Below are 144,179 nucleotides of genomic sequence, written 5' to 3'. Positions count from 1 at the left end.
TAATTTTCCTCCAGGATTTTGCCTGTGCTTAGCTCCATTAAGTTTCTTTCTTTTATCCTAAAAAACTCCCTAGTCCTTAACAATTACAAGCATACCCATAACATGATGCAGCCACCACTATGCTAGAAAATATGGAGAGTGGTACTCAGTAATGTGTTGTATTCGATTTGCCCCAAACATAACACTTTGTATTCAGGACAACTTATTATTTTACATAAGTTTTCCACAAACTTATTTTACTTGCCATAAAGACATTTCAGCTTTTATATTTTGAATAATTTCAAAATATTTCTAAAAACAATTCCACTGACATTATGGGGTAGGCCAGTGACTAAAAAAAATAACAATCCATTTTAAATTCAGGCTGTAACAACAATTTAGAAAAAGTAAAGTGGTGTGAACACTTTCTGAAGTCTCAATTCTATTTAAGGGTCTCGCTCTCCCTTTCCTGTGGATACCTTATCTCCACCTCCTACTGCCAAAAGGACCAACAGCATGTACAACCAGTACAGTAGGTGGAAATACATTATTCAACACTGGCTTGTAGAGACCATTGTGTCTTTTTAGGGTGACTTCAGTCAGACTGATAATCCATGGAGTAACCATGGTAACAGTCTGTTTAGACAAGCCTAAATCCTCACTCACCAACATACATAACGGTGCCAATCTTGGTGGGTAGCCCAACAACCTGCACTTGGCATCGGTTGCCGACGCCGATTGCAGCAGCAGCAGCCTCCTCCTCGGCCTCACGAGCTGCAAGCTCTGCCTCCTTTTTAGCTGTCTCTTCTTCATTGAAGCGACCAACGCGTTGCTTCTTCATGAATGACCTTACAGAATCTGAGGAGGAAATATGGACAATCCATTTTGAAATCCCCATATTACAATGGTAATAGTTAGCCACTCAATCATTACGTACGTAATGTACTGAGGAAAGGTTTTTGCCATGTAACCTCAAAATGAAAGTTAACACAGGATGTAGATGAGAGCAATTATCACTAGTTATCTTGTGGCACTCGAAAGTGGCAAATGGCTCTCAACAAGTCTTTTCTTCACTGCCTCCGATTCAATTCCAAATGTACGCGTTTAGCTGTGAATGATGGATGATGGTGCAAGCTCACAGTACCTGTCCTCTTCTCATAGACCTCATCTGGAATCTCAAATTTCTCCACTTTAGACAGATCACTGAACTCTCCGCTCTGGGCTCCACTGCGGTCAATCACCTAAGCACACAGAATTCACCATCATCCTGACTCAGCATATTGAATTAAAAAAAAAAAAAAATGGCTCAGTCATCGTACAGGTGCCATTAACCAACTGGTCGCTGTTTAGCCCAACAAGACAAGAAAGAGGCTGGCAAACAAAGCTAGCAGAGTCATGCTGTGGTCAGAAATCTTGTGGGCATTGAAATCACTTGTGGATTAAGATACCCTATCAACAGATCTAACATCTTACACATGACTCCAGTGTGAATAAAGGTAAACAGGGGACACACCATGTGAGCAGTGTTTGAGCACAGAAGTACATACGTGAATTTTGCAGTCATCATCCACAGGGTAGGAACCTAGCAGGGCCTCGTTGTCATCCAGTTTCTGCATGAACTTGTCAGTGGTACTGAAAAGCTGCAGTTCCATGCTGGAGGCCGGGGTACCCACAACCATCTCCAATTTACCCTAGAGGGGAAAAAAATAGAAACCGAGAAACTGCATCACATGGCCACAGGCTGTGCTGCGCCTGTGGTCTTAGTGTCTGCAGTGCAGAGGGGCAATTGCTACATCATTAAGATTCAGAGGCCCGAAGGACAAATTACCGACAACTTACCTTGAATTCGCCGATGGTGATTCCCCTGTTATATCGTTTATTCACCTCGAACGAACTGATGGTACTGGTCAGCCGCACCGACACTGTGGGATTGGTGATGACCGTCACGCCACCGTCCATTTTCAAGCTTTCGTTTCGCCGGTGTTTAACTTATTCAGGCAACAACGAACACTGCATAAATTACAAATAACAGTTAGTCAATTAACATTCGTAACCTAAATAAATAGCACACAACAGTTGCAAATGGCTTTCCACACGGCTAGTCAGATAAAGTTCAGTTTAGAAAAGGAGAACTAGCTAGCTACAGTAGCTAGCTAGCATGCACGCAGCAAACTAAACAAAGTTAGCTAGCTAACGTGAGTCCTTCCAGCTTGGTCGCACACAAATATTTACCTGTCCTTCTGCACTTTTCTTGACGATCTCTATAAATAAGTAGCTACTATCAAATAACTGGGTGTTTTTAGACTAAATCAATCCAGGGACCATGTGCTGTAATCTCAGTGAACCGATGGGAGAAGGCTGGCTGGCGGATGTGTTGTTCACTTCAAACGACACCACCCACAGATCCTGCTACGCCCAGTTCTGGAACCTTCTACCCGCCCACAACCGCAGGGAACCAGTCATGTCATTAAAATGTAGGGGGTGTAATTTAGGTTGACCAATGGGTAGCACATTTCTAAGAAGCCGTAACAGAAAGAAAGGCTTTGGGATGCCTACGTAGGCACGTCAATCATGTTGATAGAAGTGGCCTTTCATGATTAGTAACCAATCATCAATGTAGGAATCAATGCGGGGTTTTGCGTGAAAGTGCCACGCCCAAATAATAGAAGTATCAACTATGTATCCACATAGTGGCGCTATAAGCCCTATAAGCGCTATAAGCCCTATAAAGCCCAAGTGTTTAGTTTTGTAACAAAGTCATGCAATGTTAGCTACATTGTTACAAACAACGTTGAATTGCGATGAGAGCAAATCAAATTGTGCATTGAAATATTTTGAAGTTAGTCTATTGATTGATTTAATATATATATATATATATATATATATATATATATATATATATATATATATATATATATATATATATTAATTCAATCAATCATGTGCAGAATAATTTGATTCTTTGCTAAGGTGTTAACTGCTCTATGACATATTAATCACAGTGAGAAAGAGACACATTCTTACCTTTGAAAAGTTATTACCATGCCCTGCCTTTGACATATAATGGTTGTCTACTCCAATATCTATTCATGGATGTATGAGTGGGAAATAAACAGATCAGACAGGAACATAAAATAACATCTGTGCATCAAATTAGAATTTTGAGCTGAGAGTGGGAGTTTGAGGGCTTGTATGGGCAGAAAAGACTAGATCAAAGAAAGGAGTATGGGGTGCAGCCAGAAGCCAGACCGCCTCCCCACTACCTCCACCCCTAGAGGAAAAGTTTACCATTCCTGTTTCAAGTTGAGATAGGGGTGTTTGGCCTTGCCTCATCACACTCTGTCTGTCTGCACATCCAGGTGTACGTGCTGTAAAACACTCTCTGTCACACACACACATACCATCTCTCTCACTTGGTCACACTTCATTCTCCAGGGAACTCATTATCATACACACAATCATCTGCATTTGCCGCCGACACAACACCGGCAACAATGAGACAGCCTATAGGAGGTCAGAGACCTGGCCGTGTGGTGCCAGGATAACAACCTCTCCTTCGACGTGATCAAGACAAAGGAGATGATTGTGGACTACAGGAAAAGGAGGATCGAGCACGCCCCCCATTCTCATCGATGGGGCTGTAGTGGAGCAGGTTGAGAACTTCAAGTTCCTTGGTGGCCACATCACCAACAAATCTATCACGGTCCAAACCCGCCAATATAAGGGCACAAAGCGTGACCCAGATGCAGACACGGGAGGCAGATTTGAGTCTTTGATATTTATTACATCCAAAAGGGGTAGGTAAGAGAATGGTCGTGGACAGGCAAAAGGTCAAAACCAGTTCAGTCCAGGAGGTACAGTGTAGCGGGCAGACTCGAGGTCAGGGCAGGCAGAATGGTCAGGCAGGCGGGTACAGAATCCAGAAAACAGGCAAGGGTCAAAACCAGGGGGACTAGTAAAAGAAAATAGAAAAAGGCAGGAGCACAGGAAAAACACACTGGTTGACTTGGAACATACAAGACGAACTGGCACAGAGAGACAGAAAACACAGGGATATAAACGCCAGGGATAACAAGTGACACCTGGAGGGGGTGGGGACAATAACAAGGACAGGTGAAACTGATCAGACAGTAACCCCCCCCCTCTAGGAACGCCACCTGGCGTTCTACCTGGGCGCACACCTGGTTGACCAGGGTGTTGGAAGTCGGTGATGAGGGCTGGATCCAGGATGTCTAGCAGAAACCCAGCACCTCTACTCCAGGTACTGGAAACCTCTGCCCCTCGGTCAAACACCCAGGAGACATCTCACTGTGTATGCCGGATGGTCATCAATGACGAGGGGGGGTGGGCTTGGGGACAGAAGACAAAGACTGTGAGACACGGGCTTAATCTTAGACACATGGGAGCGTTGTGCCTTACGAACCAGGGTCCCAATACCCCAAACCACTGTGGCTGCAAGGCATGAGGTAGGGAGAATGGTTTCGGAGACCGAGGGTGTGGCAGAGGAACTGTATAGGCGGGAGAGGGCGTCAGGCTTAACATTTTTGGACCCTGGGCGGTAGGAAATGGAAGTTGAATCTAGTAAGCAAGAGAGCCCACCGAGCCTGCCTGGAGGTAAGGTGCTTGGCTGTACAGAGATATTCCAAATTTTTATGGTCGGTCCAGACCAAGAATGGCTGTTTTGCTCCTTCCAGCCAGTGCCTCCACTCTTCCAACGCTATCTTGACCTCCAGGAGTTCTCGGTTGCCTACATCGTAGTTCCTCGCTGCAGGATTGAGACGATGGGACAGGAAGGCACAAGGATGAAGCTTTTGGTCCTGGGCAGATCACTGGGACAGGATGGTCCCCACTCCAACGTCAGAAGCATCAACCTCTACAATAAATTGACAAGACGGGTCCGGATGAATGAGGATGGGTGCTGTTGTGAACCGATGCTTCAGGTCCACAAAGGCTATGTCGACAGCTGGAGACCATGTGAATGGTACTTTGGGGGAGGCGAGTGCCGAGAGGGGGGCTGCCAGGGTGCTGTAACCCCGAATGAAACGGCGGTAGAAGTTAGCAAAGCCTAGGAATCGTTGCAACTGCACCCTGGACGTAGGTTGAGGCCAATCCACCACTGCTTTCACCTTTCCAGGATCCATCTGGACATTAGCCTAAACCATGAAAATCCCAAGACAACTGGAACACGGGGACTTGCAATGAGGATGAAATGTATAAGTCTCACAGTGGTTACCTGAAACCCGTATATGAACGGGCACAGTACTATGGGTGACGCTACCTATTGAGCGGCCGTACAGCGCCCTAGCATCCATGGGAACCGAGAGAGGTTGAGTGGGAATATCAAGCTCAGAAACAATTGTGGCATCCATAAAACTCATCAGCCCCAGAGTCAATGAGCACTCGGAGAGACTTAGATTGGTCTCCCAACAGTAAAAGCACAAACAAAATGTGTGCAGGCGATGGGAATTAGGGAACTACCAGTCTGGCTCACCAGAGTACTTGTACCCACCAGAGACAAGGGTTTCCTAAAGTCCTGCCCCTCCACAGAACAGACAACAGTTTGAACTCAGCCTACGTGAGCGTTCCCCAACCGATAACCTAGCTCTTCCCAATTGCATAGGCTCAGGAGTATCCAACTCACCTTTCGTTGATGATTCACGAGGGAGCTCGGGTGGCTTTGGATCCTCTCGGAAAAACAGCATTCGGGGGTTTCCGGATTCCTTGGAAGGTGAGCGAGCCATAGCGGGTGAACGAGTGTGCCCGAGACCAGACCTCCTCTCACTCCTGCGTTCCCTTAGGCGTCCGTCAATTCTGATGGTGAGGGCGATGAGGGAGGCGACGTCCACCGGTCCTCTCCAGCTGCTAGCTCATCTTTTACCACCTCAGATAATCCGTGAAGAAAATTATCGAAAAGAGACTCACGATTCCAGGCACTCTCTCGGGGCCAACGTGCGAAAATCAACCGCGTAGTCTGCCACACTACGGAGTTTGTTTTGTTATTGTTTTTTTTTACATGTTTATTGAATTGTCAACACCAGCATGTACAAAATAATTGCACATGTAAGTTATTTGGTAGTAATATAAAACAACACATCAAAGACAGCAAAACAGAGACAGAGAGAGACATAAAAAGTACAAAAACTAAAATAAATAAATAAAATAGAAGGAAAACACAGGAAAAAAATGATGTATATTTTGATACAATTGTTATAGGTCAACAAGCACAGATAATACAGTCCTTAACATCCGAGATGTCGTTTATGCACATGCCAGGCCTCTTCCATCACCAATATATAAATATACATCCCTCTGGAACTGCAGGGAAATGTAGTCGTTTAACATAAGAAAAGAAGAGAGCCCACATTGCATAGAATTTGTCTACAGACCCATTGAGCGTGTGTTTAATTTCTTCCAGCTTTATGCAATTCAAAACGGATTTAATCCAAAGAGCATGAAAAGGGGGGTACAGAGGATTTCCATCTAAGTAAAATTAATCGTCTCGCTAACAAAGTGACAAAGGCAATTACATCCTTATTCATTTTGGTCAATTGTATTGTGGGTAAGGAAACCCCAAATAGTGCAATAAAAGGGTCTGGCTCGATCTGTGTTTCCCGCTTAATTCTGAGAGTGTGTTAAAGATGTCTTTCCAGAAACCAACAAGAGATGGGCAACACCAAAACATGTGTACATGATTAGCAGGAGACCGATTACGTCGTACACAATTAGGGTTCACATCCTTGTAAATTTTGGATAATCTTGCTTTGGTCCAGGGGGCCCTATGAATGAGCTTGCATTGAATGAGACCGTGTCGAGCGCAAATAGAAGAGCGATGTACCCTTTTGAGTGCCCCTTCCCATAGTTCATCAGATATTTCCTCACCCAGTTCCTCCTCCCATGAGGATTTAATATTGTTTAATGAGATGGTTTGTAGTGAGCAAATTTGACTATAGATTATTGACACGGTGCCTTTCAGAGTAGAAAGTGGGGTAAGAAATGTGTCGAACTGTGTTTCATCAGGAAGGGTGGTGAATCCTGGATCTATGCTGTGGACGTAACTCCGGACTTGTAAGAACCTAAATAAAAGATGTCTGGGGAGACCAAATTTAGCTGATAATTGTTCGAACGTACTAAATGCATTGTTAATATACAGATCTCTGAATCTTTTAATACCGAGACGAGACCATGTTGAGAAAGCACCATTAACCATAGATGGGGGGGAAAGCTGGGTTTGAGGCCACCGGATCCAAAGAAGAGGTTGTCTGAAACCCAAAGTGGCACCTAAATTGATTCCAGATCTTCAATGTTGTTTTGACACATATATTTTAGGTGAAGGAGGAGTAAGGGCCTGTAACGGTGGAGTGAGCGAGGGAAGACAATGATGCCGGTATAGATGAGGCGGCCAAATTGGAGGTGTGAATATCTCTGCTCTGCAACCAGTACTGAATGATCCTAAGGTTAGCGGCCAATAATAGAATCTGAAATCCGGTAGAACTAGACTACCGTCTGGTATGCGTCTCTGCAAAAGCTGTATACTACCCATATAAAGGGTAGTATTAGGCCGTCGATCTTTTTGAAAAATCTATTGGGAAGAAAAAATCGGAAGGCACTGATAGAGATATAAGAATTTAGGGAGAGTATTCATGTTAATAGAATTAATTATTGCGACTAAGAAGAGGTGTAGCAAAGACCAGCACTCCAAATCGTCCTTAGTACGGGTTAAAAGAGGAGCAAAGTTGGCTTGAAAAAGGTTTTCAAATCTGATTGTGACATGTACTCCCGAGGTAAATAAAACTACTGTGAGCAATTTTAAATGGCAAGTTATGTAAAGGGGATTTCTTTGTGGCCATATTAAGCGGCATCAATTCGCTTTTACTGAGATTCAGTTTATACCCTGATAAGTGACCGAAGGATGCAAATGTGGCAAGAGCAGCAGGAACATAGACAGAAAGGTTGGATGTGTATAATAATACACCTGCAGTACAGCGAGTACAGAAGTCTTATCCAAGTCCAGCCCAGCGTCATGAATTTGGAGCCAAAGCAGAGTTTATTTAGAGCAGGGGTCCCCAAACTTTTTCCTGTGAGGGCCACATAACTTTTCCCTTCTCTGATGGGGGGCCGGTGTCAGTTTGTAACAGAAAAACTGTGACGATCGTAGGGGAGCTTAAAATGTTTATTGTTTTCCAGAAAGCCACACATAACCAAATAACCCTTTCCAGGTTCTTTACAGAAAAAAATTCAGGAAACAAATAATAACACTATTAATGAAATAAATAATAACTAAATAACCCTCTCTGAGTTCTTCACAGAAAAAACAGGAAATAAATAATAACTAAATAACTCTCTCTGGGTTCTTCATAGAAAAAAAAGCCATGGAACATTAACTTTCTGTCGTGCCATGCACAATCTTAACAGATAAAAGTTCAGCTCAGTTGTCAGAGCAGAATCTCTCTGACACATATGAGCAGTCTCTTAAAGTTCTTGTGTTCCTTCCTTATAATCCTTTTGTAGGTTCCAGTAGGCTTGTAGACACCGCTGTTTGCAGCTCTCTCTCATCAACTTCCCTGTGAAAACCACAAAAGAAGCAGGTTGAGAAACTGAACTAAGTGATACAGCACCTACACAGCACAATACATTTCACTACCAGTATGGTTGTAAAGATGGATTTTATCCTAGTAGATTTTATTATGATTATATTTGTTTATGCTCAGAATGACTCATTCAAGTCAGAAAAGTGAGCTTACCTATGTATGTTCATCAGTGTGAACTGTGGGCCTGCATCTGGCTGGTGAGAAGTTGAATATCAGGTTCCATTCTAGTTACAGCCAGTCTCAAGCACTGATGCAAATGTTCATCTGTCAATCTTGATCTCATCTGGGTTTTCAGCAGTTTCATGCGAGAAAAGGTTTTCTCGCAGATATACGTGCTGCCAAAAACTGTGGACATTTTCATTGCGTGTTTTTTGATGTTTGGATATGTGTCGTTTGGGAGGGCGGCATAGAAGTCAATGAGACTGTTGGGCTTGAATGCGTCTTTCAGAACATCACAGTTCTGTAACTCAGCCAACTCAAACTGATATGAAGGCTGGGCTTCATCAATGTCGCAACAAAGGGGTTCTGAAAAAGACGGATTTCTTTTGCATGAACATGTAGTTCACTGAATCGCACACCGAACTCCGCCTTCAGCATTTCCAGTGCTTCCACGCACTTTTCAGCTGGGAACGGGACCGCTGGGTTCTCTGTCGACAGGTTTTGGGTAGCAGGAAGATGGACGAAGTTGCGCTTTTCACTTGTTCCAAAAGCAGCGCTAATTTCACCTCAAATGCTTTTATGTGTGAATACATGTCGCAAATTAGTTTCCTCGCCTTGTAGCTGCAAGTTAAGGCTGTTAAGTATTTCTGTCACGTCTGTTAAAAATGCGAGGTGCCATTTCCATTCTGGGTCGATCAGCTCTGGGACCGTTTTGTCTTTTAAATGAAGAAATGCGTTAATTTCGGGTAGCAGCTTGTAAAAACGCCTCAAAACTCTGCCCCGGCTCAGCCATCGGACCTCTGTGAAGTACAGCACATCTCCGTGCGTAGACTCCAGTTCAGACAGGAATTCTTGGAACTGCCTGTGTTTAAGTCCCTTTGCTCTGATGAAGTTTATGCACGACACCACAACCTTCATTACAGAATCCCACTTCAACACTTTGCAGCACAGTGCTTGCTGGTGAATTAGGCAGTGGACTCGTAGCAGGGCGGTGAGACCCCTTTTTTCCAACTCCCGGTTCATGCGTCCTATTAGACCGCGAGTTTCGCCCACCATGCTAGGAGCCCCGTCAGTCGTGATGCGATGCTAGCTAGCTTTGACCAGTCCAGGTCCAACTTCTCCATGGTTTGGCACACTTTGTCAAAAATATCCTCTCCCGTTGTAGTCCCTTTGAGACTTTGGAGGGCTGCCAGCTCCTCGCATATCTCAAAGTTTGCGCTAACTCCACGAATAAAAATGAGCAGTTGCGCTGTGTCTTGCACGTCCGTGCTCTCATCCAGTGCTAATGAAAAAAAGTCAAATTCTTTCGTCTTCTGCTGCAGCTGGGCATATACATTACTCCCGATTTCTTCAACGCGTCTGGTGATTGTACTCGCCGACAGACTTACGGCATTAAATGCATCTTTCTTCTCGGGACACACCTCCTCCGCGACAGCATCCATACATTTCTTAACAAACTCTCCGTCAGTGAAAGGCTTACCGCTTCTTGCTATCAGTTTAGCAACCCGAAAGCTGGCCCGAACGGATGCCTGGTTCAGCTGAGCTTGAGGTACAAATGTATTCTGCTGAGATAGTAGTCCACTTTTTAGCTTTGAGAGTTTGTCTGCTCGTATTTGGCCTTGCAAGCTATCGTACTTGTCTTTGTGACGGGATTCATAGTGTCGGCGAAGATTGTATTCTTTGAATACCGCCACCGTCTCTTGACAGATGAGACAAACAGCCTTTTCTTTGCATTGAACAAAAAAAAAATTGTTTGTCCACTGCAGGTTAAATACCCTGCATTCTGAATCAATTTTTCTCTTACCTAACCTTTTCGCCATTATTCCGTTCTCTCTTTGACAGAGCCGGGCCTAGGATTTTTTTTCTGGAGGCCAAATAGGAAAAAAATTTGATAGCGTCTCTGGTATTGTTCAGAGGGCCGGGCCAAATGTGCTGACGGGCCGTATCCGGCCCGCGGGCCGTAGTTTGGTGACCACTGATTTAGAGTGTAAAAAAGGTATTTCCATTCCACCCGGTCAAACGCTTTCTCCGCATCCAGGGATATAATGGCGTCAGAGGTATTGGCGACAGAAGGATTATATATAATATGAAATGATCATCGAAGATTGAAGAACGAGTGTCTATTTTTAATAAATCCTGTTTGATCCGGAGAGATAATTGATGGGAGGAGTGTTTCCAGACGCCTTGCCAGAAGTTTGGCTAGAATTTTATAGTCAACATTTAGCAGGCTAATTGGACGGTGTGATACACAGTCAAGAGGGTCTTTGTTATTTGTTTTTTTAAGTTAAATGTTCCTTATAAATAATTGGGCAATACAGCGTGTAACATAGATAGCCTATCCCTTTTCAGTTTGTTCTCATGTGCGGTGTAGGAAATCATTTCACCTCTGATATAAGATTTAACAGTTTCTCAGAGTAGACGCAGAGATGTTTGGGGTTTTATTTGTAATCATGAAAAAGTCGATTTGACTCAAAACAAAATGTACTAAGTGTTCATTACTGAGCAGTTGAGTATTTAGCCACCAAGGCTGTCGCAGATTGTCAACAGTTTGAAAGACTGCTTCCATAGTAACAGGGGCGTGGTCAGATACAACACTTGGATTATATGAACATGAAGATATGGAATGGAGAAGCCTGTCATCTACAAGGAAGTAGTCTATGCATGTAAAAGTGTGGTGAACCAATGAGAAAAAAAGAGTATGCTTTTTCAGACAGATTAAACATTCTCCAAGGATCTGAGACTGCGAATTCAGACAAAGGTTCGGACAACTCTAGGTGAGGTTGTTAAGGTGGGTGGTTTAGTGGAGGATCGATCCAAATGTGTGTCTAACCAACACTTAAAGTCAACGCCTAAGATCAACATCAGAGAAGACATATTTGGGAGTGTAGAGAAAACCGATTTGAAAAAAATCCCCATTGTCCCAATTAGGAGCATTAATATTTTAACAAGAAGTACATTCGTATTGAGCAGCCTACCACTGACAATTATGCATCTTCCATGGGGATCTGCGATCACATTAGAACATGTAAAAGGTACCGATCTATGAAGTAAGATAGCCACCCCTCTTGCCTTACTCTGAAATGAGGAATGAAACACCTGACCCACCCATCTGCACCTGAGACTTGAGTGTTGCGATACCTTCAGATGAGTTTCTTGGGGAAAGATGATGTGAGCTTTCAATTGATGAAGGTGGTGTAGCACCTTACTACGTTTATCTGGGTTATTTATGCCCCTGCAGTTCCAAGTAAGAAAATTAAAGCCACTCCCTCCAGCCGGATGGGCTACACTAGGCTGAGTCATGTCTTAAGAGAGAGAGGATGTGTAAAGGACAAGATACAATGTAAACTAAAGATCCTAGTTCAACCTAAAAGCTCAAATTTCAAAAACAAAAGACAAGCGATGAAGCACAAAAAACACATAAAAACTATATAGAAATAAAGAGGGAAAAACCCCTTCCCTCACAACCTCCCTTGCCGAAGCATCTCCCCAACTGAGATGCAAGCAAAACCCTTAAATACAAAAAAAGTTTAGAGCAAAGCATGATAACTCTTACTCTGTGCTACCTTAGATTTGTGACCATTTAACCAAAGTAAGCCAAACATACATAGACCGGTCCCCAGTAGAGTCTACAGAAAACAAACCTTGGTTAAGAGAGGTTTAACAGCAATACTGATGGAAAAACTACGGCTGAACCATGAAAACAGACAGATATTGGCATTAGAGGCGGCAACCTGCTTTGGAAATAAAAATAAATAAAAAGAGAGTGACATTCAAATGTCGATGAACCCAGCAAAGTTGGCTCAGCTTGCCAACCAGTCTGCCAGCCGGCCTGCTAAGAAGATCAGCTAAAAACCATTTGTTCCACACCATGCGGTACAACAGCCGCTTTCACGTTCTTGTTGATGAAATCGGCCGCTAAAGCCGGGTCCTCGAATCTGTGCGTGGAGCCGTCTGGTAAAGTCAGGGTAGGGTAGATGAGGCTGAACCTCACGCCCGGACAGGCGCGTAGCTGATGCTTCACAGCTCCAATGCTAGCCCGCTTCTTAGCCACAGCTGTGGTGTAGTCCGCAAATATCGAGACTCTTTTACCCTTGGAGAGGAGAAAGGATGCTTCTTCCGGTCTCCTCAGTATGTCATTGCGGACGTGAAAGAAATGCACCCTGATGACAAATGGTCGCGGGGGTTCTCCATCCCAGGGTTGGCTACGCAGAGTGCGGTGGGCCCGGTCTAGCAATGGCTTCTCCTCCAGACCGAGCAGCTCCTGTAGCAGCTGGGCCATGAACTCCCTCCGTTATTCCCAGTAGACGAATGTTGTTCCTCCACATTCTACTTTCCATATCTTCGCATCTATTGTTGAGGTATGCCACCCTAGTTGTTAATGAGCAAATGTTAGCCTCTAGCTCGCTAATGCGAGTGCTGTGGTCTGTAGCACCTCACTCCAGCTCCGATAAGGCCACTTCATGTGCGTCGAGCTTACTCTGTACACTCTCAATAGATTTTTTTAAAGCTCATCTTTGACCATTGATATCTCTGACCTGAGATTGGTAGAGAGAGAGAGTCAATTTTGCTGAAAATATCGGTTTTGAGGGTGCCTATCACGGATTGTAGCATCTCCACAGTCAGTGTTTCCGTGAGGCCGGCATTAGCAGCATCCAGTGGCGGGGGTGAATCAGGAAAGGGCACAGGCTTGCTGCGGCCCGCTCTTGCAGACTCAGTTTTTGGCCGAGTAGACGACATTACAAACTTACATTTCTCAAACTTGATCTGAATTGTTTAGGGGTCACTTCAGACGCCTGGCCAAACCAAAATATATACAATTTCGTAAGGTTAAATATATAAATACTAACTCAGGAGCGATAAGGAAACGTGTTCTACATCCTGGTCTTCCAACAGTTGCTCCCCACACTACGGGAGGTTTGACGTAATTCAAGATGTTTACTGGCCGCCCCTCTCCCGGATACCGGAGAATCAAATACCTTCCTCACCTCTGCCATGAAATCCTCCAGATGACAACAAATGGTGGATTGTTGCTCCCAAAACTGCCATAGCCCAGGAGAGCACCCTTGCTGACTTTAGCGTAATAATATTTGCTATCTTCGACGGGTCCGAAGGGAACGAAAATGGCTGCAGCTCAAAAATAAGGGAGCACTGAGAAAGAAAACCCTGGCAAGTTCCAGGATCTCCAGAATATCACTCCGGAGGAGGTAAGCGGGGTTCTCGGGGAGCCGGGGTAGGCTGTACAAACCCACCACTGATAGTACTGGGTGGTTGGGAGGTCTCGGAGGTGGCAGGCTGCCTATGAGCTAAATCATTGATTTTCTCCATGATAGCCTTGAACCCTTGGTCGTGACGTTCCGTCAAGGAACGAAGCCTTTCCAAAAGGTCCAGCAGTAGCTCCTCATGCCTCCCAATGATGACTTCCTGCACGGAGACAGTATAGCGGAGCTGGTCCAAGTCTGCTGGACTTGCATCCCAGATGCAGACACAGGAAGCAGATGGTTTGAGTCTTTGATATTTATTACATCCAAAAGGGGTAGGCAAGAGAATAGTCGTGGACAGGCAAAAGGTCAAAATCAGTTCAGAGTCCAGGAAGTACAGTGTGGCAGACAGGCTCGAGGTCAGGGCAGGCAGAATGGTCAGGCAGGCAGGTAGAGTCCAGAAAACAGGCGAGGGTCAAAACCGGGAGGACTAATTAAAGAGAATAGAAGAGGCAGGAGCACGGGAAAAACATGCTGGTTGACTTGGAACATACCAGACGAACTGGCAAAGAGAGACAGGAAACACAGGGATATATACACCAGGGATAACAAGCGACACCAGGAGGGGGGTGGAGACAATAACAAGGACAGGTGAAACTGATCAGGGTGTGACAGCCAAGACAGTCATGAAGAGGGCACAACAAAAACATATTTGCCATGGGTCCTCAGATCCTCAAAAAGTTCTACAGATGCACCATCGAGAGCACTGGTTGTATCACTGCCTGGTATGTCAACTGCCTGGCCTCCGACCGCAAGGCACTACAGAGGGTAGTGCGTAGTACGGCCCAGTACATCACTGGGGCCAAGCTTCCTGCCATCCAGGACCTCTATACCCAGTGGTGTCAGTGACATGTCCTAAAAATGGTCCAAGAATCCAGCTCCCCTAGTCATAGACTGGTCTCTCTGCTACCACATGGCAAGCGGTACCGGAGCTCCAAGTCTGGGTCCAAAAGGCTTCTTAACAGCTTCTACCGCCATGCCACTCACGTCCGTAGCCATGAAGTGCTTTGAAAGACTGGTAATGGCTCACATCAACACCATTATCCCAGAAACCCTAGACCCACTCCAATTTGCATACCACCCAAACAGATCCACACAGATGATGCTATCTCTATTGCACTCAACACTGCCCTTGCACTCAACACTACTCAACACTGTTCCTTGGAAAAAAGGAACACCAACATGAGAATGCTATTCATTGACAACAGCTCAGCGTTCAACACCATAGTACCCTCAAAGCTCATCACCAAGCTAAGGATCCGGGGACTAAACACCTCCCTCTACAACTGGATCCTGGACTTCCTGGCGGGCCGCCCCCCGGTGGTGAGGGTAGGTAGCAACACATCTGCCATGCTGATCCTCAACACTGGAGCCCCTCAGGGGTGCGTGCTCAGTCCCCTCCTGTACTCACTGTTCACCCACGACTGTGTGGCCAGGCACGACTCCAACACCATCATTAAGTTTGCAGACGACACAACAGTGGTAGGCCTGTTCACTGACGAGACAGCCTATAGAGAGGTCAGAGACCTGGCCGGGTGGTGCCAGAATAACAACCTATCCTTCAACATAACCAAGACTAAGGAGATGATTGTGGACTACAGGAAAAGGAGGACCGAGCACGCCCCCATTCTCATCGACGGGGCTGTAGTGGAGCAGGTTGAGAGCTTCAAGTTCCTTGGTGTCCACATTACCAACAAACTAGAATGGTCCAAACACACCAAGACAGTCGTGAAGAGGGCACGACAAAGCCTATTCCCCCTCAGGAAACTAAAAAGATTTGGCATGGGTCCTCAGATCCTCAAAAGGTTCTACAGCTGCAACATTGAGAGCATCCTGACTGGTCTACGTCATTTCCGGTCACAACTTGCAGACTTGTTTTCGAGTTGCTGTGTGTTTTGTTGCCAACCTATTTTGCTACCTGACAATTTTACGTTTTTTACTTTTTAATTACCGTTCATATATATATATTTTTTTCCTCAACTTTTCACTCCGGACGCTTTATCTGGACACGATTCGTCAGGACCTCCAACAGCCGAAGCTAAGTAGTAACATTAACATGATGCCTTCTAATTGCAGTCGCTGTACCCGCCTTACGGCGAGGATAGCTGTGCTACAAGCCCAGCTTCAGACGCAATCGTTAGGCAAGGGTAATTTCAGTGTAGGAAAGGATGAAACAGCGTCTGTGCCACCAGTAAGTACAGATAGTAGTATAAATCCCCTGGCACAGTCCCTGCAGCCAGATAACTTTCTCACGGTTTCTGGAAGGAAATGCTGTAGGAACGCTCAACCGGTGTCGCTCATTCAGCCGACAGAAACTTTCAACCGGTTTTCCCCATTAAGCAGCGGGTCGGAGTCAGAGGCCGAGTCTTCTCTGGTCTCTACTCCTCCCGTTACGGGGTCTGAGACGCCGAAGCTTCCCACCATTAGCTCTGACAAATTGAAAACTCTAGTCATTGGCGACTCCATTACCCGCAGTATTAGACTTAAAACGAATCATCCAGCGATCATACACTGTTTACCAGGGGGCAGGGCTACCGACGTTAAGGCTAATCTGAAGATGGTGCTGGCTAAAGCTAAAACTGGCGAGTGTAGAGATTATAGAGATATTGTTATCCACGTCGGCACCAACGATGTTAGGATGAAACAGTCAGAGATCACCAAGCGCAACATAGCTTCTGCGTGTAAATCAGATAGAAAGATGTGTCGGCATCGAGTAATTGTCTCTGGCCACCTCCCAGTTAGGGGGAGTGATGAGCTCTACAGCAGAGTCTCACAACTCAATCGCTGGTTGAAAACTGTTTTCTGCCCCTCCCAAAAGATAGAATTTGTAGATAATTGGCCCTCTTTCTGGGACTCACACACAAACAGGACCAAGCCTGACCTGCTGAGGAGTGACGGACTCCATCCTAGCTGGAGGGGTGCTCTCATCTTATCTACCAACATAGACAGGGCTCTAACTCTTCTAGCTCCACAATGAAATAGGGTGCAGGCCAGGCAGCAGGCTGTTAGCCAGCCTGCCAGAATAGTGGAGTCTGCCACTAGCACAGTCAGTGTAGTCAGCTCAGCTATCACCATTGAGACCGTGTCTGTGCCTCGACCTAGGTTGGGCAAAACTAAACATGGCGGTGTTCGCCTTAGCAATCTCACTAGGATAAAGACCACCTCCATTCCTGTCATTATTGAAAGAGATCATGATACCTCACATCTCAAAATAGGGCTACTTAATGTTAGATCCCTTACTTCAAAGGCAATTATAGTCAATGAACGAATCACTGATCATAATCTTGATGTGATTGGCCTGACTGAAACATGGCTTAAGCCTGATGAATTTACTGTGTTAAATGAGGCCTCACCTCCTGGCTACACTAGTGACCATATCCCCCGTGCATCCCGCAAAATTTACAAAAAAAAAAAAGAAGTTTTCGTCTTTTGAGCTTCTAGTCATGAAATCTATGCAGCCTATTCAATCACTTTTTATAGCTACTGTTTACAGGCCTCCTGGGCCATATACAGCGTTTCTCACTGAGTTCCCTGAATTCCTATCGGACCTTGTAGTCATAGCAGATAATATTCTAATCTTTGGTGACTTTAATATTCACATGGAAAAGTCCACAGACCCACTCCAAAAGGCTTTCGGAGCCATCATCGACTCAGTGGGTTTTGTCCAACATGTCTCTGGACCCACTCACTGTCACAGTCATACGCTGGACCTAGTTTTGTCCCATGGAATAAATGTTGTGGATCTTAATGTTTTTCCTCATAATCCTGGACTATCGGACCACCATTTTATTACGTTTGCAATTGCAACAAATAATCTGTTCAGACCCCAACCAAGGAACATCAAAAGTTGTGCTATAAATTCACAGACAACACAAAGATTCCTTGATTGTCATGTATTGTCATATTATGTCTTGTTCCTGTTCTTTCTCTTCACTCCGTCTCCCCCTGCTGGTCGTATTAGGTTACCTTCTCTTCCTTTCCTTCCCCCAGCTGTTCCTCATCTTCTCTAACTACCTCGTTCACCCTTTTCCCACCTGTTCCCTTTTTCCCTCTGATTAGGTCTCTATTTCTCTCTCTGTTCCTGCTTCTGTCTTTGTCAGATTCTCGTTTGAGTTTCTCATGCCAGAACCAAACTATCGTCTCGTTTGCTTCACCCTTGTCTCGTCCTGTCGGAATCTGCCTGTTCATCTGATGCTACGTGTGATCAGGTACCTCTGTCCTCTACAACCCGCGCCTACCCAGAGAGACCAGCAGTCTGTCGCCGCTAACCCTGCTATTCTCCTCTGCTGCTAAGGGGACTCTTCTGTAAATTTCAGAAGGACTTTATGATTTATTTGTCGCCCTCTCTGCGGGTTGTCTATTTTGCCATTCTATACATCTGAAGAGGATCTATGTTTTCCCTGTGTTTTGACATTAAAGGACTCTGTTTTTGTTAAACCGCTTTTGGGTCCTCACTCACCTGCATAACATTGATGTCCTTCCAGATTCCCTCTGTCTACCCAAGGACGCCAGAGGACAAAAATCAGTTAACCACCTAACTGAGGAACTCAATTTAACCTTGCGCAATACCCTAGAGGCAGTTGCACCCCTAAAAACTAAAAACATTTCTCATAAGAAACTAGCTCCCCGGTACACAGAAAATACCCAAGCTCTGAAGCAAGCTTCCAGAAAATTGGAACGGAAATGGTGCCACACCAAACTGGAAGTCTTCCGACTAGCTTGGAAAGACAGTACCTTGCAGTACCGAAGAGCCCTTACTGCTGCTTGATCATCCTATTTTCTAACTTAATTGAGGAAAATAAGAACAATCCGACATTCCTTTTTGATACTGTCGCAAAGCTAACTAAAAAGCAGCATTCCCCAAGAGAGGATGACTTTTACTTTAGCAGTGATAAATTCATGAACTTCTTTGAGGAAAAGATTATGATTATTAGAAAGCAAATTACGGACTCCTCTTTAAATCTGCGTGTTCCTTCAAAGCTCAGTTGTCCTGAGTCTGCACAACTCTGCCAGGACCTAGGATCAAGAGAGACGCTCAAGTGTTTTAGTACTATATCTCTTGACACAATGATGAAAATAATCATGGCCTCTAAACCTTCAAGCTGCATACTGGACCCTATTCCAACTAAACTACTGAAAGAGCTGCTTCCTGTGCTTGGCCCTCCTATGTTGAACATAATAAACTGCTCTCTATCCACCGGATGTGTACCAAACTCACTAAAAGTGGCAGTAATAAAGCCTCTCTTGAAAAAGCCAAACCTTGACCCAGAAAATATGAAAAACTATCAGCCTATATCGAATCTTCCATTCCTCTCAAAAATTTTAGATAAGGCATTGTTGTGCAGCAACGTACTGCCTTCCTGAAGACAAACAATGTATACGAAATGCTTCAGTCTGGTTTTAGACCCCATCATAGCACTGAGACGGCACTTGTGAAGGTGGTAAATGACATTTTAATGGCTCTGCATCTGTCCTCGTGCTCCTAGACCTTAGTGCTGCTTTTGATACCATCGATCACCACATTCTTTTGGAGAGATTGGAAACCCAAATTGGTCTACATGGACAAGTTCTGGCCTGGTTTAGATCTTATCTGTCGGAAAGATATCAGTTTGTCTCTGTGAATGGTTTGTCCTCTGACAAATCAACTGTAAATTTTGGTGTTCCTCAAGGTTCCGTTTTAGGACCACTATTGTTTTCACTATATATTTTACCTCCTGGGGATGTTATTCGAAAACATAATGTTAACTTTCACTGCTATGCGGATGACACACAGCTGTACATTTCAATGAAACATGGTGAAGCCCCAAAATTGCCCTTGCTAGAAGCATGTGTTTCAGACATAAGGAAGTGGATGGCTGCAAACTTTCTACTTTTAAACTCGGACAAAACAGAGATGCTTGTTCTAGGTCAAGAAACAAAGAGATATTCTGTTGAATCTGACAATTAATCTTAATGGTTGTACAGTCGTCTCAAATAAAACTGTGAAGGACCTCGGCGTTACTCTGGACCCTGATCTCTCTTTTGAAGAACATATCAAGACCATTTCAAGGACAGCTTTTTTCCATCTACGTAACATTGCAAAAATCAGAAACTTTCTGGCCAAAAATTATGCAGAAAAATTAATCCATGCTTTTGTCACTTCTAGGTTAGACTACTGCAATGCTCTACTTTCCGGCTACCCGGATAAAGCACTAAATAAACTTCAGTTAGTGCTAAATATGGCTGCTAGAATCCTGACTAGAACCAAAAAATTTAATCATATTACTCCAGTGCTAGCCTCTCTACACTGGTTTCCTGTCAAAGCAAGGGCTGATTTCAAGGTTTTACTGCTAACCTACAAAGCATTACATGGGCTTGCTCCTACCTATCTCTCTGATTTGGTCCTGCCGTACATACCTACACGTACGCTACGGTCACAAGACGCAGGCCTCCTAATTGTCCCTAGAATTTCTAAGCAAACAGCTGGAGGCAGGGCTTTCTCCTATAGAGCTCCATTTTTATGGAACGGTCTGCCTACCCATGTCAGAGACGCAAACTCGGTCTCAACCTTGAGGTCTTTACTGAAGACTCATCTCTTCAGTGGGTCATATGATTGAGTGTAGTCTGGCCCAGGAGCGGGAAGGTGAACGGAAAGGCTCTGGAGCAACGAACCGCCCTTGCTGTCTCTGCCTGGCCGGTTCCCCTCTTTCCACTGGGATTCTCTGCCTCTAACCCTATTACAGGGGCTGAGTCACTGGCTTACTGGGGCTCTCTCATGCTGTCCCTGGATGGGGTGCGTCACCTGAGTGGGTTGATTCACTGATGTGGTCATCCTGTCTGGGTTGGCGCCCCCCCCCCTTGGGTTGTGCGATGGCGGAGATCTTTGTGGGCTATACTCAGCCTTGTCTCAGGATGGTAAGTTGGTGGTTGAAGATATCCCTCTAGTGGTGTGGGGGCTGTGCTTTGGCAAAGTGGGTGGGGTTATATCCTTCCTGTTTGGCCCTGTCCAGGGTGTCCTCGGATGGGGCCACAGTGTCTCCTGACCCCTCCTGTCTCGGCCTCCAGTATTTATGCTGCAGTAGTTTATGTGTCGGGGGGCTAGGGTCAGTTTGTTATATCTGGAGTACTTCTCCTGTCCTATTCGGTGTCCTGTGTGAATCTAAGTGTGCGTTCTCTAATTCTCCCCTTCTCTCTTTCTTTCTCTCTCTCGGAGGACCTGAGCCCTAGGACCGTGCCCCAGGACTACCTGACATGATGACTCCTTGCTGTCCCCAGTCCACCTGACCGTGCTGCTGCTCCAGTTTCAACTGTTCTGCCTTATTATTATTTCGACCATGCTGGTCATTTACGAACATTTGAACATGTTGGCCATGTTCTGTTATAATCTCCACCCGGCACAGCCAGAAGAGGACTGGCCACCCCACATAGCCTGGTTCCTCTCTCGGTTTCTTCCTAGGTTTTGGCCTTTCTAGGGAGTTTTTCCTAGCCACCGTGCTTCTACACTTGCATTGCTTGCTGTTTGGGGTTTTAGGCTGAGTTTCTGTACAGCACTTTGAGATATCAGCTGATGTACGAAGGGCTATATAAATACATTTGATTTTGATTTGGTTGCATCACTGCCTGGTACGGCAACTGCTCGGATTCCGACCGCAAGGCACTACAGAGGGTAGTGCGTATGGCCCAGTACATCACTGGGGCTAAGCTGCCTGCCATCCAGGACCTCTACACCAGGCGGTGTCAGAGGAAGGCACTAAAAATTGTCAAAGACACCAGCCACCCCAGTCATAGACGGTTCTATCTACTACCGCATGGCAAGCGGTACCAGAGCGCCAAGTGTAGGATCAAAAGGCTTCTCAACAGTTTTTACCCCCAAGCCACAAGACTCCTGAACAGACAATCAAATGGCTACCCGGACTATTTTTATTCTGTGCCCCCCCAACCCCTCTTTTACGTTGCTGCTACTCTCTGTTTATCATATATGCATAGTCACTTTAACTATACATTAATGTACATACTACCTCAATTACTCCGACTAACCAGTGCCCCCGCACATTGGCTACAATCTGCATTGTGTCCCGCCACCCAACACCCACTATTTTATGCTACTGCTACTCTCTGGTTATTATCTATGCATAATCACTTTAACTCTACCTACATGTACATATTACCTCAATTACCTGGATGAACCGGTGCCCCCGCACATTGACTCTATACCGGTACCCCCTGTATATAGCTTTGCTACTGTTATTTTACTGCTGCTCTTTAAATCTTTTTTGAAATTTTTTTACTCATCTATTTTTTACCACTTATTTTTCTTAAAACTGCATTGTTGGTTAAGGGCTTGTAAGTAAGTTAATTTCACTGAAAGGTCATTTCACTGTTGTATTCAGTGCATGTCACAAATACAATTTGATTTGTTTATTCTATTAGAAAGGCAAAATAAAGTCACAAATTTGCACACTCTATTTACACAAACAAATCAAATCAGCTCTTGTACCAACCCCACTGTCAGAGAGATGGGTGCACATTTTAATTCCAAAACAACATTCACATCATGGCACTGTGTGTGTGTGTGTTGCACTGAGAGTATTTGGATAGAGAAACCACACCAGGTGCTCATTCCGATGCCAGCTGAAGAACTGGAGAGACAACTATCAACCATCTAAACAGACAGCAGTGTAAACAGACAGCAGGGAAAGAACACACAGCACGCATGGGATAGTTCACCCGTAGTTCTATCTCACAGATGGAAAGAGCGGATCCTGTTTAATACAACTGTTCATGTGAAATCAACAGACTTTGAGATCAGTAAACACATGGACACATCTACACGTGACGTTATAATGTACAACATCTCATCTGGAATACGTACATACCATATAGCCGGGCCCTACTACATCCTGATCCTCCATAGACAGGCTGAAAAGTGTATACTGAAAAAAAAGGAGGGGGGCAGTAGAACTATTTAGTACAATCTGATAATAACATAAAATTGTCAATAAAATAACGTGGTTATTCAATCTGGAATTGAACAATAACATGTAGCCTAATAAAAGGTATTGAACAGGCATCGCTATAATGAATCTTAAAATCGGAGATTGACGAGGTTAGAGGCGTGCGTGACGCGTGTTGCTGTGGCAGACACTCGTCAACGGAGAATGGGCGAGAGAGAGCGCGCAGGGGAGGAACTCAAAAAAAAAAAAAAAGTTTAACTAAAAATGGCTTCCTTGTCTTTGGAGTCTGCAGAACAATCTGAGAATAGCACGGAGAATCGTACCAAAGAGGCCGCTCCGGTGAAAGAGGAGACGGATCCGGATGAAGTTTCGGAACAATTGCTAAAAACTTTTCAGAACTCGGCGCTTAGCTTTTCGACCGATCAAGTAGCATGTCTGTGCGAAGCCCTTCTACAGGCAGGCAATGTGGATCGCCTGTGGAGATTCCTATCAACCATCCCTCCTTCGGCCGAGCTGCTACGTGGCAACGAGACGTTGCTCAAGGCCCAGGCACTGGTCTCTTTCCACCGGGAAGAATTCAAGGAGCTGTACGCAATATTGGAAAGCCACGACTTCCACCCGAGCAACCATGGGTTCCTGCAGGACCTCTACTTGCAGGCGCGCTACAAGGAGGCGGAGAGGTCCCGAGGTCGTAGCCTGGGCGCCGTGGACAAGTATCGGCTTCGGAAGAAGTTTCCCCTGCCGAAAACAATCTGGGATGGAGAGGAAACGGTATATTGTTTCAAGGAGAAGTCTCGCAATGCACTGAAAGAGTGTTACAAAAGCAACAGGTACCCCACTCCAGACGAGAAGAAAAACTTGGCCAATGTGACTGGACTCTCCCTCACGCAAGTCAGCAATTGGTTCAAGAATCGACGGCAGAGAGACCGAACCCCGTCTGGTACCAACAGCAAAAGGTAGGCTATGCATTCCTTTCTACATTTGTAACCAAATACCCCATTAAAACCTTCCATACACGATTGCATGTCAAACATCTATGTCAATATGGTTCGTTTTATAATTAACAATTGTTTATGTACAGTGTCATTTGCAGAGTTGTTTATTTTTAGCAAGGCAGCCAGACTATGGGAGTACATATAGCATATACTGCTGCACACGGCACACACTAAGACAATTGATTCATTTGACACACAATGTTCACCGAAATTCTCCTGATCAGATAGGTAAGAGTGAGCGCTAGAAAGTAGCCTAGCATTGTGACACATATGATCTGTCGACTGCAATATTATTTTAGTGCTCCAAACATTTTTTTCTGTGATGCAGACTTTTCTGAACCATGGTCTCGACTGTGTGGTTCATGTTCGACATATTTAAATCAAATTCCATCAATCCCTGCAATAACTACATTTCAGTGCAAGGTCTACACCTTGTTGTATTCGGCGCACGTGACAAATAAACGTTGATTCGATGTTTATGAATGACAGAACGCATGAACTCTGACTGTGATAACGCCACACATGTCGTAGAGAGCACGACTGGGAGAAAGAGCATGTTGCTTTGTTGTGAAATGTGAGATCCGGGCGCCCATTGTGGCTCAAGTTTCCTGAAATTCTGCTCCGCAAAGTCTCCCGGTGGACCTCTGCGCGCTCCCGAGGCCCTGCACTGCTGGGAGAGCAAGGAAAGAGAGAGGAAATGGTGTAGGTGTTGGGGAACAAAAGGAGAAAATAATATATTTCAAACCGTAAATGTCTTCAGCTCTCCTGTGCCCCGTTTGGCGTGCACATTTAAAAACCCATTACTTTTTTAAATGTTTTATTTGTTTATATATATTTGTTATACTGTTGTGTGTATAGGTTACATACAGTATGCTAGTTTTGGCCAGGGAAGTTGGCAGTTTCCAAAGCTACACAGGAAATTGGGGTTTTCGTGTGTCAGTTGTTGATGTCCTTTATTCCCACGTGTGGAGAAATAAAAACAGAATGCCGATCATCCCCCATGCAGTCCAGTCTTTATCTTATATCTAGGGGGCTGTGGACAGTATATCAGTTGTCCATTGTTCTCTGTGTGACCCACACTGCTTCAGTGCACCAGGATATTTCAGGACATACACATCACAATACGGTGTCAACCATAGGATCAAAGGAGAGATTGTCACTGACGGTTATTGATTTACCATACGTTATGTGTATTGTAACATTCTGACCCCTTTCCCCTCTTTTTTTCCCCCATTCCATCGGGCAATCCTTGCCCTCTACTCCCCCCTCTTCCATAAGCTGTCTCTTTTCATTGTCTCACTCCCCCCACGGTTCACTCACCTTATCGTTCTCCTCTGCTCCTCCCCTGTGTTTTCTCAGTGAGTCCGATGGCAACCACAGCACAGACGATGAGGGTGATGACATCTCAGACAAACTAGAGGACATTGTGGGCTCCACAGCCTCCATCATCTCCCTCTCTGGTACCCCCTGCAGCACTGGGGGCCAGATCTTCCTCAACGGGGCTGGTGGGTTCCTCGCCGCCTCCCACCCCTTACTCCTCAATAGGGGCTCCCTGATCTCCGGGGCAGGGGGTGGCGTCATCATCAACGGGCTGACCCTGAGCGATGGTCACACGGTTACCCTGAGCCCCATATCGGCTAACTCGCCTCTGCTCTTCAATGGAGCGCAAGTCATATCCAAAAGCAGTGCGGTTGTGCAGGATATGGGTCTGGAGGGCCAGGGGGTTACAGCCATGGAGGCCCAGCCCAGCTCGGTCATCTCCCTCCCCCTGACAGAGGACTGTAAGATGGACAATGTTAGCCTGACGAACCCCTCGACTATCCCCACCCTGGACTTCATCAATGTCCCAGAGGGGATGGTTCTCAAAGCCGAGGACATCCAGACAGTCTCTCCTTCCCCCTCTTCCTCCTTGTCTTCCCCCTCAACATTCTCCCCCCTCCCTGGTTCTGACTCAAAATGGCCACCTCTCCGACACCCTCCCGGTCTCTAAGTCATCCCCGGGCGTGGTCATCTCCAGCCCTGTAGTGAGCCTCCCCAACCAGCAGGGGGAGTATGTTGTGTTTGCCACAGCTGGTTCTCAGCTCACCCCCTCCAGCTCCATCTGCCAGGTGGTGTCATCCTACAGCTACTCCAGCCCACAAGTATTCTCCCTGCCTCAGGTGGTGCCCTCCATCCAGGGTGTCCCTGTATCCCAACTGGTCCAACACAACCCTGGAGGCCAGTGTCCCCAGTTAGTTCCTGTCCCCCCCCTCACCTCCTCCCTCCCCCAGGGCACCCTCTCCCAGTTCCAGGGCCACCAGACTCTGAACATTGCCCCCCACCTCGCCCAATCCCTCCCCCAGCATCATACTGGTTCCTCTACATTGGGAGCGGGATCCACCATCCTCTCCCTGTCCCAGCTCACCAATGGACAGCTCCCCCAGGGACTCACACTACAGTTGGGTGACCAGACCTCCGCTACGATCCCCACTCTGACACAGATCCAGTCCCCACTAGGCCATCCCCAGATCATCTCCTCCCCTACCCAAGTGGTTCCTGTCTCCCAGTCCAAAGAGACAACCCCAGCTCAGTTGGTTTCCCTGCCCCAGCTGGTGCCTGTCTCCTCCGCGGGACAACTCTCCTTCCCTCAGGTCGGCCCGGCCACCCCTTCTCTATCTGGAGGGGCTTTCCAGATCCTAGCCTCGGCCACTGGAGGTGGGATGCCTCAGGGGCCCTTTAGGATAAACCAACTGGGACCCCTCCAGACTGTAGGCCCCCCGACCAGCATGGCTCCTAGTGTCCAGCTCCTCAACTCTGGGGTCATTCAGCTCCCCTCCGCCTCGCCAGGTAACTTAAGACTCGGACACACGGGGACGACTGTCGATGGGTAGTGTCGGCAGTCAACTTTTTTGTTGTTCACATCATATAGATCAACCGCTGATCAGATCACTGGGACACTCCAAACCACAAGATGGCAGTAGCTTTTCTTTAAGCTTTGTTTGGCTTTTGCTAACTGGCAAATGGTGATGCTAAAATTAGCTAGCAAGGGAACTGGCACTGGCCATATGGGATAATGGAGAGTGAATAACATTTAATAATTTATCTTGCTAGCTCAAACTCTAGGCAGCATTCTGACTTCTCCCTACAGTTTCAGTCATTAGCTTCGCCCACAACTACCTCGTGAAGAATGCTGTGTTTTTAACACTTAGAAACGTCAATAATCATCGCTTGCAGTACGGCTTTTCGAAACACACGGCCCTTATCTTTCATCAGCGAGAAAGAACCCTTCAAATAAAAAAATCTACTTATTGTAGCAATTTTGTCCAAATCCGTACAGCTGTGTGTGCGCCTCCATCCGACGGAACTACATTTCCTGCTTCACTTCCCGAGTGACACTTACACACGGGTGTTTGGAGCATGCTAAATGGCTAATTAGCGCAGGTGGTCGCCTCTTGTGTTCTGTAAACAAGCATTGTAAACATGGAAACACTAACTTTAACCCTGTCCAGTTGCGTATCAATTGAACCTTTTTAAAATTTATTTTTTAGGGGGGGGGGGGGGGGGGGTGGCCACGTCAGCTACCACTGGTGACACAAGCAGTCTCAGGTCGGCAGGCAAGCCCATACAACACTGGTGCCCCTATCGCCGGCTTATTGACTCGTCGTGCAGCCCAATCAGCCATGCAAAATGGTCTTGAGTGGCAACAAATCTGCCCAGTTATCTGATTCGCTTTCCATACACCCACTCCTATCGACGCATCCACTCACCCACACTCCGGTCGCCATATTGGACTGCAGCTACCCATAGTTGCCTTTTCGGATCCCCCACAGGGGTTCCGTGCACTCTGATTGGCTCAGATGGAAGTTGTGTTGAAACGGCAGGTTCGTCAGAATCAGATCGGTACGCAACGGGTTGTCTTTTGTTCTAGCGAGATAAGGAAAGCCTCATACTGTGCTATCGGCAGTCAATCTTCTCTGTGTGGCAAAGTCATTTGCTTTTTAGGACAAATTTAGCTATCTCAATGTTGTTGATGAACTGCTAACAAAAAATTTTTTCACTACTACTTCCTCTCCACTTCTACCTCTCCTCTGTCCTGTAGGGAATCTCCTCTATGGTGGAAGCCCCATCCTGAGTTACCAGAACGGCAAGCTGATCCTAACTATCCCGGCTGGCATCCAGTTCGGCAGCCTGCCCATGAAACCCGTCCCTGAGGCTTCTACCCACCACACCAACGGAGTAGGCCCCGGACTCACACTCAACCCTGTCATCCACCCTACACCTACCCTCATCCCAGTCTCCACCTCTGTCTCAACCTCCAACACCCTCCAGACGTCCCCCCTCTGCTTCATTAACTCCTCTCCGCTCTACTGCACTCATGAGACGGGTGTCCCCACCAACCAGCCCCTCTCCACCACCTCCCCACACACCCTGGACCTCTCTGCCACCCACACCCCTCCCAATGCCCTCACCCCAGAGAGCATGCTCTCGCTCAGCCCCATGTGCAGCGGAGTGACCCCCACCACTCAGCTCTCCCAGACCACCTGGAGCCCTGTCCCCCTCTCCAACTCTGCCAGCCTGACTATGTTTGACGTCCGTGGGAAGGGGGATCTTCCCGAGGATCCGGCTCTGCTGGGCCTACCTGGAGGCGAGGCACTGCTACTGGGGAGCCCCTCTCCAGAACAGGATGTGGACAGGGTGTCGCCATTGGGGGACCCAGAGGAGATGGATGGAGAGCCCAAGATCCTCACCCAGCTACAATCAGTCCCTGTGGATGACGAGTTGGGGCTGTAATCCAGTCCCAGTCCCCCCCCCTCCCCCCAACCCACATCACCATAAAATCAGTCAGCAAGACTACATGTTACGGAACAACCTCAGTGCTCCCTTGGATAGGTTTCATTGAAGAGTGGACTGGCTTTGACCCGTATGAGAAATGTGCTTTGAGTCACAAAATCCTAGGCGATGATCCTTTTGGATAAACCGTCATGGGATAGGCTGATTGTATGCAACATGGAATGACCTGGAGGATGGCCTTGCATATAGGCTAGCCTGTTACCTGATTTATGTTACACAACTGTCCACTGCTTGGTTTCCACAGTTTTAGAACTCTTAGACTGTTGTCGTCTGCCTCCCATAAGCCAAGAGCCCTTCCTGTGTCACAAAATCCAGTCCGAGACAAAATGGAGGAGCTGAGTCGACCGTGGGCAGTAAAAGTCTTAACTCTCCAAGCAAGGCACGGTTCCTTTTACTCGGCATCAAGTTCATTTCTAAGGACATTCTGCGGCTTTTATGCACAGACGTCCCCGTTTCATCCAAGACTATTTGTACTACAAGGGAATGAATGCCTTGGGTGTTAGTTGGCGTTGGGTTGAGCGGTACACCACGGCCAGGTTGTCTTGTTTAAGTCTCTAAACTCCGCCAAATGCAGACGCAGCCAAGCATTAAGTCCTGTTGAAGTTGGACTGTGTGGTTCTGAATGGCTGCTCACTTTGGTGCTGCTGAGTATTGCACAGTTTAGCCTCAGTGAACGCAAACAGAAAGTGGGCTGACCGTGACACCAGAATCCCCCGAACACTCTAGCATCGAGATGGACTGTGTACTCCTCTGTCAGCAGTGTCACCACGTCAAAGGGCACAGGCTCCTCATTTAACTACAGGTTGGCATGCAATGCTAAGCTCTGTCACGTCTGAGGTCTGTAGGAGGGAATGGAGTCACCTGGGATTTTTTTTTTGACTCTCTGCAATCAATGCATGGTCCTCTGTAAATATGACCATGTGACATGTATTACATATGTAAGCCAGTCTAATTAGGATAGACCAAGCTTTAGTGAAGACAGGTTTCATACACTGTCTAACGCGCATGTACACTACACACTCTGCTTGACCACATGGTGCGATATTTGCGCCACAATCGTACACTACTACAAATTGTCTGAATTTTTAATTTTTATTTGATCTTACTTTTATGGGTTCGAGCTCGACCTAATAAGTGCCTTATTATCTAGTTGCTGAGGTTGGTGGGCCAGTGTGGGTTTTACTGCCTTTGGATCTTCAAAGTGAAGAATGTGTTCTACGCTTCACAAAATGAAGCACCATTGAGACAAGCAACTTCCCACGTGGATGTCTAATATGAGTTTTGTAATAACCCGTATTCCTCGAACTCCAGAGAAACGTAACGTGGCCGCCCTTGGTTTGTACGGCCGTTGCTCTTTTAGCATCACTAACGCCTACCATGACATAATCACCATTGAGAACTCCCTCCTCGTTGTACGTTTTGCACATTTCGTCCTTGTCATGTTTACGCCTAAGGTGATGGCCAGATTCTATTCTGTAAAACCTGCTGCCTTTTCTCTGTTCTTGACGAATTGCACTCACTGATCTGAAGGGACGGGATAGGTCGATTTAGCTGGTTAGGTTGAGTTTCAAACAGCCTCTGTCTATCCTGATATCAGCAACAGTGAGTCATGAAGCGCTGAGAGCAGGTGACAGGTCTCCTAGAGTGGAATGGTATCCAGCGAGACTCGGTGCAGTTGTTCTCGCCATAAACGTACAGTACTCGCCATCTCTCCATAACCAAAGCACAGATGGCAGTTCTCTGGCCAACAGTAAAACAACGCTATTCTTCAGTGTCACTCCCAGCTGTTGTTTTTCTTATATTTGTGTGTTTTTGTTTATTTTCTGTGTGTATTTAAAGCATGTATTTAAAGCATGTATCAATCATTTTCTAGTAGTAACTTTGAATGGAGAGGAACAAAACGAGCAGTCCTTGTAGAAGACATGGACAAAGGAAAAAGCATCAATGGACCTTCCCAGGGGATGGCTGGTTGTACAGTCTCAGAATGTGTAGCTAATGATAATCACCACTTCTCAAATGATATTATACACTTTTACAATCTGAATAGGATGTGAATACCCATCAAAGGAATGTTGAGTTTTTTAAATTTTTTATCGGTGTTTGGAAATGTTTTGTTGGTTCTAAGGCATTTTTTCCATACGATACAGTGCATGAGTTGGAGGCTAAAGGGAACGTGTGTTCATGTGTGTTTTTGTTTGTGTATCCCACCACTTGTCTACATGTAGTGTTTTTTTTAGTGTGTGGTGCTCCAATGGCTGTTAGTGTCAGGTGCAGGAATTTGTAACACACACAACCTCCAGCTGAGTTATCCAAAGATGTATTATTTTTTTTTTTAAATGTACTTTTTAAGTGAGTAAAGGGATTATTAGATTAAAAAAAACAAAAAACATTTGAGGTTGGTTTTGTACTTGAAAGGTATTTAATTTTTTATATGCAGTTTTGTGATATTCTAATAAACTATCTAAAGAAAACATTTATTTGTTTTTGGGGTGATTTTTGTGAATGCTTCTCTTTAAATCTCCCATGTGAGATTTATGGGTCATTGGGGAACAAACTATTGAGTGCCTACACTACCAAACCACGTTAGAAGCGCTTTTGCAATTTGGTTAGTAAATTAGATTTAAATACGCTTGTTTGAACAACACAATCCTGCTTTCTCTCTGGATGAATGCGTTCTCTGTTGTGTACCCAATCAGGTGTGTCTGTTTTTGTAACCCCCATGCTCTCAGGTTACTTGAGTTCAACATTGCCAGGGCGGAGACAGGGTATGAATAAGGAGATATATATATACATTCATACAGACTTATTCACCCGACAGCAGCTAGACAGCAGCTAACATTCTCTAAAGGCTCTCAAGCTATCGCTAAAACATTTCCCTTCAGAGAGTTGTGAAAGGTCACAGAGGTAGGCCAACTAACCTTTTGACCTCTCGTCGTGCGTGGGCTCCATCTCCGTGGCAATGGTCTTCTCGGCAGAACAAGTGTGGCGTGTGTGTGCGAGGTCCTTCTGCAGAGCGGACGTATGGAGAGCTTAACTGGCTTCCTCCGCACTCTTCCCCCCTCTACCTCCTCTTGCCTGGGGGGTCTGGAGAGCGTCCTGAAGGCACGGGCTGCCGTGGCCTTCCATCTGGGGCGCTTCTCGGACCTCTACGCCCTGCTGGAGGGCTTCCCCTTCTCCAATCGCAGCCACCCCCTGCTGCAGCAGCTCTGGCTGAGGGCACACTACCTGGAGGCCGAGTGCCAGAGAGGGCGCCCCCTTGGGGCTGTGGGGAAGTACCGCGTACGCCGTAAGTTTCCCCTGCCAAGAACCATCTGGGATGGAGAGGAGACCAGCTACTGCTTCAAGGTACAGTGAATTAAATCTGCTACGTTTGAGTTAATATAAATAATATTTAATATTTTACTGCTTCAGAACATTTTTGCTACAAAATGTCCCTAGGGACTTAGCTTAATTATGGACCAAGAGCCCCTAAGTCCCTAGGGACATGTTGCCAAAATGTCACATAATATATGTTATAGATAGAGCTTAATTATGGACCAAGACATCTATAACATTATGTGTTGCATCCGAGTTTAGACTAGACAAAAAAGATGAGGGGAGGAAGGCTCTTGTGGAGTCAAGATGGTGTATGTCAAGACAAAAGGACTTTTCTCCCTGGAACTCAAGTCTAAAGTGTCTTACTCTGTCTGCTTCAAATGTACTGAACGGTGCAGATGAAGGAAAGGAAATGAGTAGAGGCCTCTTACGGCTACCATGAACTTTAAATCATTATCCTACTTGTTTCAATCTGAAGTGAATGTTCCTCTTTATAGGAGAAATCCCGGAGTGTGCTGCGCGAGTGGTATTACCATAAACCGTACCCTTCACCACGTGAGAAACGAGCGCTTGCAGCCGCCACCGGTCTCACCACCACCCAGGTGAGCAACTGGTTCAAGAACAGACGGCAACGGGACCGAGCAGCTCACGGTACTACCGGGTGAGTCTTCACCTTCTCTGCTCTCCCTCGAATACGTTTCACGAGAAAATATTCATCCCTCCTTTAATTTCTTGTTTGTCTGGCAGTCAATCCTCTGTTTTTGCTTTATGACAGTATTACATTTAATTTTGCTGTGGACCACCACTGCCCTCTTTTGGCATGACCAGAGAACTGAAATGTGCTCTCTCTCCTCTCAGGGAACAGGAAGCTTGTGGACCACTTATTGGCTCCAACAGAAACCCAGGAGCAGCATACCCGTCCTCTGACAATGACCTTTCATCTCCAGGCACCCCCAGTCCCCCTTCTCCTGCCCCCAACCCCCACCTCCTGAGCCATATGGGTGGGGGACAACTCTGAATCTCTCCACTACCTGAGCCATTATGTATAGTACGTTCACTTCAGAGGCAATACTATTCAGTTGTCTAGCCAGAAATGTGAGAGATCTATCTTTTTTTAGTAACACCCTGTATCCAAAATGGTTAAGTGTTTTAAATCTGAAAAAAATAAAATGCAGTTTAATAGAAAAGTTGTCACCTAATCATTGACACAATGTTTAAAACGCAGCACTCTGGCAAGATGTGCTGAATGATACCGATGAAAATACCACTTCCATAGCTAAAACCAAGACATGCCTGACACCTCTTGGGGAGAAGTAATGCATAGGGAAGATATCCAGTGACAGTACAACCCAAGGCATTGACAACCATTTTAATGTCGCCCATTGTTACGTTTCTTCAAGTTTTCAGTCACTGCCATGCTCTGTGAATATAACCTTCGATGTCATCTGTGAGCTTACTGCACGAAACCAAGTCTCAAATCTGACATTCACAGAAATCAATTGTTGGCAAAAATCACAACTGATGATCATGATTATATAGCATTAAAAAAAAAGGTTTCAGTCAGTGTGGTCTTTATCCTTAAGAATGTCAATGAGAATATAATTCAGAGAAAGGCATCTTCCAGTTTTTTCCCATGAATGTGTACCATCAAGTGTTTTCTGTGATCCAAGTTGCCAACATCTAGCAATGTAACTTTGATGGTAGTTCTGCTCTCAGATCAACGCGTCTGTTGGTTTCAGTGGATGGAACATCCATCTGCCCCTAGTCTTTTGCAATGTCAGGGCAAAACTGTCCCCAATCCCATCTGTGTATTTCCTACACTGGTTAAAAGGTTTCTAGGTAATCTATTACCTTGGTAAGGTTCTCCACTGTGGGCTGGTGTATGTTCTCCTCAGTGTCATCCAGTGTGTACCAGAACAGGGGGAAAGGGGGTGGTAATGACGTGAAGCACATGAACACCTGAGTTGGTGTGAAAGAAAAAAATGCATGCAGGATTGAAAGTATTTCATAAGACAACATTCCATCAGCTGAGGCGACGCAGTCTTAGTGTGTCTGTCTGTATATGAGCACACCCTCTCACCTTAATGCAGGAAGGGGATGTAATTGATTGTCACCACAGCCGGCAGTAGGTTGGTGTGTGTGTGCGTGGAGCCTAGTGGGTGGGGTGTGTGTGCCATGCCCTCTGCCAGGTACCTCGATCCGTAGAGAGTCTGGCTGTCCACTCCTCAAATGACTCCTCTCCGTCAAAAACCACTAGTTGGAGGGTTACAGCAGGATGCCTGCAGAGAGAGAGGGAAGGGGGAGGTGGTCGTGTTTAATAGCAGAAGATGGGAAAGAGAGAGGGGTGAATTCTCTGCTCTGTGCCAACTGGTAACCAAGTCGAGGCCAAGGCAACATTTCATCACATCTCAATTCTCATTTCCCAGCAACAACGTCACTCCTGCAGTTGATTTGTCTTTTGTGTGAGGCTGCAATGATGTCGCAGTGTGTCTGTGTGACTACCAAGATCTGTCTCCGGGGGAGGGGAGGGGGGGCACTGCTAAACAGAGGATTCTGCGGCTAAAAACAGGGCTGCTCTCTGCAAGGCTACAGTCAGCACCTTATACTCTACACTGCAGAGAGAGAGAGGGGACAGAGAGCAGGGAGAGAAACCCAGCTACTCAGCATCTCTGTTCTTTCCATTGCAGTCTTTATTCTGTGTTTCTGAGTAAACTGCCTGAAATCAGACACTGATGTAAGGTTATGACCACAATGTTAGGGCTCGTTGTGTTACTGAATTTTGTTTGCTGCCAACTTGGGGGATGGGTGTGCTTTGAACATTTGACCATTTCTCATAAAAATCTCCTATACTGACTCAACTGATAGATAAATAGATATAAAATGCAGTCCCTGGAAATAAATTGATGGACATAACAGGACACCTGCTGATTGAGAGCAGGAACACCCTCTCTGGGACATGGGGGTCCAGGGGCAGGACTTTGGAGTCATAGTGGCAGGTCAGTAGCAACCTGCGAGGGGCCCCGATGATGTTGGAGAAAGTGACCTGTCCCTGAGGCGTTGGCGACAGGAAAGAGTTGAGTTCTACTGTCCAGCTTTATTGGGAGTTGAATATTTATCGATATCATGACTGTCGATGGTTAGCCTACTCTTCCTTATCTAAAATATTTTGTTCTCAAATATATTTAAATACATTTATGCAGTAACTGCCATGGTTTGTAATTTCTGTAGCCTCTCACTCAACTGAAAACATCTAATCCACTGAAAACAGAACTTGCTTTTTGAAACCAGGTTTTCGTTGAGGCAAGGGTTTATTTTAAAGGTGCTGTCCCTGCCTGACAGTTCTTACAAAGCCGCGATAGGTATTTAACGTATCAGCTAACTACTGAACAAAAATATAAACGCAACATGTAAAGTGTTGACCCCATGTTTCATATGCTGAAATAAAATATCCCAGACATTTTCCATAACCACAAAAAAGCTTATTTCTCTCAAAGGTTCAGATTTGTTTACGTCCCTGTTAGTAAGCATTTCTCCTTCGCAAACATAATCCATCAGCCTGACAGGTGTGGCATATCAAGAAGCCGATTAAAACAGCTAGATCAATACACAGGTGCACCTTGTGCTGGGGGGCAATAAAAGGCCACTGTAAAATGTGCAGTTTTGTCATTACAGTACAACGCCACAGATGTCTCAAGTTTTGGGGGATTGTGCAATTGGCCTGTTGACTGCAGGAATGCCCACCAGAGCGGTTGCCAGATAATTTAATGTTCATTTCTATACCATAAGCCGCCTCCGTCGTAGTTTTAGAATTTGGTAGTATGTCCAACCGGGCTCACAACCGCAGACTACAAGTATGGTGTCGTGTGGGCAAGCGGTTTGCTGTCAAAGTTGTGAACACAGTGCCTTACAGTGATGTTATGGTATGGGCAGGCATTAGCTATGGACAATGAACACAACTGCATTTTATTGATGGCAATTTGAATGCAGAGATACCGTGACGAGATCCCGAGGCCCATTGTCTTGCCATTCATCTCCCGCCATTTCATAATGCACAGCCCCATGCTGCAAGGATCTGTAGACAATTCCTGGAAGCTTACAATGTCCCCGTTCTTCCATGGCCTGCATACTCAGACATGTATCCCATTGAGCATGTTTGGGATGCTCTGGATTGACGTATGACAGCGTGTTACTATTCCCGGCCACATCCAGCAACCGAAGAGAAGTGAGACAACATTACACAGGCCACAATAAACAGCCTGATCAACTCTATGTAAAGGAGATGTGTTGAGGCAAGTGGTGGTCACACCAGAAACTAACTGGTTATCTGATCCACGCCCCTTACCTTAAGGTATCTGTGACCAACATATGCATTTGTGTATTCTCAGTCATGTGAAATCCATAGATTAGGGCCTAATTGAATTTCTATTTCAATTGACTGATTTCCGTATACGAACTGAAACTCAGTAAAAATCGTTGGAAGTTGTTGCATGTGGCGCTTATTTTTGTTCAGTGTACACGTTATAGCAATCTGTCAGCCGATGACGTAGCACGCACCACATTGTTGTCCCTTCTATCCACTCGCATTCCTGTTCCATTTAGTTCCATTCAGTGTTTCATTTGAGGATTCAGTCGATACATTGTGTGCCACAGGTCACATGCCAGCAACTCTAGCAGACCCACAACCTGTTAATGGTGATCAAATAAGTTAAATACCATTGCCAGGAAAGATAAAAAATGATTCCATCATTATGAAAGATTTGTTTTTATATATGTTCTTATAAAACAATGAAAACAATTTACACTTTTAAATGTACAGTCATTGATACAACATCCCCCAGAAAAACAACGTTCAACCGTAAGTTTCCGTTGATGCATAAAGAACCCCCATTGCCTCATGCAGAACGCACCAACTCAGAAAAACTATTTAAATCATAAAAACAATACAGCATCATAGAAATCAGCCTTGAACAAAGATTTAAAAGTCAAACAGCAATACATAGAAATAAAAAAACACGGTGCCCTCTTCATTTCACTATTTTGTCTTTTTCAGGTTGCAAAAGTGGCCAAAAATAAATTATACAAATATTAAAACATAACATAACATTTCGGTATTACCATTTCTGATTTGTGCACGTGCAACATCGATGCACCGAGCTATGTTCAACATGTATAACTGCAGTTTGCTTAAAATCAAATATATCAAAACTAAACCCTCAAAACACCCGTACCCCTCCACACACACACACACAAATAAACAAAATAAAGATTAAGACATTGAAGATAACAGCATCACAGCACATTTGCTGAGCTTCAGTGATAACATGAGTGTGTAGGGTTGTTTCAGTTGCTCTTGTTTTCGCCCAAGACGAGATGATTTAACTGGCTGGAGGAGGATGGGCAGCTCACAGGACAGAGGGAGGCAGACTACAACAGCGTCTGTGGATGGGGCAGTGATGAGCAAATACCAGAGATGGTGAGATGAAGAGAAACGGAGACAGAGATGTCTGTATACATGTTGCTCTTATCTACACAAACAAATCAATATATAGTACAGTTCTTAAAGGGGGTGTCTGAAAGGTCCTGAGAGTAGTGAGGGTAAGAAATGATTCCAGTTGAGGCAGGGCAGAAGGTTCCTGAAAAAGGGGGGCCTGTGATGAAAGGGTACTTAACTGTGCTCGGGGCTTACGTTTACTGGAACGAAAATAGTCATATGCTCCTTCAGCAGACCCTTTTATCATTTTTGGGAATGGATGTGGCCCAAACGAGAATTGGAACCCCCACCGTTGGTTTTGCCAGCTCCACGCTCCCCTCCATTTATCCCACATTCATAACAAACAACGGACACAAAGACACAAAGCTGTAAGAAAAATGCTTTCTGTAAAGAATATAACCAAGCTAGTGAGAATATAGTGTATTTGTGTTGATTTATTTGACTGTATTCCTGTCAGATGGACATTTTTACAAAATGGCCACAAGTTTCACACAGACCCACCACCCCAAGCTAAGTTACTTCCATTTTACGTCACTTAGGTCTCACAGTTGTGTATAAATGGTTGAGTTTGATTCTACAGACACTAGGACTGTCTGTTAGCTAAATTAATGTATAATACCCCTTCATTCTAGCACACACACACACACACACACACGCGCACACACACACACACACACACACACACACACACACGCACACGGCTACAGTGTTTAAAGATCATTTCTATTAGTCTTTTCTAAATGCACACAGGTGTGTACCCGCAGCTGGTACCCAAAACAAAAACCACGAAATATGCTAATTCTACAAATTGTAAAACATACTGCTTGGATATTTGTAAATACCTTTCAAATGGATTGTTAACCAAAAATGGACATTGAGATACTATCGTTGAGTTTATGACACTATATTATTTTTCATAAACTGAACGAGAAGGCTCGTCTCATATCACTGGCGTACCTTGTCATATTATAGCTTGCTCGTAACGGAAATGCCCTGTGTCAGCCTATCACACACTCAACGAAGGGTAAAAAATAACATCGCCAGAGCTCTCCATTTTGTGCGATTAATGCATTGTGGGAGTTTTTGCTGTACCCTACACACCTTCACGAGTTGAACACCTCATTAAGTCAGTTATATCAGTACAATAGACATGTGTTCAAGCTATATGTTGAATCACACAGGCAAAAGTACAGTACCATTTCTTTTATAACACACGTCTCTCAGAGCATTCTGGGAGTTGGAGTCCTTTTTTTTGTTTTTGGCTGATTCGCTTCAGGAACAGTATTAGGCCTCGCCGTGCGATCTTCGTGTTCTACAGTTCAATAAAAGCTCTCCTCTTTATTGGCTCTGCTCTGACGCAGGAGTGTATAAGACCTCAGTTACAAAAAATAAAAACCTACAAGCAGGGACAGAGAAGGATTTCCTCTGGGTGCACAGCCGGAGGGAGGTGGCTTGTGCGTTGTGCGGGAGTTTAAAAAAAATAGGCGTGTCTACTTGCAGGCTCTTCTGTCTAGGCAATTCGGTTTCAGATGAGCCAACGGGGATCCATTAGTTCTCTGTAGCCCCTGTGTCCGTCCAGACCAGAGCGAGGCAGGGATTCTGGGGGTAGGAGGTGCACCACAGAGAGGGTGGCGGCGTAACGGCAGGTCCCTCTCCCCAAAAGCAGGTCAGAGTGGTGGAGGGGTAAGTGCTCCTCTTCTCCCCTACCACCCCACCCCCCGGAGGGAGATAGTGTGGTTGGAATGTGACAGAAGCAGCAGGTGGAGGATAGAACGTAAGAATGGGGGGGGTTCTTTCCCCCTCTTATGCTTAAAAGTTACACATTTTCTTGTACATAATGTTACACCTTAACTTACTTGCATTCGTTTTTTTTCTCTACTGCCCATGTCTTCCACATACCTAACCAGACTCACTGACAAATCTATTCCCCACTCATGAAACTCACTGTGGCCGAGTTTCCAATAAATCAGGGTAATCCTAACCCCCCCGGGCTTAGGTCACACGTCCTCTTTGCGAATGCTTTTGCACGCCCTCTCCGAGGTCACTTCCTGTGTCCGGTGTGAGCTCACTTCCTCTGCGGGGTGTCGGTGAAGAGCATGCTGAACTTGCGAAGCTGCTCGCTGGCCGAGTGGCTCTCTTCCTGCAGCCGCTGGTTATTCTGCCGCAGGTTAGCCATCTCAGCCAACAGGTGCACTTTGTCCTTCTTCTCCTGAGGGACAGAGAGGGAGGGGAAGGTGGGGGAGAGAGAGAGAAAGGGACGGAAGAGTTTATTTATTATCAGTTTCAGTTCTTACCTGCGTCAGAGGTACAGCCATATAAATTAGCATTGAGACTAAATGTCCTTCTGGTGTAAACGGTACCTTCTCCAGGTCAGTGTTGAGCTGCTTCAGCATCACCTCTAGGCTGTACAGTCGCCCCGAGAGGGCGTTGGGTACCTCATCCCTGAAAACACACAAAGACATTTAACTCAACACTGTCACCTGGGTTTAGGTTGCAGGTAGGGCAGACAGGTTTAACAAGGTGTGTGTTCAACAGAACAACAGAGTTCATCAGGACGACGCAGTAGGTTAGTTCGGGAAACAAGAGGCCGTTTCAGTGATAGGTTGTAGTTATGCCCTGGGACAGCACAAGCTGACCGGCCGGACTGCTGTAACTCAAACACTCCACTGTTTGTTCACGACAGAAGGTGTTCAGAGATCCCTTGGTAACTGGTTTGATCCATGTGTAACTACCACAGCTAACTACGGGATGGTGGTTCCCTACATGTGACAGGTGAGGTTGACCTGACCAAAGGGAAATGGGGAAATCCAAGAGTAGGCCGTGCTTTTATACACTCACATTTCGGGTTTAGGATTTGGAGTCTCAGGGTCAAACAGACGAAACGTTCCTAATCGGCTGTGACTGCCGTGAACTTAAGATTGTGCGTCCGTGGCAGTGTCTATGGATCGTGATTGTTTGAGCTTGTGCGTGAATCTTGGGTGTGCGAGTTGGTGTCGTGTGTGTGTGAATATTTGTGAATTCATGCGAAGTGTGTGTGTGTGTCTCAGAGACTTACCCGCCGAAGGTGGGGGTAGTGCGTGGAGTCTGAGGTGTTTGGAATTGGATTGGACTCTTGATCGGCCGCATGTCTGGAACCCCAACTTGAGGCTCACTGAGCGAGAAGAGCGACACTGCCCTTTGTACTGTAAAAAACACACAGAGACACACTGTTACAATGCTGCATTTCCCCATTCACAATCAGCTACCAATCTACAAATGCTGATTTTTTTCTCTATCTTCACAAGGTCTCCAGGGACATTTCACACAATCAAGCCCAGCCAGGAGCAGCTTAGCTGGGCTAGGGCAGTAATTGAGGCCCAGGATCATGTGTCAATAGGGGCCGTATGTGTTTGTGCCTGCTGGAGCTGCTGTGAGAAGCTTTGTGGTGGCAGGAGACCAGAAGGAGCCAGGTGTCAGGAACTGAGGTGAGTCTCCCTCTCTCCCTCTGCATGTATACACAAACAAAATGTCTCTCGCAAATATCTGAACACACACAGAATACTCACACTCACCCTCGTAGGCCTTGGCAGCATTGACCAGACTGGCCCACTCCAGGCCACAGGCAGTGTCAGGCAGGGGCATGAGCCCCGGGTCCAGCCTCCTCATGGGGGGAACCTTATCCCTCACCTCTGTCAGAGACAGCTCCGACGCAGACAGAGGGACTGGCCAGGCAGCAGGGGGGGCAAGTTAAGTGGTCTTAGCATTCATGATGATGTCACGTGATAAACTTTGCTTCTTGATAAACCATCATTATGTACAGATACAATGAAGTGAGAAGGTAATGACATCAAGCTGTGGCCCCACTCACCCTTCTTGTTGGGCATGTGGTTGGCAGAGTGTGCATGGCGCCGGGTGGGTAGGGTGCAGGTGAACAGCAGGTCGCTGGGAGTGCCCTGGTCAAACAGGGGGCCAGAGTTGGCATAGCTGGCATCCCTGCGCCCGCTGCACAGAGACTCGTCGGAGAACGTGCGCTGAAGAGTGTGTCGAGGAGACTGAAAAGAGAAGGGAGGGAGGTTAGTCGTGGGGTAGTATGTTTGTGGGTGAGCAAGTTTGGGGTGTGTATGTGTAAAATAGTGTGTTGTGTATGTGTGTGGGTGTATATGTGTATGGACAGTACCGGTCAAAAGTTTGGACACACCTATTCATTCAAGGGTTTTTCTTTATTTTACTATTTTCTAAATTTATTCTACACACTGAAACACATCAAAACTATTAAATAACACATATGGAATCATGTAGTAACCAAAAAAGTGTTAAACACATCAAAATATATGTAATATTTGAGGTTCTTCAAAGTAGCCACCCTTTGCCTTGACAGCTTTGCACACTCTTGGCATTCTCTCAACCAGCTTCACCTGGAATGCATTTCAATTAACAGGTGTGCCTTGTTAAAAGTTAATTTGTGGAATTTCTTTCCTTCTTAATGTGTTTGAGCCAATCAGACAAGGTATGGGTGGTATACAGAATATAGCCCTATTTGGTAAAATACCAAGTCCATATTATGGCAAGAACAGCTCAAATAAGCAAAAACAAACGACAGTCCACCATTACTTTAAGACATGAAGAAGGTCAGTCAATCCGGAAAATTTCAAGAACTTTCTTCAAGTGCAGTCGCAAAAACCATCAAGCGCTATGATGAAAGTTGCTCTCATGAGGACCGCCACAGGAATGGAAGACCCAGAGCTACCTCTGCTGCAGGGGATAAGTTCATTAGAGTTATCAGCCTCAGAAATTGCAGCCCAAATAAATGCTTCACAGAGTTCAAGCAACAGACACATCTCAACATCAACTGTTCAGAGGAGAATGCGTGAATCAGGCCTTCATGGTCAAATTTCTGTAAAGAAACCACTACTAAAGGACACCAACAAGAAGAAGAGACTTGCTTGGGACAAGAGACACGAGCAATGGACATTAGACCGGTGGAAATCCGTCCTTTGGTCTGATGAGTCCAAATTTGAGATTTTTGGTTCCAACAGCCGTGTCTTTGTAAGACGCAAAGTAGGTGAACGGATGATCTCTGCATGTGTGGTTCCCACCGTGAAGCATGGAGGAGGAGGAGGTGTGATGGTGCTTTGCTGGTGACTGTCAGTGATTTATTTAGAATACAAGGCACACTTAACCATCATGGCTACCACAGCATTCTGCAGCGATACACCATCCCATCTGGTTTGCGCTTACTGTGACTATCATTTGTTTTTCAACAGGACAATGACCCAACACACCTCCAGGCTGTGTAAGGGCTATTTGACCAAGAAGGAGAGTGATGGAGTGCTGCATCAGATGACCTGGTCACCACAAACACTCGACATCAACCCAATTGAGATGGTTTGGGATGAGTTGGACCACAGAGTGAAGGAAAAGCAGCCAACAAGTGCTCAGCATACGTGGGAACTCCATTAAGACTGTTGGAAAAGCATTCCTCATGAAGCTGGTTGAGAAAATGCCAAGAGTGTGCAAATCTGTCATCAAGGCAAAGGGTAGCTACTTTGAAGAATATAAAATATAAAATGTTGGTTACTACATGATTCCATATGTGTTATTTCATAGTTTTGATGTCTTCACTATTATACAACAATGTAGAAAATAGTAAAAATAAAGAAAAACCCTTGAATGAGTAGGTGTGTCCAAACTTTTGACTGGTTCTGTATGTACTGGGTTTGTGTGTACTGTGTGTGTCCCTCACCGTGTCTCTTTGTGGCATCTCTCCAGGGTTGTCCATGATGATGAGTTTCTTCAGGTCGTCCTCGACGGTGCTCTTGTGGGATCTCCGTGGAGACCGCAGGTCCCTTAGCGATGCTCGAAGACGGGGCTGTCCGAACACGTTCTTAGAATTCACGTCCACCTGTCTGAACACACACACACAGCAGGAATATAATGTAGGTTAAATACAGTAACACAACTTGTCCCATTGAGCATGGCTTAACATAGTGGCGTGATGCTTGGCTTTTGTGTTGGTAGTGCCACGGTAGACCAGTGCATCTCAATGCGCACACACACACACACACACACACACACACACACACACACACGTTTGGGGTCACTTGGAAATGTCCTTGTTTTTGAAAGAAAAGTACATTTTTTGTCCATTAAAATAACATCAAATTGATCAGTACAGTGGAGACATTGTTAATGTTGTAAATGACCATTGTAGCAGGAAACGGCTGATTTTTTAATGGAATATCTACATAGGCGTACAGAGGCCCATAGGCGTACAGAGGCCCATAGGCGTACAGAGGCCCATAGGCGTACAGAGGCCCATAGGCGTACAGAGGCCCATAGGCGTACAGAGGCCCATAGGCGTACAGAGGCCCATAGGCGTACAGAGGCCCATAGGCGTACAGAGGCCCATAGGCGTACAGAGGCCCATTATTATTATAATCCAAGTTTATCACTTTAAAAGGTTAATTGGTCATTAGAAAACCCTTTTGCAATTATGTTTGCACAGCTGAAAACTTTTGTTCTGATTAAAGAAGCAATAAAACTGGTCTTTAGACACGCTTGAGTATCTGGAGCATCAGCATTTGTGGGTTCGATTACAGGCTCAAAATGGCCAGAAACAAATAACTTCTGAATCTCGTCAGTCTATTCTTGTTCTGACAAATTAAGGCTATTCCATGCTCTTGCCTAGAAGGCCAGCATCCCGGAGTCACCTCTTCACTGTTGACGTTGAGACTGGTGTTTTGTGGGTACTATTTAATGAAGCTGCCAGTTGAGGACTTGTGAGGCATCTCTTTCTCAAACTAGACACTCTACTGTACTTGTCCTCTTGCTCAGTTGTGCACCGGGGCCTCCCACTCCTCCTTCTATTCGGGTTAGAGCCAGTTTGCGCTGTTCTGTGAAGGGAGTAGTGCACAGCATTGTATGAGATCTTCAGTTTCTTGGCAATTTCTCACATGGAATAGCCTTCATTTCTCAGAACAAGAATAGACTGACGAGATTCAGCAGAAAGTTCTTTGTTTCTGGCCATTTTGAGCCTTTAATCGAACCCACAAATTCTGATGCTGCAGATACACAACTACTCTAAAGGGTAGTTTTATTGCTTCTTTAATCAGTACAACAGTTTTCAGCTGTGCTAACATAATTGCAAAAGGGTTTTCTAATGATCAATTAGCCTTTTAAAATGATAAACTTGGATTAGCTAACACAACGTGCCATTGGAACACAGGAGTGATGGTTGCTGATAATTGGCCTCCGTAAGTCTATGTAGATATTCCTTTTTAAAATGTTTATCTGCCGTTTCCAGCTACAATAGTCATTTACAACATTAACAATGTCTACACTGTATTTCTAATCAGTTTTATGTTATTTTAAATGGACAAAAACGACCCTAAACTTTTGAATGGTAGTGTATTCACTCACTCACTCACTCACTCACTCACTCACTCACTCACTCACTCACTCACTCACTCACTCACTCACTCACTCACTCACTCACTCACTCACTCACTCACTCACTTCTTGCTGCTGTTACTGTCAGAGCTGTAGGTAGTGGGTGTGTTTGAACGGGAGGGGGCGTTGTCGTCTGGTTGCCAGGCGCCCAGTCTGCTCTTGCTGTATAAGGCCTTGGGGGCAGAGCTGGACAGAGGGGTGGAGCTGAGTAGAGCAGAGTTAGGCGTGACTGTGGCGGCTCGGACCGGCCATGATTTCTCTGCTGCAGGGGTCTTGTATCCCTGGGGTGTATAGCAGGCCCTGTGACGACACAGACGCACGGCATTAATGTACAGCGAAACACCTGCTCAAATCCATAAACCGATCTATCTAGCCGTCTACATGCATAACAAAGTCAATATAAATGATGCACAGGTTTAGAGATATGCTTGAGTTGATGGATCCATTCAGGGTGGGATACATAACTGACACAACAAACCACACGTCATGCAGAACAGCTGCAGGTGGAATTCACCTCTCAAATCCCCTTTTTCTCCTGACCCATTTCCACCAAAAGCCACTTTAACCAACATACCAACCAACCAGCAGCAACATCTGTGAATATCCCTGACCAGCTATCATGGCTTTCTCTGGACATACATCCAGCAAACCATCCACCCAATCACTCAAGCAACCACTCATCTACAAAATGTCCATCCAACCCACCGTCACTCAACACCTCCACCCATCCATCTTACCACTCACACGTCTCTATCCCCATTTCCTAAGCTCCTGTACCACAGTTTAGACTACATACCTGTACGTTATTTGTTGTGTCCCACTGTGTGATGGGTGCCTCTGTGTGTCAGAGTGCCAATGTGCTGTCCTGTTCCCCTGAAGTGACTGGATATAAACTGGGGGACTGGAGTGATGGAACTGGGGGTCTAAACCCCCAATCCTTTAATCCCCCTCTAAGAGTAGCTGAACTCTAAATATGTTGGTCTATGTGTATGTAGGGCAAGGGTGGCACATCTGGCCCATACATGACCCCCATAAGGATTACACACTGATGTGTTTCGGTATGTTCAGTATGAGGGGTGGGATGCCTGTGTGGACAAAACATACTGTTCTTTGTCATACCCACTTCCACTCTCTTACCACTACTTAAAGCTAAACTGTGTTGGATTGTATAAGCAGTGTGTCTCTCTTGTACCTGGGTTTAAATGAGTCTGGCTTCTCCACGTTGGATCCTGGAGGAGGGAAGGTACGCGTGCGGTATCCTTTGTTCTGATTGGCAGGTAATACAGGTGACGACTCTAGTCTCCGCCCCTCGACTCCGTTGCCCCTCACCCCAGAGACGTCCTGCAGCCCGCTATTATAGGTTGCTGAACAGTGCAGGGGCTTCTGTGATTGGCTGGACTGATTTCCGTGGCGACTGCCGGGCTTGGTGTTGTAGAGGGTGGGGGCATCGATGCCGCTGTCACTGGAGCCGCCCTTACTGAGGGGGTCGGGGTCAGGTTCAGCCAGGTCGCCTAGGCAACCCCCGGATACCCCCGGGCCTCCTCTCTCCCCCCCGGCCCCGTCGAACCAGCGCTCGTCACTGTGGCTGCTGGACGCGTTACTGGAGAGAGTGTTACTGCTGGAGTGGCTGGAGTACTGGGTCTCACCCTACAGAGAGGGGGATGAGGTGAGAGAAAGAGACGGTAGATACACAGAAAAGCAACTGGCATAAAATCTCTCTCTCAAAAAAAAGAAAAGAGGACAGTTATATCTGACCTTTGAGTGTCTGTTGGGAGAGTCTTTCCCTGGGACGTCCTGTCGGGTGAGTCTCCTCTGCCCTCCTCCTCCTGGCCCCCGAGACGATGACGCTGGGACATGCCATAGGGGCTCTGGGCAGAGAACACACACACCATTACGCATCAAAGGTTTAATGTAGTGACAGGTGTGGTATGTAGGCCAGCGTTATGTTTTACGTGTTCATTGTGTTTGTGTGTGTGTGTGGTCACTGTATTGGGGTAGTCCGTATTTAAGCCTCTTTTCTGATGTCTAACTCAGTTCGATTTGGACCCTCTCCAATTGACTCTCTTTAATCCTGACTCTCTATTTCTGTGTGTGTGTATGGATATGTACAGTTGAAGTCGGAGGTTTACATATACATTTAAACTCAGTTTTTCACAATTCCTGACATTTAATCCTAGTAAAAATTCCCTGTTTTAGGTCAGTTAGGATCACCACTTTATTTTAAGAATGTGAAATGTCAGAATAACAGTGGAGAGAATTATTTATTTCAGCTTTTTTTTTTTTTCAGTGGGTCAGAAGTTTACATACACTCAATTAGTATTTGGTAGCCTTGCCTTGAAATTGTTTAACTTGGGTCAAACGTTTCTGGTAACCTTCCACAAGCTTCCCACAATAAGTTGGGTGAATTTTGGCCCATTCCTCCTAACAGAGCTGGTGTAACTGAGTCAGGTTTGTAGGACTCATTGCTCGCACACACTTTTTCAGTTTTGCCCACAAATTTTCTATATGATTGAGGTCAGGGCTTCGTGATGGCCACTCCCAATACCTTGACTTTGTTGTCCGTAAGTCATTTTGCCACAACTTTGGAAGTATGCTTGGGGTCATTGTCCATTTGGAAGACCCATTTGCGACCAAGCTTTAACTTCCTGACTGATGTCTTGACATTTTGTTTCAATATATCCACATAATTTCCCTCCCTCATGATGCCGTCTATTTTGTGAAGTGCACGAGTCCCTCCTGCAGCAAAGCACCCTCACAACATGAGGCTGCCAACCCCGTGCTTCACGGTTGGGATGGTGTTCTTCGGCTTGCAAGCCTCCTTTTTATGGTGGTTTTGGAGCAGTGGCTTCTTCCTTGCTGAGCGGCCTTTCAGGATATGTCGTAATAGGACTGGTTTTACTGTGGATATAGATACTTTTGTACCTGTTTCCTCCAGCATCTTCACAAGGTCCTTTGCTGTTGTTCTGGGATTGATTTGCACTTTTCGCACCAAAGTATGTTCATCTCTAGGAGACAGAACGCGTCTCCTTCCTGAGCGGTATGACGGATGCGTGGTCCCATGGTGTTTATACTTGCGTACTATTGTTTGTACAGATGAACGTGGTACCTTCAGGCGTTTGGAAATTGCTCCCAAGGATGAACCAGACTTGTGGACGTCTACAATTTTTTTTCTGTGGTCTTGACTGATTTCTTTTAGTTTTCCCATGATGTCAAGCAAAGAGGCACTGAGTTTGAAGGTAGGCCTTCAAATACACCCACAGGTACACCTCCAATTGACTCAATTGATATATATGTGTGTGTGCGTTCTGTATGTTTGTCTACATATTTGTGTTTGTGTACCTGTCTTGCAGCGCTCCATAGTGCTGTCCTGGCTGGTGAAGCCCGAGGAGGACTCTCCACTAGAGGTGATGTCCAGACTGAGATGAGGTTCGTAGGCCAGCAGGGGGCGCTGGGCTGAACCGTACCTATACAGATATAAGAGCAACAGGGAGGTTACACACACACACACACACACACACACAAGGACGGAGTAATACCGTACTATATACCAGTTTTGATGCATGAACTGGTTTGGGTTTTTACTTTACCTTCTACAACGGTATATGTTAAATGTAAAAAGTCAGTTTGTTTTTTTTGTTTACTCCGTTTGCTACTTGAGCCTTCTCTCCCTATCCTCCTGCAAATATTTTTTACGTTCTACAAATGCTAACAAAGTACTAGCGAACATAAGCTAAATGCAAGGACAGACAACCCAGGTCATGAAGTTGTAGAACTATCACAAAAGGCTACTCACACTTGATCCAGAAGGGGATGGATTGTCTGTGCTGCAACCAAGAAGCTTGATATTGCAAGCTAGCCCCTTCACTTTGTAGCTAGCAAATTAGCAAACCAAAAGTATAGCTGGAGCCCTGAACTGGAGAAAATGTATTTGGCACATCTTAAATAGTTCATTTATAGTTATAAGATATTTATAGATGGCAAACATTAGTAGTGAATTTCGAGTGGAACTTGATCACCACTCTTGTGCTTCTCAACTGAAAATCGACATGTTTTCTTCGTAAACAAACATACCATGTGACTGGCTCAATATAAGTTATTAGGGGGACAAAATGTGGGGGCAGGTATATATGGTATACCACACAAGCCTGGTTAAAAATATTGGGATATGATATTTTGGCCATACTGCCCAACCCTAACTCACACTCAGGTTACACAGATTCAGATTTAGGCAGACAACAACAAAAAAAGGTACACAAACACGGGCTGACTCCATTTAGTCGACCGGCCCATTGTGTGGTCGTAAGGATGTTTGTCCACGGAGATTTCTCTCGTCGAGCAGTCGCAAATCACAATGGTGCACAAAACACCGGTCTGATCTGCGCCTGTCTCAGTGGACTGATCCATTGCGGAGGCCATAGGGATGGTACAGTCCATCACTCGAAGACAGTGGTCACCAACCTTTTCTGAGTCAAGATCACATTCCAAGTTAAAAAAAAACAAGCCAAAATCTACCGCTCAGATAAAGTTTTTTTTAAACCCTAGAGAGGTTAAAGCATCAGACAAGCTCAGTGCATATAGTTGAAATTATTCAAACACATAGGGTGTGTCTATATATGAAAAAAAGACACGTTTTAAAGTTTTGACCAATCGGGCAGACGATTCTCGGTCGACCAATATATCCCCACCCCCCCGGGGACAGCCCTAACACACGCAGATATGTTTAAGAGCATTTCCCAGATTCTGTTTTTGCTATGTTCCCTGATGGCGCTTATTTCAAACATGTTTCTCTGGTTGGGCAGGATGTAATAATCACCAAACACACAGGTAAAACTACACAATGGAGTCTTAATCCAATAGTGTGTTCGTACAGGCCTCACTGACAGAAGCTCAACAGTCAAATCAGTCAAAGGTCTGCAGCAAGTTAGCTACCACTCCTAGCAACAACCGCCAAAAGCCTGCCAAGTATCATGCAAAGGAAATGCCAGGGAACAGGAAGGAGTGACATCCTCCTCTAATACAAACAAATGGAGACCTCAATGATAGCTCAATGCACACAAACAGAGACAACCACAGAGCCAGTCAGAGACAACCCGAGAGATACACACACACAAAGACACTAACACACACAGACTCTGTTGACTGACCTGTCAGGTGAGGGTTTGTAGCGTATGAAGGTCCCGCTGAGTACGGGGCCCCCCAGGGCCACCATGCCCCCCAGGCCAGAGGGGGAGGAGAAGCTGGCTGAGGGGTTCCTGTAGGGCAGCACTCTGTCGCCCCCCGCTGGCGACAGGCAGTAGTGGTTCTCAGGGAAACTCACTGGCCTGCAGAGGGGACAGCGGAGTTTAAAGTCAGTATATTAATAAAGCGTCATAGAGTATGAGTGCTGATCTATGATCAGTTTTAACTTTTAGATCATTATTTATATGGTTATATGGATAGAGAGGACCTGATCCTGATCCACCAAAAGTATGTGGACACCTGCTCTTAGAAAATCACATTCCCAAAATCATGAAGTTGGTCCCCCTTTTGCCGCTATAACAGCCTCCACTCTTCTGGGAAAGTTTTCCACTAAATGTTGGAACATTTCTGCAGGGACTTGCTTCCATTCAGCCACAAGAGCATTAGTGAGGTCAGGCACGGATGTTGGGCGATTAGGCCTGACTCGCAGTCGGCGTTCCAATTCATCCCAAAGGTGTTCGATGGGGTTGAGGTCAGGGCTCTGTGCATGCCAGTCAAGTTCTTCCACACCAATCTCGTCAAACCATTTCTGTATAGACCTAGTTCTGTGCACGGGGGCATTGACATGCTGAAACAGGAAAGGGCCTTCCCCAAACTGTTGCCACAAAGTTCGAAGCACATAATCGTCTCGAATGTCATTGTATGCTGTAGCGTTAAGATTTCCCTTCACTGGAACCAAGAGGCCTAGCCTGAACCATGAAAAACAGCCACAGACCATTATAACTTCTCCACCAAACTTTAGAGTTGGCACTATGCATTGGGGCAGTTAGTGTTCTGATGGCGTTTACCAAACCCAGATTTGTCCATCGAACTGCCACATGGTGAAGTGTGATTCATCACTCCAGAGAACGCAATTCCACTGAGTCCAATGGCGGCGAGCTTTACACCACTCCAGCTGACGCTGCGCATGGTGATCTTAGGCTTGTGTGCAGCTGCTCGGCCAAGGAAACAGTTATTGTGATGACGCTGCGGTCCTGTTCTGTGAGCCTGTGTGGCCTACCGCTTTTGCATTGATGCTCCTAGACGTTTCCACTTCACAATAACAGCACTTACAGTTGACCGGGGCAGCTCTAGCAGAGCAGAAATGTGACAAACTGACTTGTTGGAAAGGTGGCCTCCTATTACGGTGCCACGTTGAAAGTCACTGAGCTCTTCAGTTAGGCCCTTCTACTGACAATATTTGTCTATGGAGATTGCATGGCTGTGTGCCATGTTGCCGAATCCACTAATTTGAAGGGGCGTCCACATAGTTTTGTAAATATAGTGTATCTAAAAGTAGAATTGAGAAATATTTGATCAAGCTGGCATGTTTATGACATTTTGCCTTACCCAGGCCTCCTTAATTACTCCCTAAAGTTTAATCTAAGTGCTACAAAGCTAAATTCGGTGTCATACGAAGCTTTACTATGTCCACTGTATAGAGTACGAAATTGATTTAGAATAAAATGACATTTTTCAGTATATTGTTGAGCATAATATACTCTAAGGCAGGGCTCTAAATGTAGAAAAAAATAATGTATTGGTAGCACTGGTGCTCCCAACTTCAAAAAGTTAGGAGCACTAAATGAAATTTAGTAGCACTAGAAAATAGGATTTTTTAAAAACTGATTGAGAAACAGCCTATATTGGGCCTAGGTAGTGACCTAGAAACGAACATGTAACACTGTAATACAATAATGTATTATTAAAGATAAAATGTTGATACGAATACTTGTCATGAAAATGACAAAATCATTTGTGTGGAATATTAGGTTTCTATACCGAACAAAAATATAAAACGCAACATGTAAAGCGTTGGTCCCATGTTTCATGAGCTGAAATAAAACACCCCAGACATTTTCCATACGCACGAAAAGCTTATTTCTCAACCCCCCCAAAACAATGGCACAAATTTGTTTACATCCCTGTTAGTGAGAATTTCTCCTTTGCCAAGATAATCCATCCACCTGACAGGTGTAGCATAACAAGAAGCCGATTAAACAGCAAGCTCATTACACAGGTGCACCTTGTGCTAGGGACCCCCCCAAAAAGGCCACTAAAATATGTAGCTTTGTCACACAATGCCACAGATTTCTCAAGTTTTGAGGCAGCGTGCAACTGGCATGCTGACTGCTGGAATGTCCACCAGAGCTGTTTCCAGAGAATTGAATGTTAATTTCTCTACCATAAACTGCCTCTAATGTCATTTTAGAGATTCTGGCAGTACGTCCAACCGACACAATCGCAGACCACATGTAATCATGCCAGCCCAGGACCTCCACATCTGGCTTCTTCACCTGCGGGATCGTCTGAGACCAGCCAGCTAGACAGCTGATGAAACTTGGGGTTTGCACAACCGAAGAATTTCTGCACAAACCTGACTGGCGTTCGGCGTCCTAACTGACTTCAGTGGTCAAATTCTCACCTTCGACATGCTAGAGAAGTGTGCTCTTTATGGGTGAATCTCGGTTTCAACTGTACCAGGCAGAAGGCAGACAGCGTGCATGGAGTCGATTGTAGATATGATTGTGGACTACAGGAAAAATAGGGCCAAGCACGTCCCCATTGTCATCGATGGGGCTGCAGTGGAGCAGGTTGAGAGCTTCAAGTTCCTTGGTGTCCACATCACCAACAAGTCGAGGTCCAAGAGGCTTCTAAACAGCTTCTACCCCCAAGCCATTAGACTCCTGAACATCTAACCAAATGGCTACCCAGACTACTTGCACCCCCCCTCTTTTACACCACTGCTACTCTCTGTTGTTATCTATGCAGTCACTTTAATAACTCTACCTATATGTACATATTACCTCAACTAACTGGTGCCCCCGCACATTGACTCTGTACCGGTACCCCCCTGTATATAGTCTCGCTATTGTTATTTTACTGCTGCTCTTTAATTACTTGTTACTTTTATTTCTTATTCTTATTTATTTTTTTAGGGGCTCGTTTTTTTTAGGGGCTCGTAAGTAAGCAATTTCACTGTAATGTCTACACCTGTTGTATTCGGTGCATGTGACTAATACAATTTGATTTGATTTGTATGGGCGAACGGTTTGCTGATGTCAACATTCTGAACCGAGTGCCTCATGGGGGCGGTGGGATAATGTGATGGGCAGGCATAAGCTACGGACCTTGAAAACAATTGAATTTTATCGATGGCAATTTCAATGCAGAGAGATACCCTGACGAGATCCTGAGGCCCATTGTCATGCCATTCATCCGCTGCCATCTCCTTATGTTTCAGCATGATAATGCACGGCCCCATGTATTTCTTTCCTTCTTAATGCGTTTGAGCCAATCAGTTGTGTTGTGACAAGGTAGGGGTGGTATAGAGAAGAAAGCCATATTTGGTAAAATACCAAGTCCATATTATGGCAAGAACAGCTCAAATAAGCAAAGAGAAACGACAGTCCATCATTAGTTTAAGACATGGTCAGTCAAATTTCAAACTTTGAAAGTTTCAACAAGTGCAGTTGCAAAAACCATCAAGCGCTATGAGGAAACTGGCTCTTATGAGAACTGCCACAAGAAAGGAAAACCCAGAGTTACCTCTGCTGCAGAGGATAAGTTCATTAGTTACCAGCCTCAGAAATTGCAGCCCAAATAAATGCTTCACAGAGTTCAAGTAAAAGACACATCTCAAAATCAACTGTTCAGATGAGACTGTGTGAATCAGGCCTTCATGGTTGCTGCAAAGAAACCACTACTAAAGGACACCAATAACAAGAGACTTGCTTCGGCCAAGAAGCAATGGACATTAGACAGGTGGAAATCTGACCTTTGGTCTGACGAGTCCAAATTTGGAGATTTTTGGATCCAACTGCCGTGTCTTTGTGAGACGCAGAGTAGGTGAACAGATGATCTCAGCATATGTGGTTCCCACCGTGAAGCATGGAGGAGGAGGTGTGATGGTGCTTTGCTGGTGACAATGTCTGTGATTTATTTAGAATTCAAGGCACACTTAACCAGCATGGCTACCACAGCGATACACCATCCCATCTGGTTTAAGCTTAGTGGGACTATTATTTGTGGACAATGACCCAACACACCTCCAGGCAGTGTAAGGGTTATTTGACCAAGGAGGAGAGTGATTGAGTGCTGCATCAGATGACCTGGCCTCCCCAATCCTCCGACCTCAACCCAATTGAGATGGTTTGGGATGAGTTGGACCGCAGAGTGAAGGAAAAGAAGCCAACAAGTGCTCAGCATATGTAAGAACTCCTTCAAGATTGCATTCCAGATGAAACTGGTTGAGAGAATGCCAAAGCTGTCATCACAGCTACTTTGAAGAATCTAAAATAAAATATATTTTTTTTGAATGAGTAGGTGTGTCCAAACTTTTGACTGGTACTGTATATATTGTTGTAAAGAAAATATATTACAGAGCAAGCGGTAAAGCTTCATAGGACACATTTTTCCCTGTAGCACCTACAGATGAAACATTACGGAGTCTTAAAGGAATATCATAAAAATGCCATCTTTGATCAATTATTTCTCAATTATGCCAAATTATTAGTTACAAATGTAAAATATATGTAAACAATTCTTCCCCAAAAATAACCATGCTATGGGTTCCATTTGGTACAAATCTCCAAAATCATGGTATTTTTTATCCTGGTTTCGTGTGAAATCACTTATATGTTCTCCACCTACAGCGATGCTTTACGTTTTTTTTTATAAGGATAACCTCAATGTCAGAGCATTTATGAGAATCACACCAGGCCATGAGCATAGGACAACCTCCTCAAGACACTGACGCAAACAAAGGCAATGACACCAGTGTCTACGCACAAGGCAAACAAATCACACACACACACACACGTCAGTGTCGCACCTCTTGTTGGAGAGGTGCTGGGGCTCCCTGTATGGGACGGGCATGACCATGGCCTTGTGTGAGCGGGGTTGGGGTGGTGGGGGGCCCATAGGGGTCCAGCGCTGAGGGGTGGGGGCGCTGTGCAGGCCAGGAGGGCCGGCAGTGCTGTCCCAGCGCCAATCGGGGGGGCGAGGGGAGGGCCGGTACCCTGCTGCCAGGCTCAGGCTCTGGCTTCTGCTCCATTGTCTTCATCTCATACTCCTCTGTGCAGCCCCTACAGACAGAGAGGGGGAATGGAGAGTCAGTGGTACTGCAAGGCTACACCGTTCACACAGATTACACACAAACACCAGACAACAACTAGAAATGTCATAGCTGCTTACAACATGTCAGTGGCTACGCACACACACACCACACACACGCACGCGCAACCACGACCGCACGCCGTCTCCGTCAGCATATTCCCTTTAGCATCCTCCTCCAACAGCACACACACACACATACACACACAAGCACTAATGAGCTTCTTCAGGACTCCATCAGGACTCCATCCCCTACTGTAAGGCCCCGGGTCAAGTGTGTGCGTCTCTACGAGCGTACGTACAGATAGAAGCCATGACCTGACCTCTCAGTCAGCCAGTTGTCGCTGGACAGAAGCACGGTAAGATAAACCGCTAATCTCATGAAGATTCTCTCGGTCAGCCTTTTATTCCTGTGTATGTGGCCTAGATGGGTCACCGTGCATCGAGTTTATACACGCGCAAGGCGTGTGGAAACGGTCGTTGTAGGCTAGACCACTCCAGTTAAACACTTTTATTAGTGCGATAACGGGCTTTTCTTCAACTTCTCCTAAACAGTCACGATCTGGACATTATGAGTCACTGCACTACCAATAATACAATGAAGTGCACATTAATTTTTTGGGGGAATATTTAAAGGAACACCCTCAATTACGTAATATCAGTTTCAGTGGGGTGTTCGTCTCCTTTTCGACTCAAGAGAGAGCGATATAGATCCCTCTTTAACCCGGAACGGCGCGACAGGTTAAAGAGGCACCACACCGCCACAGACATCGTACATCGCTGCAACGGGGAGGGGGGTGAGGGGGAGGTCAGAGGAGGGACAGACGAGGGAAAATATAGAGGAGGAGAGGACGGCGGGGGAAGGGAAGAGAGGAGAAAAGAAAGAAAAAAAGAAGGCAGGTAAAGAGCAGGGAAGAAATGGACAGGATACATGAACAAATTAGAGGACATGGAAAAGGAGGGAAAGGGAGGAGAAGTGGAGAAAGGGACAGAAAATATGAATATAGCCTAGGTAGCGGACAAGAAGAGGAGAAGAGCTGAACAGGGGCAGATTGTCCTGTCCGTGTCTCTGTGTGTGATCTCTCCCCTATTATTTGACCTGGGTTAAGCTCAATCACACGGGCCTGGCCACACTAAGCCCAAGACTGCTTCAGAAAACAACACACACACATACCACTACTACTACTACCGCTGCAGGCTAAAGTAAACAGAGCACACACACAGAGGGGACATCGCAACATCACATGCACGGTCTGTATGAAAGATACCAGGAGACACTGTGTGGGTAGAATGATGGGCATATGGTGGTCTCTCGATCAGTCTCAAACACATACCAGTGAGTGTACTAACCAACCTTGTAAGGGGAAAAAAACTTGATCCCACACAAATATAACTGCCAATGTCAAGTCACGAAACAACCCTCACACACACACACACACGATAAGAACACGTACGGTGCACACACACCAGAGCACCAACCTTAGAGACAGAAAACACCGGTGCCCACTTCCAGAGACCGCTCCATCGCAATGGCCGGCCTGACAGCTGGAGCTCTCTCTCTCTCACACACACATTCCGCGAGCAAACACACACCCTCTCTCGCTACTGCATCTCTATATCGCTCTCCTGTCCACAGCGCACACCGGGAGGGGAGAGAAAGAGGAAGAAGTGAAGGCAGTTCTCTTTTCTCTCTCCCACCCACTTGGTTTCTCCCACCTGAGAGGTGTTCAGACACGTCTTCCCATCCAAGCTCCTCTACGCCGCTGCCCTACTGTACACACACTGCCTCTCTCTCCCTCCTCATTCAAACAGAGCACGCGGTTTTCATTCATCGCCTCTATTTATTTATTTATTTCCCCGCAGATTCCAGGCCTTAATCTCATGCAATCTGTTTTCCTGGCACACTATAGAAAACGAGCATGATAGAGAGAGGGGGGGAGTGGTAGAGAGAGATGGGGGTGAGGTGAAAAAGAGAGGGTGGAACAGAAAGAGTGAAATACAAGACTAATTATGTAGTGTGTGTAGAGGAGTGAGCGTGTGTGTGTGTGTGTGTGTGTGTGTGTGTGTGTGTGTGTGCGTGTATCAAATGGGTTTAAGTCATGCAATTAAACTGCCTTAAGCATTAAAGAAGTCCAACCACTGTGCCATCACACAGCCCCGGCAGCACAATTACTGTATTTAGCAAACCCCAACTCAATCAAGAACAGACATCCTGCTCCATGTGACCCTGACTACGGAGCAGCACACTCGGGGGGGGGGGTCCAAAATGGCACCCTATTCTCTATATAGTGCACCACTTTTAACCAGAGCCCTATGGGCCCTATTTGAACGTATTTGCACTGAATAGGGGAAAGGGTGCCATTCGGGACACACCCAAGCTGGGCTATATATCGAGTAGAGACTAGTCCCACTGTGTGTAGTCAGTGCGTATTCATCTCAGTAACATTCAACCCCACACTATTTAATAGAGCCTCATTATCCCACTGTACTCAAGGCTCATACTCAGATGAAAGGTAGAGAGGAACGGAGCCAACAAAAAAAAGAGATGGGGGAAGGGGAGATAGCAAGAGAGATAAAGAGTGAGAGGCACGTGAAAAACACAGGCATTACAGGCAGACAGCGAGAAGGGGAATAAGAAAGCTTGAAAGGAAATTGTATACGGCTGTCAGGCCGGCCATATCTCTCTCAGAATGACCTTCTTGATCCAAATCAGTCAGGTTTCAAGACTAGTCATTCAACTGAGACTGCTCTTCTCTGTATCACGGAGGCGCTCCGCACTGCTAAAGCTAACTCTCTCCTCTGCTCTCATCCTTCTAGACCTATCGGCTGCCTTCGATACTGTGAACCATCAGATCCTCCTCTCCACCCTCTCCGAGTTGGGCATCTCCGGCGCGGCCCATGCTTGGATTGCGTCCTACCTGACAGGTCGCTCCTACCAGGTGGCGTGGCGAGAATCTGTCTCCTCACCACGCGCTCTCACCACTGGTGTCCCCCAGGGCTCTGTTCTAGGCCCTCTCCTATTCTCGCTATACACCAAGTCACTTGGCTCTGTCATAACCTCACATGGTCTCTCCTATCATTGCTATGCAGACGACACACAATTAATCTTCTCCTTTCCCCCCTCTGATGACCAGGTGGCGAATCGCATCTCTGCATGTCTGGCAGACATATCAGTGTGGATGACGGATCACCACCTCAAGCTGAACCTCGGCAAGACGGAGCTGCTCTTCCTCCCGGGGAAGGACTGCCCGTTCCATGATCTCGCCATCACGGTTGACAACTCCATCGTGTCCTCCTCCCAGAGCGCTAAGAACCTTGGCGTGATCCTGGACAACACCCTGTCGTTCTCAACTAACATCAAGGCGGTGGCCCGTTCCTGTAGGTTCATGCTCTACAACATCCGCAGAGTACGACCCTGCCTCACACAGGAAGCGGCGCAGGTCCTAATCCAGGCACTTGTCATCTCCCGTCTGGATTACTGCAACTCGCTGTTGGCTGGGCTCCCTGCCTGTGCCATTAAACCCCTACAACTCATCCAGAACGCCGCAGCCCGTCTGGTGTTCAACCTTCCCAAGTTCTCTCACGTCACCCCGCTCCTCCGCTCTCTCCACTGGCTTCCAGTTGAAGCTCGCATCCGCTACAAGACCATGGTGCTTGCCTACGGAGCTGTGAGGGAACGGCACCTCAGTACCTCCAGGCTCTGATCAGGCCCTACACCCAAACAAGGGCACTGCGTTCATCCACCTCTGGCCTGCTCGCCTCCCTACCACTGAGGAAGTACAGTTCCCGCTCAGCCCAGTCAAAACTGTTCGCTGCTCTGGCCCCCCAATGGTGGAACAAACTCCCTCACGACGCCAGGACAGCGGAGTCAATCACCACCTTCCGGAGACACCTGAAACCCCACCTCTTTAAGGAATACCTAGGATAGGGTAAAGTAATCCTTCTCACCCCCCTTAAAAGACTTAGATGCACTATTGTAAAGTGGCTGTTCCACTGGATGTCATAAGGTGAAAGCACCAATTTGTAAATCGCTCTGGATAAGAGCGTCTGCTAAATGACTTAAATGTAAATGTAAATGTACTCATTCCATTGATTGTTACTTCGTTCTATCCATCTCTTTCTTTCCCTCTCCTCTTTCACCACGTCCAGGAATTCACACATGTTCAGACCATGTGCCTCTCGCCTCTCTTTCACACACTCCCACTCAAAACTCTCCACAGAACAGAGACGTCTGGCCAGCATATCTCAGCTCTGTTGGTGTTGCTGTGTGTTGTGACTCTTCTCTCTCTGTAACACATCCTTCGGAGGCAGGATGATGCTTTGACACAAACACATTCATATTCACACACAGATACTCAAAACGCGCACACACACTCAAACACATGGGCACAAACACACTGACCTGCGGGGCCCTCCCTCCTCGTAGGGCGGTATGATCACCACTTTAACGGTGACCGACGTCCTCAGTAGGTCGATCATCTGCTCGTGTGTCAGGGTTACCGCGGCAACCTTGCAGATCTCCACCAACCGGCTGCCCTGCCTCAGCCCCGCCTGCCAGGCAAAGCCGTACTCCTCCACCTGAAGCAGAAAAAAAAAAAAAAATGAAAATAAATAAATATATAAATATATATGTAATATAAATTCACAATGAATTTTTATGGATTTGACATGACTTCACAGAAATATATTTTTTGAAGGAATGGAAAAGTACCTCGGCCACGGTGCCATCCAGCCTGACGTGGAACCCCAGCTGTCCCAGGCCGTTCCTCCTCAGAGTCATATCCACCGTCTCACAGCCCACCGTCAGCGCCTGGGGAGAGAGGGAGGGAGGAGAGCCTAGGAGCTTTAAGCAAATAAAAAGGCTTCACAAAGACTGGTGGTTTTAAATGCATCATTAAATACATAATCACACAAAACAGCCAAACATGGATTTTTGTTTCAGAACCAGTTTTGAACCGCCCCTTGGCAAGAATCACAGTCACCTTAGCCTGGGTGTCTGTTTGTCTGCTTTAGCAAACTCTTAATTGTCTTACGCAACAATGTAGGGAAGTGGTACCCAGGCTATTTCTTCTAGAAAAAAAATCCAGTTGAACTCTTCCCTAGCCCAGTGCCTCTTACACCACCATACATGTGGTAAACCTTCCCCTGCTCTATGACCTCTGCCCGCTCACCTTTAACCTCTGCACCACCTCCCTGATGTCCTGAGCAAAGCCCTCGGGGACTCGAACGGCGATGTGGTCTCCTCTCCCGTAGAAGATCTTCAGCGCCAGCCTCTCCGGTGTCCAGCCGATCACGTCGACGCAGAAGCAGTTGAACACCACTTCCTTGGTGTTGCAGTCTGCCAGGAGGATGTACTCTGCCGACACGCCCAGAGCGCAGGAGATCTCCGTCCCGCCGCCACTGAAGTCCTGGGCCAGCACCCTCCACGCCACCGCCCCGGCCGCTCCCAACTCGGCCCCCTCCCTCGCCCGCGCCCGCTCTCTCTTCTTCGACGCCAGCGAGATGAGGTTGTTGAGTTTGCCCGCAGAGTCGAGCGGCGTACTGCTCACACAGTTCTCGGCTAAGTCTCTGAGGTACTCCTGTCGCGTGCGCGTGGCCATGGTGTGGAACTTCTCGGACTTGTGCGCGGCGCTCTCTGCATTGATCACCTTGGCCAAGAGGAAGTTGCGGAAGGCTTCAGGGTCACGGAATGTCACCCCGCTGGGGATGGGCGGGCCGAAGGGAGGCACATCCTTCATGCGCGTCACAGCCACACTGAGGAGAGAGGAGTAAAAAAATTTTTTTTTTTTTAAAACATCAACAAACCCACCAATAACAGCAGCATAATGAATGCCATGGTGAGAGTTGGTGTGTCCCCCCCCCTACCTGTAGCAAGTGCCGTCGGAGCAGGGGTTGTGCACGCGGACGATGACGAACACGTGCTGGAAGTGGGAGCGGATATTCTGAGGGGTGAAGGGCAGCGCTCCCGGCTCCTGGAAGATTATTGTGACGATGTCGTTCCCTATGTGCCTCTTCCTCAGGAGCTGAGGGAGAAAAAGGAGGGGGGGGGTGAGAAGGAGCAAAAAGGAACGTGTGAAAGAGGGAGACAGAAAGGAGTGCGAGCGAGGGTGGAAGGTAAGCACACAGAGTTGGCAGAGGGAGAGACAGACCGAAGCAGAAGGAGGGAGGAGAGTGAGCGGGGGAGACAGAACAAGTACAAATGAACACGAGTGAGCCAGAATTTGCACTATGAGCTCACTTGACTCACTATCGCACCATTATATTGTTAGGGAATATAAGGTAGCTTCAGTTTGACAGGGGTTTCATCCTCCAGGGTAAGGAGCTTTTTTCAGGAGTTTTTTATTTTTAATTAACCATGTGACCTGATTAGGAAAAACAGGTCCCATCAAAACCCTAAAATTAATCACTGTCAATACCTTATAGGGTCCAGAGTTTTCCTAGTTAGGTTAACATATAAGGAAAAACTCCAGGCCCCAGAAGGAAAGTCAGTGTGCAGTTGTCAGGTATCGTCAGGTATGTGGATGATCAGGGCTTTATTCAGGAACATTTCTTGGGCTACTTTGATGTGTTAAGTGGACGAGATACAGTCTGTTTGACTTGATGAATTTTGAGATGTCTGAGTTTAAGTTCATAGAGAAACTCGTTGTCCAAACCTACGATGGTGCAGCTGTAATGGAATGTTTCTGCTATTTGTATTTACAGCCAAGTCCCCTCTTGTTCCCTGAGTAAGAGGTGATGACTACTCCACTCCACTACCATTGTCAACTTTCTCCTGACATGAACTGAAGCCACGTCTCATGTGTCCGCTCATCCACTGTTACATTTAATGTTTCCTCTCCAAGTACTCTGAGTCCCCCTATCAATTTTCTCCCATTACTGTATGTAGAGTCAATCACAAAGACAATCACAATACACATCATTGATTTTACTCCTTGCTTGGACTAACTCATTCTTAGATCGTTTGTCTAATTGTGTAGTGTGATTGTTTTTAGTCTTCCCAGTCAAATCCTGTCCAGCACTGGTCAAGCCTCTGAACACCTCAACTCATGCCTCATACCCTCATTCAATCCCTGCTGTGATCCCTTTCCAACACAGTGTAAGTAGCCCTCTCATTCCCCATAACATTGTACAACAAATGTATTTATTAAATGCTTTAGGTTCAAATAATTAGTCTTTGACGATTTTTGAAAAACACTGTCGTCTCCATGCGTTCCGCGCCTATACCGTGGGTCTCCCATCCTCCTCCATTTTTCAGGTCACCAGCCTCCACTGGTGTGAATGTCAGTCACACAGTGACAGAATCCATCCTGTGTCTATTTGCGGTGTAGCAGTGTGAAAGTGTCAATTATATAAGACAGCATAAAGCTCACACACACACACACACACACACACACACAAAGAAGCTCTGTATGCCTGAGACACACGTTCTGGGGCTGGACAACTGTCAGGGGCCCCTGGGGTCCGGATGTACTGGAGATCCTCCTCTCCTCTCTAGGCCCTTGCCCTTAGTCACATTCACCTCTTCTCTTGCTCTCTTTTTGACTCTCCTCCTCTCTCTGGCACATAACATGACTCTTTATTGACTACCTGACTCTCTAACATGTCTCTTCCCTCTCCTCTCTGAGTGAGGGTTTATTGGTGATCAACACTGACACCTAGAGGTTGCACGGCAGAAGTAAAACATGTTGCTGCTGTTGCCTTTGCGCCCCTGGATGGAGTAAGTGTGCTGAATATTAATCTATTCTCCGGCATTGTACCATTTACACACCCACACGCCTATAAAAGTAGTTCAGTCAGGCACACATATAGCGTAACCACCGAGTTTCTGTACCCAGAGGCGCAACGGCGCGATACTTCTGGGAATGCGTCTGGAAGCCGACTTAACAGACCAGGGTTTGGCAGACAATGGGAGGAAGTCGTCCTTAGTTGTTCATTTTCTCGAATTCTAAAGGCAAAACCTAGATTTGAGCAAATATCTTAAGTAGCTGGACCTGTCATTACTACAACCTTGTGAAACTGACAGGTATGATTTTCTTTTAATATCGAAGGAGTGACTTTAATTTGACAGCCTGCACATGCGTAATTCGGCAAGGCATTTAGTCAGCAACCAGTCCGTGTTGCCCAGCCCCAAAACATCACTGCTCTAGAGGAGATCTGCATGGAGGAATGGGCCAAAATACCAGCAACAGTGTGTGAAAACCTTGTGAAGACTTACAGAAAACGTTTGACTTCTGTCATTGCCAACAAAGGGTATAAGATAAACTTTTGGTATTGACCAAATACTTATTTTCCACCATAATTTGCAAATACATTCATTAAAAATCCTACAATGTGATTTTCTGGATTTTTTTCTCTCACATTTTGTCTGTCATAGTTGAAGTGTACCTATGATGAAAATTACAGGCCTCTCTCATATTTTTGAGTGGGAGAACTTGCACAATTGGTGGCTGACTAAATACTTTTTTGCCCCACTGTAGCTGAAACTGAGTTTTCATAACCTTCCAATTCACATACAGTGCATTCCAAAGTATTCAGACACCTTGACTGACAAAAATGTTGCTGTTAGCAATAGTTAGCATGTTTTAGCAACTATTAGAATGTATCCACTACACAGTGGGGCAAAAAAGTATATATATTAAGTGCTCAGTGACTTTCAACGTGGCACCGTCATAGGATGCCACCTTTCCAACAAGTTAGGTTTGTCAAATTTCTGCCCTGCTAGAGCTTCCGCGGTCAACTGTAAGTGCTGTTATTGTGAGGTGGAAACATCTAATAGGAACAACGGCTCAGCCGCAAAGTGGTAGGCCACACAAGCTCACAGAACTGGACCGCTGAGTGCTGAAGCGTGTAAAAATCACCTGTCATCGGTTGCAAAACTCAATTTAGAGTTCAAAACTGCCCCTGGAAGCAACATCAGCACAAAACCTGTTCGTCTGGAGCTTCATGAAATGGGTTTCCATGGCCGAGCAGCTGCACACGAGACTTAGATTATTATGAGCAATGCCAAGCGTCGGCTGGAGTTGTGTAAAGCTCGCCGCCATTGGACTCTGGAGCAGTGGAAACGTGTCCTCTGGAGTGATGCCAGAACACGACCTGCCCGAATGCATAGTGCCAACTGTAAAGTTTGGTGGATGAAGAATAATGGAATGGGGCTGCTTTTCATGGTTCGGGCTAGGCCCCTTAGTTCCAGTGAAGGGAAATCTTAATGCTACAGCATACAATGACATTCTAGACAATTCTGTGCTTCCAACTTTGTGGCAACAGTTTGGGGAAGCACCTTTCCTTGTTTCAGCAATGCCCCAATGCACAAATTGAGGTCCATACAGAAATGATTTGTCTAGGTCAGTGTGGAAGAACTTGACTGGCCTGCACAGAGCCCTGACCTCAACCCCATCGAACACTTTTGGGATGAATTGGAACGCCGACTGCGAGCCAGACCTGAATCGCCCAACATCAGTGCCCGACCTCACTAATGCTCTTGTGGCTGAATGGAAGCTCGTCCCAGCAGCAACGTTCCAACATCTAGTGGAATGCCTTCCCAGAACAGTGGAGGCTGGTATAACAGCAAAGGGGGAGGACCAACTCCATATTAATACCATGCAGGTGTCCACATACTTTTGGCCATGTGGTGTATGTGCTAGCAACAGTTACTGTACAGTTGGCATGTATTTAATGAACATAGATACCGTTAGCAGCACATTACAAATATAAGTACACTCGTGGGGTTTATATGACCTTGTACATTCACCCACATTAAGTTCTCATGCAAACACTTGGGCATACACGCGCACACAAGAAATGCCGAGCTTAACAACCGATGCACAGTTTCACTCGCACACACCGTTACCACAACGCCCTGAGGGATATGTCGGAAGGCAGCTCTATTTAGAGCAGAAAGGGAAACCTAGAGCCCGAGCCCCACCCAGCTTCGATCCAGTTATAAGAGAGAGAGAGAAAGAGAGAGGACTGAAAAGGCCATTCAAAAAGGGAACAAAGACTCCAGGAAAAACACCACAGACACAGAATTGAAGAGGAACGCCAGTCTAAAAGAGAGGGAGAGAAGTTCTATTTCACGAGCAGCCGCAATTGTCCATGTCCGAGCCAAACAAACTATAGAACAGAGCTGTAACAAAACCACATTACACAAACACAAGACAGTTTATAACCCTTCCTGTCTCTGTCCGCCATGTGTCTTCTGAATCTGAGCTATGACACTCAACGGTGACACTTGGACGGACGTCCAAAGGATTAGTGAGACTTTGACAATGGCCACGCCACCCTGAGTACCCTTTGGGTCATCTGGAAGAGTGCCTGACCCCTGTAACTACACCTGTGGGATTGACCAGACAACAATACTAGATAGAAGGGGAGTTAAAGGTGTTTGGGGTGGGCTGTGGTAGACCATGGTGTGTGTGTGTGTGTGTTGGTCTCACCTGCTGTGGGTTGTTGGGCATGTAGGGCAGCATGGTGGACACGTGGAACATGACCTCATAGCCCTGGTAGGTGGTGTACAGGGAGTGGGTTCCCGTCGAGTCAGCTGGGGGAAACCGAGAGAGAGAGAGAGCAACACACACAAACATACGCACAAGCAAACACACGGTCAACTTTCCGTTATCCTGTCCCAGTTCAGCACCAGGGCATGAACTCAACAAATAAAGGAACACCACATCAACAAAAAAAACACAGTCTGTCGAGACTCTTTCTAAAAGGTTGACTTCACAGGCTGTGACGCAGCAACAGTGTTTTTATATCCATGAGCCATTTGACAGGAATCACTCATTTTACTCAGTGTTCACACCTGGGCCTTAAGTTCCATCATTACATGATTGCAAAAACTACATTTAACCATTAGGAAGGCATGCAGAAAAAAAGTGATGACATTGGGCACGCACATTCGCCTGCACACACACCCTACTACGCACCCCCCCACACACACAAACAAGACACAAACACCAACGAACACAAACACAAACACCCTACCCTCCCACACACACAGACACGTACTCTTAGTGTCCAGCTGGGCGGCGTAGTTGGTGAAGCCTCGGAGGAACACCTGCTCCCCTAGCAGGTCCATGAAGGCAGAGAAGGCGGGCGTGGCCTCTTCGTTGTTATACATCTCCTCTTCGGTGCTCTGCCCTGCCCGACACAGCAGCACTCCCACCTTGTGCTTCTGACTCAGCTACACCGGAGAAGAAACAAATATTAGGCCGCATTCACACGCGGCTGCCGCTCCCCTGGCTCAAACAGAGACACACCTATCTGGCGTTTATGACTGTAGCTATAGGAGGTGATATCAGAGGTGATAAAAAGACACAGAGATGTCACTTAACTCGTGCCTTGAGACCATGGCCCGCCGACTCACCCCCTGTTCGTCCAGTTTGAGGAGCTGCTCGGTGACCTTGGGCGTGCTGAGAGCCAGGCGCAGGCAGGACACACTGAGCTCCGGGACCACCTGCTCCAGCACTTCCTTCAGGGGGAGACCCCGCACCGTGCCGTGCCTCCCCGTGGAGGCCACCGCATCCTCCAGGATGGACCCCCGCAACGTCACCAGCACACACACACACACACACACACACACACACACACACACACACACACACGAGGACATGGGAGTGATAGAGATGTGAAACACACGCAAAAAGGTAAGATGAGACATACTTTATTGTCCATTCACTTGCAGAGAACTTGCTCACATCTATGTCTCTGGAAGCTGTTTTGAGACATTGAGAAAAAGGACAAATGTCTTCAGTAGATGAATATCTGCAATCTTTAAAAGCTTCTTACTGCCATGCACCTGAGTGAACCCTACAGGGGAGACCGGTACTCAGGGTGTTTCCAGACAGCGGGGCCATAATAATCTCAGGTGCTGAGAGCTGTATTTTATTCAATGTATTCAGAGAGACCACGGCACCGTGCTTCATTAAAACTGCAACACACTGCCGAGGAGCTGGAGGGGACGAGAGAGTGCTTCACCTTAAAAGAAACCCCTAAATAGTGCAGGTTAAATTCCACCTATTCAGATGACCTTCTGGCACAACACAGAGCTACTCGAGTCGTTTATCAGATGCTGAGCCAATAGTTGCCAATAACCTGTCGTCGAACTATTCATATCGTGTTTCCCCCGGTGACCTTTAACCTCTGACAATTGTCTCCAACCCAATCTCTCCCCCTGGGAGGCAGGATTGGGAACCCTTACGTTGGTGTCCAGTAGTTGCTGACTGCACCAACCTGGGGCATCTGTAGGGTGTGTGTAACAATGTGTTTGAGTGCACGTGGACGAGCGCAATTGAGTGTGCATCGTGTGGTTATAGCATGCTGTGTCAGCGTCGTTCAAACTTCAATGAGTGAGGGAAGGGGGGGGGGGGGGTGAGCTGTCTGTCTGTCTGTCTGTCTGTCTGTGTGTGTGTCTGTGTGTGGGAACCAAGGACAGGCCTGAGTGGAGCGTCTGTGTGAGCTAATCTCTGTAGACACAGGCGGCGGAGCGGCCCATTGTTCCATAGGGACTAAGTCGAGGAGGCCAGGCAGCCATGTAATCCAGCTAAAAACAACAGGGAGGGCAGCAGCTAGCCAGAGGGGCACAGTCACTCACTGGACACTATTGGAAAGTACTATTAAGATGGCTATTTGCGCAGTGGTCAGTCAATCAGTCTCTGAGTATTCAGACCCCTTGACTTTTTCCACATTTTGTTACGTTACAGCCTTATTCTAAAATGGAGCGAATTATCCCCCCCCCATCAATCTACACACAATACCTCATAATGACAAAGCAAAAAACGGAAGCGTGGGGGGACATATCACATTTACGTAAATATTCAGACCCTTTACTCAAGTACTTTGTTGAAGCACCTTTGGCAGCACCTTTCAAGTTCGGTACAAGTTTGGGCTCTGGCTGGGCCACTCAAGGACATTCAGAGACTTGTCCCGAAGCCACTCCTGCATTGTCTTGGCTGTGTGCTTACGGTCGTTGTCCTGTTGGAAGGTGAACCTTCGCCCCAGTCGGAGGTCCTGAGTGCTCTGGAGCAGGTTTTCATCAAGGATCTCTGTACTTTGCTTCGTTCATCTTTCCCTCGATCCGGACTAGTCTCCTAGTCTCTGCCACTGAAAAATCCCCACAGCATGATGCTGCCACCACCATGCTTCACCGTAGGGATGGTGCCAGGTCTCCTTCAGTCATGACGCTTGGCATTCAGGCCAAAGAGATCAATCTTAGTTTCATCAGACCAGAGAATCTTGTTTCTCATGGTCTGGGAGTCCTTTAGGTGCCTTTTGGCAAGTGGGCTGTCATGTGGCTTTTACTGAGGAGTGGCTTCCGTCTGGCCACTCTACCTTCAAAGGCCTGATTGGTGGAGTGCCGCAGAGATGGTTGTCCTTCTGGAAACAGGATGCAACCGGAGCTCAATTTCGAGTCTCATAGCAAAGAGTCTGAATACTTAAGTAAATAAGGTACGTTTTCGCTTTGTCATTATGGGCTATTGTGTGTAGATTGAGTATAAGGCTGTAACGTACATTTTTTGTGGAAAAAGTCAAGGGGTCTGAATGCATTGCACAAGAAACATCCCGAGAGAACTTGAGTGTGCAGGAAAGGTAGTGCCAGGTACATGTACACTCTTAGAGTGCCCTAAAAATAGTGGCCTGGATTGTTTATGGGCTTTTCCACATGAATATTTCAGTGCCTCCGGTGGTGCCCTGGTTTGTTAATGGGAGATCCCCGCACACTGGGGCACCCGTTTTTCAAAACCCTGTCCAAGGAGAAAGTGTCCACACTTGGTGTTTATAATCTACTAAAGAGGACTTTGGTAATGCTAGATGGCCAATCATAGAGAATGCCCTGTCCCAGGCCTGGAGGGGTGGTGATCCAATCTGAGTACATCTTTGCTTGCCTGGCTACCCAGACTCATTGCTCCGGCCAAACACTACGCCACATGTACGGACGTTAGTTTCTTCTCCGCAATGAGTCTGGATCTGAGGACCTCCCCAACCCTTTACCGAATGCGAACACATTCGGGCCGTCTGATTGGTCCAGAAACCAATGGGTTGGGCCAGAGTTAGAACACACGTGGGTAAAGTGGCGGTTTGAAAATGTGTCATTGGCTTTGATACTCTGATCAGGTAGAGACGATCTAAATCGCTGATGACTTTGTTTTGTCCAACGCACCTCTTCACCACAACTGACTTCAACGATGGCCGTCTCAGACTAAAGCATGAAGCGATCCACAGCGCAACAGAAAGAAGGAGTTGTCCGGCTACATCTTTGCTTCGAATGAAGAGGTTTGACCGATCACTAGCTGGGGTATGAGTGGAGAGAGGCCTACCAGTGGACCGGGGCCGGGCCCGGGGCAGCGTTTGGGCTTAGCTGTTCTGAGCAGGGCCTGGTCAGGTGGAAATTTCCACTGGCAGAGAATGGAGGGATTGGAGAGAGGAGGGGAGGCAAGAGTGCGAGGGGAAGGTGTGAAGGGAGAGGGTAGTGTGGGGTGGAGCCAGGATGAGCCGTGGTGACTCGCTGAGGTCCAGTCCAGGCATAAATAACAGCGTCCAAAAAACGCACACTCCCACACTGTGTCTCAAGCACACTCTGCCTACTCAAACGACACACACATTTGGCAGCGTCAGTATTCAGCCTACTCGGTGTTCCATCTAGCTGTGTGTAGGCAGACAGTGGGAGGCGGGGGTTGGGTGTTAGTACCTCACTGGTTCTGGCGATGACGCGGTACTGGTACTGGTCCTTCAGGTCTTTAGTGTCGTCCAGTTTCTCCCTGCGGATACTCACAGCCACCGGACCCAGCTTGTCGTCCGTGCCAAAGTAGTTTGAGTGCTCTGCAGTGACACACAGGGAGAGAGTGTGTTCACAACATGTCTGGACATGCCTTTGGTACTGTTGAACACCGTGTATTGATCATTGCAATAACAGCCTTTGGACATGGAAAAATGGAGGAGGGAAAGTAGGGGGGGTTGAGTGAAAGGAGATGGAGAGAGAGAGAGAGAACAGGCTCAGAGCGGAGGAGGGAAAGAGAAGAGACTGAAGGGTAGAGTGTCAGAACAGTGCTTGCCGTGCTTGTATGTGGTTTCAATCCATTTTCAATTACACATTGAATTAAAATCAGGTCATCAAGGAACCTGAGGACATTGATTAGAGCTACAAATGACAAACAAAGACTGTACAGCTGAGCCTGTGGTGTGGTGGCATGGCTTGCTCGGAACAGATTCCACTTTTTCCAGATGGCACATGCTTTAGTAACCTTCAGATAGGTAGAGTAGATAATACAATAATAATAATATACAAATGACTAAATTCAATTATATTTGCTCTTCAATCCACAACAACACAAACCGCTTGCTTTGACGTACTAGCCTTATTGCTCTGCGCGATATAGGCCTCGTAGCCAGACATGTTGGTTTCATAAACAGATCGCTCCACATGATATTTTATTACAACTGTGTGACGAATGAGTAGCCTGTCTGCTTATCTACAGTTTGATGAATTTGATGAATATAAGTGGAAATCTCCGATAAGACACATTCCTAAAGTAAAAAGGCTATAAACATATCCGTATGATTCATTAACGGCGTACTCCTCAAACGGAGAGCGAATTCTCCCATTTGTGAGAGGAGGAGGAGGAAACCCATGGAAGGATCTAGTTGTCAACTAGTTTGCATAATTGAAGAGGCTCAGCCATGTTTAGCATTCTCGCTTTGTCCTGCAGTACAAACGTCAGCTTTTTGACATGCATGCAGGGTAGTACAGTTACAACACCGGAGTGGTCTCATGTTCCACACAGCGTTCTGTCTCTAATTAGGCTCTTAGCAGACGATTATGTCCTCGGGGGGGCAGCCATCTATTTTTCCAGGGTCTTAGAGAGGCAATGCTTGGAGCACTCGCGCGCGCACTCTCTCTCTCTCTCACACACACACACACACACACACACACACACACACACACACACACACACACACACACACACACACACACACACACACACACACACACACACCTCTATGATCAGGGGCATTTTAATAGGAAGAGACAACCAGTGTCAGGATTCATGTGCTGAGGCAGAGAGGTCACCGTGTGTGTGAGGGAGTAAACTAATTCTTCCCAGAGCTGTGAACTCAGTTTGCCAACAGACAAGAGGTACATGTTATCCTCTGGGACCGCTGCCAGGTTGGCTGTACAGGGACAGCTGGATGGAGGAGGAGAGAGTACCGCCAGTGGAAACACTAGTGACATGGCTAGACTTTTATTGACAGCAGAAAATGATAGGGAGAGTGAATACTAATAGTCGTACAAGTTAGGCAGGATAGGGCGGCTGGATCGAGTTGTTACCTTTCCCGTGGAAGTAGTCTCGGTAGTAGCGTGCCCCCAGGTCCACGTGCTCGATGCTATAGAGTTTCAGCCTGTCCATTCGGGTGACTTGCTGCTCGATGGGTACCTCCACCACCGACACACTGGCGTTGCTACGCCGAAGGCTGCCCCTCGCCAGGTCACCCGCGCCCCCCTCCCCTCCCCGCTCGGCCGAGGAGCTCAGGAAGCTGACGTTGCGCTCCCCGTGTCCCCCCGTCTCGTTGCGGAAGTGGGGGCAGCTGAGGAGGAGCAGACTGGAGGTGGGGCCACCGGGGGGGCCGTCCAGAGGGTCCACGCCCAGGGAGGGGGTGGGCGCGCTGGGGTCGAGACCTAGCGTCAGGTCCTCAACGCTGGAGTAGGTAGCGTCCAACCCACTCAGAGCTGAGGACCGTGACACAGCCAGGGAGACGGAGGCCGCCGATGCCCCGGTGGCAGTGTTCCTCCGCTGGGATACATACGCGCGCTGAGCAGCAGCCTCATGGAGGTCAAACAGGATGCTCTGGGCGTCGTAGTGGACAAGGCTCTTGGGGCACACCCAGGGTTTGTAGGGTGTATCTGTAGAGTTACGGCCTCCCCCGTCCTCCCCCACCTCCCCTCTGTCCAGCTCCCCTCTGCTGGAGCTGCGGAGCTTCCGGAACAGAGAGGATGTCCCCAGAGACGAGTCTGTCCCCCCACTCTTCTTCCTCACCCTGTTCTCCGACCGTCCCATCCCTCCATCCTCCCCCCGGGGTGTGGGGATGGGGGAGTGGCCCGTGGGGAGGGGTGCCGAGGGAGGGGAGTTGGTGTACAGTAGCTCCCCCAGGTGTACGGGGGCAGTGCTGCGCTGGTCGGGCCTCTCCTGGTGGAATTGGCTGAGCATGTCAAAGAAGCTCTGCTCGGGGATGCCCTGCACGTCGATGGAGGAGGTGCTGCCGTACTCCCGGAACAGATTAGCACCTCCACGACCTTCCACCTCGTTCTCATCCTGCTCGCTCAGAGTCACCTCGCTGTTGGAGCGCTGCCGTAACGGGGGGAAGGCACGCAGGCCTACGGGAGACCCTCTTCCACCCCCGTACCCACCACGGAACTCCACGTCCTTTGTGCGTCGCCTCGGTAAACGAGCCACTCCTCCCCGCACCAGCCCGACCTCGGAGATGGAGAAAGATGCGGAGGAGGTCGTCGTGGAGGGTCGTCTCCATGGTGATTAGCGCCTTGGCCGTTCTCCAGGAGCGACTCCCTCGATTGCGCATGGCGCGGCGGCCACTCAGCAATACGGGCGCGAACGCCCATCTTGGGAACGGAGACACGGGATTGGGTGGCTGGGTCAGAGGAGGGGGCAGGGTGGCCGTTGAGGGTGAGGTGGAAGGCGGCATGTTGTGTGAGGAGGGACCCAGGCCCTCCCCCTCCACCCCTCTCTAGCAGTTCTGAGGAGGTACAGGTGACCCCTCTATCTCTGTAGGTGTTCATGGCGCCCCAAGAGAGCTCAGGGCAGGACAGAAGGCAGGGGGGAAGTGGGCTGGCATCCCGTGCCAGGGTGGGGGGTAGGGGAGTGGGAGAGGAGCCCCACACACACTCTGCTGATGCTGTGGCCTCCACCTCCCACACACATCGCTTTCACTGGGAGGGTGAGACCCTGCTTGTCATATGCCCAGTTACACAGTAGGCTGTCTCTCTTCTCTCAGGCTCTGGGCAGATCTGGGGAGGAGACAAAACACACATTGATATGCTGATGACCACAACAAAAAAACATGCATACAGTAATACGCTGTTTCTTAACATGCACACCTAAACACTAACCTACACTGACCCAGATTCCCCCCTCCTACCCAATGAAATGACACCACGAAAACTGACTACAGCAACTCATCTGCAGTAGTGTGTGAGAGAGTGATTAAGGTAGAGAGGAGGATATGAGAGCAAGAGAGAGAGAGAGAGAGGATATGAGAGAGAGGAGAGAGAGCGAGAGGATATGAGAGAGAGGAGAGAGAGAGAGAGAGAGAGAGCGAGAGAGAGAGAGAGGATGATATGAGAGAGAGAGAGAGTAGTGAGGTGAGGGGATTTGACAGAGGATTTCTCCTGTTGAGACTAATCTTCAGAATGCCTGACAAGCAGGGTTATTATTATCATACTAGTGTCATATTTCAGCAACACACACACACACTACATTACACCAAATCAAACTCCTGCATCATAAAGAAGCCATGCTGAAAGTGCTAGGACAAATCCCAGCTAAACCGACTGGATAGTTACATGGAGGCAGAACATGCACACACACACACACACACACACACGTTGGGTTACTGCTGCAGTGTCATCTTTCAGCTAATTTAACTTACAAGCAGTATGTGTGGTTCCTCATTTTTCTCCTATCTGCTCAGGGCGATGATAAATATGAGAGCATCTATGCTATGTACCTGGTATCAGCCCGTGAGAGGTATGTGTGCGTACACAAGTGCATTACAGCTGGTGTCAGGCAGTGAGAGGTCATATGCATTCGTGTGTGAGAGTAGGTATGTGAGGTGTGTGCACAGTGGGTATAAGTTTAAGCACCAGGCCAGATATGAGCATGACTTTGAGGTTGGGTGAAGTCAACCTTTGTCCTATCGTGATTAAGTACCAATAAAACATCATCCCCTATTGGGAAACACTTTGGCCCAAAAATATATAATAATATATATTTTTTAAAGCTAAAAAGGACAGCTAACACGAGCCCCCATGCTGCGAGACAAAATATAACAAAATATATTTTGGAGCCAAATCTTCTTCAGTAGCCTATTCCTCTCTGTTGAAGCCGTGGCATGAAAGAGGCGAGTGTCTGAGCGTCGTGTGATGAGTTGTAAAATCATGAAGGGCATGGCTTCAGAGCACGCAACTCTGCTGTCCCCAGAACTGGATAATTATTCAATGATTTGCATCTTTGCCTAATCTTCCTTTATTATTATGCCTAGGCTCGATACATGGCCTACGGAAATTATTCAGACCCCTTGACTTTTTCCACATTTTGTTACGTTACAGCCTTCTAAAATGGATGAAATTGTTCTTCATTTGTAATGGGAATTTTAATGTTGGTGCTTTTCTTGTCACTAATTTCGGTCGTCTATTCATGTGCTGTTCTAATAACCCATTTCTGTGTTCACGCAAGTGGCTGACTGTACAAATCCTCACTATCAGTAGCTGCAATTTGTCAGTGCGCCCAGACATTGTTTTGAGAACGAATGAAAGATCTCGGTTTCAAGGTCTCACCTTCGAGAGAAAGAAGCCTTGTGAGGTATTGGTCTGTCACGTGTTATGAACCAGTATTGGTCGGTCACATTTATGAACCAGTATTGGTCTGTCACGTGGATGAAACAAAACAGTAATGATGAATTAATTATGCTAAACCAAGCAAATATAACTTGTGTATAGCCATTTATAAAGACAACTGCTGGGTCTGCCCAGGAAAAGCTCCTGATTGACATGTGTACTATGGTGCATCGAGTTGGTTGGAACCTCTCCAGTGCGCTGACAAATAAACAATGAATTTCCATGACTCTTTCCTCAATCTAAACACAATACCCCATAATGTCAAAGCAAAAACAGTTTTTTTTTTATAGACATTTTAGCAAATGTATTTAAAAAAATTAAAAGACCACATTTTCATTAGTATTCGGACCCTTTACTTTGTTGAAGCACCTTTGGCAGCGATTACAGCCCTGAGTCTTCTTGGGTATGACGCTACAAGCTTGGCACATCTGTATTTGGTGAGTTTCTCCCATTCTTCTCTGCAGATCTTTTCAAGCTCTGTCAGGTTGGATGGGGAGTGTTGCTGCACAGCTATTTTCAGGTCTCTCCAGAGATGTTTGAATGGTGTTCAAGTCTGGGCTCTGGCTGAGCTACTCAAGGACATTTAGAGATTTTTCCAAAGCCTCTCTTGTGATGTCCTGGCTGTGTGCTTAGGGTCGTAGTCCTGTTGGAAGGTGAACCTTCGACCCAGTCGGGAGTCCTGGGTGCTCTGGAGCAGGTTATCATCAAGATTCTCTCTGTACTTTGCTCCATTCATCTTTCCCTCGATCCTGACTGGTCTCGCAGTCCCTGCCGCTGAAAGACATCCCCACAGCATGATGCTGCCACCACCATCCTTCACCATAGGGATAGTGCCAGGTTCCCTCCAGATGTGATGCTTGGCCTTCAGGCCAAAGAGTTCAATCTTGGTTTCATCAGACCAGAGCATCTTGTGTCTGAGTCCTTTAGATGCCGTTTGGCAAACTCCAAGTGGGCAGTCATGTGCCTTTTACTGAGGAGTGGCTTCCGTCTGGCGACTCTACCATAAAGGCCTAATTGGTGGAGTGCTGCAGAGATGGGAGAACCTTCCAGAAGGAGAACCATCTCCACAAGGAACTCTGGAGCTCTGTCAGAGTGACCATCGTGTCCTTGTTCACCTCCCTGATCAGGGCCCTTCTCCCCCGATTGCTCAGTTTGGCAGGTCGGCCAGCACTAGGAAGAGTCTTGGTGGTTCCCAAACTTCTTTGATTTAAGAATAAGGGAGGCCACTGTTTTCTTGGGGGCCTTCAATGCTGCAGACATTTTATGGTACCATTCACTAGATCTGTTCCTCGACACAATCCTGTCTCAGAGCTCTACAGACAATTCCTCATGGCTCGGGTTTTTACTCTGACATGCCGTTAACTGTGGGACCTTATATAGACAGGTGTGTGCCTTTCCAAATCATGTCCAATCAAGTTGCAGAAACATCTCAAGAATGATCAATGGAAACAGGATGCACCAGAGCTCAATTTTGAGACTCATAGCAAAGGGTCTGAATACTTGTTTTTGATTTATTTAACTAGGCAAGTCAGTTAAGAACAAATTATTATTTTCAATGACGGCCTGGGAACAGTGTTCAGGGGCAGAACGACAGATTCGTACCGTGTCAGCTCGGGGATTCGATCTTGCAACCTTTCGGTTACTAGTCCAACCCTCTAATCACTAGGCTACCCTGCCGCCCTTATGTAAATAAGGCATCTGTTTTTTTTAAAAATTTGCAAACATTTCTAAACCTGTTTTTGCTTTGTCATTATGGGGTATTACAGAATAAGACTGTAACGTAACAAAACGTGGAAAAGGTGAAGGGCTCTGAACACTTTCCAAATGCACTTTACACAGCTAATAATAAACTATGGAAATAGGATTGGCATACTCTACACAGTTTCTTTCATAAGCTGTACGTTTTCATTTGAGTTCTCGTTCAAACTTTCAAACAAAATTTTGGCTCAATTTCACTTCTTGTTGGCTGTAATATTTGTCATTAAAAATAAAATCTGTGATCAAATCTGATTTTCACAATTGTTCCCATTTGAAAGCTGCACCTTTAGGACAAACACTATTAGAATGGCCTCTGTTTGGGAAATAATCATAACTGTAACTCGCCTTAATGCTTTCGATAAGCTATTTGAAATGAGTAGGGTTTTGGTTTTGGCTGTTTGGTTTGCAACGGCGAAGGAGGAGGGATGCATGTAGAACTTCATTTAGATTAAGCCACGCTCAACTGTAAGGTTTGTTCCAACTACTCATTTGATTTTTCTATCTTGCTATTGTTTGTTCTACCCGTCTCATTATTACCTTAGGCCCATCGTGTTTTTCGTTCCGAGTTAAGTTATTGTCACGTGACGTGAAATGCATTCGTTGCTCTTTTCCAACAATGCAGTAATCAATATCAGTAGAACAAGTATAAAACAATGATTCAAAAAAAAAAGAAAGAAGTAAAATAGAACAAAACCCACAAGAAATAGAAATAATATCAACAACAAGAAAACAAGTAAGCTATAGACAGAGTCAGTGCCAATACCCATATTCCCAATGTGCAGGGATACTGGAGTGGTAGGGATAAATATGTACAGGGGTAAGGTGACTAGGCATCAGGATATATGATACAGTATATGCTGCTGCTCAGTTTGATGACTATGTGTGTGTTGCTCGACATACCAGTAATATCACGGTACCAAAACGTCATGATACTTATGAGACCAACATTTTAGAATACCGTTGTACCGTTTCATATGATACTACCAACTTTTTATGCCCTACCGATCTAAAGAACCCGCTGGTGCCTTTTCTAAGTCACTTTTGTTTATAAATGTAGTTGAATTGAAGCAACGGCCACTCGTCTCTTGTATGGGCAGGTCCAATGATATCCACTTTCATGTGTATATCACGTGTGGCAGCAGTAATCATCCTGCTGCATCCCTTATCAGCCCTCACTCACCTGCTTCTCTTCGCCAGCACTTCACGTCTATTCCACCTTCGGTTTAAATATATATATATATATCATTTAGCCGTGATGGCGAGTGGGGGTGCAGACCCCGATGAGTCTTCTGTTGTTCGATTTCTACATTTGTTGCATTGGAGCAGTGTGCAAAGCCAGCAATGTTGATACGTTGTTCGTCACCTGTTATAACCAAGAGCACAGGCCCGTCTGAGTCGACTTTGCAAGCTCACCATCATGCAGCCTCTGAGTGTCAGAGGGGAAAATGGAAAGAATCGTGACAGGCATGCTTGGAGCTTTTACAGCAAAGAAAAGAGCTCGTCTCCAACCTAAACGGTTTTTCAAAAATATGGCCCATATTTACCGGAGATGCCTTTTTTTTGTTGTCCTATCGAGATTCGCATGCGTTTTATATAATTTCACAAACCATGTTGTGGGCCGTAGAAAAATATATTTAAAAAAAAAATCCAGGGTCGCTAATTATTGGCTCGATAACAAAAATAACCTGTTCAGTTATGCTACCTAGCTAGCTAACGATCTGGTACTTGACAGTAGGCTTAGGCACATTTCGGTCTGCTATTCATGAGATGTGCTTCAAAAGGTAGGATTCATATTAGGCCTAATCTAAGCCTAAACTAGATAAAAAATCTATGTATTTCTGGTGCTCCTTAAATTCTGTTTGGTGCCTAACGTTTTAAAAGTTGGGAGCAGTGTGTGTGTGTGTGTGTGAGAGAGAGAGAGAAAGCGGTATGTGTGTGTACTGAAGAGTAAAGGCTTCATGCAGTGTTTTCCCCAGACTGACACAATGACATGCAGATCATTATGCATGTATATCACAGGAGGTTGGTGGCATCTTCATTTGGGAGGACGGGCTCGTGATAATGGCTGTTGCCGATGAGTGGAATGGTATCAAACACATGGCTTCTGTGCGTTTTGATGCCATTTGTGCCGTTCCAGCCATTATTACGAGCCGTCCTCCCTTCAGCAGCCTCCACTGATGAATATTCCTTCCTCCCATTCCTCCAGCCAAATCACAGTTAGGCCTTTGCAAATATGAGCAAATGAGCCATTCTATGCAGAATTCTATTATACACTGAACAGTGTGAAGCTAAATACAATGTGTTGCATTGAGTAGAAGTTTCAGAGACATTTTTTAAACGTTCTCCAAAAAACTAACGTGAACAAGCGTCGGGGGGGGCACAGATTTTTTTCCCCACCATGGTATTTCGATACTACTTGGCATCGTGATACTTGGCCTGGTATCATATCGTTTGTTGGCATCGTGAGAAGCATAGTGTATGTAGAGTCAGTATGAATGCACGTGTGTGTGTGTGTGTGTGTGTGTGTGTGTGTGTGTGTGTGTGTGTGTGTGTGTGTGTGTGTGTGAATAGAGATAATAAAATAGAAGGGTCAATGCCGATAGTCTGTGTAGCCATTTTGTTAGCTATTTAGCAGTCTTATGGCTTAGGGATAGAAGCTGTTCAGGAGCCCGTTTGTGTCAGACTTGATGCTCCGGTACCGCTTGCCGTGCGGAAGCAGAGAGAACAGTCTATGGCTGGAGTCTAACCATTTTCCGGGCCTTCCTTTCACACCGTCTGATATAGAGGGCCTGGATGGCAGGGGAGCTCGGCCCTAGTGATGTACCGGGCTGTTTGTAACATCCCCTGTAGCGCTGTGCGATCGAGGATGGTGCAGTTGCCATGCAGTGGTTAGGTTATTCAATAACTTCAAAACGTTCTGACAACTCCGTTAGATAAATTCAGTTTGATCACGCAGTAGTGTGGCCGGAAAAAAAACAGGTCATATTCACATCAAATGGAGAGAAAATACAAAATTAGGCTTTTAAAATAATTAAGACACCGTAGTGTCCACACACAACAACAAAAAATAAGCGTCAGCTATATTGCCCAGATTATCCAATTTTGGGGGGGGGGAAAAACGATGAAATGATGCTTTGAAGAAAATATCGGTCTACATTATTCTCTTGCATTCTAGAAATTGTTTATAGCATATTTCTTGAAATAGGTTGTGCAGGCTATAACAACAGAATGTTGAAATGGGCTATAAGTCAAGTTGAAATGGGCTATAGTCAAGTTGAAATGGGCTATAGTCAAGTTGAAATGGGCTATAGTCAAGTTGAAATGGGCTATAGTCAAGTTGAAATGGGCTATACATAGCCTGTCACATCACACTGTCGCCACCATCGACGATGGCTGACAATCATCTTCGATACCAGACACTATGGTAATATCGCCCGACCCTACTCCACCCATCCTGCTGTACATTCTCACCCTCCCTTGCCATGGCGTTTTCAGAAAGAAAGAAACGAGGATGCACGCAACTAAGCTACTTCATACTCCGCTAAGGAGGGGAAGGGTGAATAGAATACCGAGAAGGGGGGAGAGAATGTAAAAGCGACAGAACAGCAGAACGCTAGGGGGGGGGCTGAAAGGGGGAGAAAGTGACGGAGTCGAGAGACTGCGAGGAGGAAGAGAGCAGAAACGTGTTCACTGAACCAAAATGACTCGCCTTAATATGGCAGTCACAAAGAATCAGGCTTCACCACCGCCCCGGCGCTATAAAAAGCCTCCCCTAGACTCCTAATCTACCTCTGCTTTATTCAGGGTCTTCTCTGCTCAAAACTCTCTAATGTTTCGCCCTCTCTCTTTTTCTGTGTCCCTTATACCTCGGCTCATCTATCGCCATTTTATTCAGTCTCCTCTCCGCTCACACTCCCTCTCCTTCGTCGCTCCATCCCTATCGGTTTCCTTTTGCTTCATCCCTGTGTTTCTGCATCTCTCCATTCGGGCTTTATGATCCGCCAATCCTTGTTCTCATTCCATCCCAACATCTGTCTCCAGTAAGCTTATGATCCAGGCAATTTCTCAGTCTGACATTGTTTAACGGATGTTAGCTACTGGTACGAGGGGGGGGGGGGGAATAATGTTTTGTGAGGATCGTAATCATTCCCACACAAGCTTCTATTCATCATTCTACTCAGCCGAATTTGAATTATATTGAGTGTTACATCTCACAAGGCAGAGAGTGAATGAAACTTGTGTACGTTCTGCACAATCCTCTTGTGATTCACTTTTGGCATATGACAGCATTACACACATACCATGAACAAAACTAATTTGCAGTGAACAAAACCCCCCCAGTCAGTTGAGCACCAGTTAACCACACAAATGCATTGTGTCTTTTGGAGAAGGACAGAATATTCAAAAAGGCCCCTTTCCGAAGGGTCCTGCTCTGATCCTGCTGCTCCGGAACAAAAACCTTCCCTCATCCGGCACGTTGGCTTTGATACGCTATCAGTCCCAATCCCAGATAGGTCCCGGGCTGCAACAGCCGGAGAAAGGGTCCTTTTATTCAGCTGAACGCAGGTCAGGAGAGTGTGGAACTTCTGTCATGTCTCTGGGTGTCCCACAACACCGTGCCAAAGGCCCGACAGACGCACAAGCTGGGAGGGCGGACAGACACAGACTAAAACACAGCCACACAACGAAACAGGACGCGTTTGGCACACACAGCTTGTTATGCAGTGCACTGAGACGTTTCTAATTCTAACTCCAATGTGAAATGTTACCTTGTTTGACGCCGTCGCTAGCCTCCACGGTTCACGGAGCCTTTGCCAAACTGAAAGAGATGGGCTCGCCACGGCCCAAAATAAGAGCTGGAAGGAAACTCCTCCAGACAGACCCATCGCAACCCAAGGCACAGAGGATGGCCCACATAGGTGAAAGGGATGAGCTTTATCCCCAAACAACAAAAATAACTAAATAGAGTTATAAGTAGGGGGGGGCAGAAAATGGCAAGTGCCATAGGAAACAGGAGCCACAGGAACATGAAGGGCTTTGAGCCACCCCCAGGCAGACACAGCTCTGGCCCAAACTACAGAAGACGTAACGCAGGAATGTAATGCCTTTTAATTACTCCCATAGCAATTAGTGAGGTCTCTGAAGATGCGCTCCCCCTCCCCCACACCGCCTCCCGCTCGGAGTGCCTGTGCACCCTTGGCCCACACAACGCAAAACACATACTGGAGCTGGTAATTACACTAGTCGCTCACCATAATCACAGAGAGAGCAACGAGAGCGCTACAGCTTACCAGCGGAATTATTGTACACGTGCTCCAGACGGAGAGAGACGGTTACTGTATCGTGACAAAGCCAAGTGACCAGGGTCAAGGAAAAAGTCACTTGTGGAACAGACGGCCACGCAGGATAATAATGCATTTGAGATAAAGAGGTAGCCTATGCATAGAATGGCGACAGAATTAGGCAATAAGGCCCGGGGGGGGGGGGGTGTATGGCCAATATACCGCTAATGGTTGTTCTTACGCACAACGCAACACGGAGTGCCTGGACACAGTCCTTAGCCGTGGTACATTGGCCACGGATGTGCCTCACTGCTATTACCAAAATGGTTACCAACGCAATTGGAGTAGTGCAAATAAATGTGTTGTCCTACCCGGCTGATATACCACGGCTGTCAGCCAATCAGCATTCAGATTATGTAGACAGGGGGAACCTGATCCGAGATCAGTATTCCTACTCTGAGATGCTTTCCTAATACCAGCGCTGGTATAGATCGACTACAACAGAGACTGGGCTGTGTGGTCTTCATACACAACCCCCAGGGCCGGGGTGGAATATACAGAAGAAGACGAGAATCAAGTGCTGAAACGTATGTAGCCAAACAGTACTTGGCAAACTGATCGAGATGATGATGTCTGTTCAGTTTGCCAGAATGTTAGCGTCCGTAATCCTTATTAGGAGACAGAATTGTTGTAACGAGTGAAAACTGTGACCTGATAATGAATGAATAGATGATTAGTGAGTGGTGGAGATGACTAGGACCCTTACTGTCGCTACAGTGGGTTGTGAATGTGTAGCGATGCAGAAAGTTCCGCTCGGTTATCCTCTGGTCGTTGAAGGGTTCCTGTGGTGAGTCGGTCTCAAGCTAGTCCAGGATGACCCGTCTCTCCGGCTACCTGATCTCAACCCACTGGCTTCCCCTTGCAACCTGACCACAGCTCTGACCCTAACCAAACCCCGGTGCCACATGAACACGATAAAAGGACTATCTGTGGTTTTTCCCGGGACTGTTGTGTGATAAGACTTGACCAACTTAGCCTGACTCTGGTCCCGGAGGGCTGCAGTGTTTGAGATAAAGTGACGGCTTGGAAAAGCTGGCACACACACTGCAGCCCTCGTTTTTCACCCGTGTCTTACTGTGTCCTCCAGGTCTGCTTGGCTTCCCTACTGAACCTGGCAGTGACAGGTCTTGTCAGGATCAGGGTCTCTTGTGCTGCCTCTCCTGGCACGGCCGTGATGGTCTCCATTGATTTCCTGTGACATTGTTTTGCACTCTGTCCCTGATAACCTCTACTGTCACTGCTGTGGTCTACTCCGTCATACAGGCAGAACGCTAGCCTGGGGGAGAAGCATTGGCAGGGAGTGATACACAGAGACACGTGCGCATTTGCATTGTGCGCACACACATACATAGGAGAAGGGTGCATGGGGGTGGGGAATGAGGGGCGACCTACAATCTTCCCCTCCTCCACTTGGTTGCCTGTGATCTGAAGTAGGGTGAAGGGCAGTGGAAGTTTGAGGAGTTGTTGCGGGGGGGGGGGGGGGGAATACGTTGAAGGTCGCCTTGTTGTCTCTGCCATGACATAGGCTTACACAAATCTTTACATTGATAACATTAGGAGGTAGTAAGATTTACACATCAGCACAAGGCCATGCAACATCTGAACCCCCCGACTGGATGAGATGAGCCCTCATCTACACACCATTGGTTCAGGGTTAAAAAGAGACTAACTGTTACAGCTCATTTCTAAAGCGTGTCCCGGGGCCGTCATGCTGAGCAGTGGTACTTTTAACCCCCAATCAGCTTTGCAAATAAAGCATTCATCATAATTTCACCGAGACCTTTGCATCGACTTCAATTTACTACCACTTGAATCTACTGCTGTGGTGCAATCTAGCACTGGGCCTTTCCCCTGGGGTAGACAGCCACTTTAGAGAACAGGGGGAATTCTCAGACTCAGAAAGAGGGAACGCTAATAGCAGTCAACTGCATTACTTCCTCTAAAAGTCTGTGGTGTAGCTTAGTAGAACTACAGTGGATTCAGACACAGTACTCGACTTTCGGACTGAATAGGAACATGACTCGCCTCGGTCGTTAGTGATGATATTATTTTTTAGAAATATACAACATATTGTTTTTTTCCATGACTGCTCAAAACTCGTTTTCTCATGGCTCTCGCTTATCCCTTTTGCAGCAGACATACGGTGGGCAATATGTTTGGACCGTGGAATCTCAATTAAAAATCACAGTGTCGAATTGCAATACATATAGAATCACAATACATGTCGTATCGACACCTAAATATCGTGATATCATACCGGGAGGTCCCTAGCAATTCACAGCCCTATTGGACGAAGTGCATTTAAGTGAATATTACCAGTGCAGTAAAACCAGGACTATATGGTTAAGTGTAGATCTATTTCATATGAGTAAGAGATAGAGGCAGCGGTAAAAATCAGGAGAAAAATACTTTTTTACAAAAAATACCCTCTATTTTTTTTTTACCTGACATTGTAGAAACAGCTGGTTACACTCTGAAATGTTCAACGTTGTCAGACGCAATTTGCTTTTACCTGGTTTGTTCTAAGGTAGCGCTAATACGCTAGTGTGCTAGTGTAGCGCTAATACGCTAGTGTAAGCCTAAGAGCTCCTGTCCTAGCTATGGTTCAGCTAAACGTCAGCCTTCAGCTAACAGACAGCACGTTGATGTGAGGAGGATGCAGAAATGATTTTGTTTGGCTAGCTAACTAGTTCGCTAGATAACGTTGCCTAGCTGTGTAGCCTATATTATAATATGAATGACGCTGTATGATAACGTGAATGTACTTTTGTTAGTACGGGAGGGGTAGACGTTCATTATATGCTGACGTTACTTGATCATGAAGAATGTTGTTTGTTAGATAACTAGCTAACAGGAGTTAGCTGTGTTTTTTTAGCTAATTGAATACGTACGGATGAGAAAATAAACCACACTTGTCAATTGTTGCATTATTCAAGAGTGTAATCTGGTTTGATTGTAATTATTCAATAGTGTAATGTATTTCAGAAGAAAAGTCTTTAAGATTGTTAAATAAATTGTGCTTACTGGCTAGTGGCTACTGTGATATTTAGGGTCAATTTGATCTGCGGACCAAGAATGACGCTTTGCCAGCCACAACGAAAGGCAAAGCAAGGATGTGATGCGAACTGAAAAGTAGAAATCTATTTTCGCCACGCCGCATCTCTCGCAGTGGGAATAGGGCCTAAGACTCAGCCACAGACGTCAAAACACACCCCTTAACCTCTCCCTGACTGTTAACATTGACAACACACAGGACGGCTGTCACATAACAGAGGATCAGGTGATGCCCCAAGGTTAAGGCTGGTCCGCACAGAACACTTCCAGTATCCCTAATGGGTTCGTGTGCGAGCATACACACTTGCGACCACATTCAACCTCTCGATAGGAGTAAAACCACGTTAAAAACGTTGTCAGCATTCAGGCTACAACAAACGGATGCATAGACAGAAGCAGGACCGAACAAATCAAAAACAGTCCCGTGTCGACTATGCAAATGAAACCCCAAACTCTACTGGTGGGAGGTGGGGAGTTTCACTGAGTTTTGAACCAGGTCTTTCAAGCTGTCATCTGAAGGCAATATAAATCTGTAGATGGGGACACAAATCCTGCAACACACTTTCTGTGACTTCCTTCCCTTTTACAGCCGACCACATATTGCCCTACTGCTGTAAAATAACAGTGTTACTAACACATACGTGCACACACACATTTGTTGTTACTCATTTAGCCTACCTCCTCCTGGCGTCAGCTGTGCAGGTGAATCGGGCGTGGTCCGCGTGTGTGTTGACTCACAGGGCATCAGGGGATCAGTGAGGCGGGGACAGGGGAAGTGGGTCACAGCTCTGCTGCCTGGAACACAAGAGGAACACAAGGTAAGAAGTTAGAACCACTGTTCTCTGCTATTAGGGAACCGAAGAGACAACTACCAGTTGTTTAAAACTTTAACGGGTGACATTTTGAGTGAAACGTCAGAGAGCCCGAACAAAGCCTCCAGGTAGCCAGAGGAACTACACTAACACAATTGGGAAGATCTAGGCCAAAAGAGAGAAACACACCGCAAAACATTAATTTTGCTACTTTACTTTAGCAGATTCATAATGTTTATTTGTTAACCGGTAATAACATTCCAAGTATGCTGACTGAGCTCTGTGTGAGGAGTTGAGTGGGTACAGTGTGTGTGTGTGTGTGTGTGTGTGTGTGTGTGTGTGTGTGTGTGTGTGTGTGTGTGTGTGTGTGTGTGTGTGAGTGTGTGAGTGAGTGTGAGTGAGTGAGTGAAAGAGAGAGCAAGAGAGCGAGAGAGCAAGAGAGAGAGAGAGAGAGAGAGGAGTGTGTGTCTGCTGTCAGTTCCAGGCTCATCAGTCCAGCAGTGAGTCTATTGTGTGATGAGGAGACGTGGATGCCAGGGGCTCTGTGTGTCTTACAAACACAAACACACACAAACACACACACACACGAGGCCTACATCCAATCACTCAGTGGCACACACCATAGTCTCCTAAATACACAAACTCACCAGTTATCTCTACAACATTCATATGTTAGCACCCAAAATCGAGCAAACAATTAAGATCTTCTGATCCTCCACGGATAAAACAGCTCAGACATAAAGCCTCCTCTTCATTTACCTCTTTTCATGTGGCTACGACACTATACATGTCAGACGTTATACCGAAGTAAAACAAAACTTTTATTGAACAGATAAATCCGGCAGCATCCTCTGGCATTTCTCTCCCTCTTTCTGCCCCCCCACATCTCTCTTTCTCCCACTCTCTTCTTCTTAAGGCATCAACATGCTTCAGTTCGGCTGGCACCTAGCCGAACTCAGCTAGGCCGAACCGAACAAATGTGTCTGTATATTCCCTTAAAGACCTTCGCTTGGAAAACGAGAAAAGAAAGCAGCTGTGTCCATTTAGTCGCGCAATTTTACATCTAACTAAGCTGTTTGGTGCAGTGTTTCTCAACTCAAGAAATGGGCATGAAAACAAGTCGTCCCTCTCGTTGAATGACAACGACTTCATTGAAGAATCCCGACGCGTAGACTCCGACTTTGGCTTGTCGAGAGAGAGAGAAAATAAATGGTGTGCCCGAACAGTAGAGAAAAAACCCTACTAAAGTCGAAAATGAACAAAACTGTCACAAAGTGTCCCTATAATATATGCACAAACTCTTCCGAACTGTTTTGGCAGGGAAGCATGCAGCAACCTTTATTCCTCTCTCTCGCTCGGTTTCTCTCTTATCTTACCCCCTTTTCCTCCCATGTCTCTATACGTCCATATTTCTCTCACTGACCCTCAACCTCGTCCTTGATGACTCTGTATCCTTGACCTCCCCCCCCCACCGTGCCAATGCCCTGCCTCTCCATACTTCCCGATTTCCTCTTCCTGTGCACCGGAATGTTCTCCTGAACAAAACGACGGCGGCAGGGTGAGACAAGGGGACGACTGCACTCAGGGTGCTAGTGCCAGTGCGTGGGAGGTCGGTGTGTGTCGGTGGAGGTTGTAGGACTGGGGGCAAGCCGAGGGTCGGCTACAGAGTAGTGGGATGAGGAACGGGGTTGATGTAGGCTCAATAATATAAATTAAAAAATGGTGTTGGGTTGCTCAGAACCGGAGTGAGTGATGTGAAAGGCTATGCAAGAGGGTGGGGTGATCAAATATGGGAGAGGGCAGGGGGAGGACGGGGTGAGCGGGTGAGGTTTACGGTTGGGCGATGTCAACTTTTGTCCTATCGTGATTATGTACTCAAAAAAACACTGTGATATACAAATGGTATCGCCACTACTGGCCAACCCCTCTAAAAAATATAATTGGGCGGGAAAACAAAACCCTACTATAACCACCATTAGGCTATAGAGTGAAATCACATTCACAACTGGACAAATCATGACAAAAGATGTTGTTTAAATGGGCAGAACCTACTTGGAAGGCAAATATTTTCTAATATCCTTCCTGGCAGAGGCAACTTCAGTATGTTGGCACTTAATCTAAAACTTAATCTAAAATTGATTAAATCCTTTTTCCCCCTCAATATATACACAATACCCCATAATGACAAAGCAAAAACAGGTTTTTAAAACTTTCTGCAAATGTATAAAAAATCAAATTGAAATATCACATTTACATAAGTATTCAGAGCCTTTACTCAATACTTTGTTAAAGCAACTTTGGCAGCGATTACAGCCTGGATTCTGCTTGGGTATGACGCTACAAGCTTGGCACACCTGTCCCGAAGGCACGACTGCATTGTCTTGGCTGTGTGCTTAGGGTCGTTTCATCAGACCAGAGAATCTTGTTTCTCATGGTCAGAGTCCTTTAGGTGCCTATTGGAAAACTCCAAGAGTGCTGTCATGTGACTTTTACTGAGGAGTGGCTTTTGTCAGGCCACTCTACCATAAAGGCCTGATTGGTGGAGTGCTGCAGAGATGGTTGTCCTTCTGGAAGGTTCTCCCATCTCTATAGAGGAACTCTGGAGCTCTGTCAGAGTGACTATCGGGTTCTTGGTCACCTTCCTGACAAAGCCCTTTCTCCCCTGATTGCTCAGTTTGTCCCGGGTGGCCAGCTCTAGGAAGAGTCTTGGTGGTTCCAAACGTCATCCATTTAAGAATGATGGAGGCCACGGTGTTGTTTGGGACCTTCAATGCTGCAGACATTTTTTGTACCCTTCCCCAGATCTGTGCCTAGACACAACTCTGTCTCGGAGCTCTACAGACAATTCCTTCGACCTCATGACTTAGTTTTTGCTCTGACATGCACTGCCAACTGTGGGACCTTATACAGACAGGTGTGTGTCTTTCCAAATCATGTCCAATCAATTGAATTTACCACAGGTGTACTCCAATCAAGTTGGAGAAACATCAAGGATGATCAATGGAAACAGGATGCACCTGAGCTCAATTTTGAGTCTCATAGCAAAGGGTAAGGTATCTGTTTTTATTTTTAATACATTTGCAAACATTTCTAAACACCTGTTTTTACTTTTGTCATTATGGGGTATTGTGTAGATTGATGAGAATTGTTTTTTTATTTTTTATCCATTTTAGAATAAGAATGTAACGTAACAAAATGTGGAAAAAGTCAAGGGGTCCGAATCTTGATAATTGACATTAAAAAAAGGTTTAAAACAAAAAATATGTCCCCAGTGATGAAGGCATGGATGTCTCATGGTATGGTGGAGTATGCAAAACGGTTCAACTTAGAGCACCTTTATCTCTTCAATGTTTTGGCATTCAGGTCCAAATAAATCCCTTCCTGGCCACTAATTCCATGGGTATGTATGGAAAGTTTTGTTCAAATCAAAAAGGATGCTGTCAAAAAGTGATTTACTTCAAATGAATTTACCCTCCATTAAGTCCTAGTAGCTTAGATAGCTTAGATAACCTAACGTAGCCAGCTATGTGGACAATAGAGTCTACATGCTGTTCATTCCCCCCCCAACTCCAAACAATTGCCAAACGGTTGGATGCTCGTCTCTCACTTTGCCAACGTTTAATTCTGTCATGTTTTTTTGTTAATCTTGCAGTGTATTAGTGATCTCTCACTTCACTTGCTACACATGTAGCTTCTTTGACTGTAGTGTCGCTCTGATTGGCCGACAAAAACAACAAGCTTTAGGTGAAGGCTACAGGTCTTCCGAAAGAGAATGGGGCATTTTGCACGGCTTTGTTGGAATTCTCCACTCGGTCTAGTCGGGTCGATACCCATTATTGCGATATTTAAAAAAAAATGAACACACAAAGCAGACGTAACTTGTTAAAACCCCTTAAAAACCCGCTGTGTGTAAAATAGTGTGTGCTATAGCTTAGGAAATACGTAAATGTGACTCTGGATGACAACATAATTAAAGTTTGTTTCCAACATTAGGGCCATTTTCCTAAAGAAGTTAAATCCGCGCTGTGTTTTGTTTCCTTTCCACGATACTTACGTGTATCACGATTCTGGTATTGTCCCGGCTTAACGGTCTGGCCTACATTCCTCCCTTGCTTTCTTTAACATATTTATTGAAACAAATAGGCTATATAGCAAATAGGCAAATGACTCTGAATGTCGCTTGTGTGCTGTACCACTCCCTTCACTGCTGCGCGGCTCCAGTCAAGTTCAAATAGGCTAAACCATCGTCTGTCACATCGTGATGGCTATACGATACTATTGTAATATCGCCCAACTCTAGTGAGGTTGATTGGGCTGAGATGGAGGGGAGGGAGGGGGGGTTCAGACACTGCTAAAATGTCCTGAGGGGGAGGCCCATTACCGTCTGACAATACAGTGCCAATCAATACTGATCAATTCAGGTCCACTTACTCCACGACGCACAGCACTACAATCTCTTAGTAAATGAGTGTGTGGGGGTGGGAAGAGACATTGTGTGTGTGTGCGCGTGCCATGAGTGTGTGTGTGTGTGTATCGACTAAACTACTGGAGAGTATAGTATCCAGAGCCAAATGGCCAGTCCTGAATATAGCCTGCAGAGTCAGCATGGATTTACAGTTTAGACCTCCCCCAACTTCCAAAATCAAAATCAAATGCAGAGTGAAAACTTTCCAGCCGTGGCTAACAGTTCAGCCCATGGAGTAGGGTCACTGGTAAAGCCTATTAGGGTTGAAATGTATAAACGCAACACCTAGGCAACGGGGCTTACAGGCTAATAGCCTACATTCCATTATAATAAACACAAAGAAATGAAGACACTCCATTTAGCCTCGTATGTGTGCATTTAAAAAAAAAAAATAGGACATCAGCTGTATATTTAGTACTGGAGTCCTTCTCTGTGGTTGCAGTGCCTGCCAGACGGAATGACCATCAAACAAAAGAGAAAAGAAAGTCATGCCCAGTGCAGAGGGAGAGCGAGTGTGTGTGTGTGTGTGTGTGTGTGTGTGTGTGTGTGTGTGTATATATAGAGCTGGATCTATCAGGAAATCGAGTGCATGTTCTTGACTTATGAGTATGACGACTGGGCTTCTTGGTACCAGCTATGCTTCCGAGTGTGTGTGTGTGTGTGTGTGTGAATGAGCGTGTTTCCACCTGCCTGTGTGTGTACTGTGTAATATGGACGTGTGCCTTGCTGTATACGGCTGTACAGTAGGCTCAGTGAGCACGGTCAGTTATGTCCCTGCATGTTAGAGCTAGGGAGAGCTCAGTAATAATCATCATCATCTCCCACAGCAGAGCAGGGTAATTAAAAATCTCTCTCAGCACGCTGAACACAGTGTGACTGGGCCGGCCCGAATTAGAAACCAGGCGCGTTTCATAGAGTACATGCAAAATCATACAACGAGCGGCCTTCCTCCCGCCCGCCTGTCATACACATTGTGTTGCGATTGAAATGGATTACTCCAAACTCCGGCTGCATTCATATTTCAGAAAGTTGGCCGTGTGTGCGTGCGAGGGCTACTAAAGTGCTACTTATGTCGTTCCATATTCCAACCAGTTTGAAGAGGAGCCGTTCCAGTCATCTAATGGGTTTGTCAATGCAACTGTAAGGGCGTTTTCACACAGTTCTGAGCTGTAGTTCGAATCAGAGTTCCATTATTTGTTATTGTACCCCCCCCCTCTAATGCAAGTCATTTGTTTATCGGGGGGACAATGCTCACATTAAATCCCTCTGATTATCAAGAAGCATAGCACGTGTATCCCAAACGTCATATTACTTTCGATAAAAACGGCACAATAGTAGCTATATTCAGTAGCTTATAACCCGGTATAACCCCCCATCTTCCCTAATCAATAATATTAATAATAATAGAGATTCTGCATGATAATATCAAATTACAGTACAGTACATTTCATAAAATGCACGCATCAGTTTTCCCGGTGTTTGGCCTGGACTGTGTTCTCACCAGCAGTGAACCTAACCACGGTACGAATGGAATCGGGCCGAGACCACCCTTTTTGAACGAACCATGGTGCGTTGTTTAGTGCGCTCTCGAGAGAAACGCTCCAAACCAATTTAGTGTGAAAGCCCTGTAAGACACATCGCAGTGTTGGTGTAATCATACCCTGGCTGACGTGGCCTGTACAATGTACGCAGTTCTTTACCCTGTCAGAATGGGTAGACTTTTTTAGCTGTGTGATACCACTGCCATTGTATTATATGAATTCATTTCAGCTCGGGATGGGAACGGTTATTCAAATTCATTTCAGCTCGGGATGGGAACGGTTATTCAAATTCATTTCAGCTCGGGATGGGAACGGTCATTCAAATTCATTTCAGCTCGGGATGGGAACGGTTATTCAAATTCATTTCAGCTCGGGATGGGAACGGTCATTCAAATTCATTTCAGCTCGGGATGGGAACGGTCATTCAAATTCATTTCAGCTCGGGATGGGAACGGTCATTCAAATTCATTTCAGCTCGGGATGGGAACGGTTATTCAAATTCATTTCTGCTCAGTATGGGAACGGTTATTCAACTTCATTTCAGCTCGGGATGGGAACGGTCATTCAACTTCATTTCAGCTCGGGATGGGAACGGTCATTCAAATTCATTTCAGCTCGGGATGGGAACGGTTATTCAAATTCATTTCTGCTCAGTATGGGAACGGTTATTCAAATTCATTTCTGCTCAGTATGGGAACGGTTATTCAAATTAATTTCAGCTCGGTATGGGAACGGTTATTCAAATTCATTTCTGCTCAGTATGGGAACGGTTATTCAAATTAATTTCAGCTCGGGATGGGAACGGTTATTCAAATTCATTTCAGCTCGGTATGGGAACGGTTATTCAAATTCATTTCTGCTCAGTATGGGAACGGTTATTCAAATTCATTTCTGCTCGGGATGGGAACGGTTATTCAAATTCATTTCTGCTCAGTATGGGAACGGTTATTCAAATTCATTTCAGCTCGGGATGGGAACGGTCATTCAAATTCATTTCAGCTCGGGATGGGAACGGTCATTCAAATTCATTTCAGCTCGGGATGGGAACGGTCATTCAAATTCATTTCAGCTCGGGATGGGAACGGTCATTCAAATTCATTTCAGCTCGGGATGGGAACGGTTATTCAAATTCATTTCTGCTCAGTATGGGAACGGTTATTCAAATTCATTTCAGCTCGGGATGGGAACGGTCATTCAAATTCATTTCAGCTCGGGATGGGAACGGTTATTCAAATTCATTTCTGCTCAGTATGGGAACGGTTATTCAAATTAATTTCAGCTCGGTATGGGAACGGTTATTCAAATTCATTTCTGCTCAGTATGGGAACGGTCATTCAAATTAATTTCAGCTCGGGATGGGAACGGTCATTCAAATTCATTTCAGCTCGGTATGGGAACGGTCATTCAAATTCATTTCAGCTCGGGATGGGAACGGTTATTCAAATTCATTTCAGGTCGGGATGGGAACGGTTATTCAAATTCATTTCTGCTCGGTATGGGAACGGTTATTCAAATTCATTTCTGCTCAGTATGGGAACGGTTATTCAAATTCATTTCAGCTCGGGATGGGAACGGTTATTCAAATTCATTTCAGCTCGGTATGGGAACGGTTATTCAAATTCATTTCTGCTCAGTATGGGAACGGTTATTCAAATTAATTTCTGCTCGGGATGGGAACGGTTATTCAAATTCATTTCTGCTCAGTATGGGAACGGTTATTCAAATTCATTTCAGCTCGGGATGGGAACGGTCATTCAAATTCATTTCAGCTCGGGATGGGAACGGTCATTCAAATTCATTTCAGCTCGGGATGGGAACGGTCATTCAAATTCATTTCAGCTCGGGATGGGAACGGTCATTCAAATTCATTTCAGCTCGGGAACGGTTATTCAAATTCATTTCTGCTCAGTATGGGAACGGTTATTCAAATTCATTTCAGCTCGGGATGGGAACGGTCATTCAAATTCATTTCAGCTCGGGATGGGAACGGTTATTCAAATTCATTTCTGCTCAGTATGGGAACGGTTATTCAAATTCATTTCAGCTCGGGATGGGAACGGTCATTCAAATTCATTTCAGCTCGGGATGGGAACGGTTATTCAAATTCATTTCAGCTCGGGATGGGAACGGTCATTCAAATTCATTTCAGCTCGGGATGGGAACGGTTATTCAAATTCATTTCTGCTCAGTATGGGAACGGTTATTCAACTTCATTTCAGCTCGGGATGGGAACGGTCATTCAAATTCATTTCAGCTCGGGATGGGAACGGTCATTCAAATTCATTTCAGCTCGGGATGGGAACGGTTATTCAAATTAATTTCTGCTCAGTATGGGAACGGTTATTCAAATTCATTTCTGCTCAGTATGGGAACGGTTATTCAAATTAATTTCAGCTCGGTATGGGAACGGTTATTCAAATTCATTTCTGCTCAGTATGGGAACGGTTATTCAAATTAATTTCAGCTCGGGATGGGAACGGTTATTCAAATTCATTTCAGCTCGGTATGGGAACGGTTATTCAAATTCATTTCTGCTCGGTATGGGAACGGTTATTCAAATTCATTTCTGCTCGGGATGGGAACGGTTATTCAAATTCATTTCTGCTCAGTATGGGAACGGTTATTCAAATTCATTTCAGCTCGGGATGGGAACGGTCATTCAAATTCATTTCAGCTCGGGATGGGAACGGTCATTCAAATTCATTTCAGCTCGGGATGGGAACGGTCATTCAAATTCATTTCAGCTCGGGATGGGAACGGTTATTCAAATTCATTTCAGCTCAGTATGGGAACGGTTATTCAAATTCATTTCAGCTCGGGTATGGGAACGGTCATTCAAATTCATTTCAGCTCGGATATTCAAATTCATTTCTGCTCAGTCTCGGTTATTCAAATTAATTTAGCTCGGTATGGGAACGGTTATTCAAATTCATTTCTGCTCAGTATGGGAACGGTTATTCAAATTAATTTCAGCTCGGGATTCATTCAAATTCATTTCAGCTCGGTATGGGAACGGTCATTCAAATTCATTTCAGCTCGGGATGGGAACGGTTATTCAAATTCATTTCAGGTCGGGATGGGAACGGTTATTCAAATTCATTTCTGCTCGGTATGGGAACGGTTATTCAAATTCATTTCTGCTCGGTATGGGAACGGTTATTCAAATTCATTTCAGCTCGGGATGGGAACGGTTATTCAAATTCATTTCAGCTCGGTATGGGAACGGTTATTCAAATTCATTTCTGCTCAGTATGGGAACGGTTATTCAAATTCATTTCTGCTCGGGATGGGAACGGTTATTCAAATTCATTTCTGCTCAGTATGGGAACGGTTATTCAAATTCATTTCAGCTCGGGATGGGAACGGTCATTCAAATTAATTTCAGCTCGGGATGGGAACGGTCATTCAAATTCATTTCAGCTCGGGATGGGAACGGTCATTCAAATTCATTTCAGCTCGGGATGGGAACGGTCATTCAAATTCATTTCAGCTCGGGAACGGTTATTCAAATTCATTTCTGCTCAGTATGGGAACGGTTATTCAAATTCATTTCAGCTCGGGATGGGAACGGTCATTCAAATTCATTTCAGCTCGGGATGGGAACGGTTATTCAAATTCATTTCTGCTCAGTATGGGAACGGTTATTCAAATTAATTTCAGCTCGGTATGGGAACGGTTATTCAAATTCATTTCTGCTCAGTATGGGAACGGTTATTCAAATTAATTTCAGCTCGGGATGGGAACGGTTATTCAAATTCATTTCAGCTCGGGATGGGGACGGTTATTCAAATTCATTTCAGCTCGGGATGGGAACGGTTATTCAAATTACAGTGCCTTGCGAAAGTATTCGGCCCCCTTGAACTTTGCGACCTTTTGCCACATTTCAGGCTTCAAACAAAGATGTAAAACTGTATTTTTTTGTGAAGAATCAACAACAAGTGGGACACAATCATGAAGTGGAACGACATTTATTGGATATTTCAAACTTTTTTAACAAATCAAAAACTGAAAAATTGGGCGTGCAAAATTATTCAGACCTAATTTAACAATGAAAAGGCTTTGCCACATAAGTCCACAAGGATAGACCACCACATTCAACATTTGAATAAAACAACTGTTTTTATGAGTGCACCCCAAAAAGAAGCTCTGGTAGCCTACACATTAGGGAAAGGGGGATACCTAGTCAATTGTACAACTGAATACATTCAACTGAAATGTGTCTTCCGCATTTAACCCAGCCCCTCTGAATCAGAGAGGTGCAGGGGGCTGTCATAATCAACATCCAAGTCATCGGCGCCCGGGGAACAATGGGTTAAACTGCCTTGCTCAGGGGCAGAATGACAGATTTCAACCTTGTCAGCTCGAGGATTCGATCCAGCAACCTTTGGGACACAGGCCCAACGCTCCTACCCACCACGCTACCTGCCGCCCCTACATTAGTGTTGCACGGTATACCAAAACTTCTGTACTTTTTCAAAACAAAAACCTGTTCGATACTATCATTTTTGTTACATTTGGTACTGTCACGTGATTGAGAGGATTACATCTACTCAGTGCAGTCCCTTTATAGCAATTGCCTGCTCCACTTATTCAATGTTAGAGCTGTCTGAGCTGCCTCGTTAGCTCCCCACTCATGCTGCACAGAAGTTAACACACTTGAATAACGCAACACGGAATTAAGAAATGTTGAAACTGTTCATTACTGTTCGCAAAACAAATGTCCATACACGATAGCACCCTTCTACAATGCAAGACTATACCTGTAGCTTCCATTTTTAATTGTAGGCTAACTTTCCTTGCTAGCTCACAGCTGAATCCACTCCCCTAAGTGCCTTTGTTTGTAATAATATGCAAACCATTAAGCAAAATTTGCTGATTTTAAAGCTGATTGTCACCAAAAACGTTATTAGTTCACTTTGCCTCCCTCACCACCAAATAAAATCTACTTCTTCATCTCCCTCGCCACCCGTCTGGTTTCCACTAGATTCCGCAGCCACAAAATCGGATTCCACTGGCACATTACTCGGGCTGTGGCGGTCATGAAATTTTGTCCGCCGGCTACTGTCACGCAAAATAGTCCCAGTCTCGTGTGGTATAGCTAAAGGTAATGTGCCCCCCAATTAATTATGAAAATATAACAAATTCCTTATTACTAGACTATTCAAAATCAAATTAATTATTTTGTAGGCTAACTAAGCCGATCTGCATAATCAATGAACCAACAGCATGGCCTAGGGCTATACGTTCTCTCCCAGGCTCATGGATGTACATTTTGGAGCATAGCATAAGGTCACCAAAAACGTTATTAGTTCACTTTGCCTCCCTCACCACCAAATAAAATCTACTTCTTCATCTCCTCGCCACCCGTCTGGTTTCCACTAGATTCCGCAGCCACAAAATCGGATTCCACTGGCACATTACTCGGGCTGTGGCGGTCATGAAATTTTGTCCGCCGGCCAAAATAGTCCCAGTCTCGTGTGGTATAGCTAAAGGTAATGTGCCCCCCAATTAATTATGAAAATATAACAAATTCCTTATTACTAGACTATTCAAAATCAAATTAATTATTTTGTAGGCTAACTAAGCCGATCTGCATAATCAATGAACCAACAGCATGGCCTAGGGCTATACGTTCTCTCCCAGGCTCATGGATGTACATTTTGGAGCATAGCATAAGGTCACCAAAAACGTTATTAGTTCACTTTGCCTCCCTCACCACCAAATAAAATCTACTTCTTCATCTCCCTCGCCACCCGTCTGGTTTCCACTAGATTCCGCAGCCACAAAATCGGATTCCACTGGCACATTACTCGGGCTGTGGCGGTCATGAAATTTTGTCCGCCGGCTACTGTCACGCAAAATAGTCCCAGTCTCGTGTGGTATAGCTAAAGGTAATGTGCCCCCCAATTAATTATGAAAATATAACAAATTCCTTATTACTAGACTATTCAAAATCAAATTAATTATTTTGTAGGCTAACTAAGCCGATCTGCATAATCAATGAACCAACAGCATGGCCTAGGGCTATACGTTCTCTCCCAGGCTCATGGATGTACATTTTGGAGCATAGCATAAGGTAACCAGTCCATCCAGTATGCACAATAACAGTCCACACTCAAAGGCTAGACCAATTATGTATCAAAGACATCTTAAATCAGTTTTGTTTTATGTTTTTCTGCCATGCGTAATATGCGGTAGGCTATGTATTGTATAATGGAACAAGCATCATTTTTATTCATTCCTTTGGGGGGGGCTTGGGCTCATAAGCCTATGCATATGCATAAACTCTAAGATGCATATCGACGTTTTGAATTAATAATCACCTTAGAAAGCTCTGTCCATTTCTTTTACACTGTTTAAACCCGCTGTTGAACTTCTTTCTTCAAATTGATCACAGTGAGGTGAGTTAAAAGTATGATAGGCTGTTTGGGTGATGTGTTTGATGTGATTTTCGATTACATTTGCGCGGTTCTCAAAAGTGACGACAATCGCGATCATGCACGTAAACGCTTTATTATAAAAATGTGCATGTTTATGGTGAAAATGATCTTCCCCCAAACTTTAAACTCACATACAGCCTACCTATGCGAGTTAGGCTCTAATTCTAAGAAGTTATTTGGCCACTTTACTTGTGATACAAACCCTATCAAAACAAATAAGTCTACGGGCTTGGCTACATGACTATGATTTGAAAAAGGTAGCAAAAAAAAAAAAAAGAAAGGCAAGCTATTTCTTGCCTTACTGCACAAGCGATAATACATCTTTCACGCGTGATAGGCTAATATTGTCACCCATCAGACTATTCTTGCTGTCTTTACATATACTAAATAATGTGTGAAATGAGTTTTGATTTAGAATGAACCATTATCATGCACCGGTCTCAGAACAGCGGCAAAAATACATCATCTATGCACTTAAATAGCGAAGGGAGGGCGCTTTTCCTGTGGTTCATTTTCATGCCAGCCAGGTAGGCTACACTCCTGTTGTAAATACAGTTCAAGTCGGAAGTTTACATACACCTTAGCCAACTACATTTAAAAACTCAGTTTTTCACAATTCTTGACATTTAATCATAGTAAAAAATTCCCTGTCTTGGGTCAGTTTAGGATCACCACTTTTTTTTAAAGAATGTGAAATGTCAGAATAATAGTAGAGAGAATGATTTATTTCAGGTTTTATTTCTTTCATCACATTCCCAGTGGGTCAGAAGTTTACATACACTCAATTAGTATTTGGTAGCATTTCCATTAAATTGTTTGACTTGGGTCAAATGTTTCGAGTAGCCTTCCACAAGCTTCCCACAATAAGTTGGGTGAATTTTGGCCCATTCCTCCTGACAGCTGGTGTAACTGAATCAGGTTTGTGGGCCTCCTTGCTCGCACAAGCATTTTCAATTCTGCCCACAAATCTTCTATGGGATTGAGGTCAGGGCCTTGTGATGGCCACTCCCAATACCTTGACTTTGTTGTCCTTAAACCATTTTGCCACAACTTTGGAAGTATGCTTGGGGTCATTGTCCATTTGGAAGACCCATTTGCGACCAAGCATTAACTTCCTGACTGATGTCTTGACATATTGCTTCAATATATCCACATCATTTTCCATCCTCATGATGCTATCTATTTTGTGAAGTGCACCAGTCCCTCCTGCATCAAAGCACCCCCACAACACCATGCTGCCACCCCCGTGCTTCACGGTTGGGATGGTGTTCTTCGGCTTGCAAGACTCCCCTTTTTCTTCCAAACACACCGATGGCCATTATGGCCAAACAGTTATATTTTTGTTTCATCAGACTCCAAAAAGTACGATTTTTGTCCCCATGTGCAGTTGCAAACCTTAGTCTGGCTTTTTTATGGCGGTTTTGGAGCAGTGGCTTCTTCCTTGCTGAGCAGCCTTTCAGGTTATGTCGATATAGGACTCATTTTACTGTGGATATAGATACATTTGTACCCGTTTCCTCCAGCATCTTCACAAGGTCCTTTGCTGTTGTTCTGGGATTGATTTGCACTTTTCGCACCAAATTATGCTCATCTCTAGGAGACAGAACGCGTCTCCTTCCTGAGCGGTATGATGGCTGCGTGGTCCCATGGTGTTAATACTTGCGTGATATTGTTTGGACAGATGAACGTGGTACCTTCAGGCGTTTGGAAATTGCTCCCAAGGATGAACCAGACTTTTGGAGGTCTACAAAGCTGATGCGATCCTCCTATTTTTAATAGAAGCCATCAAACCAGTTCTCACGCAATTGCATAGCCAATAGAAATGTTGCGCAACATGAGCTCTCATGAAGTGTTTGATTCGATTTTTGATTACATTTGTATTGAGGCCAGAGTGATTAGAGGGACAATAGAGTGCGGAGTACCAGGCAGATAGCAAGTTTGGTAGGCTACTAATGACCATGAGCAGTATCAGAGCTTGGAGAAGCACTAATTACCGTGACTAAACAGTAACGTGGGATTTGACTGCCATCAATACGGTCACCGTAACAGCCCTACTCATTACTTTCTTAGAGACAGCACACACTAATATGGAAATGTTGTTGATCAATAGAACAAAATCAATGTTCTCCTAGCCAATAAAATAAGTCCTAAATGGAAGGGATTGTTTGTAATCTGTAGCCCCGTGAAATCAGCTAAAACAACCTCAATAACTCAATGCATGCACACACTTCTATTGAATAATATGCATTCACCTGTATTGTGAATAGACCTAGGCGACATCTGAATTTACCCAGTTTATTAATAGATTTACAATAAATTATTACCATTATGTTTTGTAGTGAGATTGTTTTTACCAAAGTAAAATTGATTGTATAATTGATTCGTTAATGCATAAATGGCTGTCTCAATATTATTTACATACAATTGTTCAAATGTAATGATATTGAACTCAAACGACGCTACCGATTGAACAGTGCAGCAGATGAGTTGATCTAGCAGGAACAAGTGCCATTCTGTAACTTTGGCTAATACTCCTTTTGTTTCGTGGTCTCGTTTTGGTATGGTGACGGTATCGAGCATGATAATAAACCTGGTATCGGTATCAAAGTCAAAATTCTGGTACCGTGACAACACTACTACACACGTTTAACACGTGTGTAGCTTGTGATTATCGGTCAATCAAAGCTACGCTACAGAGGTTGTGTGTGTAGTAGCAAGTGAAGTGGAAGATTTCTTACCAATGCAAAATGGAATTAATTAAAATTACGGAAGAAAGTTGTCAAAATAAGAAGGAGTAGGCTACAATGATCAACCAACAGGTCGACAGTTTCATTCATATGAATGGAGTTGTAGACAAGGACAGGGATCGCAGCAAAATAGCCTCGATTAGCCTTGCTACTCTGACTAGCTAGCTACTGTAGCTAGCTAACTTCTTCACAACGACTTGATGCAGTCAAGACCTGCACCACCAGATGGTATGATAGATATCCGAGTCCAGCAACAAGTTTGTCTAACTAGCACGAGTCAGTTTGCCTACTTTCTCTCTCACCGTGCCACACACACACACAAGGCCCCTGCTCCTCTCTCGTCCCCTCCCCCACTCTCAAGCTGAAAAAAGAGCCAGCCTTGATGAAGATATTAAATAAATAAAACAAACATTCTACTATCCGGATACCCGGGGGGGGGGTCATTTCAAATGCCCATCCCTCATTTCTGCACAACCACCACTCTTTTCCCTGATTCCCAACCATAGAAATATAATCTAGATTATATTTCTATGTTCCCAACACCATTAAAGAGTGCATCGAAAAGTCAACCATGACAAAGGTGGTCGGTTATAAAGGGGTTGGTTCAAAGCAAATGCATATACCTCTACAGAACCGGCGATAAGGAACACTGCCCTGCATCAAACCTTTATCAGCTAGAGAGAGACCGTGCTAGGCGTGTTAAAATAAACTGTGTGCATCTAAAATGGTTTCTTTCTCTAATAGCACCATCATCGAGCAACCTTCACTATTAAGCCCGAAAGTGTACTACAGGCAGGGAGGGACCCCCTGCAGAGAGGGGAGGGCAGCCCCATTCATACTAAAACACAGGGAGGTGGGGTTGCCACGCTTTCATCCTTTTCTTCCTCCTATTCCCTCTACTCTACCCCCCCCCAACTCTATTTGAATGGAAATAGGAGGGTTGATCAGACCTGCATGAGAGAACTCCTACCTCTGCTGGATGTCTCTCCAGTGTGTGACTCGTGGCGCTGTGCTGTCTACAGTAGTATGGTGGGGGCTACTGCTATGAGAAGTACCGGACTAATCACATGAAAAGTGGGTGAAAGGTAATAGCTGAATTTCAAGGAGTAGATGGAAGCCCTTACCCACTTTAAGGTTGGAAATGGAGTTGGGGGGGGGGTAAATCTATCTGATCCTAGATCAGTGGTAAGGGGCACCGCCACCATCTCCCTTGAGCATCTCAGGGTGGGTTAGGTTGGGGAATGCTGTTGTTGTATGTATGTATGTATGTATGTATGTATGTACCGTGAGGGGAGTGTTTGATCCCCTGCTGATTTTGTACATTTGCCCACTGACAAAGAAATGATCAGTCTATAATTTTAATGGTAGGTTTATTTGAACAGTGAGAGACAGAATAACAACAACAAAAATCCAGAAAAACGTATGTCAAAAATGTTATAAATTGATTTGCATTTTAATGGAGGGAAATAAGTATTTGACCCCCTCTCAATCAGAAATATTTCTGGCTCCCAGGTGTCTTTTATACAGGTAACGAGCTGAGATTAGGAGCACACTCTTAAAGGGAGTGCTCCTAATCTCAGTTTATTACCTGTATAAAAGACACCTGTCCACAGAAGCAATCAATCACATTCCAAACTTTCCACCATGGCCAAGACCTCTCCAAGGATGTCAGGGACAAGATTGTAGACCTACACAAGGCTGGAATGGGCTACAAGACCATCGCCAAGCAGCTTGGTTAGAAGGTGACAACAGTTGGTGCGATTATTCGCAGCTGGAAGAAACAAAAGAACTGTCAATCTCCCTCGGCCTGGGGCTCCATGCAAGATCTCACCTCGTGGAGTTGCAATGATCATGAGAACGGTGAGGAATCAGGCCAGAACTACACGGGAGGATCTTGTCAATGATCTCAAGGCAGCTGAGACGATAGTCACCAAGAAAACAATTGGTAACACACTACGCCGTGAAGGACTGAAATCCTGCAGCGCCCACAAGGTCCCCCTGCTCAAGAAAGCACATATACATGCCCGTCTGAAGTTTTCCAATGAACACCTGAATGATTCAGAGGACAACTGGGTGAAAGTGTTGTGGTCAGATGAGACCAAAATGGATCTCTCTGGCATCAACTCAACTCGCCGTGTTTGGAGGAGGAGGAATGCTGCCTATGACCTCAAGAACACCATCCCCACCGTCAAACATGGAGGTGGAAACATTATGCTTTGGGGGTGTTTTTCTGCTAAGGGAACAGAACAACTTCACCGCATCAAAGGGACGATGGACGGGGCCATGTACCATCAAATCTTGGGTGAGGACCTCCTTCCCTCAGCCAGGGTATTGAAAATGGGTCGTGGATGGGTATTCCAGCATGACCCAAAACACACGGCCAAGGCAACAAAGGAGTGGCTCAAGAAGAGGCACATTAAGGTCCTGGAGTGACCTAGCCAGTCTGTAGACCTTAATCCCATAGAAAATCTGTGGAGGGAGCTGAAGGTTCGAGTTGCCAAACGTCAGCCTGGAAACCTTAATGACTTGGAGAAGATCTGCAAAGAGGAGTGGGACAAAATCCCTCCTGAGATGTGTGCAAACCTGGTGGCCAACTACAAGAAAAGTCTGACCCCTGTGATTGCCAAAAAGGATTTTGCCACCAAGTACTAAACCATGTGTTGCAGAGGGGTCAAATACTTATTTCCCTCGTTAAAATGCAAATCATTTTATAACATTTTTTTGACATGTTGTTATTCTGTCTATCACTGTTCAAATAAACCTTCCATTAAAATTATAGACTGATCATTTCTTTGTCAGTGGGCAAACGTACAAAATCATCAGGGGATCAAATACCCCCCCCCCCCCCCCACTGTATGTATGTATGTATACAACACTCCGCTCACTCTGGATTGCTGTGCGGTCGGTTTCCATGACAACCCTTGACACACAGAAAGAGTTAGGATGTAGGCGTGAGGCGGTGAGCATTCACAACACATAACCCGAGCGATAAATAGATGCCCTATCATCCAATCCGCAATATGTCAATCACAAAATGTTTCCTTGTCACTACAGGTAGGGGAAGAGGAATCTAACAAGCATGCACGCAGACACACACTGTAGAGGAAAAGTGGTTAGCCTTCCACTTGCACTCGCGTATCAGTATCACCTCTGTTCAAATCTCTAGGGGGAGAGAGGGGAGAGCGTGGGGAATGAGAGAGAGAGAGAGAGAGGGTAAAGGAGCCAACAGAAAAATGATGACAGTGTAGAAAGGGCAGAGAAACAGCGGAAACAAGAGTGGAAGAGAGAGGAAGGTCAGTATAACAGAAGACGGGGAAAAATGATAATAGCCGGAGGGAACGAGAAAGAAGAAGAAGAAGAGAAGAGCCTGTAAAGGAAAGTAATGGACAGAGCGAAAGCACGGGAGCACAGGGGGGAATTCAGTGTGTGTGAGGGAGAGAGAAAGAATGCATTTTAACACGAGGAGAGAGCAGAGCCTGACAGACCAAGGACTCCGTGGTAAATCAGATAGGAGAGATTGACTGAGGCTTTTAGAGTGATGCGCCATCACATCACCTCCTCTCCGATCTCTTGAGTCATCCTCTGGCCCTCCATCTCTCCCGCTCTCTTTCCATCCATCTCTCACATCTCTCCTCTATCCCTTGAATCTCTCCCTCTATCTCTCCGATATTTCTGCTGTGTCCCTTGACTCTCTTCTCCCAGCTAGCCTCCCCGATATCTCTGTGTGAGAAGGCTTGACACGTACCAACAAACGGGTGTGATCATTCTACAGTGGTCCCTGCAGTGTACAATTACACCGGTGTGATTAGAACGTCCAGTTTCGATTGACGCAACAGTCAGCATTTGAGCTGGCCACAGCTGTTTCACTGAAACTTTACAACGTTAAGTCCTCAATGTGAACAGTTTATTTCTGGATGTAGTGTTCAGACATTCACAGAAGTAGCGACAGCAAAGGGCCTTCCGAGTGGCACAGTGGTCTAAGTAGCTAGAGATTCTGGGTTCGAGTCCTGGCTCTGTCGCTGCCGGCCGCAACCGGGAGACCCATGGGGCTGCGCACAATTGGCCCAGCGTCGTCCGGGTTAGGGGAGGGTTTGGCCGGCAGGGATATCCTTGTCCCATCGCCCACTAGCAACTCCGGTCGCCAGGAGTACGGTGTTTCCTCCGACACATTGGTGCGGCTGGCTTCCGGGTTAAGCGGGCATTGTGTCAAAAAGCAGTGCAACTTGGTTGGGTTGTGTTTTGGATGGCGCACGGCTCTCGACCTTCGCCTTTCCCAAGTACGTGCGGGAGTTGCAGTGAAGATACAAGTCTAACTACCAATTGGACATCACGAAATTGTGGAGAAAAAAGGGGTAAATAAATAAAAAGGTAGTGACAGCATAACACAATCATCCAAACCATAAAATGTAGGCTACATTAGTCCTAGCGCCAACTGAGGAAATATTGACTTAACACAAGCGGTCATATTTAGATCATTCTCGGCTGACAGAAACCACAATATTAATTAGCTAATAGCAATTAGCTACTATTTACAATTCATCACATCACGGGTGAGCTCACCATTGATTGAAAAAAATGTAGTAAAATACCTTCGAAAATCGAAAGTAATCCGACGATGGGTAATTTGTGCGCGCCGCCATGTTTGTTTTTTCGCGTCAACAAAAGTTAAGAGGTTACAAGATGAGTTGGGTCTGTTTGTAGTACAGATGGTAGATGACACACCCCCTTCAACATCATTCACTTCCCTTCATTCCCTTCCGGAGGTTTATTTAAAAAAACGAGTGAACCATTCCTTGACCGCATTTTGTTATAACATCTTTGGTCTGACAGACGTTTTATGTGACACCAAGAATGCTTGTATAATGTCAACAAACATGGCGCCACACATAGCTTAGCATTCGCTCATCATAATCAGTACAACCTTCAAAAAAGTACATTTACATCACAGGTGTCCATTTCAATCTATGCAATAATCGGAATGCATGATTTGTCACCAGTACTTGAAAACATGAATAAAACGGTAAATACATGACGCGCCATATATACATACTGTAAGCTACAGTAGAAACGCCAACACGATATACAGAAAATAAGGCACTTACTTTGATAGGAACGCAAACGTCCAATATTATTTGCAAGGAAAACAACAATGAATGCAATGCAAGCTCCAGCCAGAAAATGTGCCAGGTGGGAAAAGTGTATGCAAGACTGTGCAAATGTCTGCATACTTGATCTGCGAAAACACTGGGGAAGTACTTGGGCTCTTCTTCAAGCGAGAAGTTTGTCTGGCTCAGTAAAGCCTCAAACATAAATTGTCCGCAACAGTGAAATGGGCTACTTCTATGTGAATTAATGAGGAGGCGGAACACACCTCAATTCAAACTACTGTTAGAAAATAATTTGAAATTGACAAGTGGAAACACAGCCTATAGATAATTAGCAGGCAGCGTTTCTTGGTTGGAGGGCAGCGCGTGTTAACTGTCATGTTGCGTAACAATCACATTTTGGAACAGTGAGTGCATTCTGACATCACGTGCATGAAAACAAATAACACACGCTCGGGCGACCGTTAAGACATATTTGGAACTCAGGCGTGAAAAGATGAACAACCACATGCCCTACTGCTTCAAAACACGCAATACAACGTGTTTTAAATTGCACTACATTCATCAAAGACGTAATGGTAACCGTACCCTTAAATATGCATTCCTCAGGATTCAACATCTGTTACTGTGTCCGTTTCCCTAATATAATCCAGCATGCATGCTTTCAAAAAAAAACATTCTGCATTTTTGAGCATTCCACATAGTGATTGGGGGAAAATAATCCTTAGTTACATATCAGGGTTTTTTTCTGGGCGACATATCGTTTCGTTCTGACAACATTACAATATTATTTTTGTGCTACTTTGCTGTACCTGCACACCAAAATGGCAGTATTTTTCCTTCGTAGCTTGTTCTCTCCATCTTTTTAAAATAGGGAGCCAATTAGTTTTCAACACTTTAAATTCCCATGACCGATCAAAACTCGTTTTCTCATGCCTTGTCCCTCTGCGGCAGACATTTGATGAGCCATATGTTTGGAACGTCGCAATAAAACGTCAGAATCGAATCGCAATACATATAGAATAGTGAAAGACCCCAATACATATCGTATTGGCACCCAAGTGTCATGATATTGTATCTCGAGGACCCTAGCGGTTCCCAGCCCTAATTCCACACATATACTAGACGCGCTTTTAAAGAGAACGCGGCTATGCTAACACACGGAGTAGGAGATGGGCCTAAATCCCACTCTGTGTCCCACACACAGACACACAGAGAGTACACACGGTTTCGAGAGTAACACATGCCTATTTACCTGGGCCACACAGGTGTAACGAGTGGCGTCAGGTAGGTAAAGGTATCAACACACAGGGCTGATTACCATCTACATGCTGCTTGAGGAGCCAGCAGACAGACCGACTGACCCACATTCCTGTGAGGTGACACGAACGCGCACGCACGCACACACGCACACACACACACACACACACACACACACACACACACACACACGGGAAGAACATTACAGTGGGTGAGCTAAGCTGTCACAGCAAAACTGTGATACTTTATTCTGGTTGTCCAGGGGTAGAAGGGAAGGTTACACTTTTCCTGAAGCCCCTCCCACCGCCACAAGGACCACATACTGTAACAGACGCCATTAACATGAATGTATAACAACCGTCTTTGCACAGTCATGAGTCATGAAGACAAACCACTGTTTAGGCTAGGTCGGGAGAGCATAAGGATCGACTGGGTAGACATAACAGTAGCCAAACGGCTTACTTAAGTAATGGTTGTGAAGTAAATGGTCAAGCTTCTCCAGCCCTCTTGACCTGAGGTCCTCCCCGTCTACCGCCCCACGGGGGGGGCAGAGGGGTGAGTTAGACCCCCACAGCTGCTGCTGCTCACATGGAGGCGTGCGTTCCAGGGGAGAACAGGGTGGGATAGTGCTGCGCCGCACCGATTAGCCCCTCAGCACATGGAGGCTACTCTCAGCCAACACGCATAGCTGACTACTAGGCCTTTAAAAACAAAAAACAAACGCACAGCAAAAAATGTGGGGGTTTATCCGCCTTTCCGGCAGGTGCCATCTTCTCCCTCAGGCCAAGCTTTGGGAAACAATCTTCACAGTCCGTCAACAAACCACAAACGTTTCTAGGAGAATCCTACAGCGCAGATCCAGTTCATGGGCTAATTACAACACAGTGACAAACAGTAGTCCACTCGCACGAGTAGGAGCAGTGGCTGCGGAATATTCTTCAAGGGGGACATTTCAAGTGTTACACTGCCCTCTGCTCTGACTGAGTGGTGAGTATGGTCATCACGTTTGCATTAGGGACGTGGGAGGAAATGGAGGTCTGGGGGGGGGGTTCTTTTACGAGGCTCTTCCTGTAACCGTATCACCCCAGCAACAGGCTAATGAGGCTAAATGATGATGAGGCTTTAGGAGCAAAGGGTGTCCCGCAGAGAGAGGAGAAAAGACCCCAACGAAGACATACAATGACATAGAACAGTCACACAGCCAGCTGTCCCCCGTGGCATGGCCCCTTCTAACATGATGTCCATCTCGCCAGTGGCATCAGTGTTGTTTCTCAAGGGACCCAGAGGAAAAAGTGAAAAGTGCAGTTTATAAAAAATTAAATTAAAGTTTAATTTGGACCATCTTAAAAAAAGAGACGTTCAGCTTTCAAACCATTAGCCTGATTAAAAAAAAGAGATATTTTGAAACATGCTGTTTGTCCAGCCCCAGAGCCAGACTGTAGGAACGACACCATGCTGTCCTCCCAGCAGCACAGACCAGATCAGCGGGGTCAATCACTGATTAAAACGCCCCTGAAACACATCCTCCAGCACATTTAAAACCGATTAAAAACCGATTAAAAACAGCACCACCATCTTTAGAGCAAAGAACAGAATTTGGCAACCAGGAAGTAAACAGAACAAACACTGCTTTCTGGAAACAGATTTGGGGCCAGTGAGAGAGAGGCATATTGTGGCTGACTATTGCTACATGGGTGGTGAGACGGGCACATGATTCGTCCCATAGATGTCAATACATTAATACGTCAATGGTCCATATATGCAGTCAGAACTCTGACGACACTCGCATCTTTGTTGTTTTACTCCTCAAAATCAGGGATTGATTTTCTTTCACAGAAACAAAATAAACAGTTGGAAAAGAGCTGTTGAATATTCAAAAAAAAAAAGGCCACTAAATTGAAAACCAAAATGCATTGACAAGATTCATGGTTTTGTTGCCAGTGTTTTGTTGAAAAACCGACAAGACCTCTCTTTTCCCGCCAACTAGCACATACTGACGCACCAACAAAAAGCCACATTTTCAACAGGGTCAAGGGGCAGAGTGTGTGTGTGTGTGTGTGTGTGTGTGTGTGTGTGTTGGGGGGAGTTACAGTACAGCCAGACAAAGAGGGCTTGTGACACAGTTTTAGACAGTCTCTCCTTCTCTTGCCTCATTTTCTCACGCTCTCTCCTCAATGGCGCCATTGAGAGTGGAGGCCGTTGGGATCCTGTGAGGACTGAGCGTGCTCCCCGAGGAGTGAGCCCGATAGGACCCCCCCTAGTCCCGGATCGCTTTCCCCAGTCAGTCAGCCAGTCAGTCAGTCAGTCTGCCAGTCAGTCAGTCAGTCTGTCCGTCAGTCAGTCAGTCGGTCCGTCAGTCAGTCAGTCGGTCTGCCTGTCCTCTGGAAGGTTTGGGTTCTCCATAGAGAGCTATGCTGCATCTAGCAGTCATGTGGCCTAGATAAGCCCGGCAGCCAGTAGGGGCCCGGGAGATAGTGATAATAATGCCGGACTGTTCTTCTGATGCTTGTGAAATGATGTATTATTTTGAGGCTTCCTCTGTGAACCGCTCTACTCTACTTCTCTGGACTTATGTGGGAAGCATTGGCCTAGTGAGGCTGGATTGCAGATCAGACTGGACTTGAGGCTATTTGACTTAGGCAAGTCAGGCAAGTCAGTAAAGAACACATTCTTATTTACAATGACGGCCTACCCCGGCCAAACCCGGACGACGCTGGGCTAATTTTGCGCCGACCCTGTGGGACTCCCAATCACGGCCAGATGTGATGCAGGCTGGATTCGAACCAGGTACTGCAGTGACGTCTCTTGCAGTGTCTTAGACCGCTGCACCACTCGGGAGCCAATCAAAGCACACTACACATCAATCCAGGAAAATAGAAGAGGAGGGAGCCGTGTTGTACCTTTGAATTAACTTTTCAGGATTACTGGCCAGGATGATAAAACCACCAGCACAACATTAGACTCACCGCACAAGTGCAATGCACGGCAAACTAGGTGGGTTGCCGTTTTCTGGGTTACCGAAAATATTCTGTTGTGTCACGAAAACTTGGGTTTGCTCAACTGGTATGTCACGAAACAACTTTAAAGCTATAACTGGGTCACAGCGCAAACAAAAAAAAGTTTCAGAACCACTTTGACTGCACAAGTCTTGTTGGTGTTTGGGGTGCGAGACTGCCGGGGCTGGACTTTAACCAACATTAAAAAGGAATGCCTCTAAGATGGGTCTTGTCATGACTCTGTCATTATCTTTACTTTATGACTTAGACGTGGGCCTTCTTGTACTCACGAGTGCCCCATTACATTCACCAACGGCCAAGAAAGAGAGAGGGGGGAATCAGTCGCGACCCTAGAGAAGGCCTTTGAGTGACCCTCCGCTGTGAACTTCTCGTCAGTGGGTTAACAGTTCAGCGGGGCAGTGGCGTGAGCAGCATGCCGTCTGGGTTCACACAGCAGCAGCAGCAGCTCAGGTGGACTCGGTCAAGGGTGCAAAACAGTCAGCCTGGTGGAATACTACATTCTTCTACACGCAGAACTGTGTGGCGAGGCAGGTCGAACCCAGCCTGTCGCATGGAGCTTCGTTCCGGGGGGTAGTCATGCGAGTGTCGTGCCCGTCACCCCCTCCCTGATTCTAACCTGGTTCTCTTCGGACCACCACAGACACAGACAGACACAGCTGGAGGAAATTTTAAAAAACACATCACCACCACACCCTCCTCCCTCCCGCTGAGTGACTACTACTGCTTCCTTATAAGCCTTGCTTCTGGATATGTTCCCTCTTCCTTTCTGTTAGCTATCAAATTAACTGGCCTCTAGGTTCAACCCAACCCCCCCAAAAAATCCTTTGCTCTGCCCTCCCCCACCCCCCTTCTGTTCCTTGAACCCTCGTGCCTCCCCTCGCTCCTTCCCCCTCTCCTGTGGTCGGTTCAGTATGTATTATGGGATTAGCTGGTATTCAGCCTCAGGTCTCGGCTTGCCAGGATGGAGAAGCAAAGAAAAGAGAGAGAGAGAGAGACTCGTACATTTCCTCAGTGAAATCAACGTACTGAGGGACGGCAGGAAGCCTAGTGGTTAGAGCGTTGGACTAGTAACTGAAAGGTTGCAAGATCAAATCCCCGAGCTGACGAGGTAAAAATCAGTTAACTGTTCCTAGGCAGTCATTGAAAATAAGAACAATTTCTTAACCGACTTGCCTAGTTAAATAAAGGTTAAATAAAATGTATTGAGCTAATGTCAAATTGGCTTTTTACCAAATTACCGTACGCGTTCACCCTGCACACCCTAATTGACAAACAAACCAAAACAGAGCCAAAGTCTTCTCATGCTTTGTTGATCAAAACAAAAGCTATTGACTCAATTTGGCATGAGGGTCTGCTATACAAATTGATGGAACGTGGTGTTGGGGGAAAAACATTTTACATTGTAAAATCCATGTACACAAACAAAAGGTGTGCGGTTAAAATTGGCAAAAAAAACAAAATTTCCTTCCACAGGGCCGTGGTGTGAGACAGGGATGCAGCTTAAGCCCCACCCTCTTCAACATATATATCAACTAATTGGCTAGAGCACTAGAACAGTCTGCAGAAGCCGGCCTCACCCTACTAGAATCTTTAGTCAAATGTCTACTGTTTGCTGATGATCTGATGCTTCTGTTCCCAACCAAGGAGGGCCTACAGCAGCACCTAGATCTTCTGCACAGATTCTGTCAGACCTGGGCCCTGACAGTAAATCTCAGTAAGACAAAAATAATGGTGTTCCAAAAAAGGTCCAGGTTGCCAGGACTACAAACACAAATTCCATCTAGACTACGTTGCCCTAGAGCACACTATAAACTATACTTGTGACGCCTAAACATCAGCGTCACAGGTAACTTCCATAAAGCTGTGAACGAGCTGAGAGACAAGGCAAGAACGGCCTTCTTTGCCATCAAAAGGAACATAACATTCAACAAACCAATTAGGATCTGGTAAAAACAATACTTGAATCAGTTAATTAAAGAACCCATTGCCCTGTATGGTAGTGAGATCTGGTGTCCAACCAATCATTCACAAAATGGGACAAACACCAAATTGAGACTCTGCATGCAGAATTCTGCAAAAATATCCTCTGTGTACAATGTAAAACACCAAATAATGATTACAGAGCAGAATTATGCCGATACCCACTAATTATCAAAATCCAGAAAAGAGCCGTTAAATTCTACAACCACATACAAGGAAGCGATTCCCAAACCTTCCATAACAAAGCCATCACCTACAGAGAGATGAACCTGGAGAAGAGTCCCCTAAGCAAGCTGGTCCTGGGGCTCTGTTCACAAACACAAACAGACCCCAAGGACAGCAACACAATTAGACCCAACCAAATCATGAGAAAACAAAACGATAATTCTTTCCAATTTGTCAAGTAATTAACAAAAAAAATGAGCAAACTAGAACGCTATTTGGCCCTCAACAGAGAGTACACAGTGGCAGAATATCTGACCACTGTGACTGACCCAAAACAAAGGAAAGCTTAGACTATGTACAGACTCAGTGAGTATAGTCTTGCTATTAAGAAAGGCCGCCGTAGGCAGACCTGGCTCTCAAGAGAAGACAGGCTATGTGCACACTGCCCACAAAATGAGGTGGAAACTGAGCTGCACTTCCTAACTTCCTGCCAAATGTATGAACATAGAGACGCATATGTCCCTCAGATTACAAATTTGAAAACAAACACAATTTTGATCAACTCTACTGGGTGAAATACCACAATATCACAGCAGTAAGACATATGACCTGTTGCCACAAGAAAAGGGCAACCAGTGAAGAATTGTCTATACAACCCATATTTATGTTTATTTATTTTCCCTTTTGTACTTTAACATCATTACAACACTATATATTATTTTGGAAGTTTGGTGGGTGTAATGTTTACTGTTAATTTTGGTTGTTTATTTCACTTTTGTTTATTATCTACTCACTTGTCCTGAGAGAGAGAGAGAGAGAGAGAAAGAGAGAAAGAGAGAGAGAGAGATACAGAAAGCTACAGAGAGAGAGCTACAGAGAGAGAGTTAGAGAGAGAGAGATACAGAGAGAGATACAGAGAGAGAGAGATACAGAGAGAGATACAGAGAGAGAGATACAGAAAGCTACAGAGAGAGAGAGAGCTACAGAGAGAGAGTTAGAGAGAGAGAGCTACAGAGAGATACAGAGAGAGAGATACAGAGAGAGATACAGAGAGAGATAGAGAGAGATACAGAGAGATACAGAGAGAGAGATAGAGAGAGATACAGAGAGAGAGAGAGAGATACAGAGAGATACAGAGAGAGAGAGAGAGCGAGCGAGAGATACTTTGACAATGTAAGTAATAATGAACTTGCCATGTCAAAAAAGTCCATTGAATTGAATTGAGATACAGAGAGAGAAATACATTTGTAATGTCTTTATTGTTTTGAAACTTCTGTATGTGTAATGTTTACTGTTAATTTGTATTGTTTACTTAACTTTTGTATATTATCTACCTCACTTGCTTTGGCAATGTTAACACATGTTTCCCATGCCAATAAAGCCCCTTGAATTGAATTGATACAGACAGACAGACAGACAGACAGACAGACAGACAGACAGACAGAGAGAGAGAGAGAGAGAGAGAGAGAGAGAGAGAGAGAGAGAGAGAGAGAGAGAGAGAGAGAGAGAGAGAGAGAGAGAGAGAGAGAGAGAGAGAGAGAGAGAGAGAGAGAGAGAGAGAGAGAGAGAGAGAGAGAGAGAGAGAGAGAGAGAGAGAGAGAGAGAGAGAGAGAGAGAGAGAGAGAGAGAGAGAGAGAGAGAGAGAGAGAGAGAGAAAAATATATAGAGAGAAAAATAGCTTTAGGAAGGGGGCTAAGCCACAGACAGGGTAGAGAGATTGAGATGAAGGGAGAGGACAGGCCAGAGAAATGAAAAATAGTGGGAAGGGGAAGCCACGAAATATAACCCTCTACGCTGTCACAGTCAATCTCACAACAGCTAAGAACATGTGGGACTGTATTGATTCAAAAGGCTTCTGGCATCCCACTCACTCCCAAGCTACCTATTCAAGCCAGTACGCAAATGTCGTCACTACACAAACGACTTGGCAACCCCTGTAAACACCTCCACCCTGACCCAACAGAGGTGGAGACAATTGCAGTGCTCGGTGGCACAAAGCCGCCGCATCATGGCCAAGCACAGAGGGTAATCACAGATGGGGACGATAGCATGAAAACACTGAGGTCAGCCTCTGACTTATTAACGCGGCAGCCGGACAGCCGATGGGGCGGTGTGTGTCCGTGTCCTCCACCCCTACCCACCGTGGGATCACCCCCATGCGAACATGTGCAAAACAGACCCAGCACTCGTCTCCAAACAAAGCCACCCGGTCTGCTCTAACTGACGGAAGAAGTACAACTGTAAGAACACCAGCGGACACACAAGAGCCTAATTGATTCCCGGGAGTAAATAAGGCGGAGGTTCAACCACACAAGGGTTCAATCTTTGCGGTGGGAGAATTGCGTTCATTTCTGGCCGTGACGCAGACACGCACAAAACTATAAAACATTACACGTTTTCCACGGGCTTGTAGGTGGGAGAAGCATTTGGCTCAGGCCTGCCCTTCTGATCGCCTCAGATGGGCAAGGTGATCATTACTTGCGGCCTGACAAGCACGCCCAGGCAGAGGAAGGCCCAGGCAGAGGAAGGCCCAGGCAGAGGAACGCCCAGGCAGAGGAACGCCCAGGCAGAGGAAGGCCCAGACAGAGGAAGGCCCAGGCAGAGGAAGGCCCAGGCAGAGGAAGGCCCAGGCAGAGGAAGGCCCAGGCAGAGGAACGCCCAGGCAGAGGAAGGCCCAGGCAGAGGAAGGGGCTGCAGTGGAGAGGTTCCCTTCAAAGCATCTCTGGCACGTGTAGTTTACGAGACTGGCTGGTCTCTTTTATGTTGCCGTGGAAACCGGGACACACTTTTACCACCACACCCTTTACTATTCATTGCCCTCTCTGTACCCCCCCCACACTATATCCTTCACTCGCCAACTCTTCCCTCCGCTGCTTCCTCTACACCTCCTTGACTCTGCTGTACAGACTCTTTACATCCTTCACTCTCTCGGGCAGCCAGCTGGACAGAGTGAGTGAGTGAGACAAACATACTGCCCAGGGCTCAATGGGTGGCCGTCGCCCAAGCAAGCGGTTTTCACGACGCAAACATTTTAACCACACACACTCATGCATGTACACAGGAAAACCTGTGAGAGCTGTCAACTAATGCAATCAACAAAAAAAAAAAACACTCACCACTTAGAGCTGTGGTTAGCATCAAGTGTTTTATAAATGCAGACCTGAAGAACATTAGGAACAGGTGTCACGTCACATCTCTCTCTCTCTCGTGACAGCTGCCACAAGGGGACAGTACACAGAGAGGAAAGCCTCACGTTGGGAAAGGATTGAAAGAAAATCCATCTCTCCCTCTCCCATTTCTCCCTCAAAAGACATTTTCCAGTTTGTTTGTTCTCACGCCAGAAGGCAGGCACTCACAAAAGCCAATATTGACTGTGGGCAGGCTGGGCTCAGCCTCTGTACTGCTAGACCACATCACCTTGGACTCCAACTCAAAAGGCTGGATCCAGTGTCCAAAGCCACAGTGCAACCACTCCAGCCTGTTACTCTGTGGAGAACAAAAATCACTGCTTATGGCAAGACAGCTCCAAATCCTTTTAGGTTAACTGTGAGTTCCGTGTTTCTTTAAATAGAGACAGCCCCGGGTGTTGGCAGCAAGGTGAAAATTCCAAAGAGCCTAATCCCGATTCAGTCCTTGCAGAGCTAGGGTTAGGGCGGTTGGGGAAGACCTGAATTTGGGCATTAGTTCTAGGTATGGTGAAGCTGCCATGGCATAGAGACCCCTAGGTGAGATGGTAATAGGGTCTGTCTGGACAGTCCATCCCTGAGGTAGCCAGCACCAGGCCATCTGTCTTGCCAACAGAGCCATGCTGTGCCATCCCAACATGGAGCGTCAGACAGGGCGATGACGCAGGTCCCAATATGACTAGAGCTCTAACTTAGCTCTAACTTAGCTCTAACTTAGCTCTAACTTAGCTCTAACTTAGCTCTAACTTAGCTCGGCTCAGTGTTACAAATTGGTGTAAGAAGTCGTCGGAGGAGACGTTGCTGTAGATGCTGACAAAAAGTTCACGCCTGCCCGATCCCCTTTCAGCCTGTAGAATGCTATGCTGTCCACCGTGCTCTCTCTCCCCAAGCCCCACTTTCAAAAACAGAGTTTTGGCATGAACAAACAACTTCGCCAAGGCTTTCTCACACAAGCAGGGCAACCCGCCTTGTTCCCCCAGGCAAAACCTCGCCCTTGTTCCCCCGGTCTCTTTCGCTCTCTTTCTCCCAGTCTTTCCCTCTCTCCTGTCAGATTACCCCTGTTACGTGCTCCTCCTTAGCCTCGGTGGGAGCGGAGGGGAGAGGGAGGCCGAGAGATCGACGTGGAGAAAGAGAGAGCGATATGGAGCACGTCCCGGGGCTGCTCGGGAAAACAGGGCCGGCCCGGATTCCGGCGGGACTCTGCGGAGGAGCCGTGCCGCGCCACGCCGAGACGTAAAACCCACAGTGACGGGCCCTTGCTACTGAATCGCCCCTCCAAGCCTCTGCTCCTTCCATCAAATCTCCACTGATGTGTGAGCACCCCACACTCACAATGTCAGATTGGGCTATCGACGCTGGGTTGGGTAGGCTAACGTCTTTGGCAATAATCATAGGCCGTCCTAACAATGCGTGCGCGGTTCAGTTCGGGTACGGCACTACCACTCATTACCCTGGCAACCGTCTACATAGAAGGAAAGAAAAAGACAGAATGCAAAAGAACGTTGTGGAACGAGCATGCATTTATTAACTGTGAGCCCAGCACGGCGAGGAAAACAGACACAAAGTGGGAAAAACCAATGAAGAGACGAGGCTGGGGCTCCATGCGGTATACTGGCTCCCAGGGCAGATGCCAGCCCTGCAGGGACCAGGGTAAATAAACACGTCTGCCTGCCCGTTTGTGTAGAAGAACCAACGGGGAGGGGAGGCTCACTCCAAAACCACATCGGGGCTCTTCGCTAGGAAACAACCAGACAAGCTGTGCACATAGCGCGTATACGAACACGCTTCACAAACACGGCCGCAAACAAACGCACACAAACCCCAAAAGGAAGTTGGACGAGAGCACGATCGGTAAGCAAAAACCCGTTGGCTTGAGGATTAAAATCGTTTTGGCAGGAGACCCACCCCCCAAGTGTTAAAACAGATCCCTCGCTTCATAATCTCTCTGCTCTTGCCCTCCTCCTCTGTGTCTGCCAGGCCTTACCCCGAGAGTCCAGTGAAGCAGCGCGACTACAGGAGGCCCCGGTTTTCCGATTAATTAGGTGTAACGACACCTAGACACACACTTTGACACACACATGCAGAGAGAAGCACAGAAAAAAACACAGCCACAACTGCCTTGCACCCAGGTGTTACGGGTTTTACTAGGGCCTGCTCTTCCTCGCTCACACCTAACCTAAATGTGTGAAAGCCGGGGCCAGGCTGGCCCAGTGGAGACCTTCACCCTCCCCAGTCTGCCTGTTCCCAGTCCCAGGGACCAGAGTTATGCTGACTGTGTACCGTTCAACTTGTGTGTCGTCATCACTCGGTACACACTCTGTGCCCACGCAGCTCCCAATACGAAACACACACACACACACAGTACAGACACACCAACTTAGTCCCTCACACATGTGTCTTCAAAGACTGTTACACAACACAGACATCTCCCCTGCTGTTGCTAAAACAGCTTGGCAACATACTGTAACTGTAGTGCTGCTTCACAGCTGCCTTGGTTACATGTCCAAAACCCCTGAGCACAGAGCAGCAGTCTGGGCTTGCCTGCCAAAGCAAGGCAAACCGAGTGCAGTAGCACTATTGAGACTGAACGGAATCATTAGAAGAAGAAAAAGAGAGAGAAAAAAATGACACTTTTACAAACGGAATCTATAACGAGATATGAAGAATGCAGCATGGGCATTAAAACCAAGCAAACGGCGCTAAAAATGACTCCCCGTGGCACAGCACAGCTTTAGCACCGTTACACACGCAGACATACAAACGAGGCCTAGCGCACACACACCACTCCCTTATCCTGGCCAGGTGAACAGAGGCAGGTGGTGAGCTGAGGTCTATTCAGACAGTGATATATAGGCAGTCTTTGGTGAAAGATACCAGGAGCAAGGTGTGGCTTTTTCCAATGCAGAGGAGCACTCTGTGTGTGTGTGTGTGTGTGTGTACTTCTAGTTTTGTATGCTCTTACAAAGCCCTTATCTGACAGGCTAATGTAGAGACAGAACTCAGAACCCAGAGCTGTCAACACCCACCCTTCAGTGTCCAAGGGTCGATGCCCTTTTAAAATCAAACTCTCCTCTCCGCAGCATGTGTTTCTAATACAGAGCAACCACGATTACTGATGTCTGCTTGTTGATTCTAAGCTCACAGCATCAAAGGGAAGGCCCCCCCCCCCCCCCCCCCAGAGCCATCTCAGGCATCTCTGAAATGGAATTTGGTCGGTAATAGCCCGGTAAAGGTGTGTCCCTCTGACGCAATAAACCCGCTCGATTAGCCAAGGGTAGTATGGTGTGAGCCTACGGCCTGGTGGTGCCGTATTCATGAGCAGACGACCATTGCACTTGCAAAGACACAGGTACACGTCCCACTGAACAGACAACAGCATGTGGCCTGACCTCAGTGAAACCATTTGTCTAATGAGTGAGAAAAGGAGAGTTAAGGGGGGCTAGAGAAAACAAGAGAAAGACACTGCCTAGAGGCTCCCCGTGTGGATGCCAACATTCCAGTAAAATCCAGACATGGGAACCACTGGAAAAACACGAGTGTGTGTGTGTGTGTGTGTGTTAATGTGTCCAAGGGTTTGCAAAAGAGAGAACTGCATGAAAGTAAATGTGAATGCACGCAAGTGTGTGCGAGTTTTAGGTGTCTGTGTAGAGTGAATTCATGCAACTTTTAGAGGGAAAAGCTGAGAGGATCATGCCTAAGTGGCGAGGACGCTGGGTGTAGGTCTGTAGCGGTGACCGTATTACCGCCACACCGGCGGTCATGAAGGCAGTCAAATTCCACGTGACCGTTTAGTCACGGTAATTAGGCTTCTCCGAGCTCTTGATGCTGCTGCTGGTCATTAGTAGCCTACTAAACTTGCTAACTGCCTGGTACGCAGGGCTCCATTGTCCCTCTCAGCTCTCTGACATCAATGCAAATGTAATCGAAAAATGTATCTAACACTTCATGAGAGCCCATGAGATCATGTTGCACAACATTTCTATAGGCTATGCGATTGCACAAGAAAACAGCGTGATGGGATCCTCTTTTTAGTAGAGGCCATCAGCTTTCTATAGGTTAGGCCTACTATATTTAAATCATTTTTTTAGGGTGCATTACAGCCACACAAAGGGAATGCAACCGTGAAATTCTCGGCTCATCAAGTACTTGTCAAATTGTGAATGAGAGACTGATGTAGTGTGTACAGCCTGCGGGAAAAACTAAGCACAGCTCATGCCCATTAAGCAACGGTTTTTAAATAATCATCAGAGTCACGTCACGCAGAATTACAATGTATTAAAAATTAAAACATATATATGCAACGTTTGTAGAACAACTAAAGTTACATTAACAACTCTAAATGAAGCATATAGGAATATACCTATTTCTTGTTAACCGCTCAACACAGAATAGCCGCATCCCTCAAATCGTTTGGAGAAAATCCGTTATTTTATTCTGCTTTGTTCAATTGTATCAGGGATGCAAACTGCTGAGGGCCCAAAAGGTGACACTTTTTTTTGTTGCACTGAAACATGCAAAAAAATCCCTGCTAGGGAGAAACTAATTACACAACAAAGAATATGATATTGCAGTTAGCCATGACAGCTTTTATAATAGAACGCTTGTGACCACACACACATATTGCACATGGGAAAAAAAACATCTTAAAGTAGAAATAGAATTTGCTCTATTATAGTGGCCACTATAGACATCGATCAAGTGCACAAGTCTACGTGTGAAAAAATAACATTCACTGAGTACAAAAATCCCCCCCCCCCCCTCACTCACACACGTGTTACTGTCAACTTCAACACAACAAAAACACTATGGGCTACACTGCACATGTTTACATTGTACACTTTCTGCCTGTGGACATCTGTTCTACAATGTGCCAGCAAAAGTGAGAAAGAGGGGAAAATGTGTGGTGTTCCTTCCACATCTATAGTGACATCCAGCTTAAGCCAGGCCCAGCTCCAGCTACACTTGATCCCTGAATCCACTTGTCTACCAAGCAACGCCTCATTGTCACCTAATTCTCTCATTCTGAAAATTAACTAAATGTTTTCACAGTATGTGGTTAACAGATAGTGGTGAGCTCGTTAGCTAGTTAACATTTCACACAGATTGCCAGGGTCAAGTAAGCAACCAACGCGTCATAATTTGAGGAGCGGCAAGGAGTCGTTTTCCGGTAAATACTACAGCGGATTGATTAGGTTACTAACGTTAGCTCATCTGATGTTGTGACGTTAGCTAGCTCACGCTAGCTGTATGACTTTACTAGCCAGCTAATTTTCACACCATAAACTCAATTACTTGATCAGATGTGTTGTTGTTGCTCAACATTTCTCTGGCTAGCTAACGGAGAATTCGATCCATGAAACCTGAAAAGGTGACTAGTTTACATCCCTGTTGTATTCGTCATACTATAAAATAATGCCATGGAATTCTAAGTAAATCTTGTCTGCTGAACGAACTAGTGTAGCCCACAGCCATTTGGCATAGCCAGATCAGGACAACTCAGAGTATGCTATTCTGTCCTTCTGAAATTTTCCTTCACATCATGCTTTAGATCGGTCTAAAATAAATACTGGATTTATTGTGAAGGTGTAGGCTAGATTACATGGATGTATTAGACATTTTAAAATGCAGATGTTCCAAACGTCTGCATCAGTGGCATGTAGGCTGTGTGTGGACGCCAGGGGAGGCTAAATGTGTTTGTTAATCAATGGTCAATTAACGTGAAACCGCTGAAGAAACGTTGTGACCAGCCACATCCCTAGCTGAGTGTTTGATATTCTGTAAGTGGGCCAAGCCCGTTTTATTTAGGGGTGGAGTAATGGAAGTGACCTTCAGAGTGTGTCATGTCACCTGGTTACTGTGATAGACAATACATGCTCTGTGTTTGTCTGTGTCCTGTCCTCACCCTTTTCAGAGTGCTCCCATTCAGCCCGATGGGAGGGGAGCCACTGAATTGCCCTGCTAAACCAAGCACACACCCTCTCCCTCTCAGGAGAAGAACAGGGAAAGGACAAAAGCACATTTCCTCCACTCACACATTCATTCTAGCCGCTCACTTTTTCCTTTAGGGGTTCATTCACACTCTCCTCCTCCAATGTGTCTTTCATGTCAACAGTTACTATAGTTCATTTGTTTATTTGGCTAACTTTATTTGCGAAACTATAAAACGTTCCTTGCATTGTCTGTTGTGACAGGGATTGTTATGTTGGGCCTCTAAAGTAGAGGAGGACTTCACGGGTCAAAAAGTCAGACACATTCCGAAATGGACCTGGGGCTTTCCCACCCGGATCCGATATACATTAGAGACCTGTTCTGAACGGACCAGAGGATAACTAGACCAGTTCCGTATAGATCTGGTCAGATCCAGACCCGGTCAAGTCAGAGTGAGGGAAGCAGCAGAAGTCAATTTGTAAGCTACTTTGTTAACCAGAGCTGATAAATCACCGGGGCGAGACGCTCTAACAGGCAGAGGCGTGTCCTTGCGCTGTGTGTACTGTGAGTGAGTGACACGAGGTGGAGGGAGGAGAGACAGAGACAGCAACCAACCATAGACTAACTTCTAGCTTGTTATAGCTCGGTAATTTATCATCCAACATGATTACGTACACGACATGACCAGAAGTATGTGGACACCTGCTCGTCAAACAAGACATTCCTTTTCTGCTATAACTCTTCTGGGAAGGCTTTCCACATGATGTTGGAACTTGCTTCCATTCAGCCACAAGCATTAGTGAGGTCGAGCACGGATGTTGGGCGATTAGACCTGGCTCGCAGTCGGTGTTCGATGGGGTTGAGGCCAGGGCTCTGTGCAGGCCGGTCAAGTTCTTCCACACCAATCTCGACAAACCATTTCTGTATGGACCTCGCTTTGTGTATGGGGGCATTGTCATGCTGAAACAGGAAAGGGCCTTCCCCAAACTGTTGCCACAAAGTTGGAAGCACAGAATTGTCTAGTATATCATTGTATGCTGAAGTGTTAAGATTTTCCTAGTCCGAACTATCAAAAAAAAGTCCCGACCATTATTCCTTGTCCACCAAACTTTACAGTGGGCACTACGCATTCGAGCAGGTAGTATTCTCCTGGCATCCGCCAAGCCCAGATTCGTCCACCGGACGGCCAAACGGTGAAGCGTGATTCATCACTCCAGAGAACGAGTATCCACTGCTCCAGAGTCCGATGGCTACGAGCTTTACAGAACTCCAGCTGACGCTTAGTATTGTGCATGGTGATCTTAGGCTTGTGGGCGGCTACGCGGCCATGGAAACCCATTTCATGACATTCACGACGAACGTTGCTTCCAGAGGCAGTTTGGAACTCTGTAGTGAGTGTTGCAACCAAGGGAAGATTATTTTTACACACTACACGGTTCAGCACTCTGCGGTCCCGTTCTGTGAGCTTGTGTGGCCTACCACTTCACGGCTGGGCGTTGTTCCTAGACGTTTCCACTTCACAATAACAGCACTTACAGTTGACCGGGGGCAGCTCTAGCAGGGCAGAAATTGGACGAACAGACCATCCTATCATGGTGCCATGTTGAAAGTCACTGAGCTCTTCAGTAAGGCCATTCTACTGCCAATGTTTGTCTATGGAGATTGCATGGCTGTGTGCTATACACCTGTCAGCAACAGGTGTGGCTGAAATAACCAAATCCATCCATTTGAAGGCGTGTCCACATACTTTGTATATATAGTGTAGTACCTGTCTTGACTGCATCAAAACCTGGTGCGGCAGGTAGCCTAGTGGTTAGAGTGTAGGGGCGGCAGGTAGCCTAGTGGTTAGAGTGTAGGGGCGGCAGGTAGCCTAGTGGTTAGAGTGTAGGGGCGGCAGGTAGCCTAGTGGTTAGAGCGTTGGATTTGTAACCGTTAAGGTTGCAAGATCAAATCCCCCGAGCTGACATGGTAAGAATCTGTCGTTCTGCCCCTGAACACGGCAGTTAACCTACTGTTCCTAGGCCGTCATTGAAAATAAGAATGTGTTCTTTAACTGACTAGCCTAGTTACAGAGAAGATAGTTAGCTAAGCTATTTGAGGCTGCATGCACTTTCTACCAGTCCTACAGTTACCAATAACAACAACTCCATTCAGATTATTAAAATAGCAGCCTAGTTGGCTCTTGGTCGCTGTAGCATGTCCTTCTTTAACTTTGTAACTCCATCTTCCATTGATTAGATGATCTCCTAACTTGCTTTGCCACACACTGAGGCACTATCACTGTAGTGCCGCTTTGATTGGCCAACAACAACAACAAGCTACACGCGCCACTCCGCATAGGCCATTCTCAGAGCAGCGGCGACATACTGCTCGTGTTTTATCCACAACTCTCTGTCCATCGCGGTTGTAATCTACTACAGAGTCAAACATTTTCCCAAACTGGAGAGTTAAACGATGATGGAGGACCCTCCTATTCTAATTTATCAACCCCCCCCCACCGTACAAAACTAGTTCCCGGCTGCGCCTCGCAAAAGGATAGTTTGAAATGTGCCATTTAAGATTAGAATTTTGATTACAACATGTGTATAGGCTGTAGTTGTTTTAACGGAATAACCTACAGAGTTTTTGCAGATCAGATTTAATCAACAGCCAATGGCATAGAACACAGCGTAGGTATAGCCTATAGGGCTAGTGTATTTAAAAAAAACTTTTGATGTATTCATTCAGGTTCACAGTGTGAACCCGAACAGAGGTCCCCGTTCAGTACGAATACGTGTACCGTTACACCCTTACTGTAGGGGCTGGTATGGCCTCTGGGCTGGCTCGGTTTGACCTCTGGGCTGGCTACAGACATCCTTTTACACCTCCTTTCATCCGCCCTCCTCTCCGTCCCGCTACCTCTCTGTCTGGGTTTATTAGCCAATCTCTCTCTCCCACGATGATAACAGGGTCTACTGTTCTAGAGGGGAAAAAAACACAACTTCCCTCACGCCATCACTCTCAGGCCCACTCCAAGGGGACAAGGAACAAAAAGGTGTCAACAGTGCACAATTATTTCTCTCTTTCCCTCATACACATATTCACAGACATTTGTCATCATTAGTGTACCGCCACTGGCCCAGAGAGACATGCACACACACATCATTAGGAGAGACAACAGCCCCACCCGCCGAAACAACAAACAGCCTGCGTCTCTCTCAGAAACACCCCTTCTCTTCCTGAACATACTATATAGTATAACCACATGGCCTTTGCAGCAGCTCCATCACACCAAATCGGATTTCGAAATGGGGAGGAAAAAAATGCACACACTGGTACAGTACCATAAAATCTGTCCAAATGGCATTCGTGGAATGACCACATGCTACACCCACTTCACATTAAAACAATGACTCTACAGTGGAGACAGAATCTGAACAGTGGGGAGGTGGACTGGACTGCACAAACACATACAGGGTGGGAGGGACCTTCGCCTCTAGACACATTCCAGAGCAAAAGAGAGAGGGAGAGTGAAAATAGAGAATGAAAGGGGGGGGGGGGGGATAAGGATGAGCAGATAGACATGGGTGTGACTGGCCAGCTCCAAAACGGAAACATCCTCAGAGACAGAGGAAGTGGAATTAAGCAAATGACCACAGCTTTCCGGGTGCTGTTGGGTTGTACCCATTCATCCATTCCAAAATGTTATCAATACATACTTAAAAAACGTCGCTTGAACCATAAATGGAATAGTTGAGGATGTATTTTATTATATCCTGACCAGCTGGATTCTAGTCATGCCTACTGTCTGATTCATAGCGACAGTCATCGCCCTGACCACACAGACCAGTACACACTCACTTACTTCCCTGAGCGCACTCACTTCCTGTCCTCAAGCCGGACCTCCACTCACGCAATGGGAAGGGCCAGGGCAAGCAAGAGCCAAACAACTCATCTCCCAATGAAACACAGATGGTACCGAGCAAAGATCAGATGTCCTGCTGCCCTCTCTTCATCCAGTGAGCAAACCAGCATGCAAACACACACACACACACACACACATCACTTCAACACTCCTGAACACAATCACGGGCAACTCCATCAAACGCTGCCAGTCATTCACTCAAGTAACCCGGGTCGAAGCAGCTTTGCACTTCTCGAAGCTCTACCAATGAGTGACAACATGGTGATCCCCGACCATGTGTGTGGGGGGTGTACAAGTCTAACGTCGACCCCTCCTCAACACATAAAAGAGAGAGAATCCGCTGTTTCCTTTTCCCTTTATCCAGGAATTCCTCCTCTATAGAACATTTCACTCTCTGCGTGACAGGGCTCTTTGTGGAAGTCCCCTCACATCTTAACTCGCACACGGCCCTGTCCATTACGGCTCCATGTGCACGAGCACGGTTAGAGAGAGAGCTAGAGAACGGGTGAAATAAAGACAGCTAGGCTTTGCTAGCGCTTCTCGGTGGAAACAGCAGAGGCAAATACAGAAGAAAATAAGAACGTGTGGAACAACAAATCAAGGGGGCCTGAGTTGCACCCACATATCCCAAGGGGTTGGGGAAATGCTTTGCCAGGGGATCTGCATGCGTGATTTGCTCATCTACCTGTTCTATTGATTTAGCACAGCATCGGGTTTCGAAATGTGAATGACCTAATTAGAACCAAGGAGGGTATAAGGGGTCAGAAATCAATTCATGTTAAAAACAGCACACCAGCAAGGGCCGAGGGCATTTTAGCTTGACATTTGTTATTCCAGGCCTGGGCTTATAGCCTTCTCTGACCGAGTCACTCCTACATGTTTGGCCTTGACTACAGCGTGAGAACTCTGAGATGACCTCAAGGAGGCAGACCTATTCTTTCATGTGGCTCTTGGGGTGTGAAGATGTTTTCCCCAGTCTTACCGTATCTAACCTAACAACGCAGGGGGTCGCGTTAATGCAGAATCCTGAGTTTTTCCCATGCAGAAATGTCTTGCTGTTTTTTCTAAAATGCTTCTTATTTCAATATCTGCTCAGGTTAATTTTGTGCTTCAGTTGCCCTTTCTGCACTCTTGAGAATTCACTAAGGGGTGCTCGATCAGCAGACAGCGCTCCGACTAATGTGTCGTTACTTTTGTCTGGTACTTTTCTCTGTGTTGCCTACTTTTCCTCGGGGATAATGAAAGATTGAAGGGAAATGTCATATTTACCATCTCCAGCACCAGCCCAACATCAACGGAAATGGCACGATTCTATGTTTTGTAGAGAAAGATAAGTGCTTTCAATGACGTCAACCAATTAGCAGGCAACGCCTACTCGCAATTGGTCAAAATCACAGCAAATCATACGACGTCATTGGAAACCCTTCTCTACGACTAAACCTAGAAAGGTACCATTTTCACATATGTTGATGTTGGGGTGGTGCTGGAGATGATGAATATGAAGTAGAACAATTCTGAAACAAAACATTAGGAAATGTATCGGACTCTGTTTTTTGCAACAACAAAAAAAATACCTTGCTTTTTCACGAGTTAATTTACTGGTGTGGCTGCTAGCCAAACAGTGCTGCACTTCTGTTGTCACCTGATGAACAAAGCTATTTTCTGCCGAATGCGTTGCACTAATATACACTACATGACCAAGCGTATGTGGACACCTGCTCGTCGAATACCTCATTCCAAAATCATGGGGATTAATATACACAGTTTGCTCTCCCTTTGCTGCTATAACAGCCTCCGCTCTTCTGGGAAGATTTTCCACTAGATGTTGGAACACCACGGAGACTTGCTCCCATTCAGCCACAAGAGCGTTAGTGAGGTCGGGCACTGATGTTAGAAGATTAGACCAGGATCGCAGTCTGCTTTCATACCAATGGTGTTCTATGGGCTTGATGTCAGGGCTCTGTGCAGGCCAGTCAATTTCTTCCACACCAATCTAAAAAAAAAAAAACAGTTCTATATGGGCCTCTCTTTTTTCACGGGGGCATTGCCATGAAACAGGAAAAGGCCTTTCCCAAAACTGTTGCCACAAAGTTGGAAGCACAGAATCATCTCTAGAATGTCATTGCATGCTATAGCATTAAGATATCCCACTGGAACCAAGGGGCCTAGCCCAAACCATGAAAAACAGCTCCAGAACATTACTCCTCCTCCACCAAACTTTACAGTTGGCACTAAGTATTCTGGCAGGTAGCATTGTCCTGGCATCCGCCAAACCCAGATTCGTTCATCGGACTGCCAGATGGTGAAGCATGATTTCACCGCCCCCAGAGAATGTGTTTCCACTGCTCCAGAGTCCAATGGCGTGAGCTTTACACCCCTCTAGCCAACGCTTGGCATTGTGCATGGTGATCTTAGACTTGTGTGCTCCAGACAAACAGTTATAGTGCTGACGTTGCTTCCAGGGACAGTTTGGAACTCGGTAGTGAGTGTGCAACCGAGGACAGGCGATTTGTACGCGCTACGTGCTTCAGCACCCGGCGATCCCGTTCTGTGAGCTTGTCTGGACTACCAATTTGCAGCTGAGCCATTGTTGCTCCTAGACGTTTCCACTTCACAATAACAGCATAAATGGGGCAGCTCTATCAGGGCAGAAACTATACAACCGGACTTGTTGGAAAGGTGGCATCCTATGACAGTGCCACGTTGAAAGTCACTGAGCTCTTCAGTAGGGCTATTCTACTGTCAATGTTTGTCTATGGAGATTGCATGGCGGTGTGCTCGATTTTATATATCTGTCAGCAACTGGTGGCTGAAATAGCCAAGACCACTCATTTGAAGGGGTGTACACATACTTATGTATATAGAGTATTTTTTCTGTGAAAAACTATAGCTGCATGCCTCTGATCACTCTATTGAAGAAAAAAAACTTTCAATATAATTAAAGTCATTCAAACTTGTTTTTCAACCACTCCACAAATGTCTCATTAACAAACTATGGTTTTGGCAAGTCAGTTAGGACATCTACTTTGTTCATGATAAGTAGTTTTTCCAACAATTGTTTACAGACAGATTATTTCACTTATAATTCACTGTATCACAAAGAAGTTAACATAGACTAAGTTGACTGTGCCTTTAAACAGCTTGGAAAGTTACAGAAAATTATGGCTTTAGAATCTTCTGATAAATGATGTCAATTAGCCTGAGTCAATTGGAGGTGTAGCTGTGGATGTTTTTCAAGGCCTACCTTCAAACTCAGTGCCTCTTTGCTTGACATCATGGGAAAATCAAAAGAAATCAGCCAAGACCTCAGAGGAAAAATATGGTAGATCTTCACAAGTCTGGTTCATCCTTGGGAGCAATTTCCAAACGCCTGAAGGTACCACATTCATCTGTACAAACAATAATATGTAAGTATAAACACCATGGGACCACGCAGCCGTCATACCGCTCAGGAAGGAGACGCGTTCTGTCTCCTAGAGATGAACGTACTTTGGTGCGAAATGTGCAAATCAATCCCAGAACAACAGCAAAGGACCATGGGAAGATGCTGGAGGAAACAGGTACAAAAGTATCTATATCCACAGTAAAACGAGTCCTATATCGACATAACCTGAAAGGTTCGCTCAGCAAGGAAGAAGCCACTGCTCCAAAACCGCCATAAAAAAAGCCATACTGAGGTTTGCAACTGCACATGGTACAAAGATCGTACTTTTCAGAGAAAAGTCCTCTGGTCTGATGAAACAAAAATAGAACTGCTTGGCCATAATGACCATCGTTATGTTTGGAGGAAAAAGGGGGAGGCATGGAAGCCGAAGAACACCCTCCCAACCGTGAGGCACAGGGGTGGCAGCATCATGTTGTGTGGGTGCTTTGCTGCAGGAGGAGCTGGTGCACTTCACAAAATAGATGGCTTCATGAGGGAGGAAAATTGTGGATTTATTGAAGCAACATCTCAAGACATCAGTCAGGAAGTTAAAGCTCAGTCACAAATGGGTCTTCCAAATGGACAATGACCCCAAACACACTTCCAAAGTTGTGGCAAAATGGCTTAAGGACAACAAAGTCAAGGTATTGAGTGGCCATCAGAAAGCCCTGTCCTCAATCCTATAGAAACAATGTGGACAAAACTGAAAAAGCGTGTGCGAGCAAGGAGGCCTACAAACCTGACTCAGTTACACCAGCTCTGTCAGGAGGAATGGGCCAAAATTCACCCAACTTATTATGGGAAGCTTGTGGGAAGGCTACCCGAAACATTTGACCCAAGTTTAACCATATAAAAGCAATACTACCGAATAGTAATAGAGTGTATGTAAACTTCTGACCCACTGGGAATGTGATGAAAGAAATAAAAGCTCCACTATTATTCTGACATTTCACATTCTTAAAAAAAAGTGGTGATCCTAACTGACCTAAGACAGAAATTATTTACTAGGATTAGTGAAAAACTGAGTTTAAATGTATTTGGATAAAGTGTATGTAAACTTCCGACTTAAACGGTTGTACAAGCCTATGGGAAAGAGTAGTTTTAGCCACGACGAAGGTCACTTACTGTATACAGCCTTATGGCTGGGGCCAAAATTGTGTGTGTGGATGGCTAGTCGGATGGATCTGCACGGGTTTATACGACACCTCCAGCAGAATTTTATTCTGACATCTGCTATGGGCTAGGGCATCTCGAAGATATTCCATACACTGGACTGATGGCAGATTTTAGGAACGGAATGTAAATGGGCCGGTCTGTGGCTCAGAGGGAGTTTTCTATAAGGCCTGCCTAGTGCGAGCTAAATTGTAATGAGACGCTTCTGCCATGGATCCGAACGCAGATCTGGTGGCATTTCTTAGTAACCCTGGAGCCAGTCATTCTTTGGAGGGGTAGATTGTGGATTTTGCTCAATGAGAAAGTTTATTTTTTTAACATAGGATCAATGTTGATCACAGTTGTTTCTTGTTGAAGACGTAGCAACTAACATTAGCTTGCTATAGCTTGCTATTGTGTTCCTCTGTTTCGTAATGACTTTGTGGCTATTTCTTTCTAGTTGGCAAAATAAGTGAGCAAGATTTTGTTTGTGTACTGCCATATGTCACTAACATTGCCTACTCACTGGAATGGGCTAGTAAATATCCTAAACCTAGCCAGCTACATAGCGATAGCCGCAAGCTAAAACCAGGGAGAGAGGGAGGAACGAATTCACATTCTGCTTCATCTACTGCTGGCTTGCTAATGTTGAGTCAAATATGTTTTTCACATGGAATTGATTACATTTGATTTTTATTCTATAAAGATTGTAATTGTGTCAATATGTTGTAAAAATTCTAAAAACAAATCCTCACAGCTGTTTTCCATACTAAAAAGTGAAAATGCCACTTGGTGGCCACAAGCTTACAATGGACATACAGTAAGCTACAGGCAATATGTTCCTCCACCATGTGACCATGTGACCATGACCATCTAGCGTTCAGGACTTTCCATCAGTCTTTGTGGTTTTTATATGCAGGGAGCATAAATTGTACATTTATAAACTAACAAATAATTGTTCAAGTTAGAACTCATGAATATTAGTTATTATAAAAACTGGGTGGTTCGAGCCCTGAATGCTGATTGGCTGACAGCCGCGGTATATCAGACCATATACCACGGCTATGACAAAAGTTATTTTTAATGCTCTAACTTACGTTGGTAAACAGTTTATAATAGCAATACAGTACCTCTGTGGTTTGTGATATATGGCCAATATACCGCAGCTAAGGGCTGTATCCAGGCACTCTGCGTTGCGTCGTGCGTAAGAACAACCCTTAGCCTTGGTATATTGGCCATATACCACACTCCCTCGGGCCTTATTGCTTAATTATTTGAATGCACAGAGATACCGTGACTAGTTCCTGAGGCCCAATGTCGTGCCATTCATCCACCGCCATCACCTCATGTTTCAGCATGATAATGCACGGCCCCATGTCACAAGGATCTGTACACAATTCCTGGATGCTGAAAATGTCCCAGTTCTTCCATGGCCTGCATACTCACCAGACATGTCACCCATTGAGAATGTTTGGGATGCTCTGGATCGACGTCTACGACAGCGTGTCCCAGTTCCCGCCAAAATCTAGCAACTTCGCACAGTCATTGAAGAGGAATGGGACAACATTCCACAGGCCACAATCAACAGCCTGACCAACTATTTGCGAAGGAAATGTGTCACACTGCATGAGGCAAAGGTGGTCACACCAGATACTGACTGGTTTTCTGATCCACGCCCCTACCTTTTTTTGAAGGTATTTGTGACCAACAGATGCATATCTGTATTCCCATTCATGTGAAATCCATAGATTAGGGCCTAATGAATTTATTTAAAATAGACTGATTTCCTTATATGAACTGTAACTCAGTCAAATCTTTAAAATTATTACATGGTGCATTTATATTTTGGCTCAGTATACATAAATATCTGTTAGGGTCCATAATCTGCTACATGGACTTGTGGAGTTGCAGGAAATTGGTCCAAAAAAAAAGAAAATCAATCAAATTCAGCCTCGCCGCCCACCCATTGCCAAACACCCTACCACACCCACCACCTAAGCCCCCTTTCATACAGAAAAACCCCGGTTGTAGAGACGTATAGCCCTAACGGCAACCTTACTAAGTCTGATAACTCTGTTTAAAAGCTTTGTGGACAGTGGGACATTTCTCCCTCTCTCAGTGCAGGGAGGACACTGTTCTGTGGCGAGGAAGGTCTACTCAACATCTGTGTTTATCCTCCAGCTAAAACCAACAGGCTATATTTACCCCAGTCAAACAGGCCTGGGGAAAGCCTGCAGGGGAATAACCACTGGGTCTGGGAGAAGTGCTCGCTCTCCCTCCCTACCCGAAAAGTGAATCTATAAAACACCTCGGGGGCTCGTGCCTGAGGGAGTGAGGAGAGGGGGATGATGTTTTATGACAGTAAAGAAGCCATAAAGTAGATCCTAATTTTAACGAACATCCTGCTCCTTTTTTATATAACTCAAACTGTTGAAACTGTCATACATGCTGAGTCACAGACGGGCTTCAAGGGACGGCCAATACTTCAAAGAGATTCTGTGAGCAACACTGGTGCAGGTGGGTTAATGCCGATTGCATGTCGTGTATTTATATTGTAAGATCACAACGTCAATCGCAGATAAACACTTGATTTATTTACTCTGGATGTGAGCGATATGTGCTCAAATCAACAACAACAACAACAAATGCACAGACGTACGATGCTCTCTCCAGCATGATGAGGGCCAGATGGTATCCCTAGCCCGAGGCTTGCTTCCTCCTCTCGGAGCTGTGATGCTACACTAATGAGCATGATGGATCAGTCTGTCGGCCTCATCTTATGTGACGCTGTGCAGTATATTGTTCATTTCTATTAACCTTTATTTAACCAGGACGTCCCCAGGGGTCAGGGAGAAACCTGGCAAGAAACAGTATAGATCTAAAATGACAAAACAGAGGGAGGACTACCCGTGTGGTGGTTATTAAGACTCAAACTGTGCTGTTGGAATAGCTGAAACGGGAAAAATACTAAGTGGAAGATAAAGAAATCAAATCGATAGGGCTTGTGTAGTCTACTTTTAGAGAAGACACCCGACACTCAAGCCATGTTCGATTCATTTGATGAAAATTGTTTTAACTCAACAGCTGAATAACATGCTGACCACACCGCTCTCGTCGGGGGGCGTGAGGCTTGCAAAAATACATTTACACATACATGTTATTCAATCATTGCAGCGACAGCGAGCGTCTGCATGGCTAGGCGTTAAAATAGAAGTTGGTTCTATTTGACGCTCGATGCGCTGCAAGTCCTGCCTCTCAAATTTCCTTATTGGTTTTTAGGAGCATATACCCACGTGGGTGATTGAAAGGTGAACTGACATCCACACTCCTGTCGGTTGTAGTAATGCACCGTAAAGTTGGTTACCAACCGCCATATAAAAGTCCAAAATGGAAAAAGAAGCATGTAGGAAGGAGGAGAGATGACAAGAAACAAATGAGGTTTCTAGTTTTATCTGTGGATGAATTGTCGGAGTAGAGGACCTTGTGCATTTCAGGCAAAATAACAACCCAATGTTTATATCTCAGGACAAGTTAGCTAGCAACACCAGGACAAATTAGCTAGCAACAGCAAGCTAGCTAAATTGCCTTAAATGTTTAATGCTTTTCGGCCTGTGAATATAATTGGTTCAGAGTTTGTTTTGATATTTCAACCAGCGTGTCCTGACCGCTTCTGGTGTGGGTGAACAAAAATAAACGTGTGAGCGATGCCGGTTTGGTCAGCATGTAAGAGTGTACCCTTGAGAACCAGTTGAATCAGTGGTCTTTATCTTCAACAAAAACAAAAACAAAAAACACATGAGTTCGATGAGTCATCAATGAGAGGGGTGCGTGAATCATTAGGTTTACAGGTTAGAATGCAACGGGGGTCACCCAGATACAATTCCCTTTGTATTTTAAAGTCTTTTTACTTTATTTATAATGTAAGCCTAATCACAGAGACGGCAAGAAACTACGGCATATTCATCAAGATCATTTTGGAACTACATTGGGAAGCACTACTACGGGGTCCCAAGTAACCACAGAGAATTAATATCATAAATATAACATTTTGTTCAACCAAAACATGCTGCTTTTACATTTATTTATTTTTAATTTAAAAGTTAAGCTTTTCTCTCCAGAGGTGATTTAAGTCACTAATTATTTTAAAGCCGTACAGAAATGTTATCTTTGAAAGGCAATCAAGGCAGCATACAGTAGCCTATATGAAATGGACTAAACCAAAATATAACTATCAAATGTAGCAATTCAGCAACAATAACTAGTCATCTAAATAAATATCCCAAAGCATGTAAAATGGCATAATATCACCTCTTAGTTCAGGTTTTGATTCAAGAACTTTAGTCAAAATATTTTTGCAGCACAGAATGAAGAAATAAAATAGTACTAAAATGTGTATTGGTTAGTTTCACCACTGTTGTGAGACATTGATAGAAATTCCCTGATGGAAATGATCCAAAAACGAAGTGTCTCAATTAAAACACTTCTATCGTTCAGTGATAGGCACCTGTAAAGTTGAAGCAGTAGGGATGAATGAGGGGATCTGAAGTTGGAATTAGAGGCACCTGTAAAGTTGAAGCAGTAGGGATGAATGAGGGGATCTGAAGTTGGAATTAGAGGCACCTGTAAAGTTGAAGCAGTAGGGATGAATGAGGGGATCTGAAGTTGGAATTAGAGGCACCTGTAAAGTTGAAGCAGTAGGGATGAATGAGGGGATCTGAAGTTGGAATTAGAGGCACCTGTAAAGTTGAAGCAGTAGGGATGAATGAGGGGATCTGAAGTTGGAATTAGAGGCACCTGTAAAGTTGAAGCAGTAGGGATGAATGAGGGGATCTGAAGTTGGAATTAGAGGCACCTGTAAAGTTGAAGCAGTAGGGATGAATGAGGGGATCTGAAGTTGGAATTAGAGGCACCTGTAAAGTTGAAGCAGTAGGGATGAATGAGGGGATCTGAAGTTGGAATTAGAGGCACCTGGTCGTGGTTAATCAACTTTAACTGTGTTATTCAGAACTTCACAAGCACGCATTGCCTTTCTAACGTCATTTCCTATTAAGTGAATAGGCCCCTGAGGAAACTGCAGAAGTGATTAGTGTAACATTATTGAGCTGATCTGAAACCCTCTGTTCTCAGAAAGCAGGGAAGTTAGTGGACTTGACCTTTTCTCGCCGGTACTGGCATTATCGTTATTCTATTAGTCACGGAGAGAAAGCAACCAAAATAAATTGTTAAGCACCGTCATATCTATGCTGCCCTCTGCATGAAAGGTCTATCCTAATATTTGATGTGTTATTTCCTGCGGCATTCAGTGCACAGGCATGTGGACTAATATACAACATGTATACGTTTCACCCCCTCCCCCGTTCCCACTGCACAGGCATGTGGACTAATATACCACATGTAGACGTTTCACCCCCCCTCCCTCCCACTGCACGCACACCCACCCACCCACCAGATGACTTTGAACAAAGTAGATGGATATCTTTGAATCAAGAGGATATTTTAACGTCACACAAACTCAATTTCAGAGTTAAGGGGAAACTACAACTGCCTAACAGATAAGATTGGTCAGGTGGCAGACACAACTGACCTTAACATGTCACAATGACAGCTGATCAGCATTGACACTAATGTGTACGAACAGGTCAGCATGGCTTGCAAATATTGGTGAACTTTGGAGGTTTAAGTTTCTATGGTTGAATGAAAGATGATTGATTGAATGAAATGAGGGCTTTAGTTAATAACCACTTATGATGGCTTTAGTTAATAAAATGATTTAGCTAGTTAGCATGCTAGCCAGAGTCACCCATACTAGGCACAACCACTTTCAGTGACCTAGTTGGTTAACTAGCTCGTTTGTAAGATTTACCCGTGAATCACACAACACCAAAACATTTTTGTCGTAGGCTGCCAAACACGAAACTACCCAACACAAATCCCCTAAAGAAAACTGTGTTTTGTGGGCAATTCAATCAAAACAAAAATGAACCCACATTAGCAACTTTCTACTGCAGCACTTTTCAAAATTCTAAGCTCGATCAAACTAGGCTTGGTTTACATTCCCAAATGTTGCTGCGTTTCACTTAAGGAGACGATTGTTCCATTGTCTGGAACTTGTCATTTTACCACAGCCGCTTGGCCTTTACAAGTGTGATTAAATCAAGTAGAGAAAGTACAAACCCGGAGTATGCAAAAATTACTATGCGCCTGCGTATTGGAAAGACGGCGGACCAGGAAGGATCGGGCTTTTTTTTTTTAGTTAATAAAACATGATTTCTGAGGCCGATGTACCGTGTTTTTAACTAGTTAACGGATTAATATGGGTCTAGGTGAGACGTATATCCTCTGCGTGTTTAGAAAGGTGCAACGACGATAAAAAAAAAAAAGAACCCGTGGTATGCAAGTTGTTGGCTGCATAGCAGGAATGAAGTTATAGCTCTCCGCTGGCCAGTTGCAAGCAGTGAGCAATGGTAGCGAAACGTTTACCCCGCTAGCCGACTCGCCACTTTTCAATGTTTGTTGAGGAGCCCGAACTATTACTCAAAACTACTTTTGAAATACGACTTGGGAGTGTTTTCTTACCTCTCGACGTTCTCGCACTTTCGAAGAACTTATATCCCGTTAGAAATCCCCAATCCGAGGGGAAACATTGATCGAACAATATAGTGGACTGCTTGTTTCTATCTCGCTCGCAAACGTTGCCAGGAATGCCCTCTCCGGAGTCCGATCACACAAGCCAGGCGAAACCACCGCGCTGCGCTTAGCAAACGGTCTCACGCCGCAATGCGCCTGTGCGAGCATGGTTGTTGTAGTACCGATAGTAACATGTGAAGGGCAGTGTTCTACAACCATAACATAGACGCGTTAGTAATGTTCATTGCAAAAAAAATGCAATAAGTGCTGTCGCAGCAATGTCTCGAAGAAACAACAGCGCTGCTCAGAAATACGCAGTTGTGTTTTTGTGGTATAACAGTTCCTAGCTACATTTGGCTGTAAAATCATTTCGCATCACGTTCATTGTCTATTTGGGGTTGTTGGTTATAGAGTTGGAGCCTACTTATTAGTAAATAGCGCAACCTTGTGGCAGTCAATTATAATCAAAGCATTTTTACACGTAAACACAAATAGTGGCATACAGCGTTTGGCTATTTTATTTTGGACATGACCTGAAAACACAAATTCCATCCTCTCCACGTTATATGCCTGCCAACCACTATGACGCAAAGGTGTCGTTTTACTATTAAGCTGCATTACATTATTACCACGTCATAATACGCCAATTTTTCAAGGAAATATAATAATGTAGTCTGATTTTATATAGATTTTTATTTATATTTATTTTTATATATTTATATATATATATTTATTTTTCTTAAATATATATATTTTTTAATTCATAATACAAAATTATCAGCAACTTACATCGCAACATCAAACATGTCTAACAAAACAAAACACAGTTATAAACTTTAAAGTTTTTAGAAAGTTTTTATTAAAGGTATAAAAAAAATAAACAAGAAAATACTAAATACATACAAATAAATAATAAAAAAAAATAAAAACAATTATAGTGCAATTGTATTCACTCGGAATCTCATGATAATGAGAAGGAAGATGTTATTGTTTTTGTTATTCACTAGGGATAATGTCTTAACAAGATGATTCAGTTCAATCAAAAATATTAGTAATTTTGGTATAGAATTCTGGAATTTTTGTTTGTGTATAATGTATTTAGTATAAAGTATTTTTTTAAATTACAATCATTTCAAGGGTCTTGTTATCATTGCAATATTATAGCCTTCATGTCAAAAATATGGGTAGTGTTCAAAATGGAAAATAATATTCTGCAAGGTTTCCCCAAAATTATATCACAGATTTACATTCATAGAACAAGTGAGTAAGATTTTTCCCATCTTTTTCACAGAAAACGCAGATATCGTCAATAGCCACAAATTTGGACAACATAGAATTACATGGATATATCTTATGTAAAGTGCACTTCCTTAAATTGGTTTGGTATACAATATTTGTAAGGCATCAACCAAGCCAGACAATATCAGGAATAAGCATGTTCCATACCTTTTTTTCCCTCTGGGCGTAAGTTGGTTCCATGAATGGAAAATTTGTCTTATGTATTTATTACAAAAAGGATTTCTCAAGTTAAGCCCACGCCTTCCAAACTGAGTTCTGGAAAAGCTCTGTGATCATCACCAAAGCTAAGATGAGTTTTCATTAGTGTAGTTAGACCACTGGGAATGGCTTTGATCACAGAAATAAACTCTCTGAAAGGTATTGGAAACCCATCCAAAGTATAAATTGTTCATAAGCAAGAATATTACCCCTGTTCTCAAAAACATCAACAACAAAGTCAATATTCCTCTCGTGCCAGCTAGGGTAGAACAATGATTTATTCCTTACAGTTATGTCTGAATTATTTCACAAAATAGCTTTATGTGGGGAAAAATTGTGCGGGAAACATATTTTCCAGGCCATTAAAGCTTATTGGTGAAACCTAGCCAATTTAGTGGGTTTATCTTTCAGGAATATAATTACATTTCAGTAAAAATGGAAGACATCCCAACTTATTAAACACATCGTTTGGAATGAAAGACCAAACTGATTCAGTATTGACCAAACATCTTTTCAACCAATTGATCTTGAAAGTGTTATTTATGTCACAAAATCCAACACTTCCAGACCGCCTTCACCTCTTTTATTAGAGAGGACTGACTTGTTTTTGAAGTCAAGTCCTGTTGATCTCTTTACAGGTAGAGGGATTTACACATAAAGATAATGAGAGGTACACAAAGCGAGACAGGCCCTCTGCCTTGGACAGAATCACTCTCCCAAGTATAGAAAGATCCCTTTGTAGCCAATTATTCAATATATTCTTGGTTTTTTCTTAATGTTAGGAGAGAAATTCACATGTTGTCTGACTTAAGTGTTTTTTTTGACAGATGTATTCCTAAATATTTAACACAGTCCTTTACAGGAACATTTTCTATTTCTTTATCATCAGAGTCATATAAACATAAGATTTCATATTTAGAAACATTCAGTTTTAATAGAGAGTGCAGTGATAGCATTAAGGGCATGCAGTATATTGATTTCCATTATTCAGAATATCTAGAGATAGAAGTTCCGCAACCAAAATGAATACAAAGGGTGAAATTGGGCATCCCTGTCATTCACTTCTGTTGATCCGGAATATTTTGGATGTATTAAGATTTAGTAACACAAAACTATTTATATCTTTGTAAAACATGTGAATGACTTTGATAAAATGTTCACCGAAACCAAAAAGTTTAAGAGACCGAAAGAGAAATGAATGTTCAATTGTGTCAAAGGCTTTACAGAAGTCCAAAAATAAGACAACAGCATCTGAGTCAATTGCATCTGACTAATCTAGAAGGCCCAAGACTAAACGAATGTTAAAGCTTATGTGACGGCCCTTCATAAATCCTGTTTGAGTCTCATTTATAATGGTATCTATTCCTTTCTTTAATCTTTTGGCATTTACCAGAAAGATTATCAGGCTTCAGAATCAGTGAAATAAGTGGAGACCATTTACCCATTTTCAATGCAATCTTGAAACATATTAAAAATAGGGTCTTCTAGTAACTGCCAAAACTGTCTATAGAATGTCTATCCCATTTTTCATTGAATCCAGAGCCTCTCCAATTTCTTCAATTGACACAGGTGAATCGCAAACTGAGTGGAAATCATCCTCAATTACAGGGATGATGTAGTCGAAGTGAAAAAGGGATAAGGTGCAGCATGACTTCAATGAGAAGGACTGTTCCAGAATGTAAATATTTTTCTTCCGCAGCTGAAACAAACTATAAAAGGGATTGTCCAACTCGCTCTTGATTTGACATTTTGACGTTTATCATAGCTGACTCCGACGTCATAGGACTTGTTTTACTATCCCATAAGAAACTAATTAGAACTCCCATTGTTCTTCGTGATCTTCATCCAAATCTAATTTGTGACCGTGATCTCATCATCGTCGTCGGCATCGGGAGAGAAGGGGGCATTAAATGGGGATTTACAGATGTAAATTCAAAGATAATACTGTGTATAATAAAAAGCAGTGCCATACATTAATATTTTATTGATCCTATTAGACCAGGGCAATTAGTTCCAGGGCGGTATGCCATTGCATGATGCTCAAATAGAATTAGCACAAACCTCAAAACTGCAAAACCATGAACTCTTACCTCCCTCCCTCAGTGTGGACAGAGAACCTGCGAGGGGATCTGAGGCACAACCTGAGCCTGCCCCTGGACAGCGGCTACCGGGTGGAGCACCTGGTCTCTGTGCCTAGCCAGCGGGTCTTTGTTGGGGCCTGCGATGACCTCTCTCTGCATGTGTTCTCTGACCCAACTCAGGGCATGGCGGTCCTGTACCGGGCCAATTGCTTGGGCTCTGTGCTCTGTATGCATTACTGTAAAGTGTCCGGGGAGCTGCTGACTGGCAGCATGGGCATCATCACCTTCTGGAGCTTCTGGACTACTCTGCAGATGGGTGGGATATTCAAACGTTTTGTTAGGAAGCACTACAGTCTTCTTGTTCTTTAAGATAAAAATCATTTTCTCTTCAACTTCTCTGACACATCCTGTTTTTTTACTCAATTCCCGCACCTTGGTTGGACTGATAAGTAGCGACCATATTGTTTTCCCTGACATCTGACCTCTGTGCAGACCCACCTGGGGATTGTTAAGGTGCTGGACTGGCACTGCAGCTCCTTGGAGAGGGACACTGTCGTTAGTGGCCTGGTGATGGGGAGACAGGTGTCCACGTTTTACACGCTCTGCAACCGCGGGATCAAGAGCTTTGACTTTGTGAGGAAGAAAGAGTACAGGGCTCTCAGGGGGCCTTGGTCAGGGACAGGCACAGCTCCTGAGGCGGGTCAAGAGCAGTCGGGGACAGGCACAGCTCCTGAGGCGGGTCGAGAGCAGTCGGGGACAGGCACAGCTCCTGAGGCGGGTCGAGAGCAGTCAGGGACAGGCACAGCTCCTGAGGCGGGTCGAGAGCAGTCGGGGACAGGCACAGCTCCTGAGGCGGGTCGAGAGCAGTCGGGGACAGGCACAGCTCCTGAGGCGGCTCGAGAGCAGTCGGGGACAGGCACAGCTCCTGAGGCGGGTCGAGAGCAGTCAGGGACAGGCACAGCTCCTGAGGCGGGTCGAGAGCAGTCATGGACAGGCACAGCTCCTGAGGCGGGTCGAGAGCAGTCAGGGACAGGCACAGCTCCTGGCTGTATCGCAGGATAGTATCGCCAGACTGATCTCTCCCGCCAGCGAGGAGTTGCTACCTCTCCCCTGACCCTTCCTCCTCCTGGACCAGGCCCTGGGGTTTTCCTACAACCCTGGTCGGAAGGAACTGTTTGTGGCCAGTGGTAGTCCAGAGGTCCTGGTGCTAGACGTGGCTTTGTGCCCTTGCACAGCTAAGCGGATCATCCAGACCTCCAGGGACGAGGACCTGGATGACAGCATGATGTGCCTGGAGGCAGTGATGGTGGGTGGCGTGGAGTGGGCCGGGGTCAGCCCCCTACCCTGCCTGGTGTTCAGTGGGCGCCGCAACAGGAAGCTCCAGCTGCTCTCCCCCAACCGACTGCGCTGCCCTAGAGTTGGTGGTGGTGTTGGGTCCTGTCGGCACTTTGGAAGTGTGGGACACTCGGGGTGTGCAGTTGGCCAAGATAAGCCTGGGTACGCCGGTTAGCTAGGTGTGCTTCACTAACAGGAGGCACCATCTGCATCATCCCTGGCCTGCTGCACCACACCACAAAGCGACCACACTTAAAGTATTATGGTGTAATGAAATAACATTTATAAATAGTCAAGTTTACCTGTTATAAATGATAGTTAAAGCAATAATTTCCCCTCTCACAGGCTCCTGGTCTTATACTCTCCAATTGGTTAGAACTGTAGAGAAGGAAGTGAATCTGGAGGACGAGCTAATGTAAGGGCCACGAGAATGGGACAAGTCTCAAACACTATTCAAGACTCCCACCGGACATAATTCTTCTAGACTGGACCGTGGCTCCACGCGGCTTCCTCCCCGACTCAGTGCTGCGTAACTGGAAACCGAAGCAGGAGCCACCCAAGGCCCTGTTGCCAAAGCCCTTCAGATAACAGTCTTGCAGTCAGAGGAGGAACCAGAGCATTCACCAATAGACACTGTCATCCTCGCTAAGGCCAAAGAAGCAAGACTCAACAAACCAATCCGCATGCCTAAACTGCTTGACACCCGAAACCGAGTGTGAATCACTGCCCGAAGACGAGGAAGATGACACTAGTGACGGAAATGAGCTTCTGAAGAATATCTCCGAGAGCCTATGACGTTGACCTGATGTTGACCATGGAGGGTATGGACAGTGATGTCTGTGCGAACTGCACATAGGCCCTGCTCAGCATGTTCCAGACCTACGACATCCCTCCAGAGATCATAAAGAACCTCACCTTTTGCCTCCTGAAACATATCCAGAAGGGGAACCCCCACTGGAAACGCCTGGGGGGGGGGGGATCAGGTAGATCACTTCCAGGACAAACACCTGTACTTGCTGGAGGAGGTTCTCCTAGACCCAGCGGTGGACCTACGGGAGGTGGCCACGTACATCCTGAGCTGGGCCTACGACACTGAGAACAAGACCAGCTTACTGAGTAGAATGCAGGCCAATGAAGACGTACCCAAGATGTGAGTAGTGCTCAAATCAAAGGAACTGAGAGTGATTTTGGCCCTGTCCGGGGGTGTCCTCGGATGGGGCCACAGTGTCTCCTGACCCCTCCTTTCTCAGCCTCCAGTATTTATGCTGCAGTAGTTTATGTGTCGGGGGGCTAGGGTCAGTTTGTTATATCTGGAGTACTTCTCCTGTCCTATTCGGTGTCCTGTGTGAATTTCAGTGTGCTTTCTCTAATTCTCTCTTTCTCTCTTTCTTTCTCTCTCTCGGAGGTCCTGAGCCCTAGGACCATGCCCCAGGACTACCTGACATGATGACTCATTGCTGTCCCCAGTCCACCTGGCCGTGCTGCTGCTCCAGTTTCAACTGTTCTGCCTTATTATTATTCGACCATGCTGGTCATTTATGAACATTTGAACATCTTGGCCATGTTCTGTTATAATCTCCACCCGGCACAGCCAGAAGAGGACTGGCCACCCCACATGTGCTCTCTCTAATTCTCTCTTTCTCTCTTTCTTTCTCTCTCTCGGAGGACCTGAGCCCTAGAACCATGCCCCAGGACTACCTGACATGATGACTCCTTGCTGTCCCCAGTCCACCTGGCCGTTCTGCTGCTCCAGTTTCAACTGTTTTGCCTTATTATTATTCGACCATGCTGGTCATTTATGAACATTTGAACATCTTAGCCATGTTCTGTTATAATCTCCACCCGGCACAGCCAGAAGAGGACTGGCCACCCCACATAGCCTGGTTCCTCTCTAGGTTTCTTCCTAGGTTTTGGCCTTTCTAGGGAGTTTTTCCTAGCCACCGTGCTTCTACACCTGCATTGCTTGCTGTTTGGGGTTTTAGGCTGGGTTTCTGTACAGCACTTTGAGATATCAGCTGATGTACGAAGGGCTATATAAATACATTTGATTTGATTTTGATTTGATTTGATTGACATTTCACAAATGAACCAGTTTTGTTAGCAAGAGTCTTATTTATGATTTGTTTGTGTATTTCCCCTCCCAAACCCTTCTCACAACCACAGGCTCCATAAACGGTGGGATAGAAAACTGTCTTGATGATCTGGAGCACGAAAGATCTACAGACGCTCCCACCAAATCCATCGGCAGAAGGCTGTCCAGGCCATATTTTACACAGGGACTCCAGTACGGTTAGCTTTTTTTCCCAGTGTCATTTTGAAACTAAACATTTGGGTTGTACTCTGTTTCAGTTAATTTCAATAGAGGAAATGTATTTGACATGCAATTTGATTTACCCCCCCCCTCCCTTTCTTCTCTCTCTCCTCAGGGCCC

At 45.6% G+C, this 144,179-nt stretch overlaps 3 protein-coding genes and 1 pseudogene across 3 annotated transcripts in view; 2 read left to right on the top strand and 2 right to left on the bottom strand.

Annotated features, from left to right (window-relative positions):
- Window positions 1-2,309, bottom strand: part of tbcb (tubulin folding cofactor B) — a 3,429-nt gene extending 1,120 nt beyond the window's left edge. Inside the window, exons 1-5 of the mRNA XM_029680461.2 lie at window positions 2,212-2,309; window positions 1,819-1,989; window positions 1,527-1,670; window positions 1,124-1,220; window positions 646-837 (exon numbers count right to left, since the gene is read on the bottom strand). Coding sequence (XP_029536321.2) covers window positions 646-837; window positions 1,124-1,220; window positions 1,527-1,670; window positions 1,819-1,938 — 553 coding nt within the window. The 5' untranslated portion in view covers window positions 1,939-1,989; window positions 2,212-2,309. The remainder of the gene's footprint in view (window positions 1-645; window positions 838-1,123; window positions 1,221-1,526; window positions 1,671-1,818; window positions 1,990-2,211) is intronic.
- A 20,828-nt stretch (window positions 2,310-23,137) lies between these two features.
- LOC115141520 (homeobox protein SIX5-like) lies at window positions 23,138-31,217 on the top strand. The gene is given in 4 exon segments (XM_029680460.2): window positions 23,138-23,873; window positions 25,272-25,889; window positions 25,891-26,738; window positions 27,991-31,217. Coding segments are annotated over 4 exon segments (2,850 nt in total). The 5' UTR covers window positions 23,138-23,181; the 3' UTR covers window positions 28,683-31,217.
- Window positions 31,218-31,572: 355 nt separating this feature from the next.
- LOC115142129 (homeobox protein six1a-like) lies at window positions 31,573-33,238 on the top strand (annotated as a pseudogene).
- A 3,565-nt stretch (window positions 33,239-36,803) lies between these two features.
- Window positions 36,804-136,991, bottom strand: sipa1l3 (signal-induced proliferation-associated 1 like 3). The gene is given in 25 exon segments (XM_065000192.1): window positions 36,804-39,757; window positions 39,909-39,990; window positions 40,604-40,730; window positions 41,100-41,249; window positions 41,396-41,579; window positions 43,271-43,433; window positions 45,043-45,276; window positions 46,169-46,623; window positions 46,732-46,844; window positions 48,316-48,440; window positions 50,121-50,297; window positions 55,028-55,222; window positions 55,224-55,280; window positions 59,711-59,886; window positions 60,020-60,118; window positions 60,480-61,062; window positions 61,174-61,331; window positions 65,742-65,845; window positions 66,313-66,487; window positions 66,671-66,860; window positions 69,993-70,122; window positions 71,630-72,814; window positions 72,817-73,321; window positions 85,762-85,878; window positions 136,785-136,991. Coding segments are annotated over 23 exon segments (5,283 nt in total). The 5' UTR covers window positions 73,094-73,321; window positions 85,762-85,878; window positions 136,785-136,991; the 3' UTR covers window positions 36,804-39,613.
- Between the last annotated feature and the right edge of the window lie 7,188 nt (window positions 136,992-144,179).

This window comes from Oncorhynchus nerka, linkage group LG14, assembly GCF_034236695.1.
Source record: "Oncorhynchus nerka isolate Pitt River linkage group LG14, Oner_Uvic_2.0, whole genome shotgun sequence".
Lineage (NCBI taxonomy): Eukaryota > Metazoa > Chordata > Actinopteri > Salmoniformes > Salmonidae > Oncorhynchus > Oncorhynchus nerka.
The sequence above is the reverse complement of the archived record's forward strand: the minus strand, read 5'-3'. Positions and strand labels throughout refer to the sequence as shown.